This window comes from Diabrotica undecimpunctata, chromosome 6 (assembly GCF_040954645.1).
Source record: "Diabrotica undecimpunctata isolate CICGRU chromosome 6, icDiaUnde3, whole genome shotgun sequence".
Lineage (NCBI taxonomy): Eukaryota > Metazoa > Arthropoda > Insecta > Coleoptera > Chrysomelidae > Diabrotica > Diabrotica undecimpunctata.
Window position 1 is genome coordinate 103,073,389 of NC_092808.1, and position 116,239 is coordinate 103,189,627.

At 34.0% G+C, this 116,239-nt stretch overlaps 3 protein-coding genes across 3 annotated transcripts; 1 reads left to right on the forward strand and 2 right to left on the reverse strand.

Annotated features, from left to right (window-relative positions):
- Nucleotides 1–4,211: 4,211 nt before the first annotated feature.
- On the reverse strand, nucleotides 4,212–4,778 carry LOC140444551 (uncharacterized). Its single transcript, XM_072536312.1, has one exon. The coding sequence runs from the start codon at nucleotides 4,776–4,778 to the stop codon at nucleotides 4,212–4,214; it is 567 nt and encodes a 188-aa protein (XP_072392413.1).
- A 19,584-nt stretch (nucleotides 4,779–24,362) lies between these two features.
- mRpL11 (mitochondrial ribosomal protein L11) lies at nucleotides 24,363–29,559 on the reverse strand. The gene is made up of 3 exons (XM_072533735.1): nucleotides 29,337–29,559; nucleotides 29,083–29,272; nucleotides 24,363–24,693 (listed from the first exon to the last, which is right to left on the reverse strand). Exons 1-3 carry the CDS (start codon nucleotides 29,466–29,468, stop codon nucleotides 24,428–24,430), a joined length of 588 nt encoding a protein of 195 aa, XP_072389836.1. The 5' UTR covers nucleotides 29,469–29,559; the 3' UTR covers nucleotides 24,363–24,427.
- A 9,822-nt stretch (nucleotides 29,560–39,381) lies between these two features.
- LOC140443672 (uncharacterized) lies at nucleotides 39,382–110,211 on the forward strand. Its single transcript, XM_072535045.1, has 14 exons — nucleotides 39,382–39,678; nucleotides 44,170–44,560; nucleotides 48,312–48,675; nucleotides 53,641–53,809; nucleotides 60,062–60,343; nucleotides 68,799–69,065; nucleotides 73,426–73,638; nucleotides 85,499–85,831; nucleotides 88,313–88,393; nucleotides 92,361–93,338; nucleotides 93,395–93,600; nucleotides 99,169–99,384; nucleotides 104,197–104,512; nucleotides 109,796–110,211. The coding sequence occupies exons 1-14, from the start codon at nucleotides 39,507–39,509 to the stop codon at nucleotides 110,068–110,070; spliced, it is 4,263 nt and encodes a 1,420-aa protein (XP_072391146.1). The 5' UTR covers nucleotides 39,382–39,506; the 3' UTR covers nucleotides 110,071–110,211.
- The last annotated feature ends 6,028 nt before the right edge of the window (nucleotides 110,212–116,239 follow it).

Here is a 116,239-nt window from a genome sequence, read left to right on the forward strand (position 1 = left end):
CTATGAGTATCTCAACAGTAAAAGAAGTAATCCAGCCAAAGAAATCACAATACATTCAAAAAGTGAACACACACTCCTATCCATTAATTTCCGCAATACCTCAACATCAAGTTATCAGAATACTAAAGCGACGTTGACCAACAGACCAGTAACATGGACACATGAGCCTCTCACTAGAGGGGACCATATTACGCCAGAATCGAGGAACAGGACCTAAACTCATCACAATAACTTATAAAATACCTTGTTTTTATTCTGATTGTTAATTTATTAGTTATAATAAAAAAAATACTTTTAATACTTGGAGAATGTGACATAGTTATTATGCTGAAAGATATTCAGATCAACCACGAACGAAGCCTTTATAGATAATAATGACCATACAATTAATGTTCCTGGTTACTATGCTACTTATCCCGAAGAGCCATTAGGTTGTTCAGTGAAATAAAAAAAAAACAAAGATTTAATCCTTATTCTTACACCATAGTTCAAAGTTTAAAGGAAACAGACTATTATAAAATAATATACCTAATTTGTAACGATAAAATGTCAAGAAGATAAGGTTTAACCGGAAGTGGCATGTCTGTCAAAATAAGTTCGTCATAACTTGTAATTCCCATAAACTCATTTTCAAAAATATCGTGTAAGTAGTTTCCGATATATAGATAGTGTAAGCTTGCCGTGAAACACCCTGTATAGTGTCAGCGTAATAATGCTCAAAAAATTGTGCAACAAAATTAACAATTAAACAATTTTTTTGGGCCAAAAAAACATTTTAGAATAATTTTTTGTACTTAAAATGTGCTATAACATCAATAAAAGCAACTTATGCATACTAAAATATTTATTTCATCATTAAACAATGTAAGTATTAGGCAAAAGTAAAAAATGACACTTTCTCCAAATAAAAAAAAAAGGTTCCTAAAATTGGATATCCTATCCAAAATTAGAAACCTATTTTTAAATACAAAAATCACTCACGTAAGTGTTCTTTTTATCACTACCAGCACACTCTTCATCTGTGGCGCACCCAGGGGGGTTTTGGGGGTTAAACTCCCTCCCAGAACATATAAAGTAAAAAATATATAAAGGATAGTAGGAAAATGTAACTTGTCTTTCACACACAATACAAAAAATTCAAAACGCTAATTGAATAATAAAATTGCCACTTTAAATTTGTAGAACACTATATTATATTTAGATATAGATACCTAATATTAGGCTTATGAAAAAGTAGACAGAACGAGTATGTTGCGAGTAGCATGCACCTACAGGACTGTATCAGGCCTTGTGGATATCACGGGCTGTGTTCCTCTACATTTGTAAGCAGTAGAAAAGAGACATCTCTATGAGAGAAGAGAGCATTTGACAACAGCTATATAAAAAAAGAAGAAACAGAAAGATCAATGGAAAGATGGCAAGAAGAGTAGAACAAGGTAGATGTTGCCCAGTGGGCCAAGATGCTGATCCCGAGTCTAAGGGACTGGGTACATTGTCTGTTTTAGGGCGTATCTTCATAAGTTCAGAAAGACAGATACAGATAAATGCCTATAATGCGAATATTGGAGTGTAATAGATGTACAGTGGAGAGAAACAGAATGTATAAAGAAATAGGTATGAACCCTGTGACTGTAAGAGAGATGATCGTGAAGATGACGGGAAGTACGGAGGGATGGACGAGTGTTCACAATTACATCCGAGCAATCATTAAAAAGAAAGAAGAAAAAGAGAAGCCGCATTTGAAAGTTAAAATAAGTTTATTGACGTTTGAATTTTTGATCTTTGATCTTGCACTGATAACTTGTTTATACTCCAACAATTAATAGAAAAAAGAATAGCGGTTGGTACCGAAGTACATCTAGCCTTTATCGACCTAGAAAAGGCGTATGATACAGTTTCAAGACTTAAATTGTGGCAAACTTTACAACAACTCGACATTGGTCTATACCTTTTAGTAATAATCACAGAAGTATACAGGGATAACACTACTTACCTAAAAATCGGAAATAGACTATCAGAGCCAATATCAGTAACTAAAAGACTAAAACAAATTTGCAGTATGTCACCCTTACTGTTTCATTTATATATTGAGGCAGCCCTCCAAACTTGGAAAAACCACTGCCAGGGAATGGGAATCCCCATAGGAAATGACGTACTGTTCTCCCTGAACTTTGCGGATGACCAAGTCGTCCTAGCTCAAGATTCTTATGATCTAGAATTTATGATAAAGCGTCATAAAAAATGGGGGTTACAAGTCAGCATGAAGAAAACAGAATATTTAGTTATCAATTCAGATGCAAGGTTTGTTGATAGACGAGGACGTAGAAATCAAACATTTGAAAAAATTTAAATATTTAGGTGCACTCATTGTCAAGAACGGCTTGGGAGAAACCGAAATTAAATACCGAATTAATCAAGAACCATGATTAATGCAGACCTGAAGAGAAGATTGTTGGGAGTTGAAATAAATTATTTGAGAAGAAGTGCTAGAACATCAAGGCAGGAAAGGAGGACCAACGAATCTATAAGAAATAACATGAATGCTACAGAAACGTTCATTGACAGAATAGAAAGAAGAAGTTCAAAATGGTTTTGACACCTATTGAGAATGCCTGACGAACGTTGGCCCCAAAAACTTCACAAATGGAAGCCCCCTGGAAGAAGAAAAAGAGGTAGACCTCGACACTCATGGAATGAAGGAATTAGAAGAGCGATGGAATCGGGAGGTTTGGAGGAGGAGCATTCCTTGGACCGGCAGGATTGGCGGAGGAGAATGGGAATACGGCGATAGGCGTCTCCAAAATGTATTGTATTTACAAGTTGGATTAATGTCAAATTTCAATATAAACTTATTTTAACCTTCAATTGTGGCTTATTCCCATTAAAATAGTAATTACTTTAAAATGCCACGAGAAAATAGCTTCAGAACAATAGATAAGATCTATATAAGAGAAGGTAGTGTTCCAAAAATGCCGTCAGCCTTACAGAGGCCACTCCACTTTCGGAGTACGGTACGTGCGACAGTCAACTACGCACAAGTAAGAGAGGGTGGTTTTAGGTGGAAGGCAGGATAATAGATACCTGAATCTTTGGCACTGCTATCTTTAGTACTTTAAATTAAACTAAAACCCAAATTTTAAGTACTCAAAATAGAGGTAGCATAAAAAAATTTCAACCCCCCCCCCGAGACAAATTCTGGGTGCGCCACTGCTCTTCATGTGACTATCTGAAGCAACTTGAACACTGTACCTACTTTTCTCCATGTTGGTCTTTTGAATAATGTTCAGTGAAGAAAATACACTTTGCGTCACTTTCTTGATCGGTATCCATATCTGAATCATCATCATAAGGAACGTTTGAGGAATCTGAAGATTCACTTTCTTCTTTTACTTTCGTCATATTTTTATTTTTGACCATCGTCTTCTTTTTAGTTTTCTATAAAACCTTAAATTTTGGCAACTGTTCTTTATTTTTAAGTGATTCTTTTCTTTGTTTTTCTTTAATGCTAGCTTCGAAATCATTTTTGTAGGGCGTACTTGTAATTAAAGGTGCAGAACCGGTTTTACGTCCCCTATTTGAAGTAGGTATTGATGAACTGCAGGATGGTAAAGGTGAAAAGTCTTGAACTTTTACAATGTTCGATAACTGATTAATTTCTACACTGCTACCCATTTGATGTCTCGGGGGTTTTTTTCAATAGACAGTTGAATTGAGCTACTGGTGTGATTTGGTTTCAATGGCAACGTCTTATCAGAAGTATGTTGTCGAGGCGGAGTTCTTTCTCTTTTTTTTTTCTAAAATAAAATCTGCTTCTGAAAAGATATTCCGATTAAATGGAAAAATTCCTGCTTTACGAAACCCATTGGCCGATATCTCAGCAGTAGCATATTTCTGATAAGCAGGGCAGAATAATGAACAATTATCTGAAAGGATTCTACATTTCGAGAAGGATTATTCTTTAACCAATTTTGGATTTCTTTTGAATAGTATGTCTTTAATGGAGACATAAACACAAATCTAACGGTTGGATTTTATGTGACATATGGGGAGGGATGCACACAATAGAAATATAATTTTTTTCTCGCTAAGTCTATAACGTCCAGATTCCGTGTATGACTATAATGGGCGCCAAGAATGAGCAACACGTCTTTTGAAGGTTTTACATGATTATTAAAATATTGCACCCATCGCGTAAAGATGTGGCTCTGTATTCATCCTGAAGGGTGAAAATCAGTAATTGACCCAGCTGGAGCTCCGTCTAATAGCTCGGTCTTCATATTTTTGCGTGGGAATACAAATAACGGAGGAACGAATCCTCCGGCAGCATTCATGTACGTAACTACAGTTACTAGTGCCCCTCTTTCTGCAGAAGTTACGGCTCCTACTTGTTTTTTTCCTTTTAGGGTGATGACCCTAGCAATCTTGGATTGTACGATAGTGATACCTGTTTCATCAACATTATACACTCTCAGGGGGTTGAAATTTATCTTATTCATAGCTGGTTCCAGAATATCAAAAAAACGGTTGATATTTTCTGGGGTAAAACCTTTTATTCTGTTTTTTGAAATCTTCTGCGGTTTTTTTATAGATAGATTGGGATGCCGTCTAAGGAAATTTCGGAGCCACTTTTTACCGGCATTACCATCTATTTCTGAAAAGGGATGGGAAAGGTTATTTCTGATAGCAAGCTGGTATGCTAATTTCCGAACGTCTGCAAGTTCTAGACCATAATATTTTCTGTCCATTTCCAAACAATATTGTACCAAGTCTTCTTCCATTTCTGCTGATAAAACTGGTTTTCGACCCACATTGTTTTTTTGAGTCTTTGCCACGTTTGACATATAGCTCGATGGTTGATTTGGGAACGTTGAAACACTTTGAAGCCTTTAAGTATCCCATTTGTTTACTTTTAACAACATCAATAGCAATTTTCATATCTTCTGGATTCCATTTTTTATGTGATAGTCGTTTTGTAGGCATTTTACTGAAAAAAAGTGTAGATAAACATGTTTTGAATTACATATAATACGGGCTTTACACCAACAATAAATTCACGAAGAAATTCATGAATTTATTCATCAATTTATGTGTCAATAATTCGTGAATTTCTTGGATGTAAAAGTTTCCTTGACTTCAAATAAATTTTTACATCAAGTGTCATTATTTCAATAGTACCAATGGTTTTATTATTGGTTGTTATTTATTGTTGTTTGTTTGAATAAAGATATTTTGGATTTGGAAATATAATCAGAAAACAATATCGTTTTAAAAAGAAAATAGTGATTAAGATTGTACAAAAAATTATGCTGAATTTGGTAAAGAGTAATAGCTTGAACAAGAGGTAAAAATTAGTGGAAATTATATGTAATTAGTGAAAACTGTTGATTTTGGACACAGAAGATAATTTCAAATAACTTTAATAAGGACAACATAGCTAAAGAAACAGAAAAAGCGGTAATTTTATTTTTTTTGTATGACAGAACAAGAAAATCTAGCATTCATTACATACTAAAAATTAACTGCTGTTAGCAGAAATGTTAATCAATTCATTGTGACTTTTAGAATGATGAAAGCCTTTATTTAAATACAATACCTGCCTGCACCAAGTCGAAGTAAAGAAGAAAGAAAGGTACAATACTTTTTATAATCTTTTAACCACTATTCATAATATATTCTCAAGAGATACCTAATAAAAATAAATGGGTATGTTTATTGTTAGAATATTGAGATGTGTACAATTCTAATCAAAAAGATAAGTTGTAAAGAAATGAATACTTAAAAACAAATAAAAAATCGAAATAACCAGTAATACTTTACCACTAGTTTGTGAGCTGATTCTTTACAATTTTAATAATTTGTCTAACATATTACAATTTGCTTTATTGAATAGTAGGGTAGGATAGGACAAAACTAAATATATAAAAATACAATCATTTTTAAATATAATATAATTTAAATGTTAAATGAAGAATCATAATAACAGGATTAAAAGCTAGTTTTAATATTTGTTATACACAAACAACTATTTTTTTCTAAATAAAAAATCGTATTTACAGATTTTATTCGTAGGATATGTAATCCTGTATTTTTAAAAAAGATAGTCAACTTTGGAAGGAAACTATGAATAATAAAGTATAAGAGTAAGAAGAATTAATAGGAAAGAAAAAAAATAGTAGCAGGCCAAAGTCTTCATGTAGAAAAAGCGGAGAAGAGAACACAACAGAAACATGTCAGAGAAATGGAACTGTCAGAAGACATGAATTGAAAAGAAATAGATTTATTAGGTTTAAAAATTAGATTATGCAAAGAAAAATTTAATAAAAAATTTTAAAAAAAATTATATGTATATTAATGATCCTTCTGAGGTTTTCCCATAACAAAAATATTTTATAGGGCTCTCAAACATCTTCAACTTAAGTTCAGTAATGTCTTTATTATCAATTCATCTTCAAAATTGTCTCCACTTTGATTTTTCAATTGAATCATTTCAACTCTACAGCCACTTCCATTGACTAAAATGGAAAACTTTCTTCCATACACATTTTGTTACATATCTGGAATTCATTATACAAAATTTCAGGATGTCTTAGTGAATTGTTTCAGTGGACTTCTGAATGTGAATTTAAAATCTTATCAATAATATAGAATAATCCATATCTGGTTCTAAAAAATAGATCAATGGACTCGATGCAAAGTTAATTTAACAATCCTATCAATAATACAGAATTATCCATACCGGTTCCATCCAATACTGGTTCAAAAAGAAAATATATCCAGCGAGTATCAGAATTTAAAATCAATCTTTGATGTATTTAGAGCATTTATTGTAAATTTTTAGAATTCCATGATACATCCTTGATATTATTTGGATAATTAACGATTTATAACTCTTTTTTGCAAGTTACTGTTTTTGAGAATCATGAGCCGAATATGAAAACCTAGCTACTATCTCCATACTTTTCATTTTGCAATCTTATAATACTTGGCATTTCAAAGAAAACCATCCTTTCCTGTTTCAGAAATCAATAGCACCCATATCTCTTGGAAAACGTTGTTTAATCAATTTTTAAACTTTCAAGATGATAAAAACATTTACCTAATGACTAGACCAAGTAAAAGATAGGAGTGAAGAAAAAGATAGAATTATATAATCTTTTATTAACAAATATTTAGGTACTACAATAATATATTCTCAAAGCATTAAATAAATAATATTTGAAAAAAAGATGTAAGAAAGGGAAAAGTAAACAATTTTTTAATAAAACTAGAGTTTTCTGTCTCGAAATTGTATGTTTTTCCTAAAAAAAAAATACATAAAATTATAATATTATTATTTTCTGTCTTTTATTATAGAATATTAAACTTACCTCTTTTCCATAACTATTACTTGACACGACTTAAAAATGCAAAGTTCAATATTCAATTTGGTTCAATAATCAAAAGCAAAATAATTATTATCCCTACTTCGCGCCAAATCTACACAGGTTGGTGACACTGAATTCACGTCCAATAAATGTGAAAAATAGAACATGTTCTATTTCGTCAATTTCTTCACGAATTTATTCATGAAGTTATTCACGGCAAAATTGGATGTCAAATTGTGCTTTACACACGCCAAATTTGACCTTGAAGCGACTTCATGAATTTCTTCATGAATTTATTGTTGGTGTAAAGCCCGTATAAGTGATGTGATATTGCTTTGGCTGTAGACTTCGAATATTGTAGGCAACTTTAAGCTGTCAGTGTTTGACAGTCACTGTGACTGCCATATTATTTTCTATTGTTTTTGTTAACATTTTGTTAACTTAACTTCAGAGGAATCGCAACAAGTAGAACTACTGCTTATAATCCTCAAGGAGATGGTCAAGTGGAGAAGTTAAATTCTACTATCTGTTCACGCTATCAACGAAAATATGCCATTTGTTGTTGAAACTGATGCTTCAGAACACTCAATTGCTGCTACCTTGAGTCAGGATTCCAGACCCGTTGCTTTCTTTTCAAGATCACTTAACTCTAGTGAGCTGAACCATTCTGCTGTAGAGAAAGAAGTATACGCTATTGTTGAATCTCTAAAGAAGTGGCGCCATTTTCTTATAGGAAAGCCTTTCACAATCATTACTGATCAAAAGTCTGTAACATTTATGTTCAACACCAAGCATTCCAGCAAGATTAAAAATGAAAAAATACAAAGATGGCGACTTGAATTGGCACCTTATAAATATGACATTGTGTATCGACCAGGAAAAGACAACCAAGCAGCGGATGCTTTATCGCGCATCTGCTCTTGTGCTACTACCACGGCGGCAGGTGCATCAAAACTCAAGTCACTTCACACTGCACTTTGTCATCCAGGGGTAACACGTATGTTTCATTGGATAAAATCAAAGAATTTGCCTTTCTCTCTCGATGAAGTCAAGACTATGACTCGTGACTGTGGGGTATGTGCTAAAATTAAGCCGAGGTACTTTAAAAATGAGGGGCTTTTTCCAAAGCTTATAAAAGTCACATCTCCCTTCGAACGCCTTAGTATTGACTTTAAAGGACCAGTGCCTTCGAATACCAATAATCGTTATATTCTTACGGTAATAGGTGAGTATTCCAGATTCCCATTTGCTTTCCCATGCAGTGACATTAGTGCCAAAACAGTAATCAAGAATTTAAATAACTTATTCATGATGTGTGGAATGCCTGCATACATTCATTCGGATAGAGGGACTCAATTTCTATCAGCTGAAGTCAAAGAGTTTTTTAACTCCAGAGGAATCGCAACAAGTAGAACTCCTGTTTATAATCCTCAAGGAAATGGTCAAGTGGAGAAGTTAAATTCTACTGTCTGGAAAGCTATTCAACTGGCCTGTGAATCACATGAAGCACCTATTGAGACTTGGGTACAATACCTACCTGTCGTGCTGCATTCCATTCGTTCACTGTTGTGTACCGCAACTAACTGTACGCCGCATGAAAGGATGTTCGTGCACACACGTCGATCTCCAAATGGAAATACAATACCGTCATGGCTAGCAGAATCTGGGCATGTCTTGATGAAAAGGTTCGATCGGAAGAACAAGTACCAGCCTATCGTAGAGGAAGTGGAGATAATAGAAGCAAATCCTGAATACTCTTTTGTTAAACTGAAAACCGGACGGGAGACCACAGTGTCTAATCGTCATCTGGCTCCGTGTGGACGAGGTGAAGGGGAAATAATAGATGTACCAGGTCAAGAATCAGTGTTCGTAGAAGACCCACATGAGTTACATTCGAGTCTTAATGATTCCTCATTCAATACAACCACGCAAAACATGCAGCCCCTGACAGATACATCTACATCTCCCCCTCCACCGGATTCATTACTTCTTGAAGAACCCCCAATGAGTTCTAAACAGAGCTTATCGCCTCCTTCAGCACTACCTAGAAGATCTGAAAGAATTCGCCATTTACCACGGTATTTGGAAGATTATAGTGTGGGAGAATGATGTGATATTGCTTTGGCTGTAGACTTCGAATATTGTAGGCAACTTTAAGCTGTCAGTGTTTGACAGAAGTCACTGTCACTGCCATATTAATTTCTATTGTTTTTGTTAACATTATCTGTACAATTTATGTTGATTAAAACCTTATATCCTAGGTTTTGCTTTATCATTCCAATTAGGTTCCTAATTTTGGATATCCAATTTTAAGATACCTTTCCTATCCAAAATTAGGCAAACTTTTTTTATCTTAGGCAAACTTTTTTTATCTACCTCGGCCTTTCTTAGGTACTATATTGAAACGGTTACCAAAAGTAGGCATTCGAGTTCAAACTTTCAAACGTAATATACATAAATATAACCATTTTATTTTCTGTCAACCGCTGTTAATTTTAAACTTAAATTCAAAAATATTACGAGTGTTTATAGTGATTAGATAAATAACCTTTGTATTGGTTGTTTTAAATGTGACGTTTTATTTATTGCCTATATTTTTTAAATTGGTTTCTATTAATCCCTTTCTGTGAGCATTTCTGGATCATTTTTTGAGTTTTGTTGTTTCCTTTCTTCAATGTTGTGGAATTTATTTTTTATAAATGACAATGGATAACCATTTTTTGTTCAAATCTGTATTAGTAGGTTTTTTTTCTTCCTGAAATGCATTTTCGTCGGAGTATATGTTTTGGGCTCTACCATGTAGTGATTTAATGAGCTCTTTTTTAAGAAGAAGCGATGACTGCAGGACCTGGAGGAGGATTTGAAAGCGATGAAGGACAGTCGGTAAAAAGATAAAGCAAAGACGAAAAGAGACTGGAGGCGAATTGTGGAAGAGAATAAAACTACAACCACGGGTTGTAACCAAGGCTTATATTAGCGTAATTGTAGGATTGTTAACTTACTGAGTGTAAAAACCTACGTATCATGTACGTCAGTGCACGCCCAAGTACCACCGTCATTAGGATATAATAAGTGACCCTATTTAAAGACCATAAAGCCGACAAGGTCTTTAATAATGACTTATTTAGAACAAGGCATTTACTGAACATCTTCAGAACAAATACGACCTATTCAACCTACATAAAAAGGTTCAAGACATGGCATGGCTGCAAAAAAGAAACCACAACACAACTCTTTTAAATAAAAATGGAAATACTATGATAACGACTGACGAAAAGCTAAAACGATGGAAATAATATGTGAAAGAGCTCTTCGACGACGAAAGAGGAAACCATTTCTTTCGAGGACAGAGAAACAAGTATAAAAATTACAAAGGAAGAAATATTGTATGCACTAAAGAACACCAAGAACGGAAAAAGTCCGGGGCCAGATCAACTGCCTATTGATATCCTTAAAATAATAGAAAATGAGTACATGGATGTCCTCTTAAAACTCTTCAATGAAATTTATCAGTCGGGAGACATATCCAATGAATGGTTGACCTCAGCATTTATTTGTCCACCGTAAGCCTGATGTCTCACACATTTAAAATGTTTTTAAAGATCATCCATAAACGCATTTACCAAATACTTGATATGGATATTGAAGAAACCCAATTTGGATTCCGCAGAGGTGTAGGTACCCGTGAAGCTCTCTTTGCATTCAACGTACTAATCCAGAGATGCTTGGATGTAAACCAAGATATTTACGTCTGTTTCATAGATTACAACAAGACTTTCGATAAAGTCCGCCACAAAGAGCTAAAGGACGTCCTCAAAGAAAACAATTACAATACAATGACCTTCGAATTATAACAAATCTATATTATAAACAGCAGGCACACATACGCATTAATGAACACACATCAGAAGACTTCGAAATTAAAAGAGGAGTGCAACAGGGGTGCGTATTGTCACCACTACTATTCAATGCATACTCAGAACAAATTATGAAAAGAGCCCTTGAGGGAGAAACAGCAGGAATAAAGGTCAATGGAACACCAATTAACAACATTAATATGCGGATGATACTATCATAATATCAGACAACCTCCAAAAGCTAATGAACAAGATAGTTGAGTATGGAGAAGAATATGGATTATCAATAAACATCAAGAAAACTAAATTTATGAGGATATCAAAAACCCAAAATAATGATGAAAGTCTGAAAATTAACGGTAAAACTTTAGAACAAGTTAAAAACTACAATTATCTTGGCACAATAATTTATCACACAAACAATTACGCAAGAGAAATCAAAGTTCGAATAGAGAATGGGCGAACAAACTTCAATAAAATGAGAAAGGTACTTTGTGCAAGAGAAGTGAAATTATACTTGAGAGTTAGGCTGGCAAGGTGTTATATTTTCTCGACTCTGCTTTACGGGATAAAAGCATGGACACTTTAAGCGTCGACTACTAAAAAGTTGGAAGTATTTGAACTATGGGTGTATAGAAGAATCCTGAAGATATCATGGACCGAGCATGTAACAAACAACGAAGTCATGACAAGAGTAAACAAAATAATGGAAATTTTGGAAACCATCAAGACACGAAAGCTGCAATACCTGGTGCATGTTATGCGTAATAAAAGACACAACATACTTCAATTAATTATACAAGGAAAAATCCAGGGCAAGAAAAGTGAAGGAAGGAGAAGAATCTCATGGTTGCGTAACTTGAGGGAATGGTTCGGATGCACATCAATCGAACTATTCAGAGCGGCAGAATCTAAGATCAGAATAGCCATAATGATTGCCAACCTCCGTCGCGGAGATGGCACGTAAAGAAGAAGAATTACTGAACACAAACACTACACGAAAATGAATATCTTGCTAATCGCCGTGGTAGTTGATGCGGTTAAATAAACTAAAAACTGATAATACATGTTAAAAATAAAAATCGCTTTTATGATTAACAATCTTCAGAACAATAACGACACTTAAAGAAGCTATAATATGGATAGCACCACAAATTTGAAGTTGTCTTAATAATGACAGTCATAAAATATGACATTACGTCAGAGATGATTGATACGCGAATAATTTATATTGTAGTGATTCTCATACAAATATTACCTAGTTTATTAGATCAGATTAATCCAGAAATTGAAAAAGCAAAGAGTTTGGTCTGCTACCAATGCAACTCAACAACTGAAGAACTTGAGCCAAAATGTGATAAAGAATATTTCAAACTTACATCTTTTTATATAAAGGACGAAATGAGGTTTCTATGTCCACCATACAGAAATCAATTTTGTTTTATAAGTGTTTACAAATTACAATCGATTAAGGTAACAACTAGAGGTTGTTCTAGTGCAGTGGATATTAATAATAACTCTTTAAAAACTGGTTGCTTGAGATCAAAAAGTGGTGATGAAAAACTTTTGTGTTTTTGCAAGACTAATTTATGTAATAGTGCTACATCAATTAAACTATTATACCATACAAAGACGAACACATATAATTTGTGTTTAATCTTACAAATTTTGATATTTAACATAATATAGATATTATCGTTGGGCCATTTTTTAATTTAAAAAAATATTGCACCAACCAGGGATTACTATTGAATTAAATAACATTTATTACAATGAAATAACAAATAATGAATACGTTACGGGTAAACCCCGAAATTGGTTAAAACTATTTATCGGGATACTTTGCGTATTATAAAAATTGGTTGGATAAAGGGCAAATGAGATTGATAACTTCTTTATTTATCCGGGTCATTCTAGATATATCCAATGTCAAATGTATAAAGCAGTACATTTTAAACTTTGGTATAAATAACACTACTTTTTTTTATTCTATATGTTTATATTCAATCTACATCATTACAGAGTATTAAGTAAATGTGTTACAGTTTTTGCGCATGAAGGAGATACTTCCAATGATGTCTCACCTTATTCTATTTTGGTTTAGTTTTGAAGTAGGTCTTGGGGCCATGTTTTATCTAGTCTTCTTGTGGCTGGACCATTGTTGAATAGTTCCTTTACTAGCTCATTTTTATGGTGAATGGTAAGTTCATTTTGTGACTCCATGGCTCGATGGATTTCTTCTCTGATGAAAGGAATCTTTAAGTCTTAGTGAAGTGTTTGATTACCACCGATGTACCATGGTGCATCCACTATCGATCTTAGCACTTTAGACTGGAATCTCTGGATAATATTCAGCGACGTTGGCTTTGCACAACTCCATAGGTGTAGTCCGTAGAACCAGATAGGATTGAGTATGGCTTTGTATAAAAGAATTTTGTTTTGGATGTTAAGTTTTGATTTACGTCCAAGAAGCCAATACATTTACCGAAATTTTAAGTCGAACTGCCTTCTTTTGGTCTGGATATGTTTCTTCCAAGTGAGACGTTGGTCAAGATAGAGGCCAAGGTATCTAGCGTCTGTTACTGTTGGTATTCTCACATTTTCCATCCTTACAGGTAAGCATATGTTGTGACGGTTGGTAAATGTTATTTAAGCTGATTTTGTTTTATTTACTTTTGTTCTCCATTTCATATACCAATCACTGAGTATGTTCAGATGATGTTGCAGGTTTTGTGAGGCTAGTACGGGATCTTCATTTACAGCTAGTATTGCTACGTCGTCAGCAAAGGAAGCGATTGTAGTATTATTAGTCTCTGGTGTATCGGCTGTGTAGAGTGAGAAAAGCAGCGGCCCTAGAACACTACCCTGTGGGACTCCGGAGTTGATAGGGCAGAGGTTGGATTGTTGGTCTTTGAATTTTACAGAGAAATATCTATTCGATATGTAGAATTTAAGTAGGAGGAAATAGTTACTGGATAGTGCTATTTTTACTTTGTAAAGCAGACCTCTTTGCCAGAATTTGTCAAACGCTTGTGAAATGTTTAGAAATACAGCGTTGCAGTATTTCTTTTCTTCAAGACTTTTGATATTTCATTTATTATTCGATGAACTTGTTGAGTAGTAGTGATTTTTCCGAAAACCAAACTGATGTTTTGGAAGTAATGTTAGGAATTCATGATCTGCGTATATCCTTTGTAGCAGCAATCTTTCAAAAACTTTGCTTACGGTTGAGAGTAGGTTGATGGGTCGATAAGATGTTACTTCATTGGGCTCTTTTCCTGGCTTGAGGATCATAATGACTTCAGCAAATTTCCATATTTTTGGAAAGTATGATAAGCTTAGCATGCAGTTAAATATAACTGTTAGCAAAGTAATGGTCTTGCGAGGAAGTTGTTTTAGTACTTTTGCCGAGAGTAAATCGTAACCTGGGGCCTTTCGTGAGTTGAGTTTGTTTATTTCTTGCCTGACTTCTATAGAAGTAAAACTTTTAATTGGGAGGGACATTTGACAGGGTCTGCTGGCTCTGTTTGAAATACATTTGTAAGATGACAAAGACAAAGGAGGAACAGTTGTGTATGGTTTCTTAAGCTTCTTAGTCGCCTTCCATAACGTCTGGTCATTTGCTGTAAGATTTGTAATGTAATGTTCGAAGGTTTCGTTGTTTGCGGCTTTGATGGCTACTCCAAGTTTCCTACGTAGTCTGTTGAATATATCTAGGTCTATGTTGTTTCTAGATAGATCTTTGCCAAGTTCTCCTTGCACGACGTTTTTCAGCGATGAGTTGGCGAATGTGCAGAGGAACATTTGTGGTATCTGTTGGTATGCGTTCAGTTTGTGGTGTAGATTGCCATGCCGCTTTTTGCACAAGTGTGGTGAAGTATTGAGCTGCTGTATCTATGTCATGTGTAGATTTGATCCGCAGATTCAGATTGGTGTTTTCTTCTAGGTAGGATTGAAAATCTGCCCAGTTGGTGTTTTTTGACGTGAGTCGAGGAGGTGGTGGGCTATTTATAACTGTGGTACTCAGGCTCATAAAAACCGGTGTATGATCCGATGAGAGATCGTAGCTGGATTCTATTAGACAGTTGTTTCTGGACACTCCTTTGCTTATGTAGTAGTCCAGTAGATCTGGAAGTTTTCTGGGGTCACTCGGCCAGTACGTAGGGATTCTGTTGGTGTGGCAATCATAGTTGTTGTCGGTCATTGCTTTTAGAAGATTACGACCTTTTGTTGTTGTGAGTCTTGAGCCCCAGTGTATGTGTTTCGCATTCCAGTCTCCCCCGGCTACGAATTTGCTGCCAAGTAATTGAAAGTAGGCTTTGTATTCATCTGTGGAGATTGCGTGACGAGGTGGGCTATACATTGCAGATATGTTAAAGTGCCATGGCGTTGCATTTACTTGAACGATTGCTGTGTGTATTTTTTCTGTTGCATATTTCGACAATACACGATGTGATATGCAGCTGCGGATGATTACCACCGAGCCACCATGAGCTGTACCATCGGGATAAGGTGTGCTGTATGTGGTATAGAGCGGAATATTGAACGTAGTTAGGTCGGTAAAGTGAGTTTCTGAAATAAGCAGAACGTCAATTTTATTCAAGTTTAAAAAAGTAATTACTTCTTGCTTATGGTTTAGCAGGCCATTAGCGTTTCATGTGGCAACTCTAAGTATGTTTAAGAATTTCTTTGGTTAATGACTTGTGTTAGTAAGTTTAATATCATACTATTATGACTCATGAGTTGCGAGAACATGTTTTTGAACTCGTTTAGGAATGTTAATAGTTGTTGTTCTATATTAGTGTTAGGTTCTGAATCGTGGTTGGTTTGATGTGCTGTCACGTTTGCATATGTTTTTTCATGGTTTTGTAGAGTGGTGTTTAGTTGATTTGTTTCAGTACATACATGTGGGCTGTTGAATGTTGGTCTTTGATGCTGTTGGTTTCCTCTTTTCTGCATATGTCTGTTTTCTACTAGTTCCCTGTAGACTACACAGCCCTTATAGTTAGCAGGGTGATCTTGTTTGCATAGTGCACACTTAGCTGGAGTGCTTCTAGGTTTTTTACAATCTTTTGTATTAGGTTGTCGTCCACATTTGACGCAGTAATGCGGTTTACATTGAATACATTGAATTATACAATATATTGAGTTTCTCTTATTTGGTGCCTCGACTGCTATTTTGGTGTGACATAAGAATTCTATAAAAAAAGGTTGAATATGTCTTTGTTGTTACTGTTGGGTTCAAGGTCTATGAAAAACAAAGATAAGGGTTCCTTTGTTTGTCTGTGTCGAATGTTAGTTATATTGCGAACTTTATGGCCGGCTTTGTCATGGTCTAGTTCCTTTGTTATATCTGTTGTGGGTATTGAGTGATGGATATGTCTTATTACCACTTTATAGGCACGTTCTTCCTTTATTTGGTAAGTGTGGTGAATAATTTCTTCTTCTCGTAATTGTCTTATCAGTTTACGGTATGTATCTATTGTATATGTTGTAATCTTGACAGTGTCGTTTGGCAGAGTTCTGGTATAATACGTTTCTTCCTCCACAATTTGTGCAAAGTTATCGACCATATCTTTAAAGTTTTTGACGCCATATACGAATGTTGGAGGTGGTTTTGGTATTTTCTGTTGTTTTTCTGTTTCAGTCTGTTCAGAGCTTTCGGCGTTTGATACTGTATCGATTTTGTATTTTTGTTGGTGGTGAGCTTGAAGAATTAGGATCGTTATTTTGTTTTGAAAATTTACGTTTTTTGACTACTTGCCATGAGTTTTTATGTTGGGTTTCTTGATCGTCGTCTTCGCTAGACTCAATATCCGAGTTTTCTGAATATGCAATTGCAAGTTTTAGCTTTGTGTTTGAGGTCTGCATAACAGATGGGTTGCTTGGATTGTAGTAAATTGATTGGGGTTGTGGTGGAAATTGTTGTGGTTGTGGCGGAAGAGCAAATAACACTGCTTATATTTAAATTGTATTTGCTTCCTTTTCTTTATTAAGAGACTACTACAGAATTATTGTACCAAAAGTTATAACTAAGCATTTAGAACTTGATATAACCAACAGCCATAAAAATGATTAATATTCATTTTTACTCCAAATTAGAAACGGTTATTTATTTGAACAGGATAATAGAGTATTGGCCGAATAAATCCAGGATATAACGAAATATTCACAAATATGTAGCTTTACCCACTATGCTTGGATAATTCTAACTCTATCCGGATAATTCTAGTATTATCTGATAACCGTAACGGATATAATTTACAACTAACACAATATTTATACACTAAAGATTGTTCGTTTTTCTACAAGGCACATTTTGCCTGGAAGTTGAGAGAGGTTGCATAAAATAGATACCAATGTGTTAGCCTAGTGTGACGTAGATTGGTTGAGAATGTTTGTAATTTGACGACCGTTGGTTTTTAGAGTTCAGGTAAATATAGGTAAATATAGGTAAATATAGTGCAAGGTACTTTGAACTTAAGTACAAATATGATGACAGACCAGGTTCAGTAAGTTCAGAGTCAACAAGTATAAAAGGTAAGCGCAAATTTAAACTACCTCCAATCGAGTTCAAGAAATTTAATGGAGACTTGAAAGATTGGCTTCCTTTTTGGTCACAGTTCAAAGTAGTGCATGACGATCCATCAATTGATTTGACTGATAAGATAGCTTATTTGAGACAAGCCACTGTAGAGTCTAGTAAGGCCAGACGATTAGTGAAGAGTTTTCCTGCAGTAATCGACAATTACTCAAAAATTATTCAAAATTTGCAGTCTAGGTTTGGCAGAAAAGGTCTCCAGATTGAAGTTTATATTAGAGAGCTCTTAAAGTTAATTTTATGTCGAGTTTCTAGTAGTTCTTGTAATATGTCTGCTCTTTATGATATGATTGAAAGTCAACTTCGTTCACTTAAGACCTTAGGCATAACTGCTGGCAAGTATGCGGCGATATTGTATCCTCTTATTAAGCTATGTTTGCCAGAAGATATGATTCGACTATGGCATAGATCTTTACAGTTTTTAAGGCCTTATGTTTCCGTGTCCATGGAAAATATCGCAGAAACCGCAGAAGAAACAAGAAACAAGATTGAGTGGGCTAATGAGCTTTTTACAGAGTGAAGTTCACAATGAACAAAAAATTGATTTAGCAACGGAAGGTTTTGGTTTACCGACTGAAAATAAATATAAATTAAATAGCCTCTTTGCCAAGAAAAATGTAAAATTACCTAAGCAAGGAACTGATCAGCCCTTAGCGACCGCTGTTGGGTTAGTAAATTATGAGGTTTACAGGTGTGTATTTTGTGAGAGGCAGTATAACAGTACAAATTGTTTTAAAGCACAAAAATTTACTATGGAGCAGAAACGTCGAACATTGTCAGAAAAGAAAGCCTGTTTTCGATGTCTGAAAGTAGGACATTCATCTAAAAAGTGTAAAGGACCTTTGAACTGTATATTATTTTGTAAATCACATGCTGTTTTGTAGTACTACCCGTTCGGAAGAAAATATAACTGAGGATCAGACGCTTGTTAATTTGAATAATACACAGGTTTTTTACAAACTCCGCGAATAAACATAAGAAGTGCACATGATACTAAACAAGTAAGGGCACTTATTGACACTGGATGGCAGAGGACATATATGTTACAAAGTACCGCGCAAGAAATGGGTTTTTTCTGCTAAGGAAACGGAAAAGATTGTACATGCATTATTTGGCGGTAGAAGCACTTCCGAACAAGGACATAAATTGTACGAGGTAACTACGTGTAAAGGAACCTACGCTTGTTATTTATTTAGCGTATGGACTTTCACAGTACGATAAATATACAAATACAATAATATATACATATATATTAAATATATTATTTAAACACTAAAGATAGAATGAATGACACTAAATATTAATGTCCAATTTACATAGCCATTCAATTGCTTCTGGGGAACATTCCGCAAAGTCCTGGAGGTTTCCACGGTAGGCACGATTTAAGCAGTCTGAAACACAATGGCTTATGGTCTGTCTAGGTTGTCCGCAATCGCACTGTGGACTTTCTGCACGACCCCACCTGAACAGCGAATCAGCACATTTACCATATCCGGTACGTATACGATTAAGCCTTGCCCAAGTGGACCGGGACAGATTTGATCCGATGAAACCCTGAGTTGGGGTGGATATCTTAATATAGTCCGATTCTACTGTTGGCATCCATCTTGTTGTCCATTGCCTATGTATATCCATGTATATCATAGGAATTACCAGTTTTTCGGGCAGATCGTATTGGAGGATTTCTAGATCTCAGTCGCTGGTGCTCTTTTGAGATGTCTGGGATATCTTGATGTATTGGTAATTGTACGTTGGCTTACAATTTTCTGGTACTCTCTCACTAATGCTGCTGTACGGCGTAGATCTGGTGGAGCAATATTGCTGAGAGTAGGCAGCCATCTCACTGGCGTTGGTTTTATTGTTCCAGTGATTATTACGCTTGTTCATTTGATACCCTAGATCAACCTAAAATTTGTGCAGATGTCTCTTTTATTTATGACGACCCTTGGCCAGGAACTCAGTGACATGAATATTTCACTCAGCGATGTCGGAAAGACAGCACCAATTGAGATTTTGTTTGGAGATGATATTGTAGGCAAATTGTATACAGGGAGGAAATATCAGTTGCAGTGTGGTCTTGTAGCAGTTGAAACTTTGTTAAGTTGGACTCTTATGGGCAAGGTACCGGCAGTTGCTTCTAATTTTAGTACAAGTATGATTACATTTTCGTTGTTTGTTTGTGCCAAAGAGGTTAAGAATATTTTCTATGAGATGAGACTGTAGGACGTGACAGCGAAGGCAGGTATGAAGTTATATTACCTTGGTTGAACGAGCATTCTTTAATTTCAGATAATTTAGTTGTCGCTAGGAGAAGGTTAGATAATACTTTAAATAAGTTGAAAAGGTCTAATTTGTTTAAATCGTATAATTTTATATTCAATGAGTGGTTGAATAATCCCGAAGAGAATAATTGCGTGCATTATTTACCTTACAGACCCGTTATTAAAAATAATAGTGAAACCACAAAAATTAGGCGTCTTTGACGCATCATCTCACAAACAGGGTTGTCCTTCTTTAAATCAGTGTTTGTAGGTGGGGCCTAATCTTATTGAACTTATTCCTTCTGTTCTATTACGATTCAGACAACAAAAGGTAGGAGTTGTGTCGGATATTCGAAAGGCATTTCTTCAAATTTCTATACATTCAAAGGACAGAGATTGTTTGAGGTTCCTATGGGTGAACGATGAAGGAAAGGAATTTGTATTTCGACACAAGAGGGTTGTTTTTGGAGTCAATTGTAGTCCATTTCTTGTGGGTGCCACGATAGAGTTTCATTTAACAAAGGCGCTGAAGAAATGTTGTAATGATAATCCGTATTCTAAAAACACAATTGAAAAGCTTATGACTGGATTTTATGTGGATAATTGTGTGACCAGTGTTACTGAGGAAAATGGGTTGAGAGTGTTTGTATCAGAAGCAACCACCCTTATGGAGGAAGTTAAGATGGACTTAAGAGGATGGGAGGCCTCTGGTAATATAAAAACAGTTGTCCCTGTTCTTGGTCTTCTCTGGGAATCTTCAAGAGACACTCTGAAAATCAATAGTGAAACTTTTCAGAGAATGGAATTGAAACGTCCCATAACTAAGAGACTGATGCTTTCCACAGCTCAGAGTATATTTGACCCTGTTGATTTTACCTGTCCAGTATCCCTATTCCCCAAACTGTTGCTACAGAAACTTTGGGAGAAGCGCCAGGGATGAGATGCTCCAGTCGAGAATGATATGGCTGAAGAATTTTGTAATTGGGTTACTCATCTTCCTGAGCTGTCGAGTATTGAGATTCCACGCTGGACCCATGGAAGCCGATCATTGGAGCTTGAACATGTTTTCAGATGCAAGTAAGAAAGCTTATGCGGCTGTAGTATTTTTAAGAGTTGTTGGAATGATGTTGTCTCAATTTTTCTTGTAGCAGCTAAGAGTCGTGTGGCTCCTTTGAAGAAGATTTCTATACCCAGATTGGAACTGTTGGCAGCCACTATTGGTATTAGACTTTATCAGTCAGTAAAAAGACAATTTTCTCAATATGTTGAGTCTTATTTTTGGAGTGATTCCACTACTGTTCTTTCTTGGATTCAACGTAAGGATGACTGGTCTGTTTTTGTTTTTAATAGTTTTAAATGTTCAAGAGATTAGAAATTTAGTCAATCCTGACTGTTGGAAATATGTACCTGGTTCTCTAAATCCTGCCGATCTTCCTTCAAGAGGCTGTGGTGTTTGGCAATTGTTCGACTCTCGATGGTAGGAGGGCTCAGAATGGCTGTACAGAAAAGAAAATGACTGGCCCCAACAAAAATTAAAAGTTTATGAAGAAGTCTGTACCGAGAAAAAGAAAAATGCCAGTTAGTCACTTTTGAATATGACGTCTGATGATTGGCATCTGCATTCTTTTCTCAGTACATAAAACTTTTAAGAATGATAGCTTGGGCGCTACGATTTTGTTATAATGTAAGAGATTCACACGAAAAACGTACAGGTGAATTGGTCGCTGAGAAAATCGATAAAGCCGAAATATTTGTATTGAAGCTAGTGCAGAACGAAGCGTTCGGTACAGATACGAAACGAATTTCTTCGCTAAACACGTTTGTCGATTAATTTGGACTTATACGTTTAAAAACTCGCGTTACTGAGAGACTTGACACGGAAGATTTTCGTCTGCCTATCTTACTTCCGGGTGAACATTTTATAGTGCGTAAGTTAATTTTAAGCCTACACAAAAGCTCTTGTCATGTAGGCACACAAGGACTACTTAGTATGATTCGCGAAAAATATTGGACTTTAGGGGTAGACGGATTGTGCGGTCCATTTTAAAAAAATGTGGTGTGTGTAAGAGACAAGAAGGGAAATCGTTCGAAGTACAAACGCCTCCGTTGCCAGCTGATAGAGTTCGGGATACTACGGCTTTTGAAATTTCCGGATTAGACTTAGCAGGACCTCTTTACTTGAAATCGGGTAAGAAAGCATGGATTTACTTGTTCACTTCTGCCGTTTATCGTGCAGTTCATCTTTATTCCTTTATCTTCATCTCGTGCATTTATTCAAACATTTCGTCGCTTTGTTGCAAGGCGAGGACGACCGAGAATAGTTTATAGTGACAATGGAATAAATTTTACGGGATTCGAGAATGCGGTTAAGCAATTAGGGAATATAGTTTCAAGCAATTGCGGAATATAGTTCTACACAACGTATTAAGTGGCGTTTCAACCCCCCTACAGCTGCATGGTGGGGTGGATCAAATGATATTAGTATGCATTTTGGACTAGACCCGTATACTAAATATAGTCAGAGGAAAGGTTCACCCCGGAGGTTTCGATATGCAAGATGGCCAAAGATGGTAATGGGTGAAAATGATATTTACAAATATCTCGGAGTAAAACAAGCTCGGAAACTTGACCATAAACAAATGAAAACTGAACTAACTTCGGAGTTCGTGCGAAGAGTAAGACAACTAAATCGGTCATATCTTAATAGTAAAAATTTGTTTAAGGCATTAAATACGTACGCCTGTTCCGCGCTTAGCTACTCATTTGGTATTATAAAGTGGTCAAAAACGGATATAGAGGGTCTTCAGTGGAAAGTAAGAACACTACTCACAAAGGCGCAAAAACATTATCCACGCAGTGCAGTAGAGAGAACAACATTGCCGCGGTATCAAGGGGGAAGAGGACTTATGGATATAGGTGAGCAATTGGATAAACAAATTGCTAATTTAAGAATTTATTTTCAGGTACAGGCTGAGACATCTACTTTGCATCGAGCAATCTGCGCAATAGATGATACAACGCCGCTTAAACCGAGGAAACAAGAAATGCGTATAAACCACATGACTAAGGAAGAAAAAATGCGCACCTGGATGAGTAAACCTCTGCATGGGCGACATCTCAATGAGATCAGCCAAAAATACGTCGACAATACAGCATCGAACGAGGATGACATCAACATGTTTCCCGAGACTGAGGGTTTCCTACTTGCTATTCAGGATAGCAAGTAGGAAACCCTGAGAAGTAGAAAATTACCTGAAATATATTATTAAAGATCCTCAAGTTTAAAATGACAAATGCAGATATGGATGTCAAGTCCAAGAAACCATCCAACCTCTTACCGGTGGCTGCCAGGCATTTGTCGGTACTGATTATAAAGAACGCCATGACTCAGTAGGAAAGATTATCCACCAAGAACTAGCTGACAAACTGGGACTTCTCCAAACTGACCATCTTCCTAGAAAACATAAAAAAGCTAGGTCTGAATGAACATCTCTACAAGACCATGCAGAAAGCTGTACTACTCTCAACGTATAAAGATGTATACGAAAATTTTTGGGAGATACTCCAGCATACCAAGTCACCTAGTGCTCGATAACACGGAAAGATTCCCACGAGAGCTCAATCCTTTTGATACCGTAGGTCACGTTATTGTTGCCTCAGTTATTTTGTGGCGACAATGACGTAATTGCAATTGGGGATCAAATTTAGGGATGAAAAATTAAGAATTCATTTCGAATGTGTAGTAGAGTTACAGTATATCTCGGTGGCTAAGTATAACTGCAATACTAATCCAGTAACTTCATTGCATGAGGTATTAAGTAAAATAATTTTATATTTTTGGCTTTTGGCTCTCCTGAAAAGTTACACGTTTGTAGTTGCGTCATTGTTCCATCGGGGCAGCGATATATTTGACAAAATTCACATCGTTGTATATTCCAAGGCCTGCTCTTCCCTTATCTTAACACGATGTATTAACACCATAGCAGACAATTGTGACACTATTCAGATGATGTTTAAACTTTACCAGAAATCAATATAAATAAATTTGTCGTGAGCAGATATGGAACAATTTTTTAGACATATCTCTTGATTCTTTCATTATGAGGGTACTATTTATTCTGAAATGTAGACATCAAATTAAATACAATATTTCTTCTCTCAAACTTCCTTTAACATACAAATAAACTGCAGTACAATAATAAATAACTGCCATTTTTTTAGTTTAAGTACTTTCATTGGAAATAGACTTTTTCAAATTTATTCTAAATAAAGTAAAAAATTTTAAAATTAAAATTTTAATAAAACATTACTATACAGCTATATCTATTAATATTATTATATAGTTTAACCCGTTCTTAACATTTTGGCTTCTTTCTTTTCTTGTAATTCCTTCTTCTGTTGTTCTTCTATTAATTTTCTTTCTTTAAGAAATTCGCCATACTCAGTTGCATCTAAATTTCTTACAACTTCAATTCCACAGGATTTTGCTATTCCAACTATCATATTGCATATGTCAAGAAGAGGTCTTATTCCTAGATAAGGATCAGATTGTTTGATTTTAGCTATTTCATATACCTGTTTTAGGGTTACTCTGCCAGCAATTTCTTTACCTACAATATTAAAATTAATAATTAAATAAACATATTGCACCTCCAGGAGAATTATAGTGTTGTTACAAAAATTAAGTTAATAAGTTATTGATTATTGGCATCACTTTTCATTATTTATTGTCATCTTTGCAAGTAAAATATTGTAGTAACTCAATTTAAATTGCATTCGACGTTTTGTACATTACTGTTGCGTAACAACAATATTTAATATTTTTATCTTATTTTGTGTCATATTATTTTATACCACACTGTATATTAGTTTAAGATTTATAAAATTCTCTGTACCATCCAATAATCTGTACGGCGCCGATAACTTGCATTCAAATAACTTTCTAGTCATAAGCTTCTAAAATCGTCAAAGAATCATAACAATGAAAGGATTAGTAATTCCAAATTATCGGTTTGAGTCATTTGAAATTTCCCAACATTAACGAAAGTTACCATTCTCAGATGAAAGGAAAGTCAAAGGTATTTTAAATGTAAACATATCCGTTAGATAAGTAGAGTGGGCCAGGGGGAGATTTCTGAATGTTAAGAAACGATTACGAGCCGAGTGATTGAAATCAGTTTGCATCAGTTCGAATCCAGCATTGGATAAGAGCGCTAGCCGCTAATATCCCAGTCGGGATATTAATAAGTTTACTCAGTTCGTGTCAATATTGTATCACTGAAAAGTTATCTAGTTTTATAGTTTCATAAATCAGCTATCGTAAGCAAGTTATCGGCGTCCAAAATACGTTGTTGTAATTGTTTTAATAGACTTGATAAAATGTTCTTTTCGAAATTTTCATTTGTCCCAGTTTTCTGGGTGGTCCTTCAAAGAAGTTAAGTGAACCTATTTCCCTAAGGACAAAACTTGTTCCCCAAGGGAAAAAACCAGCGACCTATGACTGGTGCGTGAAACAAAGGCATCAGGACAAGGTGTAAGGACAAACACACCTGCATCTTCGCTCACATTACGACATTTATTAATTCTCCAAATTTGGAGAAATAATGTCGCATATTACAAGTGACAGTATTCCAGTACCATATTTTTAATAACCACTTTCATAACTTCTATAACTCTTAGTTATGACAGAATTCTTTCGATAGTTAATCTGAAATGTTGATTAGTTTACTAATAAGTGATATCATTGAGACTAAAATCAATTTTAGCTTCAGTATTTTATGCCTTTTTATTCACGTTTTTAAAGTTTAAACAGAAAAAAATAGAAAGGTATATATCATTCTTATCGATATTAGTTATAAGTACTTGATAATTATTAAAAAATAATTTTATTGGGAGTTCTTAAAACTACTACTACTACTACTAAGGATTTCCACAGTTTTCACTGTCTTCCTTCACTCAACCGTTTTCTCCAATTTTCCCTGTCATTCCAGTCTCCATCTCGCAGGGTTCTTTTCTCCATAGCCTCGTCGATTTCATCTCTGAATGATCTTCGGGGTCTTCCTCTCTTTCTTCTTCCAATCGGGCTCCATTCTGCGATCTTGTTTATCCAGCGTCCTCTGTCCGCTCTTCTGACGTGGCCGTACCAGGATAGTCTCTTCTCCTCTATATAGTCCATTATGTCTGATTGCACTCCCATTCTCCGCTTAATCTCTGCGTTTTCAATTCTGTCTCTTTTTGTAAGTCTACAGCTTCTCCTCAGGAACTCCATTTCTACTGCTCTTATTCTACCTCTATTTCTCTTGTTTATTGTCCAGTTTTCGGACCCATATGTCAGGATACTTCTTGTCAGGGTATTAAAACACTACCCATAATTATATTAATTATTTTATATGACAATTATTTTCAACATGATTAAAAAATATGAGAAAATATAACGTAAGCAAAATAAAGAAAAATGATTTACTAAAAATGACCATTAGATCCAATTCTGAATTGGATCACATAAATACTAAAAGCATGTTGTTTCAACAGGATGTCGCTACATGCCACATAACTCATGGCACATTCTACACAAACGATTTGAGGGCACAGTCATCTCATATAGATGTGATGTGAGCTCACCACCAAGATCGTGTCACCATTTGACCCCGTTGGACTCTTTCTTGTGAAAATTTCTAAAGTCATAGGTCTATGCAAATAAGCCACAAACCAATGTGCTGTCAAAGCCAACACAACCAATGCCATCAGTCATAATTTAGCCTGATTGATGTGCCAGAGTTATGGAAAATTGGACATTTCAGAGCCCCACCCAAAAAAACCACGGCAGACACTTGAACAATGTTACATTCCATACATAATGGTATCAAGAGATGTTTCAAATGAATAAAAAATTTCAATGATATCACACACACAATTAATTTGTTTTATTTCAATTTAAAGATAGGAAGTGCTCAATTAAAGACCCTAAAAATACATTGTCTGCTAAAACAAATTACAGGAAATTACAAATTAAAAAATCGGACCCAGAAAATTACAGAGGAATTAATTTATTAAACATAACACTAAAATTTACAAAGTAATATCAAATAAATTGAATGAAATTATAACACTATATTTATAATGAGGCAAGTGCAAGAGAAATCATTAGAATACAATAAACCGGCATATCTATGTTTTGTGAACCTTAAGAAGGCATTTGATTAGGTCAAATTAAAGGATGTTATCCAATTATTGTATGTAAGAGAGATACTTCTAGGAATAATCAAAACGAGTTGGTAGAACATATCTACCAAAACAACACAATAAAAGTAAAAGTAGAAGAACTAACTGGCCCTATTGAAGCTGGCAATGGGATAAGACAGGGAGATTCCCTGAGTCCTCTATTGTTCAACCTGATTATGGATGAAATAATAAAAAAATAAGAACTTAAAAAAGGATATCAAATGGGAGAAAAACAACTTAAAATATTCTGTTATGCAGACAACACAATACCACTCTCTCAAAGTGAAGATGATTTACAATGTATGCTGCACCAATTTAATATAACCGCCAGAAAATTTAACATGTTAATTTCCCCAAAAAAGACAAAATGCATGGTTATAACCACAATCTAATAAGATGTAGATTGGAGCATGAAGGTCAGATAATAGAACAAGTGATGAAGTTTAAATATCTAGGCATCACATTACCTAGCTACAAAGCTCGAAACTGAATGAAACAATATGGAGAAATAAAAATATCGGAAAAAAAATAAAAGGCAGAACCTACAAAACAGTCATCAGACCAATAATGACATATGTGACAGAAACATGACCTACACAGAGAGAACAAAAAAGATGTTAGAAATAGCATAGATGAAAACACGAAAAAATTAATAGTAAAGCACTATGAGATAGAGCTAGAAGTACAGATATACAATGTAGATGCAAGGTGGAGAACATCAAGGACTGGCCAAGAAATAGAAGAGTAGAATGGAATGATCATATAAGCTGAATAACATCAAATAGAGTAGTGAAGACGGCAAGAGATGTTTCCCCAATAGGAAGACCACATAAATGATGGAACAACAACTTGGCACATTGAAAAACAGACAGAGTCATGTCTACGTAAAAAGAAAAATATGAAAAAGAAGAAGACTAAAATAAATTAAGGAACAACTGAATTCAAAAGCAATGGAAAGTATGTAATAATATTTTAGAATTGATTATAAGACAATTTAAACACAAATCTGAAGACTCAAAGCATCTTACCTATAAGGAAAATGTGAAGGTTTTAATTTAAATGATCAGTTCATATTATCATACAGAATTTCAATAAGAACTAAACAATAGCTGCCAGTACCTATTTATCTAATTAAGAGATTAATGTTGTTTACAAATATAATTTTTTAAGAGAATAATCAAAATGTACTATTATTTAAGGTCAAGAATAAGTTAGTCTACCATCCTATATTTGGTACACACATTATCTCTCTTCTGTTTTAAATCAAACATTGTAAACTTAAAACTAATAAAGGCATTTGATATTAAAAGATAGTGCATATAAAAATGTAATGTTGGTCAGAATCAAACAAGTTTTGAGTGGACAGTTCGCAAAGTTCTACATCCAAAGATCTGCTTGAAAAAATTTCCACACAAATAGTGTTTAATTAAACCAAAATTAAACTAGGCATCAAGTTTTATAAAAATTTGTAAAGTTTTTAATTATAAAATGATATCTCTGAATGTGTTCAGAAGGATACTACTTTATGACACTATTAATTTAATTGTGTTGTAGAAAAAAGTTAGTTTGATTTAAAAATCACCGAAATAAAAAATTACTATAACAGGAATAAAAGTATGTCAAGGCATGAAAAGGGAATCAGGACATTACAGCAAATATCATAATATGATTAAATGTGTATTAGACTTCTTGTGTGGAGATAAAAAACTTTTAGAATGTGAACAATATTACAATGAACACAAGTTTGGAATTTAAATAATATAAGTACATGTTATTACCTGGTTCCATAGCAGCTCTTTGAATACCTGCTGCCTGTTTTAAAAAATATACAATAGGGGGTTTATTAATTTGAAGTTCATAACTCCTATCTGGGTTGACTGTTATTCTTGTAGGTAATGGAATACCTTCCTTTATATCTTTGGTTTTCTCATTAAAATCTTTACAGAAAGCAGCAATGTTTATTCCTCTCTAAAAATTGTGGATGGTTTAAATATCATGTGTACTATAATATAAATATACCTAATATAAATACCTGTCCCAGCATTGGTCCTAATGGAGGTCCTGCAGTTGCCATTCCTGCTGGTATATTAGTACTAATTTTTCCATGCTGTATTTTCTCAGTTACTTTTTTGAGTGATTTTAATCTTGCAGCAGCTTTGGACATTTCAACTTTCTATTTAATGTTTTTGGGATTTTGGGAATTTAAAAAAGTCAGGTTATATATTTTTCTTCTTTTAAGCATCTGCGGCCTCTGCAATTCCAGCTTAAACGAAGAAGAAATTACAATTGGTAGTTGGTAGTTGTATAATTATTAGGTTCATGGCGATTTTCAAATATCACAGGACTGGCTCTAGGAGATACTGTAGGGATTATGACTTTCACTTCGAAGTCAGAATTCTAATCAAGTCTACCTCTATATTCATCCATAGAAGCCGATGATAAAAATACTGATTTACTGATCTCCATCGGAATAGTTTAAGACGTTAGCAAACCGGTAATCGATATTTAAGAACAAATATTTTTCAAAAACTCTGTATCTGCCCTAATGACGTTCTCTATACAAGGAGAGAAATAAAATTCAACTCAGCTAAGAAAAAAATATCAAATATTATTTTCATACATATGTAAAAGTAAATATCAAGTGAAAGTATTACCTAATTTCCTAAATGAAAGAAGATTCTAATTAGAGTTTGACTAAAGAGTGTTTAAATTAGATATCTATAGACAAATTCTGTATAGTTTTCAAAGATCAGACAGCCCCAGTTTAAAAATTTTCAAGTAGACAGTAGTCCACATGTACAGCTGAGAATATTAGGTACTTACCATTTTTTTAAGATGCTAGGTTTTCCTATGGATTTAGGGATTAAGCAACACAAACATGGTTTAACTTACGTTATTTTAACTAACTTTAATAAAAAACTCACTAAATTACAAATATCATAAATTATAATTTCATTAATAATTATCGCTTACAAAACACTTAGCTAATACTACTCATCAAAGGCGGCATATATAGTAAAACAACTGTTCTCGAAATAGATAGAATAGCTAGCAGAAGCTTGGTGGCAGAATCCAGACAATAATACGAAATTCCAGAAGATTACTGATAAAGAGATGAATAAATATTCTCGAATTACTCTACGCCAGGGCCTCAATAAGGGGTGACACATCGCGCCCTTTTTCAGGCTTACCGCACCGTACATACTCTGTACCTTCAGTTGCACCCTACATACAAGGTCTTTTATCTTTTTAGTGACCAGATACGGTCCCTTTCAGGACAACTGAAATTACGGACTCAGATCTTTTCTTCTGGTTGGTTGGTAAAGCCTGACTCCATCACCTTCCTTAAAGCTTAAATGGATTTCTAATCGAAGCTAACCTTCATCTGGCCACTGGTGAATTGCATCTTAGTCTTGACAAAATTTTTGACCTTAACCAGTTGATCCTTTAGGTCGCTGACATACTTGGGGAGTGTCTCTTGGCTTGGTCCGCCTCTCCTACTGGTAGATTGCCATGTAGGAGGTCGACGGGAAGCTTCATCTCTTGATCAGTCAATAGCATTGCTGGAGTGTAACCAGGTGCTTCATGTTGTGAGCTTCAGTAGGCTAGCAGAAACAGAAGCACCAGTTTGTCCCAGTCTCTCTGGTTTTCATTTACAAACAGCGACAGGAAATATTTGATGTCTGGTTATGTCTATCTACAATGCCGTCGTATTAAGGATAAAGTGGTTTTGTCCTGGTCTTCTTAATTCTCAGCAAAGCCATAATGGTCTACCAACCTTTTGATTCAAAGTTGCGCCCCTGGTTAGAATGAAGTAGAAGTAGAACCACATGTCGGGAAACGACATTCTCAAGCAGGGTCTCATTAACTGTGATCGCTTGATAGAATGCCCACAGAAACTCATTTCCATAAAGTCCCAGTGATGTATTGTTGGAGTTTCCCTCTCGTTTGTCCCGTTTTGTAATACCTCTCACGAACTCTACCGAGTCCTATTAATCCTAAAATGCTCCCGGAGCAGCTATCATGGAATTTTGCAGGCACATCCTTTATACATCTCCTTGGGAGAACAACTTGGGGCACTGTTCTTGTACCAGTTGAGCTCTCCCATTTACGGGTGATGACGTCATCTCGAAGACACAAGGAGTCCCACTGAAGTCAATAGCCGTTCACTGCTTGCGCATATTTGGGAATCTCCTGCCACTGTGGCCTAGCTACGTTGTCGTCACTCACCGACTATTTTTAGATTTGGATCTTGCTTCTGCTCAGCCTGGAGGTTTTCGATCTCGAATATTTTTTAACTGTAGAAACTTATCCTCTAGTTCTTCTTGGCGCTAGCAGAAATAGCAGTTCCTTTTTTTGCATAGTCTTCTCGAGCATTTCCATGACTTCTTTCCGCTCGGTGGCGAATTTCAAAATCATAGGTCTGCAGTTTCTCCAGCTATCGAGCTATCTGGTCTTCAGGTGTCTTGAAATCGTGAATCCATTGCAACACGGAATGGTCGGTTCTTATCAAGCATCTTGGGAAAGCTCCGCCCTGAGGCCATTTTGAGAAGTATCCTTATTAAGCACGAAAATACAGCTTCCTCTCAGTCAGGTTATGAAGAGTTTTGGCAAGCTTGCCACACAATTTTATTTTATTAAGAAACAAGCATGGACCCGCGTTTACTACTTCACTTAGTGTGTAGTAGCGCGAAGTGTTGGGTCGCGCAATCTGGCGTTAGTCGTTTCATTGCGTTTCAGTCGTTTTTATTTTATCACACCTCTGCGCGATCCACCCCACCATCCGTAGCTCGTAATAAGAAAGCCATGCTGAAAAAATAGTTGATTGTTACTTCTTCCTCCGAGGATTGAGTTAAGTTAAAAACATCTGTTTCTTACGCCATCAAAAAATATCCAAAATTTATGATCAGGACTAAAAGGAGATCAGTTTAGCGTAATCCAGAGTTCTGACGAGTTCTAGAAAACAATTTTGATGTTTTATTGGAACTCTTTTTTGTTTTTTTTGCATATCAAACTCGTATGGTTTTAGTTTTTGGATTAGAGAAGAATTTGAGCCCACTATGTGTTGGTAGCGGTGATGATAATGATCATGTATTGTTATAAAATTTAGGGAAATCTTTTTGCCCTTACCTTTATACGATATCGGTTCTGTTACTTACATTTCTGCATATATTTTTCTTGTTTTATACTTATATTAATCTCCTTTACAGATAGGTCCCTTTGTCTGTTACTAAATGTTTTCTGGCGGCTCTTCTCTGTTTGTTTCACGAAATTGACGCCCAGCTATTCTTTGCGTAGGATGATAATCATTTTGACATTGAACGTGTCCTAACCATCTTAATCCAATTCTAAAATATGACGGACGATAAAAATGAAAAAAAAAAAAAACGTTAAGTAGGTAAAATAGTTTTTATTACCTTTAATAAAATAAAAATCAACTACTTTACATTGTACCTAAAAATTGTATAGTGTCGTTAATAAAAGAAATAAGGTTGCTCTCTGGGATCTTACAACTTGTGTACTCTTTATTACAATTTACTCCATTTAAACCATTATTAATTGCTGAATAGATGGACGTGCTGTAAATTTTATCTAAAATCCAATCATTACTGGTTATTCCATCGATTATTTTGTCAGTGCTGGTAGCATTTCCGTTTAGAATATCTATTTTAGATTTGTAGATCAAGGAACAAATGCTTCTTTGCACACATGCAGTCGTGTCTATATGATTATCTAGCAAAACGTTATCCAGTATTGACCCATATTTCCAAATAGGTGATACGTCCAAGTCTAGATCTGCAAATAAAAAAATTAAATTAATATTTAACCTGTCATAAAATATTGAAAAGTATGTTAAAAGAGTAATCATTTAATAAAGTTTTCAAACCGATTGCTTCACGGATCGAGATATCATCACTTTCAAAATCATCGCATTCAATAATAAAATCAAACACTTCCAAAAGCTGTTCACGAAAATTTGCTACAGTGAAAACTAACCGAGATTTAAAATTCCATTGCGTCTGACAAACTGTTGGCTTTTTTTTTTCGAAACAAACCGTTCTAAAACATTAGTCCGTTTAGGCGAGCTTGAGAAAAATGAAGCAAATCCGCTTAAACTGGCAAAAAAAGACGACATTCTTTAATTTTTTTACATGTAGGTATCCTACAAAACTAAATTCATTCTATGCGCATGACAGTGAGTAAATAAAGCTTGCGGACCTTGCGGTGCAAGAGTTTTAACTTTTGCCTGAAGACCATTCAATTCACCAGACATCATGTCAGCGCCGCTATAAGTTTGTCCTAACAATTTATTTTTGATATCAAAAAATTTTAATCTGTCCTTTAAAACACCAAAAATATATTTTGCCTTATGGCTTTTACTCACGTCTGTAAAACCTAAAAACCTCTCATAAATATTACAACGTAACGCCTATCGAACAACAATTGATAATTGTGAATGACATAATATGTCGGTAGTTTCATCTACTTCTAGTGAAAAGCAAATGGTTTCCTGAATCTCATATTCAATAACGTTACTCAAAATGTAACTAATTAATTCTATTAATTCATTCTGGATTATTTTGGATACACCGCTAAATATCTTTGAATCAGAAAGTAAATTAGAAAATTCCAAATCGTATTTCTTAAACATTTTTATTAGTTCTCTATAATTACCTTGATTTAACGAGTGCTCAGATTCATCACGTCCCCTAAATGATAATTCTTGACAACTTAAAAAAATTACAATATCAATTAAATGACGTAAAACTGCGTGATTATTTTTTTACAATTTCGTTATGTTTAATGGCATTTTCACGTTAGGCATTATCTAATGAAACATAGATATTTTGTTTTCCAAATAAATCTAATTTAATCTGGCTGTATGTATGATCTTTCGAAATATCATGTTTATGTAAAGCCCTAAATAATTCCTTTAAATTATCGTAACCAGATTCACACCAAGGATTTTGATGTTTGCCCCTATTTGTCGAAAATAAAATGCAAGGCCAACAGAAAAGTTTGTTTTTTATTTCACTTCCGGTAAGCCATGAGTACTTGCTGTACCAATTATCTGTTATTGATGTAAATGATCTATTACTTCCTTTACCCCGCGTACTAATATTTATAAGCCGGGACATTTTAGGCAAAAGACACCCCTTATTTTTAATAACAATTTGTTCTTCGTATGGAATAGATGAAAACCCAAAAATATAAAATATAATTTGCAAAATATTTACAATATCAGATTTATCAATACTTATACTCTATTTTCGCCTTTCTCAAAGACTGGAAGCTGTTATCAAAAATTTAATATTCTACTTTGTATAGATTTAGGTTTATTCCTATTTATGTACTGCTATGGATAATATTCTATTGTTAAGTTCTAACTCTGTATCACAATCCATACACGCTAATAACTCTGCGTGGTTGATGCGCCATGTAAGGGAAAAAAATACTTACAGTTTCTCCCATAGCTTGCATTTTTTAGGTTAATTTACCTGAATTTGTTTACAGTTTAATTAAAAAAAAAACTTTTAATTTATCAAAAAACCCTTCAACCTTTAACTATTTACGGCAGACGTAACGTATCACAGTATTACTTTAGAAAATAAAAATTAATCCTAGAAAGAAAAGCTAATTCGTGCACTCAATATCACTTCACTATTTAAGTTCTTAAGTACTTATCCGTCCCGAAATAACATTTCATCCCGCGCTCGCAAGGTACAGTTCGCAACCAATCACCAATCCAAATCAAGCATCGGCAAATTTAAACTTACTTGGCAAGCAAAGCCGTACTTGGCAATTATATTCATATGGAAAGAAATGTATGTTTGGTTGCTCATCAAATAATATTCCGTTGATTTTTTCATGTAAATCGTCAAGCTTGGGATCGGCATGTCGAAACCCGGAAACGTGCCTTTTTAAGAATTCACACAGGCGGATGAATGTCTCCGATTTGGGATCATTAATTTGAAAAGTGTCTTACGCAGGGATCACTTAACGCTCAGATTGGACGAATTTTTTTAAAAACCGTGAATAAAATTTAGTCTTTATTATCTCACAGATATTTTTTTTATTTTATAGAAACAAATCACATCAACTGATTACCTGCCACAATTAATTATCGAAATACTGATTCAATTACATATTAAAAAAAAATCTATAATATATATAAAGGTGTGGGTCGGCACTTCCAGTGACCGGCCCCCACTGGAATTAAGCTAGAACGGAGTGTAGGAAGGAATGACAAATAGTAAAATATGGGCACGAAGAGAGTAAACCTGTGGAGAAATGTACCAATGCGTTAAACACTTATATCCTGTAAGGTCTTAATTGCAATAAATTGAAAGTAAATCATCATCATTATCGTCACCCAGCTCTTTGCGTCTACTGCTGGACATAGGAATCCCTATTTTTGTAGATTGTGCTCTATCTTGAGCACTTTTCATCCAGTTTCTTGACATTTTCTTGAGATCGTCCGTCCAACGAGTAGGGGGCTTCCTCTACTTCTTTTGTCTAACCTCGGCCTCCACTTAACCACTCAAGCAATCTTTTCGTCCACCTTTCATAACTGATTCGGGCGATGTGTCCGGTTCACTTCCATTTCAGTGTGGCAATTCGGGAAATTACATCGGTAACTCCTGTTCTTCGTCTTAAGTCTTCATTTCTAATTAGGTCAAGAAGAGATATACTCAGCAGTGATCTTTCCATTTTCCTCTGAGGTATTTGCAGCATTTTGAGAAGGTGTAGCTGTCAATGTCAAACTTTCGACACCACAAGTTATCACAGGCAATACACATTGGTCAAATGTTTTACGTTTTAAAGAAATTGGTATATCGCTTTTAAAGATGTATTTGAGTGTCCCATAGGCTGCCCATGCTAGGTTTATTCTTCTTCATAGTTCACATGTTTGGTTGTCTCTTGTGATCTTTATTTCGCGTCTAAGGTATATGTATTTTTCACCAGCTTTACTTCGTGGCCTCCAATATTGATATTTCCGCTAGGTACTAGGTTTTTTATGAATTTTGTTTTGGAGATGTTTATTTTAAGACCCACACTGACGCACACTAACTGAAGTTCATGAAGCATTGTACATATCCCCTTGAGGTTGTCCGAGAACAAAACTATGTCGTCTGCGAATTTAAAATTTGTTAATATTCTTCTGTCAATGTTCAGTCCTTTCTCTTCCCAGTTAAGTCTTTTACAAACATATTCTAGTACTACGGTAAGCAGTTTATGCCGATTGGGATATGATCCCTGTTTTTAAGTAGTTTCACCGACGTAGTTGTGTTCTTGTATGTATTGTAAATTAACCTTGTATATCGGTAGTAAATGTGGCATGCTTGTAGTGCTTCCTGGATTTTGTCAAATTTTACCGTATCAAAGGCTTTACGAAAGTCTACAGAAGCCAGAACAAGTGATCGATTGTATTCGATAGTCACCATATGTTAGTGTAGTCACGGGAATATAATCAGGTATAATCCCCTTGCCTAAGTTTTCCTAAAAAAAGTTTTCTTCTAAAAACTTAGGGAAAATCAGGATCATAACCAAAATGAACTAAGAATTTTGAATAAGAAAATTAAAAAGGAAGTTAGAAAAGATCTGAGACGATACAATACGATGGAAATAACTAGAGTAATAGAAGAAAACAAAAGCTTGAAAGTACTCAGACAAAGCATGTCCATTGGAAGAAAAAACGTCCACAAATTAAGAAATGAACAGGGGCAAATCATTGAGGATAGAATTCAAATTATGAATACGATAGAGAGTTTTATAGACAACTATACAAAGAACAGCAATGTAACCGGAGTGGATCATTACCATAGATAATCAATCAGGGATCTGAAATTTTACCGGACGTAACACCCAATTAAGTTCGAAGGTCAGTGCAAGAAATGAAAAACAATAAGTCCCCCGGAGGCGATGAAATAGTGGCAGATGCCTTGAAGGTGGCTGGAAAAAGATTATGGCAGGTCCTTGCCAAACTATTCACTAGATGTTTGCAGGAAGCAATAACACCAACCCAGTGGTATAACGCAGAAATTATCATACTTCATAAAAAAGGGGATGCTACCGACCTCAGGAATTACAGGCCCATAAGTCTACTTTCACATATTTATAAACTATTTACAAAAATAATTACGAAACGACTAGAAAATAAATTGGAATTTTATCAGCCCATAGAACAGGCGGGTTTTAGAAAAGGCTATGGAACAAACGATCACCTACTGGTAATAAAAAATCTTATAGAAAAATGCACTGAATATAATAAACCACTAGCTTTAATATTTGTCGACTATGAAAAGGCATTCGACACCGTAAATCAACAAAAAATGTTGGAAGCCTTGACAGAATGCCGAATTGACTATCGGTATATAAATATAATTAAACATATATACCAAAACGCAACAGCCAGTGTTAGAGTGGGTGATCGTCAAACCCAGAAATTCCCGATACAACGTGGAGTACGCCAGGGGGACACCATATCACCGAAACTGTTCACTACGCTTTTGGAATATATATGTAAAAGGGCAAAACTGACCGACAAGGGCATAAACATAAACGGAGAAAAGCTTAGCCATCTAAGGTTTGCAGATGATATTGTACTAATAGCTGATAGGATAGATGAGGCCAAAGAACTTTTAAATCAGCTCTACCTTTCCTCGCTAGAAGGGGGATTGAAAATAAATATATCTAAAACCCAGATGATGACAAATCTTGTAGTCAGCGAAGATATATGCGTAGGAACAAGATGCATAGACCAGGTAATGGCCTATAAATACCTAGGTCATGAGATTCGCATAGGAAAAGATAACCAAACCGTTGAGCTTCTCCGTCGAAGACTGACTTGGGCAGCCTTCGGCAAGCTGAACCATATTTTCAAATCGTCTGATATACCAATATGCCTTAAAAGAAAAACGTTTAATCAGTGTGTTTTGTCAGTGTTAACTTACGGTGCCGAAACGTTGACAATGACAAGGAGAACAGTTCAAAAGATCCGTGTGTGTCAAAGGGCGATGGAGCGTGCTATGTTGGGCGTTTCACTACGAGACAAGATCCCAAATCGCCAGCTACGACAAAGAACAGGAGTGGCTGATGCAGTAGAGAGAGTAGCAACACTAAAATGGAACTGGGCAGGCCACGTGGCTCAAGAGACAGACAATAGATGGACAAAGCGGATACTGGAATGGAGACCAAGAGATGATACCTACCGAAGTAGAGGTCGTCCACCAACACGTTGGACTGACGATCTAAAACGTTGTCATAGGAATTGGATGCAAGAGGCACAAGATCGAAATAGATGGAAAATTATGAGGGAGATCTATGTCCAGCAGTGGATAAGCGAAGATTGAATGATGAATCCCCTTGCCTACCTGATCGCAGTATCATGGCCGGTTGAATCATTATGTGATATCCGCCAGTGAGTATCTGTCCTTAAGCCAACAGTAGAAATCATTCCGCTATAGCCTTAATGAAGTAATGTCATAGCTGCTGCCCTATGCACGTCCTCAGTTGGTCCACGGGTGCTTATTTGGCAAAACCTTATTCACATCTATCCTACATATTTGTAGGACATTTCTCTATCAGCCAGTGGGACGCGCCGTGTCGGGGTTGAGGACTCCCCCGCCCGTCCGTCTTCCCCGAAGTACAGAAGGGTCCCTACTTAATTCAGAACTCCTCCTCCACGCAAGCTGGGACGGTCACGTGGGTCACTATCTAGGATTAGTCAATTTTCTCCGTAGTAGTGTGAGCCGTATGGCTTATATCTGGATAAAGATAATACTTTCATTACATTACCTAAAAATCACAAGTCTAATGAAAAAGTTTTACATAATACAATATGCCTGAAAGTACATTTTTTTCTCAAAATAAGTTCGTCCTTTTTCGATAACTACATCCTTATAGCTTTTTACTCACTCTAGAATGTAAAAGTAGAAGTAAAATAGAAATATAAAGTGAAAATACACACAAATTAATATTATAAACTTTAGTATTTGATATATTGGTCAATCTATAACTACGTAAAATAAATAATTAGACAATTATTCTGCTTCAGTAAAATTATGACAGCTGTTTTAAAATTTAGTAATTGTCAAATTAATGTCACTATTTTATCATATCATTTTCTTATCTTAGCAAAAGAAGCGGATATATGAAATTTTCGTGTTAAAATTATGGTAAATTTCCATTTGAAGCGAAAATGCCCGATCATAGATTATTTCTGCTTGAATTTTTAATAAACAAAATTGAAATTGATACAGATGTACTAACTCCACCTAAACTTGAAGACCTTTTGGTTCATTTTCGTTGTCCAGATTTTTTATTTCTCGATATTACTGCTGAGGAATTTCCTGCAGATCCACTAGACACTGGTAAGAAATTATATTAATAATAGCCTCCCTTGACTAATGAAAAGCAGTATAACGAATGTAAGTAATCCAGTGCCTGGTTTTAATCGATGATTATTACCTATATTTGATTAAATATTCCTTATTCCCTTGTTACTATTTTTCTACATTTCTTGCTGATTAATTTATACAATTAATTTATTATTTTGCGATCTATCCTCGGTATCTAAGCTCATGGAAAAACAAAGCACTGAACAAAGGAAACTGGAAAAAGTAGTTTGAGTAGCAATGAAAAACTGTGAATATGTTAAATGTTTAGTGAATAACTGTAAATAATACGTAATTCAAAATAAGTTAAATATATAATTAACAACGATCTTAGCCCCAGGTCTATTTTTCCTACAAAGCTTTAGTCTTCTCATTGCGCCATCTCGCTTCGAAAGTTGGCGATCCAATTGGCAATTAGTTAAACGTAAAGAAATCTGATGATATTTTGAGTCATCGGCGTAGATCCTTGGAAATGAAGTCTTCTTCTTATTGACTTCTTCCCCTGAATAGTTAACCGAAGTATTTCATACCTATTCCCTCGCATTAGGTGTTCGATGTACTATTCGTTGTAAGCTAATTCGGATGGAATTCCCCAGATTAAGAGACTGAGCCGATATCAAGCACAAAATGACTGTACTCCCTTAATGCTGTAACGAATAGTCACCCTTAGTCTTTCGTTACATTAAGTTCAATTTTAAATTCTATCCAAAGTTTAAAGGTACTTTACTAAATGATACAAAGTAGGTGTAGCCAGGTACGTATTTTAATTTTGAGTTGTTAACGATTGGTAAATAAAATTTTAAGCATAAATTTGTGTACCTATTTAAATTTAGTTAATCAGTTAATTGCATTTGTACTTGGAATTCAGAATTACAAATTTCTAGGTACGTAAAACCAATGTATACAAGAGATTAGAAAATTTCTTGGAAAATTATTCAGGTAAAAGGATAATTTTAATCAAATAAAAGGCAAGTATCGAGCACAGTTTTTATAAATCTTGTCCAAGTACTTTCGCTCCTAAAGCATCTTCAGGGACATTTCGTCAAATTAGGCTATCCAACAATATATATAGAATGTCATAAACGGTAAAAGGTACATTGACACAACCTCTCCTGATAGTGCATTTCCACAGTAAACTGACACACATTGATAATCTGAGCACACGCTCATTCATAAACACACATTCATACCCACATTTTACATACAGAATCGATCCGCCATACTCATGGATAGGTCCACAATAACCAGTTGCCAAATCGTAAGCCGGAGTTACCATTAAAGATATTTCATCCTGCTTACACCAGTGTTCCGCAATACTGACGACGATAGGACTTTCTTCTCCAAGTAGAATTTCAAATCTTTCAAGGTTGTTTCTGTATTTTAACAATTTATTACGAAGGTTGCGTTACAAAATGTTTTCTTTTTGGGTCAATAATTATTTCGCTTATATTTATTTTCTTTGTTTGTTTTGATTTGAAGTATTAACTGGCTTTAATATTTTTGAATTTCTCTAGAATTTCTCTAGAATCCATATCTATAATCCGTTCACAAATTGTTGAGAGCACGAAATGTGCCTCAAAGTCATAACACGGTCGTAAAATTTGTATCATCATAGGCGTTCCTGAAGTGTTTATTCATTAAAATTAATGCGTTTTACATTTATTTTCCTTTCCAAAATGTTTATCAATATTAATAATGTTTTAATACTAATATATTTAGCAAAAAACAATTAAAACTTTCACGGCTAATGTTGGTTATTATATTATATTAATAAAAATAAGAATTTAACCATTAACAATTTTGTAAATAAGAATACCTTATCTCTTTGGATATTTCAATACTAATCTTCGCGTTTAATCACTTTACTAGAAAACCTGGAATTCATATGCGAAGGTACTATTCGTTGCAAGATAATTAGGATGAAAACTTAACTTGAAAGGGTGAAGTTATTACGAACGAAAACAATTTTTTTGTTTAGTACGTTTTTGATCGCATGTAATTTACGACTCGTCGGTGTTTCCGCGTCTACGGCAGTAATTACCGTCTCGAATATTTCTTTTGCGAATTATATGCAGTGCGTGAGTGATTTTTTATTCCATATACCTACGAACATTTTCGCTCGTACTCGTTTTGTTGGATTGTTTGTGATGGCTTCATCATCAACATCATCAAGTTTTACACCGGTACTGTTGCGTACAGTCAGTAAGTCTGTCTATTCACCATGAGAGAAGACTATTGTCCTGAATGTTCACGATGCTCTGGTTTCTCAGAATCCCACAAACACTGTTCGCAACATAGTCGAACGTTGTGCCAACATGACTGGCGAAGGGGAGTCAACTATATATAGGTTCCTATCAAAAAGAAAAAAAACACGGTATAGCTAACCCAAACACAAACGAACACTTAAAGAGAGGAAGAAACCCTATTAAAATTGATAAATTTGCCAAAAATGGTATTCGAAGGAAAATTCATGGATTTTTTTTTCAAAAAAGAAATACCAAACTTAAATAAAATTTTACAAGAAGTTAGAGACGACTCGGATTTGCCTCATATCGGACGAACTAAATTGTGGCAAGTTTTAAAAGAATTAAATTTCCGGTGGGAGAAATCAGACCGAAAATCACTTTTGATTGACCGGGAGGAGATAATATGTTGGAGAAGAAATTATCTAAGATCCATACGAAAATTCCGGGCTGAAGGAAGGCCAATCTTCTACCAGGATGAAACGTAGGTAAACTCAGGTCATATTCTAAAAAAAATTCGGTCAGATAAAAATATATTATGCTCCAGCCAAGCCTTTATGGAAGGTTGGTCTACTGGTATCTCCCCACCTTCTGGTAAAGGCAGTAGATTAATATTTTTTCTCACATTGGCAGTGAAAAAGGATTTTTTAAGCATGGTTTATTGGGATTTCAGTCCAGAAGCACAAAAGACTATCACGAGGAGATGACAGCTGATGTTTTCGAAGAGTATTTTGAGGAGATGATTGAACACATACCACCAAATTCAATTATAGTATTAGATAATGCACCTTATCATTCACGACTAGTAGAAAGACTTCCAACGACTGCGTGGAAGAAACAGGATATTCTTGACTGGCTGCGGAATAAGTATCTGCCTTACGAAAATGGAATGGTAAAAGCAGAACTTTTAAAAATTGTCCGGCAACACAAATCTAAGTTCAAGAAATAGGTACGTAGTTGACGAAATAGCAGAAAGGCGAAACATCACAGTCCTTAGACTTCCACCCTACCACTGCGAAATAAATCCAATTGAACTCGTTTGGGCACAAATGAAAAGTTATGTGGCTAGAAAAAATACGTCATATAAAATACAAGCTGTACGTGAATTGTTATACGAGTCTTTACAACATATTACAGAACAAAACTGGAAAGATGCAGTAAGACATGTAATAGAAGAAAAACAAAAAATGTGGGATCTTGATAACATAATTGATGCGACCGTAGAGACACAACCGCTAATTATTAACTCTCAAGACGACTCGGATTCCGAAGTTGATCCTATTTATTTTGAATTTGAATAGTTTTCTAATCGTAATTATATAAGGTAAGTAATAGTAGTTGTAATCATAAGGTATTAAAGGGGAAAGGCGCAAAATGTCGCCTGTCAAAATGTTCAATGTGTTTTAAATGTATCCATTTTTTTTCAAATCCTGAGAAAACTAAAAAGCATTTTTGAAAAATTTAAAGGCAGAATGAAATATTTATTAGAATAAATAAAAAGTTTCTTTTGGATGCAATATTTTCAATTAAAAATTATACTATATTTTCTCTTTTATTTTCAGCCCTGTTACATAACATATTAAAATAAACATAGTAGAAGTTTTCAGGGACTTTCTGCCCTCAGTAATAATGTAATCTTTCATTCTACGTTTAAATTTTTCAAAAATGTTTATTAGTTTTCTCCAGGTTCGAAAATAATGGATACATTTAAAACACATTGAAAATTTTGCCAGGCGATATTTGGCGCCTTTCCCCTTAATTAAATAAATGTATCTTTTACAAATGGTAAGAAACTTTTTATTTTTGAATAAAATAAAGAAGTTTTATTAAAACAAAAATACAATTTACATAAGTACAATTTAAAAAATATATTTATTTAGTTCAAATAAATGTTTCAATCATATACTCTACGACACTGGTCGTTCATCTGTAACCAAAATACCTTCGTAATCGGATTATAAGGTTGACTGCTGTATTGTATTCCTTCAGATAGATACAAGGTGGGTTAGTCGAAAATATCTTAAACCGTCAGTTTCAGGTTGGTTTTTACTCTTATATCGTATTACCTATCCTCTCTGTATTTCAGTTCTCTAATTAGGGTTAAACTTGTAGTGAGCTATCGACAAATTGTGAACTGATTACAGGTTTTCAAAAATATATTTCTACTGTTATTTCTAAATCACCTTTTAATTTACATAATTATGTAACGTGTATTATGTTCCAGATTATGTGGCGAAAGATGGAGTGTATAAATTTAATTTTGGAAAAACGTATTTGTTTCCATACACTTCCGAAAATCTTATGAACATTATAGAAACTACTCCATTGGAAATAGATCTTAGAATATCTAGGAAAACAGTTGGTTCGGCTATTTTTCCATGGATTAAAGATTTCAGCGAGATGATCAATATTTTTGAAACCATTGGCGTTGTGAAAAGTGTAAATTATAGTGGAATATTTGATATGATATCCCTTCATCATAAAAGAGTTGGAGAAATTGATATCATAATTAAAATGTCATGTTTAGGAACTCACATGGAGACATATTTTTGTTTATTAAAAAAAGGAGGCTTATTTATGGGGGCCAAAAGCGATGTACAATATAAATGTGAAAGGTAAGTAAGAATATTTTTAAATTTATCTAATAAAATAAAAGGTTTATGCATTTTTATTACTTTATTTTGGTATTTAAAATAGCTTAAAATTTACAGAATTGCAGGTTGATAAAATAAAATTTCATTAAATTAATATTATTAAAGCATCTGAATTTAACTAGACTTACCTATTATATAGGTATTTTTATAAAGAGGTTAAATACATTAAAACTGGGTATCAGGGAAGAATGTAAAATGTAAAAGATAAGCAAGGAAACCTGATAGTGGACGAACACCAAATATGTGAAAGGTGGAAAGAATATTTCGAAGAGATGCTAAATGACGGAGTGACTACTAAAGAAAATTATATTATTCCTAAACCCTAAATAGTAATAGAAGAAATACCAAAGCCCACAAGAGAAGAAAGAATTGAAGAAATAGTAAAAGAAAAAAAAAATCAAAAAAGCCCCGGGGGAGCAGCATTGTGGCACAGAACTTAAAATATGGAGGAGAGGCTTTAATAAACAAATTTAGTGAGCTAATACTAGAAGTGTGGGATGCCAAAAAATGCTGCCTACGATACAATAGACAGAAACAAATTAATAAAAACGCTAAAAGAATTACAAGTGCAGAAAAAATAGTAAGATTGGTAAAAATGAGAATTAGACAAACCATTGTGCTGCGAAATGCAACGGTACAGTCTCAGAAGAATTCTAAGTGAACAAAGGTATTCGTCAAGGAGACTCGTTGTCTACATTGCTATTTAATATACTGCTAGAAAAAATTGTAAGGGTTAGTGGGATAAATAGGTCCGGCACTATTTTATACAAAGAACACCAATGCTTAGCATACGCTGATGATGTGGTTCTCATTGCAATAAATGGAAAAGAACTGGCAAATATAGCAAAAAAACTGATTCGTGAAAGCTCTAGAATGGGACTGAAAGTTAATATTAACAAATCGAAGTACATGGAAATCTCGAGCAAAAAAGGAATAAACACCAGGGTATCCTTTAAATTGGAGGTGGATGATGGATCAGTTGTAGAATTCGAGAAGGTGGATGAATATATGTACTTAGGTACTCTTATTGATCAGGCATGTAAGGAAGGAAATGAAATCAACCTAAGACTGACCAAGAGCAACAGGTGTGCTGGGGCCAGGGGCAAAATAATTAAGGCCAAAGATATATCTCGTAATACAAAAATAAGAGTATACAAAACTATAACTAGACCCACAATGCTATACGCTGCCGAGACATGCACTACGAACAAAACCATACAGAACAGATTAAAAGCATGGAAAAGAAAGATGCTTCGCAAAATGTTTGGTGGAAATGTAGTAGAGGGAGAATGGAGAAGACGAACTAATGCAGAAGTGCACCAGTTGTATGCTAACCCTACAGTAACGAAAGTGGTGAGAAAACGTAGACTAGAATGGCTCGGACATCTAGAAAGAATGCAAGGTAATAGACTAGTCAAGAATATTGCTTGCAGAGTACCTGAGGGCAAAAAAAGAGAGGAAGGCCAAGAAAGAAATGTAGAGATCTAGTGATGGAAGATGTCCAGAGGGATGGGAATCAGAGATTGGAAGCTGATAGCTAAGAACAGAAAACGATGGAAATTATCCATCTAGCAATGGACCTAAGAGGCCTATTAACGCTGTACATACATACATAATTAATGGTTCAGTTGTTCACAGCTTATCAAAAATTATATTGTCATCTACAAAGCTGTACGAATGAATTTGCAATGGTTTATCGTTCTCCTACTTTTTTAGATGGCCATTCTGGCTTCTATAATTGTGTAATAATTTCGACTGCCCTTTATTCCACGGCATATGCAATTCTTTAAAATGCAATGGACAAATAGTGCGATTCTGGACGAGACGAGGAACTCTCGTTTAATGATCGTCTGACTTATCTTACAGTTCATCACTAACACTATTTTATAACACCAACCTTTCTTGGATTTTGTTATCATAACCGTCAATGCCTTTTAATCCGGTAGGGATTATGGCAGATGCTGTCAGGTGTCTTTTTTTCATTTTGTGAGATGCATTATATCTCTTTTATTATTATTTTTATAGTTTTGGATATGTTTTAACAACTACATTAACCTTAATTTACATTTTTATATCTGCATTTTGTTTCCAATTCTATATTTGCAATAATTTTATATTTTCGTCTATATATATATATATATATATATATATATATATATATATATATATATATATATATATATATTACGATTATGTTTTGTTGGGTATATTTCAGGTTCTATCGGTCTTGAATTAAAACAATTCTGTTTTTAGTCACTTAATATTTCGCCAATTGATTATTGGCTTCATCAGAAGTGCTCTACAAATTTATTAATAAATAAATTAATTTATAAATTTGTAGAGCACTTCTGATGAAGCCAATAATCAATTGGCGAACTATTAAGTGACTAAAAAACAGAATTGTTTTAATTCAAGACCGATAGAACCTGAAATATACCCAACAAAATATTTTATATATATATATATATATATATATATATATATATATATATATATTGATTTATAGTATCAGCATACTATATATATATATATATATATATATATATATATATATATATATATTTGTCTTTCCATCGTCTGGACTTCGATTGAGTATTGATTTCATGCTATTTCTTCCCAATATGTTTACGTTAATTTCTTCTTTCTTTATCATTATGGTTGTTGTTATTGTATGTTTTATTGTGAGTTTTTATACTCTTGCTAAGTATTGGATTTTTGGGTACTGTATTGTTTTTATATAGGTCTTTCTTTGACTTAACCGTTTCTCAAATCGTCATATTTAAGTAAGGTAGGCGACTCAAATAAGACCATGATCTTAATAAGACCCACAGCTTTTATTTTAAAAAGTACTAACACTAGGTAGATGAACGTAGCACCAGTCAATGGATTGCACGGATGCCATTTCCATGGAAAATCTGTCTTTTGGGACTGTGGTGGGTAGTGTAATGGAGAAATTGGGATTGCATGTGAGCAGGGTGTCAGTGAGTCAAAGAATTTGGATATTGTGCTGAGAAGTATATAATCAGTATATAATGTGATTGCTCTTAATATTAGGGCTAATCACGTTTCCAAACATTGCTTGGACAAGCTCATTTGAAATTTGGACACTTTCATGACGTTAAATCTCTAGTTAATTTGACTTTGTATTTAAATCATGGTTACTTATTATTTGTGTCGGCCTTAGTTACGTTTAACAAATTATATTCATAGGCGACTTCAGGACAAATGCATTTCGCTAGTGTAAAATAATGACACGTTTTCTTTTCATATTGAAGCAAAACTTCTATACTGGCCTTATTTTAACTTTTCTCTATAGTACAATGCTGTAGCGGTTCGTGGTTCGCAGTCACAATAAACAGTTAGAAGAGTCCATTTAAGCGACGAGGGCGATATGTTATACAACATGTTAACTTTTTTAATTTTATTAAAATCTCTAAAAAATCTAAAATATAAATTTATTCAATTTTAAAAATATTTACATTTTAAAAATTTTAAAATTTTAAAAAAGTTATGCTTTATTTACTAATATAGTTTTAAAAAAGTTTCCTTTTTATAGCGGCAGTAAAAAACTAACTTTATTGAACTTTCTTGTATTCTTCTAAAGTAGATAATAAAACGAATAAGGAAAACATAAATTATTTATTATACAGTATAGTATTAGTATAAAGTATTTAGTATACTTTTAATATTATAAGTAATTTTTTGGTTTTAGATATAATTTCGATGATGACGTTGTTCCGCCAGTCGCCAGTATTTTTAATCCATTAGCAAACGGTCGTATAAGTATACAGAGACTATCGTGGACTGAACTTTTTGGAAGCAAACAAACCGAAGCCAAACAAAGTTTTGCCCCAATGCTTATAGAATTCGACGAGGGAGTTTGTCGCGCCCCATTACCTTTCAGCCGCTCAGCTCCTGATACAATGAGCCATGGCAGCCAATATGATATTGTATCCATGGTTTTCAGACCACCAGAAAATAAGTTCTTCGATTTTTTAAATATGATGAGGGCAGAAGTATGCGCTACAGAGGAGGAAACTGTTGTTACCGTGGCTATTGATAAACCCAAGAAAACTGTAAATATATTTTTAATAAGTTACATTTTATCAGACAATCATACTAAAATACTCGACTTTATTTGTTCTAAATTAATATTACTATTATACCTAAAACACCTGCTAATATTCAAACTTCCTATTACCATAAAGTTTTTAAATACATGATCGTGATGTGTGTGTTTAACATTAAACACTAACATATCATTTAAGCATACACATGGTGTGTGTGTTTAAGAAAATACGCATAACTTACGTAAACTCATTAAAAAAAATATTGGGAAATAAATTAGAGTGCAACTTAAAATTGATATTTAAAATAAAAACAAATCAAGAATAAACAATAGTTTTGCATATTATGCAGTATTGCGCAATAGGTTAAAAGCATAAGAAAACTTTTTTATTACAAACAATAAGTAATGTAACCAACATCTTCTTCTTCTTCTTCTTCTTTTTATATAGACATGACTCTGTCTGTTTTCCAATGTGCCTCCAGTAAGTTGTCGTTCCATCGTTTTTGTGGTCTTCCTACTGATCGTCGTCTTATTGGGGAACCGTCTCTTGCCGTCTTTACTACTCTACTATTTGTTGTCATTCGGCTTATATGATCGTTACATTCTACTCTTCTATTTCTTACCCAGTTCTTGATGTTCTTCAACTTGCATCTACGTCGTATATCTGTACTTCTAGCCCTGTCCCATAGTGTCTTACCATCAATTTTTCAGTGTGATTTCATCTCTGCTGTGTTTAACATCCTTTTTGTCCTTTCTGTGTCAGGTATTGTTTCGCCGCGTATGACATTATTGGTCTGACGACTGTTTTGTAAATTCTGCCTTTCGTTTCTTTCCCGATATTTTTATTTCTCCATATTGTTTCATTTGGACATGAAACCCAAATGAAACAGCTGCCCAGAGCCTGTGGCTCTGTTTGCTATATTAACTTGATCTTCCACTTCATTTTCTATCTTTCCGTATCTGGATAATGTGATGCCTAGATATTTAAACTCCATCACTTGCTCTATTATCTGACCTTCCAGCTCCAATTTACATCTTAATAAATTTGCTGTTGTAACCATGCATTTTGTCCGTGTTGGGGAAATTAACATTAACATGTGTTTAGCATTTTCTGGCGTTATATTAAATTGGTGCAACATACGTTATAAGTCATCTTCACTTTGAGAGAGTAGTATTGTGTCGTCTGCATATCAAATTATTTTAAGTCGTTTTTCTCTCTTTTGGTATCCTTTTTTAGTTCTTACTTTTTTTATTATTTCATCCATAATCAGGTTGAACAGTAGAGGATTCAGGGAATCTCCCTGTCTTATCCTACTGCCAGCTTCAATATGGTTGGTTAGTTCTTCTCCTACTTTTGCTATTATTTTGTTGTTTTGGTAGATATTTTCGATCGTTGTGATTATTCCTAGAGGTATCTCTTTTGCGTACAGAAGAAACATAGATATGCCGGTTTGTTGTATTCTAATGATTTCTCTTGCACTTGCCTCATTATAAATAAAGCGTCGGTGCATGGTCTTCCCGACCTAAAACCTTGTTGTTTTTCTGCTAGTGTTATAATTTCATTTAGTTTATTTGTTATCACTTTAGTTGTTAATTTTAGTGTTGTGTTTAATAAATTAATTCCTTTGTAATTTTCCGGTTCCGATTTGTCTCCCTTCTTGAAAAGAAGTATTTAAGTAATTCTGTTTTGTTCTATTATTTTTTGAATTAGTTTTAATAGTTGTTTGGTCAAATCTGGTCCTCCGTACTTAAGAAGTTTGTTCGGTATTCTGCCCTCTCCTGGCGATTTTTTATTTTTTAATTTCCTTAATGCTTCTTTTACCTCTTCCTCCTCAATATTTATTTCTTCGTTTGTCGTCACCTCTGGTGTTGGTGGTTCATTATCGTCACCTTTAGCAAATAGGGATCGAACGTAGTCTATCGATGTTTCCTTCTGAATGTGTTGTTATTAGTTCGTTCATCTCTTTTGGCCTCTGATCATTCTCCATATTTTTGTTTGTATTTCGTAGAAGTCGTGTTCCATCTGTTTTGAGAAACTCTGCCAGTGTTCGTTTTTATTTGTCTAACTAAAGTATTCGTTTCATTTCTGATTTGTTTATAGTGGTTGTACGCCTGTTGTGTTTGTTGTGTTCTGTATTGTGGAAAGGCTTTCTTCTTTTCTTCACATTTTGTCTTTACTTCCTCTCTAAATTATGGTGTTTTCTTTTTTGATATGTTAGTATTCGTTACTTTCCTCTCTCCAAGTGATTCCGTTGCTGCAATAATTATGTTATTTTTTAGTTTTTCCTAGCTTTCCGCGATGTTATCGTTTGTTAATATTTCATTCCCAGCGATCTTCTCTAATATTCTTTTCCTGTATAAGTATTCCGTGGATTTCGTATTTAGTCCTTCGACTTTGATTTTTATTTGTGTTGGCGCCGCTCTCTTGATTGGGAAGTATTTCAGGATGATTCTTATTTCACCTAATACTAGGCTATGGTAGCTACCTTCATCTGTTGTTGGTTATACCATAATCTACCATAGATCTTTGTCTACGACTGTTATTAAATATATATTTTTGTTAGTCTTTGCGGTCAAAAAATGTGTTTATTTTTAGTTCGTTATTCGTGCAGAAGTTGATCATCAGTTCTATATTTTCGTTTTTATTATTCTCTTTATATTTTTGTTTAATGCCGGGTATTACTTGATTGCCTATTCGAGCGTTAAAATCTCCCAATATTATGATCTTCCCTCTGACTTGATTTAATACTTGTTGTAATCGGTCAAAAAACGCTTCCCTTGTTGTTTGAAGCTTATTATTTTCTGGGCCGTATACTCCAATGATGTGTCAATGATGTCTTCCTTCTCCATTCTTATCTTTGCTGTTACTATTCTTTCTGATATGTATTGACACTCTTTGATGTAATTTTGGTGTATTAGAAAGGCTACATCTTCTTTGGCCCTGTTTTCTTTTTGCTGCTCCACTGTAGATTAGTATGTATTCACCTAATTTTGATTGACCTTTTCCTTTATTTTTTGTTTCCTTTTTTCTTTCTCTTTCAGCACTTGGGTTATTTCTTGGTCCCTTGAGTTGGGCGATCTGATATTCTAAGTAGTAGTTCTCATCTGGGTTTGGGATGTTTTTAGCTTGTCCTTATTTCTTGCCGTATTAAGCTTCCATGAAATAGTCTCATTGTATGCAGGTGTCTCTTAACTTGCACGTATCTATTAAGGAAGTCTGTTATGTCTCTAAGGTAATTCCTGCTTATTTTCCGCATTACTTCAGCCCTATTCGCACATTTCCGTCCAATATACTCGTACATCTTGCTATGTGTTTGGCCGGGTATATTTTACCAATGTGAGTTTTGTTGGTTTTGGTGTCAGGCTTTTTTTTATAATCTGGACCCATACCAGTGTAATACTGTTATATTCCGATAGTCTGTTTAGTTAGCTTCAGCATTCCCACACTAGTCTAGAGTACACGTTAGGGTTTATAAAAGCCTCCATGACTACTTGGTTATCTATGCATATATTGATTCGCTTCAGTTGAAAACCCTCATGTTAGTTTTTCTTGCACACCGCAAGATTGCAAAAATCTCTGCCTTAAATACAGAGGTATATTTTTTTAGTAGAATAGAAATGTTTAAATTTCCAGCGCCACCGAATATTCCTTTACCCGATCTTTTTTCAGTTTTAGACCCGCCCGTACACTAGGTATGATTCTGCCTAAGTCTGGGTTGCGATTATAGTCGATAACAATCGATTACATTTAAGTCTACTTCCATCCCTAGACCTTGCATAGTCCTCACCACCTCAACAGATCATTTTTTGGTATATTCGGGTTACTAAATGATGTTTTATGGAACTGCAGAAGTTGATTTTGACTTCCAACAAAAGCTTTATCCACTGCCTGTTTCAGTTTTTTACTGTTTAATACTTTTGAGATATGACTCAGTTCTAGTCTACTCATTAGAATTCCTTGGGTTCTAGCAAGCCTTTGTCACGGGGGAGGGGGGGGGGGGAGGGTGCTCCCCCTTGGTCTCGCGAGGTCTTTTTACTCGGTTTCGCTTATGGCTTTTATTTTATGAAGATTTGCTGAGCTCCATATCTTAGCAGCTATTTTAGCTTCTCTCGATATCTTTCATTTCTAAGCTCCAAAGAGGCGTTTTTTGCGCAGAGTCTGTCCCTCTTGTATCACCTTCTGGCTGAGTATTTGGGAAAGAAACAGAATCCACGACTAAAGTCGCCTTTCTGACTGTTTCCGTTGGTTGGGTTGTGTTTTCGATCTAGTTGTCCATATTTGTTATAACGAGTTGAGACGAAAAACTATCTGGCATGGCAGTGCGCCCTTACAGTGCTAAGGCTATAATCTCCCAGAGTGGTCAGATTTCTGAGGCATAGTTTGAGGCAATACTTTCTCCCCAGTGCCATGCATCTCCTGACTACGATGGTGTTACACCTCTGGGCTTTGGTTATTGGTATATTCGGTTAGCACCCAATTGAACATAATTTCTTCCAGATCTGTCGGTCTTGAGCTTCTTAAAGCTAGTTTCCAGTAATTCTTATTACTTTACGTCGTCTGTCCATCGTATAGGTGGTATTCCTATGCTTCTCCTCTCTGTTCATGGTAGTCGCACTAGAAAATACTTGGGACAAATTAAATAACATTAACTTTAGTTAGTAACATATGGTAGTAATATAGCACAACTTTGTGTTCTAACGAGGAAGCGAAGCGGATTTTAAATTTAGAATAAAACATAATGTTTTACTTAAAAGAATATATTTTTGATGCGATACAGTGTTATTGAAGGCCCAGCATATCTGTAACTAATTTTAAAATGTCAGGCTTACAGCTACCTCCTATTTTTGTAAATACCTTCTTTTGTTATCTTCTATATAACAGATATAATGAACTTTGTGACAAAAGTTTATCACCCTGTATATATAATAAAACAATTAGAAGTCTTAAAAGAGCTTAAAACTCTTGTTCTAGAATTTTACAGAAGAAGTTCAAATGCACGATCCTTATCAGGATGATGCTGAATTAGAAGCAACCGAATTAACGGCAGAAAAAATGAACAAGCAGTTATGCAAACACAAAGACTGCCCAGCAGCTAAAAAATTTAAAAAATACGGCATTGGTCCTCTTGCCACAGGGTTAGGTATGTAGACGTTTTTTACTTTTTGTCATAGTAGTAAATATCAATGGAGTGTTTTTTGATTTCACTTTTTCTCTAAGGAATTGTTTGGTGGGTCGAAATTCTGAGAGTCTGTGTGCAGAATTTGTTCTGGGAGAAGAGTTGGTAATCACCAATACACTCTTCAAATTACCACACAGAAGGTTGAACACATGGCGCTCACCCGGTGACACGCCAGAAAACATCACAAGAAACCAGATTGACTATATTTTAATAAATAAAAGATTCAAAAACTTAATAACATCAGTGAAAACCTACCCTGGTGCAGATATTAAGTCAGACCATAACCCACTTGTCGCTAAGTTTCGTCTGAAATTAAAAAAAAATCCACAAACCCAATCCTATAAGATCTCAAACAACTAAGAGATGATGACATAAAGCAAGAAGTACGGAAATATCTGAAGAACAACATATCTAAGTCAGAAGTAGTTAATGATGTTGACACATAAATAAACCACTTAGAAAATATTGGGAAGGAAATAGACCAATACCTATGACCGAAAAAGACAGAAAAGAAAAAACCATGGATGACCGACGCGACGGTATATTACAGATGATGGACAGAAGAAGAGAATCCAAGCGGAAAGACTACGTTGCATATCAATTCATCAACAACTTTCTCTATGAAGTCTTCATTACAAGAGATCACAGTCTCAAGGTTTACCGGATCACAGTCTTCTGATCCTCCAAATCAATTCACCAGTACACCGTTCACTCTTAACTACACTATTGTTGTTTATAGTTAGTGATGGTTTATTTATACCGTTCAGAGTAACATCGTTCACTGACGTGGCGTTTAGGTGAAAATTCGCGCGCGAGTATTCTTGACGGCAGGAATTGAATTGGTAGATGGAACGAGCGATATTTTATTATGATTGAGGAGAGGTTTTAATATTGAAGGCAACTGTGAGCTATTGTTTCTTTTATTGATACTGGAATTTTCAAAACCAATTTTAAGACCTGTATAAAGATGATTTGGCTTAGGGCTGAAACTGAATCGGAATTTCGATCAATAATAGAATTTTCACAAATTCTGTTTTAGATTCTTCGACTGATTTATATTATTTAAGATCGTGGATAGTCTGCTCAAAATATAATAGAGTACATATTGATCATTTGGGATGTCGTCTTTGTTCAAGGCAATGTGCAACAAAACATTTAACGAAAATCGAGAAATTATTTTTACACAATTCTGGAATCTTGGGTCCTTTGATATTTAAAATACATACCTATTTGGATGCATTAAAATATGAAATAAAAAACGACATTATCTGAAAAAAAAAAAACTAAACGGACAGTGTCTGGAAGAAAATACAGTGTGGAATACTATGTCACTGTCAATACAGAAAACATCAAAATATGTAAATCCGAATTTATGTCACCATACGGCAACAATTGAAAGAGAGCACACAACATCCGAAGACATACAAATCCGACGAGGAGTGAGACAGGGTTGCGTCTTATCACCGCTACTGTTTAATTTGTATTCTGAGTCTATATTCAGAGAAGCATTAGACGAGGTCCAAGGCTGAATTAAGATTAACGGAATCAGCATAGACAACATCAGATATGCTGATGATACCGTCTTAATAGCAAGCAACGCACAAGAACTACAAAATATAATAAAAGCGGTAGTTCACCACAGCGAAATGTTCGGTTTACATCTAAACGTTTCCAAAACTAAAACTTAAGTATTTTCAAAGACACCAATAAACGTACAGGTGTATGCCAATGATCAAATAATTCTATAAAATATTTGGGAGCAAATATCAATAGTCAGTGTAATCCAAAAAAAGAAATCCTATCAAGAATCGAACAGGCAAGGAAAACATTCATGAGCATGAAAACATTTTTTACAAGATCAGACCTTAGTCTACAGCTTAGAATCCGAATGATCAGATGTTACGTTTTTTCTGTCTTACTGTATGGCTGTGAAAGTTGGACAATGGACTCTGAAATAGAAAAAAAAATAGATGCCTTTGAGATGTATATATATACAGGCGAATGTTGAGAATTCCAAGGGTACAAAGAGTTACTAAGGTTGAGGTACTTCGTCGAATGTGTAAACAAAAAGAATTACTAAGAATAATCAAAGAGAGGAAAATGCAATACTTGGGTCATGTGTTGAGAGGCGAAAGATATGAATTACTTCAAGTTATATTGGAAGGAAAAGTACAGGGCAAAAGATCAGTAGGAAGACGCCAGAACTCGTGACTGAAAGACCTGAGGAGATGGTTCGACCGCTCATCCGCAGAAATCTTTCGCGCAGCAGTTAGAAGAACTACAATTGCCATTTGGATCGCCAACCTTTGAAAGGAGACGGCGTCATGAGAAGAAGAAGAATTTATGTCCGTTCATGGTCTTCACCGATCTAGAGGTAGAATAAATAAGATTGTATCGCAATTAGCTTCAGGTGCTCCTATGCCGAAAATGGGTGGTCGTGGAAAACATAATAATAAACCAAACAGAGTAAGCGATGAAGTTATTCAGTATGTTAAAGACTATATTAACCTTATTCCTAAGTATCAGAGTCACTATAGTCGATCTGATAATCTGGGAAAGACTTATGCAAATAGTGATATGTCAGTAACTCGTTTATATGAAGAGTTTTATGTTCCATGGTGTGAACGTAAGGGTATACTATCTATTTCTGCATCGACATATAGGAAAATCTTTTGTACCATTTGGAATATAGATTTTAAGTTGCCCAAATCCGATACCTGCAAGACGTGATGAAACGCTGATTAAAATAGAAACAGCAAAAGTTGATAGTAATGACAAATTAACAGGTTTTTTGACGATACATTTAAATGTTAACAAAGCACGGGCAAAAGCAATGCAGGACTTGCTAAAAACGGAAACTGCTGATGCAAAAACCAATGATAAAAAACTAGTTGTAACATTTGATTTACAACAGGCCCTAACAGTACCGTCTGCAGCAAAAATGCCAGACCTGCATTTTTACTGCAGAAAAGTATGGCTTTATAATGTTGGTATACATGACTGTGATTTGGGAAAGAGGCACATGTTGGTATGTACGGAAGACACAGCTAAAAGTGGTAGTGATGAAATTGGAAGTGCTGTTTTAAAGTTTTTATCTAATAAGTCAGGCATTGATAAACTGGTGTTGTTCACTGACAACTGTCCGGGAGAAAATAAAAACTGGAAGTTAATGGCCTTGTCGCTGCAAATGGTTAAGGAAAGGAAATTTAAAAAAATTACACACCATTTCCTGGTTAGCGGCCACACGCACTTACTATAAGATCGGGACTGTGCTATCATAGAAAAACACCATCAAAAATATGCTCCATTCATAGATTTCTCATCATACTGATATGATATTACTAAATAATCGAATAAAAAAATTCTTTTGAGGTCACAATAACGGAGCAAAATGACTTTAAACACATCAGTATACTACAACAGAATAACAGAAAACTGACGACTGAATCCCTTTAGCCTGACCAAAATGAAGATGGTGAAGCAGAATTGCTAGAGTAACATATTTCTAGTTGGTTCATGTATATCAAAAAGTGTTTTTTTTTTTGTTTTTGTCACAGTATGACAAGCCATATAAATATGTTAATTATGTATGTGTTTTTGAGCAAACCAATGCGAATTTTATGTTTGTATGTAGTTTGTATTATAGATTATTACATACTTGTTTCAATTAAACCAGTCACATATATAATAAATATGTTTCTGAATTTATAATTTTTATTTAACACTTTGGCTACTGGCTATAAATTTGAAGTTTTTTGTCAGAAACTGAAACTATATTTTGTAAACCATATAAAAACATGTAAATATCAACATTTAGGTATTTTTTTGAAAAAAAATCATGTGTAAGGGCCGTGTCAAAAAATGGTACACACAGTTTGTGGCAGAAATAAATGCGTAATTATCTTCTTAGAAAGTATGTGTACCATTTTTGGACACAATGTTCATTTTTTTGCTTGACAGTAATGAGTGTCAAAAAAGCAGTTGGTACACAAAAACTTATCACTGCATGCTAGACAAGATGTTTTAACACGTTTTGTTTCTTTTATAGCAAAGTTACGTCCATTTCTAGCACTATTATTTTTATAACATCTTGTACAACGACCTCTCTGTTCCACTTCGGAAAGTTTGTGATTTCTTTCTTGGTTAACACGACGATCATCCAAATTTTTCATCTGAATATTTCGACTACGAAAAATTTCTGACGCGATTTCTTCTCTAAATTTAGTGATACTTATCTTTTTGTTTGTTATAGCCTCGTATGCAGTATGTGCATTTATAATAGATGTGTTAACCAAAAGTTCAATTGAAACTTTCCTATACCACTTAATACCCCTACGCACTGCTGATGAATATGATGCTTTTTGATCAGAGACGTCTATAAATGATTTCACATTATTATACTGCACGATTGTGGAAGGCTTTCTCACGACACCCCTTTTTGTTGGCACGTCCACTATTTCAGGCACAGACTCCGTAGTGAGAAACATGACATCTCTTTTGTCTTTCCATTTTCCAATTATGATTTTACTGTTACTCTGTCTCATGACTAATTCACCCCTTTTTAATTTAGCCTCACTTACTACTTTTGGATTATGCTTCCTGTGTTTTCTCAGTGTGCCTATTAAATGTGTATCTTTGTACAGAAGTTCGTGTGCTAAATTCACGCTAGTGTAATAATTATCTGTGCACAAAACGCGACCTGAATGTAAAAGTGGTTCCATAAGCTGTAGCACCACTTTTGTACCAATTGGCTTTTCATTAGGTGTTTGCTATTTTCCTGTATAAATTTTAAAATTGTATGTGTAACCTTTCACTCCACATAGTTTAAATAATTTCACACCGTATTTGTGACGCTTCCCCGGTATATATTGGCGAAAGCTCAGTCGTCATCGAAAAGGAATCATCGTCTCATCTATACACACATTCTTGTCAGGAGTATATGCTGATTGGAACTTCTTGATTAACAAATTTTGCAAGGGAAGGAATTTTTTGAGCCTATCATCTGAGGCAATTTCGTTGTTTGAGAAGTGCAAATTGGACAAAAGAAGCTCAAACCTTATCCTGGACATGTGAACAAATTTTCCAATTTCATTTTTGTACAGCATATTGGTGCTAAAATAATCTTTCAAAGTGGGTTTACGATCCAAACCCATCCATATTAGAAGACCTAAGAAAACAAAAATTTCGGATTGATTTGTGTTTCTCCATTGTCCCAATAATGCTGTTTTTGTTAATGTTTCATTTGTAATTCCTGATACTATTTTCTGTTCAGCATATCTGTTGGTTTCCTCGGCAATAAGTGATAAGATATCGTTGTCAATAAATAATTTATAAAAATGAATTGGATGATCTCCTTCCCTTTGTGCAAAAAAACTTTAGGAGAATCCTGAATCTTCCGTGAAAGTAAATGTGTTCAAATTACCTACAAAATTATAAACTCAAAACTATAAAAGTGAATACCAATTTATATATTACCTGCACAATTATTCCAAATGATATTAGGATTAGGATTATTTAAAAAAATATCAGGTTCAGAATCGTTGTTGAGAGATTCTAGATCAGATTCGAATTCTAACTCTTGCCCATCACTGTTAATTTCTAAATTAGAGGAAGAAGAACACGAATCTTGATCATTTGGATCATCTATATCCATAGCATCATCATCATCATCTTCACTAATAAACTCATACTCCATTTCACTCATATTCTCGGCTATTTCACGTAGTTCAGCATCACTTAATTTTTTATTTGACATTTTAAGTACTAATTTTAGAACCGTAAACACACAAGACTAATATTGCACAAACAACAAGTTTCTGCAAGTCAGAAAATGGCCATAATATGCCATCTGCTGAAGGAGTCTCAAACTGCTCCGCCATAATTTTAAAAAATCGGTCATAGTACAGCCATCTGTTGATTAAGTCCCAAACTGCTTCGCCAGAATTTAGCAGTAAACTGTAGGAACCTAGATACGCATTTAAAACCATCAGAACTGTGTTCACCAAATGTACACACAGCTTGAAACATTACCATTTCATGTGACCAAATTTGGTACACGCAGTTTCTGGTAAACATCAACTGTGTACCAGAAATGGTACACACAGTAGCCAAAGTGTTAAACTTTAACACTGATTTACTCCCGATCACCATTTTATCATTGTATAACAATAAGCTCTTTATTTAATAGCTTAAAACTTTATTTAACCTTGTTAGGTCTGGGAACTTTGTATGATATCGTTGAACCTCCAGTTACTTACGGTATAAGTAACACTTATGGAAGTTTCGAACATTACGGACCATATGGTGTGTTTAGAAGGCCTAAAGACCCAGGTCAACCGTATTATCCCCCAGCCCAAAAATTTAAGACAGAAAATGAAAGCAAAGTGTCACTAAATACATGCAGTTGCAAACAGGCAAAATGCAGTCATTCTAAATTATTAGATAGAGAGGGATGTTTGAGAACATGTAAACATAACTATCCATTTCCTAAAAAAGGTATTTATGAAACAGATAATTTGTGAATATTTTTAGTTTTATTTATATTTTTTTAAGATTGGTCACAACTATTTATGTGTGATATAACTATATATGACTTGTCATGTTATTTTAAAATAAAACCATTTGGTTTCAAAACAGAGGTTTTTAAAAATCAGAAAAAGAATGTAACGTATTGTATCGTTGATTTATTGCAACTGCAACAACAATATTGCGATCTTTATATATTACAACTATCTGACAAAATAGTCACTTCAAATTGCCAACGGTTTTTAATAGCTAGAAATTCTTATAATTAGTCATAGCTTGCTAAGTACGGTAACCATCACCTGGCACTCATCAGCCCTGCAAGTCGTTAACCCTTATATTTTTGAAAGTACAGAAAAAAGTAAAAAAAAACTTGTTCCTGTAAGAGTGAAATTTTTATATGATTTTGTTCATTCATTGTGAAGTTTAAAAAAAATTCACAGGCGTTCTTAATGCGCACAATTAACTGACAGCTGAACCGACAGAAGTATCATATATGAATGAAAATAAACTTTGTTCTGTAAAGTTGAAATTTATATGTAATATCTTTATTTAAACGATTTAAACTAAGTAAGCAAAATGACAGACGGTTCTTGTTAGCATAAATCCTTGATAGGCGAGAGGAAAGATGCTATGAGACTGCAAGTAAGAGGCGTAGCATGAAAACTAATATCGATGCCAATTACATTACCTATGTAAAAATAGAAATTATTGGTAAAATATATGATAAAATAAACATTTTTAAATTAATCTTTATTATTATCTCTCAATACTTTCTTCATCAGCACATGGTTAATTATTAATGATTTCATCATCTAAAAAGAAACAGAGTTTTAATAATTTAATAATAACACATTACATCTCGGATCTTGCGCTCAATTATATAGAATGCCAAATATTTTTATGAAATTAAAAAATTTTGTATTACCTGTATTGTGTTCTTTAGCTTGACTTGACTCAGTATCAGCAGTATTAGCAGGCTGTTGGAATAATATTTCGTAGACAGAAGAAGGAACTGTATCCCCAGCAAACCATTTAAAAACGTAGTTTTCATCGGGCGATTACGAACTCCCCCACGCTACCTAGATTTTAATGGGTTCAGTTTTATAGTAGGATTTTACTGCCCCACGCTACTTAGGTCCTTAGATAATATTTTTGTGAACATATATAGTTTTTATTTTACTTTATTGTATTCAAAAAGGAACCCAATTCCCAAAGCATAAACGAAAATTTTAAATGATTAAATAATGAAACAATAACAATATAATCGAATAAAGTTTATTTAAAAATCTACATTAACTTATATACAATAACAAAAACGACAATGCTTAATTCTAATGTCTGATTAAAATAAGTAAGAGTGAACACTATATTTTAGATTTTAAAAGTTAGCTGCATAATAATTGCAAACTGACTTAATGAAGTTTAATTTAGTAATGTTTTGATTAACGTAATATTCATTTAGCCTATTTTCAATAAAATCAACTTTTCTTTTTGCCGTTTTATCAAAACCACCTTAGTAATTTCAGAAAGTCAATAATTCTGTTAGATTAAAATTTAAGGGAAAAAGTTCTTTTTTTTTCAATTTCACTCTCCTTTACTCATAACTGAAATAAAAAACTGTTCTGTTAAGTTTACACTAAACTTTGATCACCATGATAATTTTTCACCAATAATTTGGAAACGTTCTTGCTAGCTTAATATTCGAGCCAGCGGAATTAATAAAAATTATTTTTGAAATACCAGAGTGTTCTGCTAGGTTTTTACGAATTTATTACCACCCTAGAAATTTTTCTCCAACAACTAACCCATGTGGAAAGTCAACAATTCTTAGGTTAAAATTTAAGGTGATGAACAATCTATTTTTTCAATTTTACTGTACTCTATCAATCAATATTTCTGTTCAACATAAAAGCAAAAGAATTTAATATGACTATCTCATCTAAGATAACTAAAACAATAGTAGTTAGCAAAGAACCAACCAGATGTGAAATAGAAATTGATGGCATCAGTATCAATACTGATGCCATCAATTTCTATTTTACATCTGGTTGGTTCTTTGCTGTCTACTATTGTAATGTACATTACAAGTAATGGAAATAAAATACCTGGGAATTACACTGTCTAGCTATGAAGATCTGGACAAAGAAGTGAGAGATCAAGTACAAAAAGCAAATAGACTGGCAGGATGCTTTAATAACATTATATGGCGAAAAAGACACATTGACACTGAGATAAAGTCAAGAATTTATAAAGTCAGTGTAAGACCAATAATGACATACGCCTCAGAAACAAGACCCGATACAGCCACAACGCAAAGGCTACTGGAAACGGCAGAGATGAGAGTACTGAGAAGTACTACAGGAAATACGCTGAGAGATCGAAAGAGAAGTGAAGACATTAGAAGAAAATTTAACGTACAGTGTATAAATAAATGGACACAAAATAGAAAAAAAGAATGGAATAACCACAAAAGCAGAATGGAGGAGACCCGTGTCGTCAAAATAGCAAGAGATAAGTCACCAATCGGCAGAAGAAGTCTCGAATGACCGCGCAAAAGATGGAGTGACAACCTTCCATAGAGGTATTAATCCGCCAATGAACAAGCAGAATTGGTTATAAAGAGGAAGAAGAAGAGGAAGACAATTGTTTACCCCTCTATAAGAATCCAATACTGCTAGGTTGAATTTTGAACTGACAAAACAAAATTATAAAAAGTATTTTTAATAATTTTTTTGTATTGTACTTTTACTTCAACATACTACTATTTTTTTCTATCTTCATATTTTTCACCTAACACACTGGGCATAAATTCCGAACTTTACGTTCTAATTTTGGGGGCGTAAAGTCGTTCTTTTTCGTCCGGTATAAAAAAATGCACGTTTTCACATTTCAAAAGTTAAAAATCAACTATAGACGTGACCGTGCGTAGATGAATGTGCACTGGTGTTTACTATTAAAAATTACTCAAAACCTATTGTACTCAGTATAAAACACACTCAGGGACAGACAATAGGCGCTATATTTGCAATTTATTGCCAAAGTTAAATAATAGTGAAGAGGGCGGTATCAATTTAAAATCCGATAAAGATTGCAGACCCCACTCCTTGATTCCTTGATTGGCGGTACACTTCGCTCAGGTCTATGGATGTACCCAATAAATACTAATCTTTTAACAATCGGTGCGCAAGGTGTACTGACCCTCCTTTACAATTAGGTAATTAATGTAATAGACATAATAAAATTATTTCAATTTGAATATTTCTTACCTGGTAATTATTCTGTGAAATATAACAATTCCATTGTATTTACTAAAACTCAACTTGATTTCAGTTATTTTATATTCATAAAAGGGGCTCACGATTCGATTTCTCTTAGACATGTACTCACTACTATAATTAGAGTCAATTTTTTAAAACAGTCAAAATTTATAATTTTTGTAATAAAGTATTTTCATATTTTCAATATTTAAAAAAAATACATATTAGTTAGCACAGAGTAACATTTCAGAATGTGTTTAATTAAGGTAGTTAAGAAAACAATGACTAGGCTGGTAAAAATATAGTAAAAATCTAGCAGAGCACTTTTGTATTTCCAAAAATATTTTGCATTTAGCTAGCGTGAATGCGTAGCTTGTTGAATGTTTCCCATTAACTGTGGCTTAAGGGTCAAAAATTATGAGGGTGGATAAAATTTAGTAAAAACCTGGCAAGCAATTTATACTTTCAGTTACAAGAGGAGTACAGTAAAATTGTAAAAATATATTTTTTATCACCTTAAATATTACCCCAATAGAATTATTGACTTCTCCTAAGGAGTAGTTGAGGGGTGAATAATTACTAATGTGGTAATAAATTCATAAAAATATAGCACAGCACTGTAGTATATCATAAATATTATTTTTGGAATTGTACTAATTTTAACCGCAAGCCAGCAAAATCGCTCCCCTTAAGGGTGGTTTGGTGGTGAAAAATTATTAAGGTGGTAATAAATTAGTGAAAAATGGGTAAAAAAATATGCGATCGGCAAAAAGTTTTTTCTGAATTCTGCTAGCTTGAACCTTAAGCCAGTAGAATCGCTCCCATTAAGGATGGCTTGGTGGTGAAAAATTATTAGGGTGGTAATAAATTGGTGAAAAATGGGTGAAAGAATATGCCATAAGCAAAAAGTTATTTTCCGAATTCTGCTAGTTTGAACATTAAGCTAGCAGAATCGCTCCCCTGAAGGTTGGTTTGGTGGTGAAAAATTATTAGGTTGGTAATAAATTAGTGAAAAATGGGTGAAATAATATTACGTAGGTTAAATTGTATTCCGCTCATTTGTCCCCGCTGGCTTGAAGTACCAGGAAAAAGCTCATTTCCAGGTACTGTAGGAAATGTCTTCTGAAATAGAATATTTTTTTGTAATAATAGAAAAAGATTTTTCCCTTTTCTTAAAAGCTTGGATTGAAATTCATCCTGTTAATGCGTGAAAGCCAGGAAAACTTTGACATAAAATGGGCCCTTATTTAATGTGTAATTGTTAAATATTAATAGATTTTTTTAAATTTATCTTCCCATATTTGATACAGTTTTTTAAATTATTGTTGCAGAGGTTCAGAGATTCCAAGCATTATTATGAAGATGTCTGTGTCGGACGCTTTTATTAAAACATTGGATACATCGCTATCCATTTGGCATGTATTATATATTATATATATATATATATATATATATATATATACATATATATATATATATATATATATATATATATACATATACATATATATATATATATTTATATATATATACATATATATATATATATACATATACATATATATATATATATATATATATATATATATATATATATATATATATATATATATATATATATATATATATATATTATTTTTCGTTTAAAATCTTCCTGCAGATAAGAAGCACTACAGGTATACAGTACAGGTACCTATACGAAATAAGACCCATCAATTTTGCCGTTAGATAACCTGTCCTATTTCCACCAATTGAATTCACGTTACGCCCTTTACTTGCACATTCGTAGCATCTTTCCCCTCACCTAGCAACGACTTAGATCGTGGCATATTATCATGCACGTTGCGTTTCAAGCCCGTAGCATTTAGTTGCTGAAAAATATAATTTAAATGATTTTAAATATGAACAATTCACACTGTCTGGAACGTATCGTATCAGACACCTTACGTTTCCGTTTAGTATATCCGAAAACAATATTTTACCGATGCCGATTGCTACGGAATGAGTCGAAACCTGTTGGTATGGATAATGTGAATTAGAGGTCCGTAGTTTTCTCCTAGTTGTATTTAGGTATTTGTTTGATTTTGATATTTTTTAGTATTTACAAGAGTAAAAGAGTATTAAAAAAAATAATTTTCAAGGTTATTTTGTCATTTATGCATAGGTTTTCATTGCTTTGTGACAACTAAGCACGAAAGTGATAAACAATTAGGACTTTTGCACGGAAGTGATACCTCTTTTTTTTTTAAGATACTCTTTGGTTTGAAATTTACAGTTTGATAGTACAAGTTAAAATGGATTTCGAAAAATTAATGGAACTCGTACGCGGTGAAGAAATTTTATATAACTATTTTATATAAATGCTATCATGATGGAAAAGCGAGAACCCATCCTCCCCGCACCAAACTGAAACATTCTATGTATGAAAATGAGAACGCGCATTCCGATTGCTGGACTGGAAACGCTACCTGCCGGAAACTATACGTGCTTATACTAGCCCAAACCGCTCATTTTTCATACTTACTTTAAATCGTTTAAATAAACACATATAAATTTCAACTTTACAGAATAAAGTTTATTTTCATTCATATATTATGACAAACCTTTCGGTTCGCTTTTCAGGTACCTGTGCTCATTAAAAACGCCTGTCAATTTTTTTTAAAGTTTACAATGAATAAACAAAATCATATAAAAATTTCAAGCTTACAGGAACAAGTTTTTTTTTTAATTTTTTTTCTACACTTTTAAAAATATAGGGCTTGATGACGTGCAGGGCTCATGCGTTCCAGGTGATGGTTATCGTACTTAGCATGCTATGACTCATCATTATAGGAATTTCTTGCCTTACAGAGACAACGTTACTTGGAGTGTTCAGTAGCTCTCCTACTATTATATTTTGTGTGTCTTGTGGTAGTGTTAGGACTGCACTTAGAGACTACACTTAGAGAGGAAATATTTATCCTATCTTTTGACTTGTTCCTGTCGTGGTGTTCATCACTTGTATTGCTTTTTACAATTGGTTGGCGAGTGGCATATTTTTTGTTTGATAGTTCTTTAATGAGATTATATAATTGTCTCATGTTTTCATGTCTATCGGTGACCTGCACTTCTTCAGCAAAATTTTCTGCCCACTTTCTTTTGTATTTATTTATTATTTACAACTTAATTCGCTTCCCTTTACCTTTCTATGGTCGTTCCGTTTCTGGTTCTATTCTGGAATGTCGAAGAAAACCATGAGTCGTGTTTTTTTAGGTCTGCCAACTTTCGGCATTTGTCGATAGCGATGCTCTCAAACTTACGGATATATCGGTAGGGTGCAGGTATTATATATACGAGGTATTTTGGGTTCGAACTGTGCTTTAGAATGATTCCATCGCATTCTATGTTTAGTCTGTAATTTTCCTTGTGGTTGTTAATATGGAAAGCTGGTTCTTCAGTCTTCGATGGGTTTGGTTGTAGGCCCCATTTCTTAAAGTATCTGTTAACAGTGTTTAGATCTGCTTCTATGGTGTTTTCGGCGATTTTTATGTCTTCTTCTTGAGCAGCCAGAGCCATGTTATCAGCATAAATAAATTGGCGCGAGGTGGTAGTTGGTACATCTGACGTATAAATATTAAAAAGAAGAGGTACTCTTGTGGTAAGCCGTTTTGCAGTTTTCTGAACTTACTGTTTTTCCCATTTAGGTGTACTTGGAACAGTCTGTCACTTAGCATTTGGTTTATCAAACTGTTGAACGAACGGCATGGTACCATCTGGTATATTTTAAATAAAAGATCCTCCTTCCACACTGTGTCGTAGGCGCACGTCAAGTCTATTAAAGCTGCTACTGTTTTAAGTTTCTTTTGGAATCCGTTCTCAATAAATGTTGTTAAGGAGAGGCTTAAGACTTGATCGCCACAGCGTCTTCCCGGCATGAATCCTGCTTGTACTTGAGGAATATTTGGCTTTGCATGGTAAAATAATCTCGTTTGGATTATCCTCTCCAATATATTATAGCAGACGCTTAAAAGAGCGATTAGTCTGTAGCTCTTAGGTAGTGTAGGGTCTTTCCCAGGTTTAGACATTGCGATGATCTTTATTTTTTTGAAGGATTTTGGAAACTTCTGCTTAGTCAATATTTGATTGTAAAATTCAAGAAACCACTTACTGGTATTTGGACTAATGTGTTTTATAAATTCAGGATAAATGTTTTCAACTCCTGCGGCTTTGCGGCATTTAATTAATTTTAGAGCTTCTGCAAGTTCTTCTGGCTCGATAGGCTTCATTATTGGTAGGCTTTGTTGTGTTGAGCAATTTTGGCTTCTTTCAACTGAAATCTAACTTCTCTTTTATGATTTTTTTCTATTACTGGTTTTGAAAGGTTGGCTATGCGTTTGCCTATGTCTTCCGGTTTTGGGGCTGTAGAGTTTGCTGTAGCGTTGTTTGTGCCAGAGTCTAGTCTCCTTAGAAGGTTCCATGCGGTGCGGCTACTGTGTGTGAAATTGAGATTTTCTAAAGTTTCCCTCCACTTTAAACTTAAACTTTCCGTTCAATTAACATTTGTTCACAATTTTAGATTATAAAGAAACTAAGAGCGGCAAAAATATCTAGTTTTTATTTAGGTGAATGTGAGTCAATGAGTCATACCGTTTATAAATTATGACAGGACGTTGTAGTTATACATAGAAGATACTCGTTTCTTTAAGATTTTTTTAAAACCGTTATAAAAAATGGAAGGCAGAAGTATAATAAATCATATTAGGAGTTCAAACGATTTCGTAAAAGGACATTTTAATCAAAGTATATATTTAAATACATACAGTATGAAATTATAAAGGCAGATATTTTCGAAGAGTGAAAAACTTAATATTTTTTATAAATATTTTGTTAAAAATAACATTCATACAACTTATAAACAAATAGATGAATATCAGTATAGACTTAGTATAAAGTCATGTTTGCAGTTTATTAATGTTTATATTTAATTGTATGCTAGAGATTTAATTTAGATAATCCGTTGTAAAAATATATTCAGATATAAATAAGATTTGTTTCATCATTTTTGTTCTCTGGGATGAATTTAGGATAGAAATAATAATAAAATAATATTAACTTTACTACTTTAGTATTATTATCTTAATATAATAATAATAGTAAGTAGTATTAACAATTTTTACCTAATGTTGCAGATCAATCTAGAACTCTTCGCCTGAGGGGGGGTGGTATGCCCACGATTGAACAGAATCATTCTATTCTCCTAAGAACCAATGAAAATCTCATAAAAGAATCCAATGCATTATTGAATTCTTTCAGAAATAATAGAATACGAGGTGGAGGAATGTTTAATCAAGAGCCGGTAACATCTAGATGTATAACTCCAAAATCTGCAATAACCGAATGCAAGTCTATTATGGATCAATTTGACCAAGTCGTAAATGCGTATAAAAAGGCTTTGGGTAATTTTTGCTTTATTCACTTTTACTCCCATTTATTTTAAAATATTACGTTTATTTAGTAACTAAAGGTATTTGAGCTAGAATCTTTAAGAAGATTTCATTATAATACCAAGCAATGCCTTATTTTAGTAATAAACAATATCAACTTTATAAATTATAACTAAATGTCTATTTGAAGTCTACAAATAGCATTTCCAATTCAAAGTATTCATGTGATTTTTCCAATATTTGTTTCATTGTGTGTATATCTATTGTTTATCTTTCTTTCTGCAAATCAACACTGCTATTTTTTCTTGTGTAAAAGTGTAAATTTTCAGTTAAATTAGCTGAAACTTTGCAGATATGTAGATTTAGTTATGCTAATCAAAGGTTATCAGTGTGCTAAGACTCATAAATCAATTGTTTCTGAGTAACAGAGGTTCAAAATGTCGGTTTTTATTTCTTATGAATAATAAATATTTGTAAAATATACAGAATGTGATAATGCATGAAAAATAATGACAGTTTGCTATATAAACATATGCTGCAAATAATTCTTTTTTCAAGATACAGGGTGGTAAATATTTTCTTACAAATTAACCATTTATTTATTGCTTTAAAACTGGTAGAGATATGCAAATGAAATTTGAAGCGCATGTGGGTAATGGTGTCATTGGCGTGCATACCGGTAATGGTTTCAACATAAAAAAAAAAAAATGTTACGCCACTGTAATTTTTTAAATTAAAAGCGATTTTTAAATTTTTTGTTTAATTTGTGACGTAAAATCATTCTTTTTTATATAAGGCTCCGTTTTTATGTAATAAAAATAGGACATCTTAAGGCGTATTTTTCATGGCTTTAATACATTCTCAAGAACTGTCTAATAAAATTAATTAACATTAAACTAGAACAACAAAAGAAAGTATTACTAATAAAATTTCAAATAAGCGTAAAGCTACAGCAAATGTTAAAAATGACCTCCCTGGAAAGTGACACCAGATGCAAATCTTAGTCTCATTGGTTATCATAGTCGACAAATATTCCTGGTATATTTCTTGTTTACTTAAAATAAATACTACAATTTACAAGTCACCTCAATACTACAACTAGGTATCTCAAATATAACACTTCTAAGGAAAACGCATTTAAACATTTTTCCAAAGTTTGAATTCCTCTCTAGCCTAAAACTGATACAATATTAAAGCCGAATTTCGTTTTTAACATTTTAACCTTTTTTTGTTCACTATGCATAAAGTTTAATAATGGATATATTTTACAAGATTTGGATTATCAGGAGAAAAGTTAAAAAATTCCCAGTTAACTAGTTGTTGAATATGAATCTTCTGTTCTAAACAAATCAATTGATCTGCATTGATACCAATCACATAATTCTTCAACCATGAGTTCTGCCTTCGGCCAACAGATCTTCTTCCTTGAATCTTTCCCTGTATTATGAGTCTCAAAATTTCATATTTTGGTCCCCTCATCACGTGGCCTAGGTATTCCAGTTTTCTGGTTTGTCTAGTGGTGATTAGTTCTGTTTCTTTACCAACCATCTCCAGTACTTCTTTATTTGTAATTCTATCAGTCCATGATATTTTTAATACTCTGCGGTATAACCAGAGTTCGAAACCCTCGATTCTTTTTAAATTGCATTTTTTTAATGTCCAAGTCTAAGCTCCATATAATAATATTGAAAATATATAACAGCGAATATTACGTAGTCTGATCTACAAATTTAGATTTTTGCACGTTAGGAGTGGCTTCATTCGTATAAATGCTGATCTGGCAATCTCTATTCGCCTGTTTATTTCTGAAGTTTGATCATTGGTTTCATGGATCAAAGTTCCCAATTACTGATATTTTTCTACTTGTTCTATCACGTAACCATATAGAAGAGCGTGTCCGTTTGGTTAAATTGAAATGTCTAAAACCTTCTTCAGAAAATGATTCTTTAACTCCATAGTGAACGGGTGTGACTTCCTAAATCTTAGACGTATTTGAATGTGAATTGGTGCGTGATACTTCTTTAATAATGATTCAGCATTTTTTTTAAAATTAAATGGTGCTGAGGTCAGGTATGTATTCTGCATGCGTAAAAGAGTGAGATGTCTTGTGCCGCTATAGCAGCACTTGTCAGTGTGGTTGTTTTTCAGTTTTCTGAAAGCGATTCAGTAGTTTTCTGAAGATAAGGCGGAAATGCAGCTATGCTGGTATTGGATAACTGTGCAGCATTTGTTAAAATATGATAATTCTTATATCTCTCTAGCAGCATATTTTCTATTGCTGTTCTTCAGTTTTTCGAAGACTAAAATACAATATATCTATGTTTGATCGCTGATTCATATTCAATGTGCAAATATGCATCAAGAAAATATGTCTCTGTTCTTTTAAAAATTCTTTTAAAATTTTCGTTCACTTGACTGTGAATAAGTGCGCTTGACGTACAATGAACACCTAAATCCAATATCTTCAGAAAACTGTAGCTTCAGAATAATAGTTTTTCAGACCTAGGTCCTATTGACTTTCTTAATCTACGCACTGAGAACTATCATTGATCAAACTTTCGTTTAATTTGACCGGGGCCTCCATCAGGATAGTTGCGGGGTCCTTTGTCAGCATATTTAGTATTTGGTCTATTTTACTTTCATCTTTGTGACTTTTGACTAAAGTTCTTGGTACTTTTTGACTTATTTCAACATTTGCTTGATTTCTAATTATTTCCTTTCTGATATTTTTCGGGTGTATATTCATAAGAATGCATATTATTATTGCTATTACTCGCGATAAAACTACCCTCATCACTCAACCCGTTGATGGATGGTGGTTTTCTCAAACAATAGGTAGTTTTCTCTTTTTTACGTTTAGTTGCGAATAGCCTATTTTTTCCTTGATAAGTTTATTCTTCACATGAATTAACTTTCAGTTATTTTGAAACTGTTGAATGTATCCCCATCTTGACTTTTATAAATATTCTCGTCTATTCAGCCTTTTTATATTCTTAGTTTCCTTGCGCTGTCATAATTTTATAACTATTATCTACTACTGATGTATTTGCGTCTCTTTCCATATATTTTTTAAATTACTATGGATTAACACTATTTTATTATAAACTACAAACAAAATCACTTTCAAAACTATCTCCTATTAGCTTAAAATTTGAAATTATTCAGGAGCCGATTTTTCATACGTTTGTTCATTTTACTAGAGGTGGGAATCCATTATTACGTACGTGGTATGGGCGTTGTTGTGGATTAAGTGTGATTTTAATCGTTGTTTCTTGAAATTAAAGTAATTTTATACTTTTTTGGTTTTTTTTTCTAAATAAATTGACGATAACTAACATTTTGCTTTAAGTGTCATCAATTTAGTAGTTATAAAATATAAGGCCACGTTCCTCCAAAAAACGTGTTTTTATTAAATAAATTTTTTTTAGTACAAAAATATTTTAAAATCAAAATTTTTCAAAGTGAAATTTTATACATACTACTTGGTAGTTCTTAAAAATGGTAGTTCTTAAAATGGCTGCTTAAACTCTTCCAATTTATTGGTGAGTGTTATCATTTCTTGGAAACTAATCATCCCAAAGGAAAAAACAAAATGATCTCATATTCTGTATAAGTTGGCTATGCTTGGCACTACAAGAATAAATATTTTTTTTCTAGTACCGACCATAGAGAGACATCTAAAGAGTAAAATGCCGTTTATGTCAGATGCCAGATGGAAGAGATATGCCAGATCCACCGCTTGATGCGCATATCTCTTCCATCTTTTCTACCTACTTTAAAGGTCGCGTGTAATTTTATACTATTTCTAAGAGTATTTTCTAGCAATTTTGTTTTTTGTTTTTTGAAAATTGTTTGGAGCAGTCTGGTCCTAAATCTATCTATTTCGTAGAATTTTTGAGTAGTTAATGGGCACTACCCATCCAAAGCGTCAACCTAAATATTGGTTTTTAGATGGTCAGTCGAATCGTTGCTTCTTAACTCATCAATTCGATAGACATTTTTCGGTAGCTTTATGTATATTTTTTAACCAACTCATGGATGTCAGTGGTACCTTTTATCTGTTAATTATACTTCTGTATTGTTTTCTTCACTTTTTGTTGTCTATAGTTTGGTTAATATCCTCCGTGTACAAGAGTGACTTTATTGTGGGTGTTCGGAATTCGTGTGTGATCTCCATTTTATTTCTTTTAGGGCTCTTCAGTTTGTTTTCGCTTTCGTGTTCTATATTGTTAGCGAGCTTCTTTTAATTTAAGAATTTAAGCGCATTGAAGTGTGTTTTTATAAACAATCCATTTATACATAAAATATTCAAACAGTACAAAAATTTAAACAATTATTTAATTAAAATTTTATTAATATAAATTTAATTTAGGACCTTGTGGTGAAGTGACATGCCCCTTTGCTACTAATGTGATAGAAGATCAGTGTAGAGATTACTGTAAACAACTAAAACAACCGGAAGAACCACCGAAAGGAAAGAGCTGTGAAAGTATTCCATGTAAGCAAGATTTTTGCCCTTATCGCGAAAAACCATATCCGTTTGGATGTGGCACCTCTAACTGTGCATATGCTAAGTACAAAACAGGTTGGTAATGGCAAGTTTAAAATAGCAGGCTTGAAAATGATATAAATAAATATTTTATAGGCTCAATAGAATTTTGCAAAAAATATAATCATTATATAAATAGAATTCTTATTGGTATACCATTTCAGGTTTTTAATTATGTATAAGATATTGTGGATAATTTTATAAAATCGCAAAACGTTTATGCATAGTATAAGCCAAATGAAATAAATACATACTTAACCTTCCACTACACGCACGCGGATTTACTGTCCGCGCTTGATTGAAATATAGAATTTCTCGCATACCTCCCACTATTTTCTGTAGCCGTTTTATATATCTTCGTCCTCTCAAAAAATAAATCCCTAGAACTGTCTATAGAAAATGTCACACTGAAAGTGCAGTACGGGTAAGATACGGCAATGCTTTTCTTATGGAGAATAAACGCGCAGGGTTGTCGGTTTTCTCCAGCTGTCGATTGCTCATTGTCTCACAGGACCGGCTTGGATAAAATGCATCTGCCGGCAGTACGAGTAAAATATTTTATATCATGTATACGTATACAGTAGAATAAAAAGGCATTGATGAGTTATTGACAACGAAAACTATGAATTTTGCATATAAAACGTCAACATGAGATATACAATTGACTCATATTCATAAGAGTAACATTTGAACACCTCTTTACAACATACAATAACTGTAGTTTTAATGTTTTACATAAAATAGAAAAAACCTACATAATTTCTAGGAAAGAATTTGGAAACTTGGAAATGATATTATTTATAGATATTATATATAATATTCAAATTTCCAATTCTTTCATAGAAATTAGATTTTTTCTATTGTATGTAAAATATTGAAAATACAGTTATGTTGTTTCTATAAATAGGTCTTCATTTCTTTTGTAAAACTTCTGCTACAAATTACCATCATTAACATAATCACCTAAATATGGCCCTAAACTTGTTTGTCATAATTAGTATTTGATAAACTCCAAGCTTTCCCTATTTCACCCCCTACCCATCCTTAGGGTGAAAGTGCTTTTGGAAAACGAAACTACATTTCAACATTTAGTCCGAGTTTCAACAGAGAGCATGGCGTCCCATAAGTTTAAATCCGGTGAATTATTTAACGGTTGCGCTAAACTCGTAGTGTTAAATGTGTTGTGTTTTTTACAAAATACGGAACAACTTAATGTAAGTGCTGCTGTAAGACGTACTTCGTTGATGACTGGTGTTAGCGAAAGAAGCATTTACAATTTCAAAAAAGAAAAAGAACAGAGTGGAACGTTGAAATCGCCAAAAAAACGTAAAAAACGAGTGTGTCAATCAAATTCTAGAATATTCACATATGAAGAGGGTGTAAGAAGTATTTTACGGAGAATTGTTCATTGTGAATTTTTCATGAAAAATTTGCCGCCATTCTTAAAGCATATACATAACTTCATACAAGGTAATGAGAATATACAGCCGTTGTCTCTTTCTACTTTATACAGACTTTTAAAAGATATTGGATTTGTTTATAAGAAACGTGGCCGAAGAAGCATCATGGTGGAGCGAGAGGATATTATTCATTGGCGCCATAATTATTTGAGAACTATACGACGTTTGCGAAAAGACCATTGCAATATCATATATTTGGACGAATCGTGGGTTAATGTTGGACAATCTATAAATTACGAATGGTGCGATACTACGATACAAAACAGTGGTGATGCTTTTCTCAAAGGTATGCTACTGACTTAAAAGCACCTACTAAACGAGGTCCACGATATGTTTTATTGCATGCAGGTTTTTCAGGAGGTTTCCTTCCTGGCACACAGCGTGTTTTTCTGGCAAAGAAAAATGATGGCGACTATCACGATGAAATGGATGCCGCATATTTTGAGTCGTGGTTTAAGGAGACATTAATATCAAATTTACCAAATAATGGTCGCAGGAATGTCATTGTAATGGACAATGCATCGTACCACTCCCGTAAAGAGAGATTCCCTAACAATTCCTGGAATAAAGCTGCAATCAAGGAATGGCTAGTGAAAAGACATTTTTTTCGAGGAGTGTTATTTGAAATCCGAGCTATTAGAAGCAGCGCGTGCTTTTAAAGATCAATACGATAAGTATCATCTTGATGAGTATGCTTCACAACATAATGTTTATATTTTAAGGCTTCCTCCATATCACTGCGAATTGAATCCTATAGAAATGGTGTGCAACCAAGTTAAGCGATATGTAGGTACCCATAATACCACTTTTAAAAACGACGAGGTACGCCAGTTGATCGACGACGGTTTCGCACGCGTCACAGAGCAAAATTGGCGCAATTATGTCACTCATATTGTTGAGAAAACGGAAACTGAGATGTGGACTGTGGACAACCTGCAAGATGACGTAGACCAATTGATAATACACGCGAACACAGGGGAGAGTAGCGAAAGCGAATCCGACATCTCGGATGTAGAGGACGACTTTAGTATAATTAATTGAATATCTGTGAGTAACCTCGATTATTTTACAGTGTATAACCAATAAAATGCATTTACCAGTCCAATCAGAGTATGGGCTTTTCGGATATTGGGCTGGGTGCACGGAAATCGAGTTCCCGGAGGTTCCACCCTGTATATTTATAGCTATCAAGAAATGTAATTTAAAATATATTTGTTAGTTTAATAAAGTATAAATATAATATAATGTTAAATAACTTACACTATAAACCTTATACCTGCTCATCTGGTCAAGTGTGGGCAAGGAAAACCATTATCCCATATGGAATAAAACAAGGTTTCGCTGAAAACTACCAGGTTGCTATGCCAAGGAACTAGGTAAACTTATGTTGTGTGTAAAAAATGCGAGACTGCATTATGTTTTAACAAGGACAAAAACTGCACTTCAGATTTCCACAAAAAAAAATTTCATAGTAGGTGTTAAAATTTCGCAGTGATTCAAGTGCGCAACTTGTTTTTTTAATAACATCGCAGGGATTAAAAAATGTGCAAAGCTTTTTCGATATTCCCGTTCCTGATAATTTTTCACATATTTACAAAAGAAAAGGTTTTTCTTGGATATTGGGCTGGGTGCACGGAAATCGAGTTACCGGAGGTTCCACCCGGTCTATTTATAGCTATTAAGAAATGTAATTTAAAATACATTTGTTAGTTTAATAAAGTATACAGTTTTATAATAAAATTCTCGCTAAAAACTTAAGGTCTTTTTATTCAAATTCATACCTCTTATTTGGCTACTTGAAGGCAATTATTTTATCAATATATTATTTTGTAATAAGTAACAGAGCCCGGCGTAGAGATCTGGGTACGGTTCTGTGACTACCACTTGGACCTGTTTGTATCGCCAAGCACAAGGCGTGAAATCCGGCAATTGTGCATTCCTATATTAGCCGTACTGCACTCTCGGTGTGACATTTTCTATAATTAGTAACTGCATGGTATATATATATATATATATATATATATATATATATATATATATATTTTATGTATATATATATATATATACACATATATAGATATATGTATATTTATATATATTATGTATATATATATATATTATGTATATATATATATATATATATATATATATACATATATAGATATATATGTATATTGCTTTATGGAGTTTCTTGAACCACACTCTTTCTAATTAAAATTAAAATATTTTTTTTTAGTTTGGGTTCAATAAGTAATATTAAATTTGGAAATAGATTTTATTGTGCCATCCATTGAAATTAACGTTTCGGCAGGTAACCCTTTCCATTGTCAAGATTCTAAAATGAACAGCTGTTTTTAAAAAAAACTGATACGACTCTTAAAGCGTATTTTGTAGAAAATTGAGCAGTGTATTTTGAAGTATAAATACTTATTATTTACATACTGTCACTGTCACTGCCAAATCTTAAAAAAATCTTAAAAATCTTAAAATTTGTCAGATAACCTATTCTGTTCAACCTCAAAAAATGGCTCCACATGCTAGCAAAGAATTAAAAGCAAGAATTGTAACGAAATTAGAAGATGGTTGGTTATTATCTGTCGTAGCAAACCATTTTAACGTAAGCAAAACAACAGTTTTTAATATTATTAAAAGATGGAGACAACAAGAAACTTTCGAAAGAAAGCAAGGTTCTAGAAGATCAAAAATATGTACCGCTCATGAAGATCGTACGCTTTTGGAGAGATTAGAAGAGAATCCTTTTGAAGATGCGAAAACTGCAATAATTATGTCACAGTTTCTAGAAAGAAAGACAACAACTTGGGGCAGCATTAAAGCATCACGTCTTAGGTACCGAACTGCATCAAAAAAACAAGCTCTCACACCACAACAGAAGCAGTCATGACTTATATTTGCTTTAAACTATCAGCTACAAAATCAAGATTTTTGGGACAGGGTAATATTTACAGATGAGACAATTATTTAATCTTCTAAAAAGGGCAAAATTGGGGTGTATAGACCAGATAATATAAGATTTATTCCTCTATATGTTATGATATAGCAGCTGGTCATTTTAGCGCTAATGTATATGGATTGATTTCATCCAGAAGAATGGGAATGGTATGGCGTATTGATGGCAGGTTTGTTGGAAAGACTTATCTGAATATTCTAAAAAACATGATGTTTGCCAGTGTAGAACAGTTGTATCCCGAAAATAATTTTAACCTCCATCAAGATAGTGGTCTTGTTCACACTGCAAATATAATAAACCAGTGGCTTCAGAATAAAAACATCGAAACATTACCATGGCCCAGCTACAGTCCAGATTGAAACCCAATCGACAATGTGTGAGGGGTTATTATAAAACGGTTGTATCGGCGTTATTTTATACTACAAAATGCTAAAGAGCCGTGGCACGGTGTACAACAGGTTTGGGAGGAGCTCTCTGAAGAAGACAATTTCATAGTTTCTTTTACGTAGATAGACCGAAGACTACAACCTGTTATTAATGCTGATGGAGATATTACAAAATAACAATTTTATTTTTACATACCTAAATTTAGTATAGTTTTGGTCTTCTAGACCCTCGCTTTCTTTCGAGAGTTTCTTGTTTTATCCATTTTTTATTAATACAAAAACTGAGTTTCTGCTTATGTTAAAATGTTTTGCTGCCTCTGATATTGCCCAGTTATTTTTTAATTTGGTTACAATTCATGCTTTAATATATTGTTGAGTTAAGTCGTTTGTTTTATTCCTTAATAATAATAAAAATAACAAGAACAACCCTATTTTATGTAAGAACTATCATTTATATACTCTTTATAAAATGCAGAAATTCAAAATAATATCAAAATTTAGACTTATTAATCTTCTTCTTCTTCCTATGCCGTCCCCATTAACGGAGGTTGGCGACCACATTTTTAAAAGCTTCTCTGTCTTTTGCAACGTGGAATAATTCGTCTACAGTCATGTTTGTCCAGTCTCGAATATTTCGCAGCCATGACTTCCTCTTTCTACCTATTCCCTTTTTGCCATCGACTCTACCCTGCATGATGACCTGCAGAAGACTATATTTATTATTTCTTAGTATGTGTCCAAGGTATGCAGTCTTGCGTACTTTTATCGTTCTCAACAATTTTTTGTCTCGACCCATCCTTCTCAGCACTTCCTCATTGGTGACCCTGGCAGTCCATGGGATTCTCAACATTCTCCGGTATATCCAAAGTTCAAAGGCTTCAATCTTTTTAACTATTTGCGCTTTTAGTGTCCATGTTTCTACCCCGTACAATAGTTGCGACCAGACGTAACATTCACCAACTCACCACGACCAAACCTCAGTCTCAGCGCAGTATTCAGATTTTTGTCACAGAACAATTATTTGAATTTTAAGAACGCTGCCCTTGCCATTTCTATTCGTACCCGGATCTCTTGGTCTGGATCTAATTCTGTGTTGATGTAAGCTCCCAGATATTTATATTTTGTCACTCTCTCTATTTGCTGTCCACCAAGAGTTAGTTGTTCATTATTGATTGGACTCCTTGATACTATCATAAATTTGGTCTTATCTGTGTTGATGTCAAGTCCCATTTGAATGCATTCACTATTTATTGCATCTAGTAAAGTTTGTAGTTCTTCTATACTCTCAGCCATAATTACCGTGTCATCTGCAAATCTCATGGTGTTTATGATTTCTCCACCAATTCTTATTCCCTCTTTTCTTTCCCATAAGGCTTTTCTGAATATGACCTGTAAGTACACGTTGAAAAGCGTCGGAGACAAGACGCATCCTTGCCTAACCCCTCTCGCAATCGGTATATTATTTGTTTCTATATCGTTCACCTTAACTACTGCTTTCTGGTTCCAGTATATAGCCTTAATAAACTCAATGTCTTTAATAATTATGACAATTATGAATTAACATATGTAATCAATTAATTGTTGTTTTTTTGTTTATTTTATTATTTGTCTGTCATAATAAATATAATATAATATCAGACCAATCAAATACACTGCTCAAAATGATCAAATCTTACTAAGAGTGGTATCTGTTTTTTTAGGAACCAGCTGTACAAGACTAGGAATAAAAAGTTATTGTAAAATATATAAAAAAAACTTACCAAAACGTAAAACGGGTCACTGACATTAATGAATTACCAGAAGTAAAAATTGATATCTGATACCTCATGGTTTACTGTTATTAATAATATAAAATTATTTTTATATGGGCTTATCGTTAGTGTTTTTGAAAAAGGTAAAGTGGAGATATGTTATATCCTTTGACTCTTTTATGGTGTTATATTTGTTATTATTTAAATCAGATTAAAATATATTTTATTTAGGTTCTGTGTATCTTTTTTGTCATTGATTTCGTAAGTATTTCTTTTTATTTCTATTGTTTCGTATCTCTCCCTCTTATTTTTGTTTTGCTCGGTTTTTCTTCTTCTTCTCATTGCGCCGTCTCCTTTCGAAGGTTGGCGATTCAAATGGCAATTGTAGTTTTGGAAACTGCTGCGCGAAAGATCTCTGCGGATGAGCAGTCGAACCATCTCCCCAGGTCTTTCAGCCACGAGTTCTGGCGTCTTCCTACTGATTTTTTGTCCTGTATTTTTCCTTCCAGTATAACTTGAAGTAATTCATATCTTTCGCTTCTCAGCACATGACCCAAGTATTGCATTTTCCTCTCTTTGATTATTCTTAGTAATTCTTTTTGTTTACACATGCGACGAAGTACCTCAAGATTAGTAACTCTTTGTACCCATGGAATCCTCAACATTCGTCTGTATATATACATCTCAAAGGCCTCTATTCTTTTTTCTGTTTCAGAGTCCATTGTCCAACTTTCACAGCCATACAGTAAGACAGAAAAAACGTAACATCTGATCATTCGGATTCTAAGCTGTAGACTAAGGTCTGATCTTGTAAAAAATGTTTTAATGCTCATGAATGTTTTCCTTGCTTGTTCGGTTCTTGATAGGATTTCTTTTTTTAGATTACACTGACTATTGATATTTGTTCCCAAATATTTTATGGAATTTACCTGTTCTATTATTTGACCCTTGGCATACACCTGTACGTTTATTGGTGTCTTTGAAAATACTAAAGTTTTAGTTTTGGAAACGTTTAGATGTAAACCGAACATTTCGCTGTGGTGAACTACCGCATTTATTATATTTTGTAGTTCTTGTGCGTTGCTTGCTATTAAGACGGTATCATCAGCATATCTGAAATGTTGTCTATGCTGATTCCGTTAATCTTTATTCCGCCTTGGACCTCGTCTAATGCTTCCCTGAATATAGACTCCGAATACAAATTAAAGAGTAGCGGTGATAAGACGCAACCCTGTCTCACTCCTCGTCGGATTTGTATGTCTTCGGATGTTGTGTGCTCTATTTCAATTGTTGCCGTTTGGTGCCAGTATAGTTCTGAGATAATTCGCAAGTCTTGTTCGTCAACTCCAGTTGTTCTCAGAATTTCGGTTCTCAGAATGCTCGGTTTTTAAAGTTTTGATATTTTCAAAGTCAAATTTATACTTCTTCTAATTCTCATGTTTTGTGAGCGCAGTGATGTTGTTCTTGTCATATTTTTAAGAACAAATTCTGGATTAAAGCAGTTGACTGGTTTTCCAAATATAGACACCTTCACAGTTATTACATAGTATTTTAAAACTTACAATGGGCTATATCTCACGAACAAAAGCTGATATCGAAAAATGCTTGAAATTGTTTTTAGAATAGTAGGGAGCAACTAAAATGACATGAAAGAGAATTCACACCCCATCAACCCCTTGGCCCAACTAACAACAACCAAAAAAGTTTAAATTGCAAACCCCTACTTGTGATGCATCATTGAAAAAACAATAAAAATGCTATCCAGTGGTATAAATATTAATTATTCAGGATGAAGCAATAATTGTGAAACTTTGGCTTAAATATAAAATTTAATGAGGTTTTTGTTGAACTACAAATTTGTTAAAAATATCTATTAAGTAAATGTTCAAAGTAGGTTTCGTTGTTTTGTAAACAATAATACAGCCTTTTTTTAAATTCTGCACTAACTTTGGCAAATGTTGTTCTATTCATAGCGCGACATGCTTTCGTAATTGTTTCTCGCAGTTCCCCAAGTGACGCAGGTTGAGTTTTATAAACAACTGACTTGAGGTAACCCCATAGAAAAAGTCAGGTGGCGGTAAATCTGGTAACCTCGGTGGCTACTTAATAGGACTTTTCTTTCCAATCCATTTATTCGGATAATTAGTATCCAACCAGTGCCTAACTGGAGCTGCATAGTAAGGAGGTGTTCCATCTTGTTGGAAGTGTAGCAAATCTTCGTCTAGAGCTAGGTTGCCTTGATCGTTCCTTTGGTTCTCTAATTCATGTACAATTGATGAAATGATCTTCACGCGTTCAGGTATACTGTAATCCATCGTGACAACTACAGTTGAATGACAGTACCGATCGTACAAATGATGAAAACTAATGACATTTAAAATTCTCAAATAAACCAAAATTTTTTTAATCTGACGGAACCCAAAAAACAGATGTTTATCTCGTGGTTATCGAAACTTTTATTTATATTGACATGACATTTCAGCAGTTTTTATGTAGTTACTTCATTTGGATGAGACTTATAGATGAATACAATAAGTCAAGTAGTTTTTAAACAATTATATTTGCTTATACCATTTGAGAGAACAAAGGTCATTTTATATTATCTTATTTAAGGGATTTTTAGAATTAAAAATGTACACTTGTCATTAATTTCGATGTATCTTTTTAGAAGATGCCATTGACGATGATTTTGAATACTTTCTTCTTCTTCTAGTGCCGACTCCACTAATAAAGGTTCTTTATATAAATAACATTGCAATATAACATTGCAAATTTGTTTCTATCTGCTGATCTTCTTTAAAGCATCTTTGTGTTCAACCCGGTCTAGTCGCGAATGTTTTTCAGCCAGGATATTTCTCGCCTACCAGGACCCCCTTTTCCTTCGACTTTACCCTTTATAATCAGCTGCAACAACTCGTACTTCTCATTTCTAAGTATGTCTTTTTCCATTTAATGGTCGTCAAAAGTTCTCTGTCTCCTCCCATTCTGTGCAAAACCATTTGTTTCGTCATATGATCGGTCCATGGTAATTTCAAAATTCTTCTAAAAATCCACATCTCAAAAGCTTCTTATTTTCTCATTAAGTCAACATTGATTCCTCAGAAATTTACTCATATTCAAAAAGGCTGTTCTTGATTGATCTATTCTTCATCGAATTTCTTATTATGGATTTAAATCTTCAGTAATCCAGACTCCTAAGTACTTCAATCTTAAACACTTTAACAGTGACAATTTTTTTATTCTACCCTGTATGTTATTTTTTTAAATATATTTTCCCTATCTTTTTTAGTTAAATAAAGTTTACCTTAGTTAGGGCCAGGGGTTTCCGAAAAAACGCATCTATTACTGATGATGTACTTCCATTCAGTATTATTCGGTATCCTATACCTATTTCCTATACCTTCCACTTCACCAAACGAATCGTTTAATACAAATTTGAAACGTGTTTCAAATTGTAAAACGCTTCCACTTTTCATTTTTTATTTTCGTGAAAACTCACACACACACACACACACATATATATATATATATATAATATATATATATATATATATATATATATATATATATATATATATATATATATATATATATATATAGATAATGCCCAGTTACTTCTAGATATTTTCTATTCAATATGTTTGACAAATTTAATCTTAATTGAATAAAATGTTTACCGCCAAATGGAAAAATATACTTCTTCCTAATAGATCGTTGTCCCGCCCTTTATTTTGGAATTCAATGTGGTTGAGCGACAAATAAACATCGTAGAAAAATAGTGTGTAAAGTGATTACACTCAATGCTGGCAAATGACAGGCCATTGTGTTGAGAGCCCCTAGCTATAAAATGAGCATCATCCTTCATCTGACCCTCCAAGGCGATTCTAATTCCAATCAACGGTATGCTACTTGAAAGTCCAGTTAACAAACTATGAATTGTAATACCGAAATAAGAACTACCCTTATTATGGTAAGTTGTTGAGCCTGCCCCTGGGAACGCTAAACGGTAAATTTGGTACAACGGGCAAATCGACGCTACTGCACGCGTACAAAACATTCATTCGTCCTATTATTGGATAACGCGCACAACTATATGCGCTCTTCAAGCACAGAAAAATGAATCAGATCTTAAACGATTCGAGTTCATTGAACGATTCGAGCTCATAACACTTGGGCTCAAAATGTTCTCAGAACGCCTTGTCATCCTCAATGACATCTAGTATTCAGATGCCCTAAAAACAAACTATCATTCCTCCCAGCATTATTAATGACTTCTGTCAGTCACGAACTTCCTGATAAATAGTACGACGTCTTCGAAAACCCTTTTTTTGTGGTTTCCAATCTCATCTGAAAAATCCACAAAACCACGAAAACCATCCAATTCAACATCCTCACCGAAAAATCATCGACATCATCATCGAAGAGAAAATCCAGAAAGATTCTGTCCTCGTTTCCAAGCAAAAAAACCCGAAAACATGCTACCAATGTTACTAAAAGATTCGATTGCTAGCTATATTTTTATAGTGAATGAATGGAGCTTCAAACAGTTTTTTATGTTTGAAATAGCGAACGGATTTACATAAAATAAACAAACAATAAAACAAACAACACATAAATACGTAAATTTAACCCTATATAAATGTAAATTATTAATAAAGTCATTGAAAGTATAAAAAAATCATCTAATTGCGTTACATTATATTTATGTGGCAATCAGCTGGTAAAGTCATTGTTTTTTTCTGTCGAATTATTTATTTATATTTTAGCATACTCATAATTTTTTTTGTAGACGGGCGGATTGGTTTGTGTGATATAGATATCCACAATTCGTCGCGTAATATTTACTTTTCAAAACAGCTGTGTTTTGAAGCTCATTGGAACTATAAATAAGATATTGGCTTTCGTATCACATTATATTTAAAGTACATGTTTATGTTTTATTAGATTTGAATGTATGTATGTATATGTATATTTGTCTGGTTTTATTTTTTTTAAATAGAGTTTGATGTAGTCCACTAGCTTATTATTTTCTATGGTAATATACATACCCAATGCGAAAGGGAGAAACTAGCGAGTTCTAGATTGAACATATATATTCTCCTCACTTTTTGATGGCTTTATATATTATATAAAAATTATCGTATGTGCAGAACGCAACACAAAGGGTAATTTTGACTTTTTCCCTTCGAATAATTTTTATTTTTTGGACTTGTTTTCGAAAATTTTTAAATGTAAAATAATTTGATAAATAAATTCTTTAATCTTTTTATACTACCGTTTATATCTAAATACAAAATTTTTAGTACCGATAAATAACTTTATTCTTTTTAGGATTACGGGATGAAGACGCAGCTTTAGAACTCATGTTTCTTCCAGCACCTCTAGGAACTACTTGTGGACATCCTAAATGCGATTATCCTGGGGATGTCTTACCACCCATTCACTGGGATTGCCCAGATCCGTTACCGAGAGATACATGCAAAAATCCAAATTGTCCTTTACAACCTCCTGAATTACAGAAGTTAAAATGTCCCGTTCCTAATCCAGAGACACGTGGTCCCTGTGGAAGCATATCTTGTCCGTATGCTCTACCAGACCCATGTGACAACCCCAACTGCCCTTTTAATGAAACTCCTTGTCCATATTTAGGAGGAAAGCAAACAGGTAGACACATTTTATATGTATCAAAGCATGTATGCTTGCCGACCGGTATTTACAAGATCGGTTATCGGAATTTATAGGTAGTAGTCTGAAATTTTTTGTTACTGACATTTTATCTACGACTGTGGCAAATATGATTATAGGCATTGATTTGAAAGCGGACGTTGACATGACCTTCTATGGTTCCCGTTATTTATGAAGGTCTTTTTCCGATTATTTAAAATTGAAAAATTAAATACATAAAAAGCGTTTTAGGGAACATCAAACGACCTATTTATTCATAAAGAGGTAACGAACCAAAGAGGTATATTAAAAACATATTACAGAAATTATTAGTAAAATCTTAGTGAAACATCTACTTTTTCGACAAGCCACCTTCAAATCAACAAGAAAGATATAAGAACGTTTAAGATTGACCAAGAATCCAAAAGAATGTTAGTTGAGGATAGAAGATAGTTGGCACACTGCCAACTATCCACGGATCCAAATGGACTATCGAAACTGAAACAAGCAATTGGATTTCATAAGTCCTAGATTTTCACCCAACGTGACCGAAAGTACAGCCTGAAGTCGATATCTCATTTGTCACTTTATCTGTTCCAATAACGAAGTAGTTGTGTTAACGGGACAGACAGATGGACGAACAGACAGGCATGAAACGGAAACTATATAGTTGTTCTCGTCTTGCTGAGGCCCGTCGAATAATATATCGCTCGTACTATTTTCACGTCTTTCAAACAGTACTTCCAGTTACAACTCTGAAACCGGAAGTTCGTGGTTAAATTTCTCACCTAATAATATCATCTTTGGGTTAAAAGCTTTCATTTGATACCTCATTTGTCATTATATCTTTTCTAATAACGGAGGATTTGTGGTGACGAACGGACAGACAATCATGAATAATTCAAAGTTTTCACATTTAAATGTTGTAAAATAGGTGAATACCTGATTAACTTAGTGAAGAAAGGCTATACATCTAAACAGGATATAGCTACTACCAACATCAACATCAACACTACCAAATACATAACAAGGGACTTTAAAGCCACAACTTGGGCTGTAGAAGATCACACAAGAGTCCTGAAAACAAATAGAGAGGATATAACACACACGTGGGGATTACACTGCCCGGATATAGATGAAGACGACCAACAACTGAGACATATCCTCCTTCACTTATAGTGAAGACTAGGAATTAATGAACTTAAACTAAATAAGGCACCAGGCATATGATAACAGCACAAATGTTTAAGGAAACAAAAGAATCGGAATAGAACTGCTTCATTTCCTCTTTAATCAAATATGCATTCCAGGTAATAGTTCACTGATTTGACGATCCCTACAATGTCAGTCACACACAAGAATGTAGCTTTCGTAAGTACGACAATTACTTTTATCTTACATGCAAGCAAGATAATGCTAAAAAACATCAATGAGAGGCTGAAAACTTTCCTCCAAAGAGAAATACCATAAGATCAAGCTGGATTTACAAGATGGTACACTAGAACATCTTTTGAATATAAGATACATAATCGAGTCCAGAGAATTTAGTATCCCGTTACCTATCTGCTTCATAGATTATAGCAACGCGTTCGACAAGTTAAATGGCATCATTTATGACTGATGGTCAAAGAATTAGGTAGCACCTGAGTTCCCTTACATTTCCCAACTGAGTTATATGAGCATGTCACTGGATCAGTAAAAGTACTTAACACACTGTCAAATAAAACTTATCCAGAACAAAGTGTCAATCAAGGATGTATCTTCACAACTCTTTAATACTTACGATAAATAAATAATCTACGCTTTATGGACGATGTAGCCCTTCTTGCCAATAACCAAAAAGACCTGATTAATCTCATAGAGCTGGCTGAAAATAAAAGTAAAAGGCTTGGTCTGGAGTTAACTATATCAAAGAAAAAATTATGATAGTACATAGACATAGTGGATAGTGGATCATAAAGTTAACCAAAATTAACCGGTTTGGTATTTCAATCCCTGACTAACATCTGCTACCATTGACCACAAATACAGGGGTACTTGAGGAGGAGATAAAACTCAGATATGATCTAGCAATTATCACTATAGAGAAGATGACCAAAATATGGAAAGACCCCAATATTTCAAAAACCCTAAAAACGAGATTAGTCAACTCCTTAATATTTTCAGTACTGGCATATAGATACTAATTTTGCACACTAAGGCAATTAGAAAGGAGAAAGATAAACGTTACTGAAATGTTCTACTGGATAAGAGAGAAATTCCATAGACAGACTATAGAACAAATAATTCCATTTTAAAAGAACTAAAGATCGGTAAGAGATTCTCCTGAAAATTTCAACTTGCCCAATTAAAATATTTTGGACTTGCTATTAGGTCAGACATTGACAATAATATGGACACACTCATCATTCAAGGGAATATTTACGCATATACTTAGTTTCTGTCCAGTTTTTATTTGATCCAGTTTTTTTGTGTTTCCAGGTGGTCCAAATATAAAAGGTGATCAAGTCAATGAAGGAATATGTAATAACCCAGAATGTCCATCTAAGAAACAACAATTTGGTAATATTAACCATTCTATAATTCTAGAATAATATTATTTTTGATTTTAATTTCATTGTTTTCTTAGATTCCTTATTAGAATTAATGATATCTGGTTTACAAACTATCTCATGCCATTCAAACTCTACTTTTATGATCAATGGACTAATATAAAATGCAATTACTTATTATTGGATGCAAAATGCGAAATGGAGGTTCATGGCTCAGGATGTTTTACGTAGTCAAGTCATATTTAGGATTTTCCATCACGTGGTCAAAGTATTCCAATTTAAACAACACTAGGCAAGGGAATCTATAATTTGTCCCACATGCCGTTCAACACGGAAAAAATTCTTAGTGAATTTAGTTTCTCATACTTTGAGACAAGATAGAAGCAACATAACCAGACAAGCACTTGAATACCAACCAAAGGGAAAAAAGAGAGAAAGACCAGACAATAGCTGAAAAAGAATTAGGAGAAGGGTGTACAAAATGACATAGTGGGGTATAATGACATAGTGCTTGTATATACCGAATTCGTTGTTCAGCAGTGCTCAGAAACGAATATCTAATTGTGGCGGGACGATTATTTTATTTTTGGCGTCGAAAAGTTTTCGGTGCGAAATATTAAAATCTGGTGTATGTTTTTAGTGCGATAAACCGGTAAGTTTAAATATTTATGATAAATTATGAAGATTATTGTTTTATTGATTTCTTATTTCAAATTTAGTAAATAAGTTATTGTTTTGCCAAAAATTGTATTTACTTGTACTTTAAATGTATGTACTTTAAATTAAGTTAATGTGGAGTAAAATGACATAGGCGTGTAGAGGGCAAAATGGCATAGTATGTCATTTTACCCGATCGTACCTAGATAAAAATAATGTGCCTTACAAATGGATAAAATGTCTGTTTTTTACAGGTTATGTCGCGAAATTCAGACCACAGAACTATAGCATTGATGAGCCACACACTAAAAGTATTTTTAAAAATAATTCACAAAAGTATATTTAATAAATTAGAAGAGGACATAAGCGCCACACAGTTTGGATTCAGAGGTGGACTGGGAACACGGGAAGCTTTGTTTGGTCTGAGTGTGTTAATGCAAAGATGTTTGGATGTAAACCAAGACCTCGACGTAGGTTTCATAGATTTTGAGAAGGCCTTCGATAAAGTCAGACACCAAAAGCTGTATGAAATCCTAAGAAACAAAAACATCGACAGTCGCGACATTAACATCATATCCAGGTTGTACTGGGGACAAACAGCAAAAATCAAAGTTGATAATGAGTTAACCGAAGAAATTGAGATTCGTCGAGGTGTGCGTCAGGATTGTGTGCTTTCTCCACTATTATTCAATATATATAGCGAAACAATATGTCAGAAAGCGCTCCTAGAGCAAAACATTGGTATGAACATTAACGGAGAGTTAATTAACAATATACGATACGCTGATGACACGCTAATAGTAACAGATAACCTAGCAAATTTACAGTTTTTGATGGAAAACATAAACACAATACTAAAAAATATGGTCTAAAACTGAACATAAAAAAGACTAAATTCATGATTGTAACAAAGAAGCTATACACCAATGTGAATTTAACCATAAATAATCAGCCAGTTGAAAGAGTTACGTCCTACAAATATTTAGGGGTTTGCTTCACTGATACTAATGACCAGACAAGAGAAATCAAGAGGCGAATAGAGATAGCGAGACAATCGTTTGTCAAAATGAAAAAGTTCCTATGCAGCCGAGACATAAATATAAACTTAAGAACGAGAATGTTAAGGTGCTAAGTTTTCTCCGTTCTGCTGTACGGCATGAAAGCCTGGACACTGAAAAAGATAAACATCAAAAACGTTGAGGCATTCGAGATGTGGTGTTACAGGAGAATGTGGAAAATACCTTGAAAAAATTTAAAAACAGGCGTAAAATGACTAGGTAGGTTTAAACCTACTTTTTCCATAGAAATAGAAAGACAGTTGGTTGAACATTTAAAAATGCTAGAGTCAAGGTTCTTTGGACTAACGAGACGGGACGTACTAGAGTTAGCTTATAATTTAGCAGTCAAAAATGGGTTTGAACATCATTTTAATAACCAGAAAAAGGCCGCTGAAAAAGATTGGTTATGAGAATTTCGCAGAAGAAATCCAAATATAATACTGTGTACATCCGAAGCCACATCTGCAGCAAGAGCTCAGGGTTTTAATAAACCTAAAGTTGCTAAGTTTTTTAAACTGTTAAAGGACACTTTGATAAAGGAAAATATTGATCTCATGAAGATATATAATGCAGATGAATCTGCATTATCTACCGTACAACGCTCGCAGAAAGTGTTTGCTACAGCCAGTCGCAAACAAGTAGGTGCAATTACCAGCGCCGAACGAGGTTCCCACGTGACAGTTGTTTATTGTATGTGCACTAGCGGAAGCTATATTCCACCTACTCTAATATTTCCACGAAAAAATATGAAAAAGGAATTAGCTGACCATACACCAGCAGGAACTTTATGTATTCCCCAGGAGACTGGCTGGATGACGGGTCTAGTGTTTTTACAATGGTTGCAGCATTTTCACAATTATACCAAGGCACCTTCCACCGAAAGGTTTTGATAATTATGGATGGACATTCAAGTCATAAATATCTTGACGCTCTTCTGTACGCCAAAGAAAATGACATTGTACTTTTATGTTTGCCGGCTCACTGTACACATCGGATGCAACCTCTCGATGTAGCATTCTTTGGTATACTCAAAACCTATTATGACCAAGATATAACCAAATGGCTCAAAGTTCATCCTGGTCGAGTTTGGACTGGAGTTTGGTTCCAAATTGGTGGTCAGTTAAATGAAGTCTATGAAAAAGTAGCTAATCTTCAGAATGCTGCTCATGGATTTTCCAAAACTTGTATCTACCCAATAAACCCCGATGTATTCCCCGACTACATGTTTCAAGCATCTGAAACTACAAATATTGTAGTAGATAGTGTCAAACCTATTGTAAAAGTTTATGATAATAATGAAGAACCTGGACCTTCTTCTTCTACCATAGAAGTCCCTAATGTGATAACAGCTCAGTTAAGTAGTACTTTACTAGTGGTAAATTTAAGTCCAGTTAGAATCGGACCATTTTTTTCCGGTCAGGAAAAAGAGAGGCAAGGAAACGTCAAGGCACCTCCACTCAACTCCAAATTTAGAGGAGGCAAAAGAAAAAATCAAACCAAAACCAGAGATCCCTCCAAAAATAAAAACAGCGGTAAAAAGGAATGTTTTTATAGAATGGAAGTCGGAAAACGAAAGAGACCCTTTTTCTGCCGATGAAGAAAATGATGATGCTGTTTGTATTTACTGTACAAGTTGTCTAAAAAAACGTGAGCTATGACTATGCTGATGTTTGTGTCAAAAGTGGACACATGCTGAGTGTGCCGGACTAGAAAAGAAAACAAAAATGTTTGTTTGCAAGCTTTGTACCGACTGAAAAATATCAATCGCTATTAATGTGTCATTTTGTCCGTAAGGTGGAGTAAAATGAACAAGAAGTTCTTTTTTATATGTTTGGCTAAAAGTTTATATTCTCTCTTACTTTGTTAAAAACTTGTCTGAAGTATTTCAAATACTATAGTTTGTGCTCTACTTTTCTTTTAGTAAAATTTTTGGTTTTTTAAAAATGTGTGTCATTTTGTACACTCTCTCCCTACAACGCGAGAATACTAAAAAATTGGAATACGATGGGGTGAAATTAAAAGCAGCAAAAAATAGAAGAGAATAGAAAGAACTAGTACACAGTTTATCCAGAGACAAATAAGAAAGAAGATGCGCTAACCCCCGGCCAATCAGCAATCTTACACTTTTGGTCATGAAACGCATTAAGCGCCCAATACTCGACTAGGAGGAGGTACACTTGTATTATAGTTTGATTATTTGTTGCTTTTTGACTACTTTCTACATTATTTTACAATATTTTTAATTTTTGTTTCTTTATTTAGATAATTTCTGCGAGAATCCCAACTGCCCCTTTAAGTCAGAAACTACTGACAGTCTTAAAAACAGTGTGTGCAGTAATCCACAATGTCCTTTTGTGTTTAAAAGCAAGAAAAACATTTGTGATAATCCCGAATGTCCATTAGTAATAAAAGACATAGAAAAAGATAGCATATGTGATAATCCTGATTGTCCCCAGGCAAAAAAGAAAAACGTATGTGAAAACCCTTTTTGTCCTTTTAATAAACAAATAAATAAGAAAAATAATGTATGTAATAATGACGAGGAGAGCATATGCGACAATCCCGATTGTCCTTTTGCAAAAAAGAAAGATGGCGTGTGCGAAAATCCACTCTGTCCTTTTAATAGACCAGTATGTAAGAAGAATAGCATTAGCAATATTTCCGAATGCCCATTTGCATTAAAAACTACAGAAGAAGGGAGCATATGTGGCAATTCTGATTGTCCTTATGTAAAAAAGAAAGATAATATATGTGGAAATCCTCGCTGCCCCTTTAACGAAAAAGTCAGTAAGAAAAACAGTGTTTGTGATAATCCCCAATGTCCATTTGCATTAAAAGGTACGAAAAAGAAGAGTATATGCGATAATCCTATGTGCCCTAATGCTAAACAGGAATGTAATATTTGTAAAAATTCTGATTGTCCTTTTAACACTCAAATAGTAAAGAATGGCAGTGTATGTGATAATCCCGAATGCCCATTTGCATTAAAAGATACAGAAAACGAGAGCATATGCGATAATCCTGATTGTCCTTATGCAAAAAAAGAAGATAATATATGTAAAAGATCTCCCTGTCCATTTAATAGACCAATAAGCAAGGACAGTTCATGTGATAATCCATTTTGTCCATTTGCTGATGATTCAGAAAGTGATTCTACCTGCGACAACATTGACTGCCCATTTACTAAAAAGAAAAGTATGGTTTCTATTTGCAGTAATCCCAGTTGCCCGGCAAATAAAAGTATGTGGTTTGAATTTTTATGTATAAAAATAGTGTTATTATTATTTTTCAATTAGGTACAGGTGATAATGTTTGTGAGAATCCTGAATGTCCGTTTGCTAAAAAAGAAAGAGGTGGTGGAGATAATATTTGTGGAGACCCCAATTGTCCTTATACCAAGAAACAATTGGACTTGTATTGTTCGGATCCTAAATGCCCCAGAGATGGTTTTCAAGGTAAAGAAGCAAATGAATTTGTAGCCCCAGTTCAAACTATTACGAAGGTAACGACTACATATTTTTAAGTAATTCGTAGAGTAGAGTAGAGTATTTATTTAACTACATAACAGATACAAATATTGTTTGTAGTAAGTAAAAAAAACATAGTATTAAAAAAGGAATATAAAACGTAAAAGCCAAATGGAATAAATTCATTATTTTATTTAGGTTACTGTACATGTTTATAAAAAATCCCGAAACACGTCAAATTTAAATTATAACTTGACATTCTTTAACGTGAAAATGCAACCCCTACCTTCAACCCCCTTAGAATGACAGGTACAACCCCCCAATTTTTAAAATAGGAAGTATAGGCTTGTGATATATCGTTTGAAAGGTCTTTTCATTCTCCATTCAAAAATGTTGTCGCTTTCAAGTTTATTAAGATTAATTAAGATAAAATAAATTAAAATCATGTCGTTACCGAAATTCGCTAAAATATACTCAAAACTTATTTCCCGTTTAGGTCTTGATAATGAGAACGTGAACAAAAACCATAGCAATGTGGTTTTTAGATGGTAACCATTAAAAAACTTTAAAGAATTTCCGTGGCAACGTTATTTTAACACGCATTAGTAAATTGTTTTATTTAAGTTGTCAGTATTTTAATTTAAGTAAAAACTTCGTTCAATTCAATTCTGAAAAATGGTTAGATTAACGAAAATGCATAAAATAACAGTTTTACAAATGATTGGTTACGGAGATAACACCCGAACACAACAGGAAGTAACTCGCCTATTTCATCAGAAATTTCCTAATTTACCGCCTATATCCCAAGGAATAATAAGTAAAATAGAGAAGCAGTTTCGCGAGTTTGGTCATGTAAGGCAGATAAAAAAAGCAGCTGCCAATGTACTGAGTGATGAACTCAAATTAGATGTGTTGCTTGAGTTTCAGGAAAATCCACATACATCGAGTAGACAGGCATCCACTACATTCAATGCTAGCCATACATCGATAGTAAACATATTAAAAGAAAATAAATTGCATCCCTATAAGATAATACCTACTCAGGAGCTCATGGAAGACGATTTTGATAGGAGAAATTTTTTTTGTGAGCAAATGATGGACATGTTGGATAACAATATTATCCAATTAGAAGACGTTATGTTTTCTGATGAGTGTACTTTTTCATTTAAAGGTCATGCTAATCGGCAAAATTGCCGCTACTAGGCCACGGAAAATCCTCACTGGATGAGAGAAGAACACACTTAATACCCTCAAAAGGTTAATGTTTGGGCAGGGATTGTAGGAAACTATCATTGGTCCCTTTTTCATTGAGGGCAACTTGAATGGCAACAATTATTTGGCACTACTTCAAAATGATGTCATTCCAACGTTGGCAAATTTATATCCTGATCCAGGAAACCCTCAAGTTCCAGCGAATACGGTATGGTTTCAGCAGGATGGAGCACCACTACATTATCAACTTAATGTCCGGCAGTACCTCGATACAATATTTCCCAATCGGTGGATAGGGATTCGAGGATCGATTGAATGGCCAGCGCAATCACCTGATCTTACATTATTAGATTTCTTTTTATGGGGATATGTGAAGAGCCATGTGTACAAAACTAAACCTTCTGATTTAAATGACTTAAAAGAACGAATAACGCTTGCGATTACGTCGATCACGCCTGTTATGTTAAATAATGTTAGAAGACAGTTTTATTTGAGATTAGGATGTTGCCAAGACGTTCGCGGTGAACATTTTGAACATCTACTTAGTTAACATTCATAGTTCTTTTTCGTGTTCTACATTTTATTACGTTTTGCATTACATTTTAGTTTTTGATTGTATTGTAGCGAATTTCGGTAACCACATGATTTTAATTTATTTTATCTTAATTAATCTTAATAAACTTAAAAGCGACAACATTTTTGAATGGAGAATGAAAATACCTTTCAAACGATATATCACAAGCCTATACTTCCTATTTTAAAAATTGGGGGTTGTACCTGTCATTCTAAGGGGGTTGAAGGTAGGGGTTGCATTTTCACGTTAAAGAATGTCAAGTTATACTTTAAATTTGACGTATTTCGGGATTTTTTATAAATATGTACAGTAACCTAAATAATGAATTTATTCCATTTGGCTTTTACACACTGTATACAAATAAGAACACATATTAAACAGAAAAAGATTCATGACAAAGTTACGGTAAGCAGTTCAATGGATGTTCTGCAATGAGTCATATATTCTTCTGAGCAGTAAAAACAATGTTTTAGAAGATATTTTTTTATAACTTTATCGAAACTATTACAGCTTAGCTGTTTAATAGTTTTTGGTAAAATGTAATAGTTATAAATAAGACAATTTTTTTCTGAAAGACTTAATCTACAGCGATTTGATCGTAGGTCATAGTTGCCAAAATATATGCTATCCCAATATAATTTTTCATCTTATGTAAAACAAGTTATAATACAGCAATATTATTGACCATCTACATGATCTAACATTTTTTATTATCACCTTAGAGTGCTTATCTAAATAATAAACTTGTAGTAGTTTAAAGTGATCGATGTTTATACATTAATTAATATAAATTTAAGTTCAATTTATAGGTTATACAAAAAATTTTTTTTAACATATGTGAATTGTAAAGTAAAGTAAACCAACTTGCCTCACAACTAAAGAGAGAGATTAGGCAACTTAAGAATGAATCCATTAGCGAATTCCTGATACATTTGACAAATTCTTGTACTGAATACTCGTTATGGAAGACTACCAAAAATTTAAAGAGACCAATTATGCAAACGACTCCTATAAGAAATAAACAATTAGGTTGGGCGAAAAACAACAAACAAAAATCATTAGTATTTGCAAACTATATCGAAAGTGTTTTCCAATCATATATATTGTAAGCATGGATAAATCTCTCTCAGAAGTTGTTCGACAAGATGATGTGGTTATTACTTTAATCACACCAAAAGAGGTTAAAAATGAAATTGACACGAACGTTAATCCTAAAAAGGCCCCCGGCTCCGATCTGGTAACCAAGCAGGTCCTTAAAGAGCTACCTAGAAAGGCCCTGGTTATATTAACCAATCTACATAATCCATCATTTCGTTTAAATTATGTTTCACAACCATGGAAGGTAGCTGAGATAATTATGGTCCCAAAACCAAGCAAACCGCCACATGAGATAACGTCGTATCGGCCAATATCCTTGCTACCGATTATGTCAAAACTCTTCGAAAAGTTCTTTTTCAAGAGGAGGAAACCTATTATCGAAGAAATATGACTCATCCCCGATCACCAATTCGAATTCCGAAATCAGCACTCTACAATTAATCAAGTCTACCGGATCATGGACGTGATCTCAAAGAACACTTGCAGAAAAAAGTTTTGCTTATCATTATTTTTGGATGTAGCATAGGCCTTAGACAAAGTCTGGCACAAAAAATTGGAACACAAGATAAAAATAGCCCGTCCGATCCAATACCTAAAGATCTTAATTTCATATTTGTCGTAGAGATACTTCAAGATTAAATAAAGGGGATAAAAAAAATAGTGCTGGGGTACCATAGTGAACTGTACTGAGACACGTCCTATATCACTTGTACACTAAAGACCTGCCAGTTTCAGAGTCAAATGTTGCAGCTACGTTTGCTGATGATACGGCAATTATTGCTGTTGGCGTAATAAATTAAATGAACTGAAATCAGCACATATATATTTTATCAACAAAAACATGAGCATCATCATCATCATCAGTGGCATTACAACTCGTTATGAGCCAAAGCCTTCTTGTTAACAATCTTCCATTTGCTCCTGTCTCTGGCAACTTTTCTCCATGCTTTAACTCCGATGGATTTTAGATCCTTTTCTATGTTATCTTGATACCTAAGTTTTGGTCTTCCTCTGGCTCGTTTTCCCACTGGCCCTGTTCGGTCGAAAAATTTTTTGATCGTTGCATCTTCATCTCGCCTAATTACATGTCCTATTCATCGAAAGCGTGCTAATTTGATACATTTTACAACGTCAGGTTCCCCAAAACTTCTGTATAACTCAAAAGATGAGCACAAACGCATATATACCAATCATCATAGAGTTTTTTATGTCAACACGGCTAAAAATCTGGGTATGACACTAGACGCTAAATTGAGATGAAAAACACATGATAAGAAAAATCAAGAAGAACTAAACTTGAAATACGGTCATTGGGTCGATTTTCGACCCTATCCGTATATAATAAGCTCCTGATCTATTAACAAGTACTAACACTAATATAGATTTATGGTATCCAATTATGAGGATGTACCTAGTTCTTCGAGGCATAGTCAATGCCCCATGGTATGTTCGTAACGATAGCCTTCATAAGGACTAAAGCTAAGTGCCGTGAAAAAGTCTTCGTCAGCACGTAAATCCAGAGGTTCATCAACTTTTAGACAATACTAACGTAATTAGACGACTTAAACAAACAAAACCACTTGATCTGTCATATGATAAAAAAATTTAAAGTAATATTTTTATGTTTTTTTTTTTAATTTGAATCTTTTAGTTTACTTATCATATATAAGTATGTGTTATATTTCTAAAATGATTAAATATTTTGTTTCAACAATAAACAAAAGTCAATCGATCAAGTAATTAATATTTTTATTCAACCAGTTTATCAACTTTACACCAAATGCATTTTCATGTAGTCATGCATTTAAGAACTCCTTGTAAAAATAAAAGACGTAAGTTCTGTAATATATGTGGCTCTTTTAAGGCAGAAGCTATTCGAAGACCTATGAGTGACTCAATGAAACAGAAATATTTAGAATGTTACAAAACCCATATAAAAAATTTGAACAGACAATGGGTACTTACATACATCTATTTGTAACTCATGTCGAATTGCTTTGACTAAATGGGATAATTTAGACAAAGGCGTAGTCATTGAACCATTGACTTGGCGAGAAACTAAAGATCACATTCGGGAATGCTAATTTTGTGCATGTGACATTATAGGTTTGTTGGATGGATAAAATTGTTTATCCATCTGAACAAAGTGTAACTCAAGCAAAAAAAGGGAAAATATAAAAGCTTGAAAAAACATTTGCTGGACCATCCAACATTGAAGATATACATGCTTCTGAAGATGAATATGTTAGTGAGTACAAAGATAGTTCAAAAAATCCTATACTTTACAATCAAGCTGATTTAGATGACCTTATTAGGTATTACATGTCTATGCCAAATCCGCCATTTTTTCACTTTTAGGTTAGGATATCTCAGAAACCAGACCCAATTCGGTAATTCGAAGCTCAGATTCGTATTTATTTAGAGCATCAAAAATCTTCGAAAAAGTGTACTCTGTTTCATATGTCTCAGGCTTGTCGGTCTGCGTACTAAAGGTAGAGCTTAAGGAAGAAGTTAAGGCTTATAAAAAAACGACTTTTAAATAAGATGAATACAGTCATTATTACTTCCAAAATAAGATGAGACAATGGAACTTAAAGAAAAAATTATTCAGGTGTTAAAAATTCAGTTTAATTTATTATACTAGATAATAATTCATCTTTAACATAACATATTAATAGTGGTTTCCATGCAATTCTAATTTGTTGAATAATTAAAATAGGTTTCAAAACAGGCTGGCCAATCAGCTACTCCCAAAGTGAAACCAGAAAGTGGGACCAAGAAAAAGGCCAAGAAAAGGGGAAGATTTGTTTATTCAGTTGGAGATAAATATCCGGGTGTCAATATTGGCCACAAAGAGTGTGTCATACCGAGACGTAATGTACCGTCATATATGGGATGGCTTTGGAATAAACATACACCAATACTCCAAATGAAGGTTTGTTGGATTACTTTTTGATTTTATCTATTCCATTTACAAAATTTTGTTTAATGTCTGTATGAAATTTGTTTTATTAAAGTATACCATTATTGTTTTTATAGTAGTTTACTAAGAAGTAATATATATATATATATATATATATATATATATATATATATATATATATATATATATATATATATATATATATATATGTATTTAAAAAACCCTTATACCACATAGTGGTGTAGGGCGACAATACATTATAATACAAATCATCATCATCATCCAGCCTTCATTTATGACGTCCACTGCTGGACATTCTTTGCGATTTTGTGCTCTTTGCTGTCAATTTTTCGTGATACGCCTGATGTCGTCAGCCCAACGTGTAGGTTTGTTCTTCTACTACGTTTGTCTGCTCTTGGCATCCAATGTGTAATTTTACTCGTCCATCGTGAGTCATGCATTCTCGCTACATGGCCTGCCCAATTCCATTTAAGTTCCGCTATGCGTTCCACAACATCAGCAATACTTGTCCTTCTTCGCAGATCTTCGTTTCTTATTCGGTTCCGCAACGTCACTCCCAGTATAGATCGTTCCATTCGTCTCTGTGCCACTCTCAATTTCGAAGCCATAGTCTTGGTTAAAGTCATAGTTTCCGCCCCATCGGTAATACGCATTGGTCAAATACTTTTCTTTTGAGGCTAATTGGTATGTTGGCCCTAAGCGTGTCTCGCAGTTTTCCAAAGGCTGCCCACGCTAAAGTAATTCGTCTTTTGATTTCGCATGTTTGGTTATCACTGCTAATTCTTATTTCGTGGCCCAAATACGTATATTTCTTTACCAGTTTTACCACTTTGTTTTGAATAGTTAAATAGTTATTGGGGACCATATTTGTCATAAACGTCGTTTTGGACAAATTCATTCTGAGGCCCACTTTCGAACATGCAAAGTCCAATTCATTTAACATATCTGTGGCGTCTCCTAAATCATCTGTGATAAGGACAATGTCATCTGCGAAACGGTCAGATGGTTAAGTTTTTCGCCGTCTATTGTTACTCTTCTGTGGTCTCAATTCAATATTAATATAAAACTTCATCTTATTTGTAAACGTAACTATATTCTACTGTATATTTAGAATATGTACGAATTTGACCCATTTTTTCTTATTTCTGGTCAGCGTCCTTACTTCTATCTATATTGTTCCAATTTTTTCGATAATGTATGAAGTAATATAACAATGTTATAATATAAAAAATTACCATTAATAGATTAATAGTGCAGAAAAATAAAAGTATGATCCTTTTTAAGGCCTTTTTTAAGTCAATGTCATCAGCGTATGCTAAGATTTGTGTCGATCTATTGTAAATAGTACCGCCATCTCTGATTCGTGTGTTTCGGACTGTCTTTTCCAAGACAATGTTAAATAGGAGTCAAGCCAGGGTATCCTCTGTTCTAAGTTCATCCTTTATCTCAAAGGATCCAGAATTGTCCCCCTGTATGCTAACGTTGGCTTTTAAGTTGACATTGTCATTCTCGTTAATCGGATAAGTTTTTCTGGTATACCAAACTCACGCATTTATTGGTATAGTACTGTTCTCTTGACACTGTCGTATGCGGCCTTGAAGTCGACTAATAGGTGATGGGTTTCAATGTGAAATTCTAATTGAGGATCTATGTTATTGAATGAATCTGGTCAATTGCTGATTTTTCTGGAGTAAATCTGGCCTGGTATTTTCCAACTATGCCTACTGTGTAAACTTTTGGTAGAGAATATTTGCTAGTATTTTGTAAGCAGTTGTTAACAGGGTTATACTTCTGCAGTTGTCATACTGGAGCTGATCGCCTTTTTTATGCAACGGGCATATCACGCCTTGAGACCATTTACAGGGCATGGTCTCATTTTGCCAAACAAGAAGTAAAAGTTTATGCAGTGCTTGTAGCAGGGCGTCACCAACATTCTTGTAGAGCTCACTACAAATTTGATCAGTTCCTGGTGTTTTATTATTTTTAAGCTTTTCAATGGTTTGGGCAACCTCTGCAGAGGTAGGTGGTCTTTCGTTTGGGTTGAATAGATTTCAATCATTCCAATCTGCTACAGTGTTATCTGCTTTTTTGATATAATGGCCGTTCAATTTTACATCGAAAAATTCAACTCATCGATTCAAGATTGAGGCCGTATTACCAAGGATATTTCCTTCTTCATCCTTACAGGTCTCTATTCTTGGTTTAAACTCTACACATTTTTTTTTTAATTTCTGTAGAACTTTCGAGTTTCGTTTTGATTTCTTAGAAATTCTATCTTTTCTAACTGTTTTTCTTAAAATTGCCTTTTTTTCTTCTATGTAATCTTTTTTCTTCCCTTCTTAGAGTCCGGTATACCTCCTTTGCTATTTTTGTGCATGTAGCTTGATTTTTCTTTTGCTATGCTCTATTTTTGTTTTGTGTTGCTTCTTGGCACTTCTCGTCAAATCATTCGTTTTATCTAGCTGGTTTGGTTTTCCCCAATATTTCCGATGCCTTCTCAGTTATTATATTTCTATATCTTGTCCACAATTCCACCTCATTTTCTCCTGCTTTCAGGCTTTCTATTTACTCATCCATTTGTTTCCTATACTCCCTAGTAACGGGTTCAATGCGTAGATTATCAACATTAATTCTGTCTTGTTTCATATATTTATGCTTTAGGTTTGAAATTCTTCCTCTGATTTTTGCCATTACAAGAAAGTGGTCACTATCTATGTTTGGAGCTCGGTAGCGTCTGACATCCATGAGTTCGGAAAAATACCTTGCATATATTAGGATGTGATCTATCCGGTTAACGGTTTCGTTCATTTCGGCAGGTGATTTCCACGTTCTTTTGTGTATTAGATTATAGAGAAATTTTGTTCCTCTTACTATCATGTTTTTGGTGCTTGCAAAGTTTAGTAGTCTCAACCCGTTATCGTTTGACTTTTCATCCAATTGTTGGCTGGAAAAATTGCTCTTTGCCAATTTTTGCATTAAGGTCCCCAGAAATTATTTTCACGTCATGACGTGGACATCGATAATATTCTTTATCTAAGGTGTCGTAGAATTCCTCTTTTTTTGTCGTCTTCCTTTTCTTCCGTGGGTGCGTGTACACTAAGTGGGCCATAGTCAAAGAATTTTCCTTTAAGACGTTAATAACATATTCTGTTGTTTATGGGTTTAAAATTAAGGACTAATTGCTTTTCTTGTGCTATGTCCGCTGTAGTCTATATTGTAGTCTTTTCTCTCGATAATTCCTGAACCAGTCCATCTCATCTCTTAAATCGCTATTACATCATGTTTCATTTTATCCAGGAATTTTCAGAATTATTACATTAAATTCTAAACAAATCTGACAGTTGTCCGGATTACGCAAAAAACGCCGAGACATATATCAGTTTTTAAAATTAGTTTGGCTTTTAGTTTTAATAACCGCAACATGAGGACGTCACTATGATGTCATGATGACTGCATCCATTGTTTTTTAAATATAAGATTAAATAGAAACCTATATTTTTTTTGGCAAAATTAAATAGACCATGGAATTTTAAGAACGGCAAATGTGCGCAAATGTTTTCAAGAGTTTCAGGTTGAGTGGCACGATTTTTTAGTTAATATAGCTCTACAAAAAGAACTTCGGCGGAGTAAGGTATGGCCGGCGACTGAGCTGGCCAATCTATAAAGCCCGTTCTTCCAATCCATTTGTATAAAAATATTTAGCTTAAATAATTACAAACGGTCGCATCATGAAGAATAGCTCTGTCTTAATGGTACCACGGAGCTTTATTTGGTATATTTGGGTTGTTCTTATTTGGGAATAGCGCGATTAATTCTGTAACTATTTGGTGTCTCAACATGTCTAAATATTTTGTATCAGTGAGATTTTCATCTGGGAAAATTATTAATGGCCGATAATTTTATTGCCAATAATCATCATTATCATTCTGGCTTTATAACATTGCGTGGGTCCTAGCCTCTTCCAGAATTTCTCTCTAATCGTCCCTATCGATCACCTTCCTCTGCCAAGCAAGTATTCCCATATTTCTCATGTCTTCATCGAGGTTATCAAGGAACCTTGTTCTGAGTCTTCTTTTTTTTTTCTTTGACCAATAGGTCTATCAATGAGCGTTTTTTTAGCTGGGTCATTTTGTTCCATCCGCATTTCATGCCCTATTCAATTATTGCCAATAATTCCTGTCCGTAGATTAACTTTTTGAGAGAATTAAGTATCGGCCTAGTGCGAATTTGTGGAGTGGGAGGCCCAGTATCGACAGCTTTGCTTATGTACGGTGGTGTCGATAACTTTTGAACTAAATTAATTTTCTGACGGTGCAATTTATGCCTCCTCATGTATTTCATTATTGAAGTTTGGCTGATGCTATGATTAGGGGCTAAAGTTTTAGATCTGACATGTGTTATGTTTTGCGCATATATAAGCATGTTTAGTTGTACATTTTCTGACACTCTTCGTCCCTGAAAAAGAGGTTTATAATATTTTCAAATTAATACCATTTTTAAAATATCTTGAAATATTTGATTTGGTAACTGTCCCTTCTACCTGAAACCCTTGAAAACATGCTGCGTAAATTCAAGCAAATGTTGACTTATTGTCAAGAAGTGAGGAGAAGCTAATTTAAGAATATCGTTAAATTGTTTTTATTTGAATAACCAATACTTTTATTTCCGCTGATTAAAATTAATCATAGATTTTTGCAACTGTTCAACTAATTTTCTTTAATTTTAACACTGTATATATCAAAAACTAGTATCTTTAGGTCAATAGTTATACATATCGCCGTTCTTAGAATTTCTTTTTTTTAGCCTAGAAGAGGCTGGCGCCCAGGCGCTATAGAAAGAACAATCGCAAAACGTATTGAAGCTCATAGAATTGCCAAAGGGTTGGGAAAATTAAATATACCTAATTTTCCGTCAAGAGGTCCTGGACGCCAATATGACGGAGGATCTTCATCTTCATCTCTTCATGTTAAACCTAAACCCACACTGAAAATTCAAAAGAAAGATGGTGTTTACAACATTACAATGAATCCTTTGAAAGATCCTAAAACTCTTGCAGAAAACGAAGATCCTTATATGGAGTGTACTCCGATGCAGTTTAAAATAACAAAAGCTAAAAAAGGTAAGGAAGATTGTTTAATATAAGTTTATGTGAATATTTTATCGTTTCTAAATTTAAAATTATAGACTACTAGCGGACCCGACAGACTTCGTTCTGTCAAATAGATTAGGGACGTGGCAGTTTATTTCTTTAATTCTCCTGAACAGAACCGTCACCATGATGATAGGGAGGTGTGTGAGAGTCAGCTTGGGTGAATTATAATTATTAACAAAAATCTGTTTAATTTTTATTGTAGTGCTTTATGATATACAATGTTTTTGTTTGATTACCTGGTGAATATACAAACAAATCTGATGGTTTTCCAACACGGGAACAGGCAACATACAATGACCATGTGAGAAACATGGATTTTCTATATTAATACCACAAACACCTAATGATTGCCCCTGGGACTTTTTATGGTTATACCAAAAGCAAGCTGCACTAGAAACTGTGTAAACTCTTCTCCTTTATACTTTCCTTCAGGTATAGTTGCTTCTATCACGTCTTTCAATAATTTTTTTTATCGCTAACTGTGTGCCGATTGATATTTCTCAACATTATAACTACCGATCCAACCTTTAATATGAAGATTGTAAGGTGGCAATCCTGGTAAATCCAGTGAGTTTAAAAATTCAGGCGGATAGTTGACGATATTATCTTGGTTAGTAGTCGAATCAACTGATTTATATATCCTCAATTCGCCTGTAATTTGTTCTTGAATTTTGAAATTTATTTCATTTACATCTGTTTTTTGCAGACAATATAGCCCGTTTGCTAAACCAATCATGATTTCTGTAATTTTGAGCAACATCTGGAAACACATTTTGGCTAAGTTTATCTTTTGATCGAGTTAACTGACAAAAACTTTGAGGAAAGTTAATGCAACCAGTCAAGGTGGAAATTTGCCATTACCAATATCAATGAGCTGTTTAGAGAATATGTCTTCAGATTGGTCATTTTGCAACTCGACACGCATATTCTTGCTTAAGTGTAATACCTTGATATGTTTCCACAAACTGGAGGACTTTAAACATGCACTGAGTTCATCAGCTGGCGTTGATCGTAGAATCACTGGCAATGTTTAACGAAATATCTCCTCCTAATAAAATCATTGCACCACCAAATGGGTTATGATTGCTCTGTAGATCTTGTAAGGTTCTATCTAAAGCATATAAAGATTTTTTATGTGCCATCGTGCATTCATCCCAAAACAATCAATTCACATTGCTGCAATACCTTTGCCATTGTTTTTCGAAATGTTGCAGGTTGGAGTTTTGTTGCTTTGCATGTTTAATGGCAATTTTAGTGCTGAATGGGCTGTTCGATCACCTTCAAGCAAAGTTGCTGCGATTCCCAACGAAGCGAGTGCAAGTGCAATTTTATTTTGTGAACGAATTGTTGCTAATATCAATAAAATCAAAAAAGTTTTTCCTGTACCACCAGGTGCATATAAGAAGTAAATCGCTCCTGTTTTATCATTTGTTACTTTCCTAAGTGTATCAAATACATACTTCTGTTTGTTATATTGTTGGATATTTGACAAAAAGTATATGGAATCTGGTCCTATTCCTGAAATGAATGAGTACAATAGCTCTGGTGGTGGATCCAATGGTATCAATTTCACTTTGCCATTTGCGCAACACAATCCATTGGCTTTATATTTGTATTTCAATGCCTTAAAATGAAAGCAAACTAAGTTCATAGATCCAATAGTAACACATTGGTAATTACTGTAGTCAATTGACAAATCGTAATTGAAAGCAGCTCGGTTCAAACTTGCGCGATTATTAGATGAATCTCTCTCTCGCTTCCCGCGTTCGTGATATACGAATTCTTTCACGTTCATTTCGGTCGTCACGTTCTTGTGCAGTATGATTAGATCGGTAATTCGTTTGGTTTGTAGCATTTCGGGTTCTTCTACCTAAATTACTTCGTCTTATAGGAGAATATACTTAATAATTATTAATCACAGGTGTTAAAACACTTTGCACAAAACACGATATAAAACAATCAATCAAAAATAAATCGAAGAAAACTGGAGAATTTGTTTCGTTTATCAAGTTGACAAAAGAAAACTGAGTAGATAAGGTAACAGAAAATCCAAGAAAAACAACACGTGTGTATACACCAATGTACACCGGCAATGTGACACGTTGTTGGTATCTGTGCAATCTCTACTTTGCCTGTGAAAGAGAATATAATCAAAGAGGATATAACACTACGTTTTAGTTTTTTTTATTTTTTTTTTAATTTGATATGACTTGGAGTCAAGTTCTTTAAGCCAAAACAATGTTGTATGTGTATAGAATATTTAACGCGGTTTGTTTGACAGATGCAACGACTTGAAAACTGATGCAATTTATGTCGCGTTCCGAAACTAAAACAAAAGAAAGAGTGTTGCAAGGCCAATCAAATCTATAGCTCTTACATTTTTTGACTTTTCAATTTGGTCGGGTTCACGATATTATCACTTTTGTGTGAACGCATTAGATCGTCCAACAGGAACACGCACACACACGAACGCGCACACACATACATTTGATTGAATTTGAACTTTGTGCAGCGACAATAAAGCGCAAATTGACTCTTCAACGTTAGGAACACACCTACATTGTTTAGACAACAGTGACTGCTTGTAATTTAATATAAACTTTATTGTATAGCTCTTAATGTTGCTGTGTGGTTAGGTGCATGAGAGATATAAAGATTGGAGATCTTCTTGAGGTTTCGGTATAATGAATTTTTGTTTGCAATATTGATTCTCACTTTTTTCGGTGTTCTTCGTCAATTCGTATTTTCTCATTAGTCGTTTTCTTATGCCATCTGTTATCTAGTTCCCTTTTGAAAGATAAGCTTGCGAGTACTTCTGATTTTTGTTATCTGATCCGGCATTTAATTTCAGTAGATCTTTTAGCTCTAGGAAAAGATAAAATTTCCTTAGACACTGTAAAAATGTCCCCGCTGCAAGATGCCTTTGGCAATTTTTTTCCATGATAAGAGATATTGCTAGCACATTTCTACTGCAGGAGGGCTACGGTAAACTTACTTCTAAGGATGTAACTGAGTTTCCAGTAGGATGCAACTGTACTTCAGTTTGGCTACTTGTGTCTGTATTTTAAGAGGTTTCTGGGGGCTTTCTTCTTCGATAAAGTGGACTTCAGATGAAGAAAAGTCCAGAATAGAGAATAATTCCAAGTTGAATGGGCAAATTCCACAATTTTGAAACCTAGAGGTGAAACTCTTTTTAAATTGTTGTACCATGAAAAATTATAGTTATGACAACACTTAATTAGCTTAATAAAAGTTTTTTTTAAAGGCAGTTTCCACCAAATCGGGTATGCCATGTTGTATTATTCTCCGACCTAGAAAATTCTTGTGTTTAAAATTAAGCAAGAAGTATTTGGAAATTAGAGAAACTAAAGTTGTTTCTCGGAGCAGTGTACAGAGACTAGTTTTTTACTTATTGGATACACATGTTATACCTCAACAGCTAATTATTAATATAGCTACCTATGCTGATGACATAGCTATACTGGCACTCAGCAAAAATGATAAAGAGAAAAACCTTAAGAGTCACGCAATAAGATAAACCAATGGATGGAAGGGATAATGAAAAATAAAAGTGACATATTAAAAAAAATTAAACTTGACTCAAATTTAAAAAAATGTTTTGGTTTGTTGGACGGAAATCAAAACTGACAAAAATATACAAAAGTAACTATTATGTAAAAAAATCCCAGCTCGTCTAGATATATAGCATGTAAGTAGTCTGTGGATATGCAACCAATAGCAATGTAGATGCTGTCCAAACAATTTAAAAAAGTCCCAAGATGCATAATAAATGCACAATAGTTTTATAGAAATGATGACCTTGACAAGGAAGCATGAAGAGAGACTCTACCTCCAGGCCAACGATGGACTTCTGCTTCTTAACAACTACTTAATCAATAAAATGCTTTAGATAAGAAAGAAGAAAGATCTACTGCAGTGAAAAGTGTAAGTAAAAAGGTACTTGTAGAAAGTATGAAAATGTTACGCCAATCTGGAAGCTCTTGTTTTAGAAGTAACTATGCCTTATTAATTGGGATTTCTTAGTTAAATACCTTGTTTGTAGGATATTTACAAACGAAATATCAGATGAAAACTTTAGGTTGGTAAATTATGACTAGTAATAATATTAAAGAAAACTCGGTAACTACCAGTACCGGTCCGAAGCCCGGATAAAGAAGGCGAGTTTGCATCAGGAAGGGCATCCGGCAAGGAATGGAAGGCATGGATAGCAAGTGGGACTACAGAAAGTAAAGAGGTGGAAATTAACGGATAAGGATTTACTAATAGTCTTTAAGAGTAGAGTGCTGGAAGAGCTCGAGGAAAGAGGTACACGGTAAATGATTGATAATAAGCCAACAGTAAAGTTGTGGTGCGAGTGGGACAGGAAGTGCTAGGAAAAACTGGTATGACAAATTGGTATAAGAAATTGGTATGACAGGTCTAAAAGAGAGGAAGATAAGGGTATATACAAGGTGGAAAAGAGGAAAGCAAAGCGTGCTGTAGCTACTGCTAAGGAAAGATTCTGCACAGCTTTATGAAGAGTTAAAAACACTCGAGGGGATGAAAGGGTTATACAGCATTGCTAAAGAAAGGAACAAGTCATCAAAGGATTAAGAGGCAGATTATGAGTGCGGATAGATGAGTTTTAAGAACCGATGTTAAAATAAAGCAAAGATCGTATGAGTACTTTAGTATGTTACTACATGAAGAACGCCAAAGAGAGACAGAGGATGCGGAATCCCAAATGGGAATGTAATACCGGGGATAGCGGGAGATGAAGTTGTCGAGACGTTAAATAGAATGATAGAACGGTAAGGCAGTAGGACTTAATAAAATACCTGTGAATGATTTGGTCATGTCAGACGTAGAGATGAAGACTATGTGGGACGAAAGATAGATCTGTTAGAAGTTGATGGAAGAATAGATAGAGAAAAACCGAGGAGAGAATGAAATGACTATATGGTAGAGAACTTAAGAGAGGAAGGTTTAGGTAAAGATGATCCTATGGACAGAAATGAGTGGTGACAAAGAGTGAGGAACAGCGACCCCCAAAACGGAAAAAGCTAAGGAAGAAGAATATTGATATTAAAGAAAAAGAGTTTGCGTAGTATGTTTCTTTACTTTTGATCAATATGTGAAAACCAAGACTATCACCGTTCTATATAGTATAATTCTTGGAAATATTTAAAAAGGCTATATATGAAATGATGGCTCTTATTAAAATTACAAATAAACTTGTCATTTTTTCAGATGAGGATTCCAATCTATGCCACTGTGATGATGAACCTGAGTCTACTAGCGATAGCGAACTAGATATAGAATTTACCCCTCCAGCTGGAATTATACATCCTGAACGATTTAAAAAGAAGAAAAACATAATTAATTGTGAGTCACAATATGATGCGACAGATTTTGAAACAAAAGGGAACAAAGGAAAAGGCAAAAAAGATGGAAAGAAAGGTAAAGGTAAAGGCAAAGGTAAAGGCAAAACTAAAGGTGGCAAGAAAGGTAAAGGTAAAAAATAAATTAGCACAATAAAGAATGAAGTGTTGGAAAATTTGAAATATTTTAAAAATTTTGGTTTAAAAATTAAGGACTTTTGAGTTTTGATTAGTATCCTGGTATTTTTTTATTACAGTAATAAAATTTTTATACAAACAGATAAATATTTGTTTTAATATAATCTTTTTTGTGTAAGAGTAGAAATCTAAAGACCACACCAGGTGAATGGTTCTGGCGTGTGTTGGATTCAGGGTAGATGAAGTACATCCAAACGAATTTCCTTTTTTGGTGGGTTCTTGAGCCCGGATGCATCCATGGTACCCTGTCTACCAACTAAAACCACTATCGGATTACACGCATGGCACGTCTTCCAGGCCATTAAACCGCTCGGCAGCCTCCCATATTTCTTTTTTATTTGTCTGTATGTTTAGATATATTTTATATTTAATTCATATTTATCTTTGCTGTCTTTTTCTTTCTAGCATTTTTTTCCTTTTTATAATTTTTGTTATTGCATTCAAAACATTCATAAAATCATTGTTTCCCCTTCCTATAACCGTTATCATGTCTTGTGCTCTAAATATGCCTACTTTGGCGTACATTTCGTTTCTATCTTCATTGAACCTATTACATTCAAACATACCATGCTCGGTTGTATCAATAAATCCACAGTCTGATTATTTATTACCATTCTATTTATTATTTGTTATTTTGCCTATTCTTTTGAGATAGGCTTTGAACGATCTATAGCCCATTAGAAATTGTGCAAAGAAGTAGTCCGTACTTCTTCCAGAATGATTCTTCCGTCCAGATCTTCTTCCAGAATATCGTTATATAAAATATTCCACAGCACCGGTCAGAGAACCGAGTCCTATCGCCCACCCGCCAATGTCTTCATTATGTTTGGTATGCTTATTTGTATTTTTATGAACTATTCCTTTACTAAATTTTAAAAATATGGAGATACTTCTAAGTTTCTTAATATATTTAGTACTGTTTTGCAGCTGGCACAAATAAAGGCATTCTTAAATGTCTAGAAAGAAGGCCGCCAACCACCGAATTCTACATGTGGTAAAACATAGTAAGTGTAATGGTTTCTCAGATAATCGTGTTTAAAACAGTATTGTGCCCATATTGACCCAAAGCAAACAATAGTATCTCCTTATGCGGTAGTGTGTATAGTTTTGCCGTCTAATTTCAGTAATGGTAAACAATCGCATCTGCAACGTGTCTCGTTTTGTGCTCTCCAATACAGTAAACCAAATGCAAAGATGAGTAGAGGAGAAAAAATTATGAAAATGGCAATCCAAGTGATGGGGGACGATAATAGATGTGGTAAGTACATTATTTAAAGTTACTAAGAAGTGTCTTAAATAATAAATTTTTGAGGTTAGGTACAAACAAAACAAAAATTAGAAAGTACTAGTTAGGAAATAATATACAGAGAAAAACCTAAAAAAGAAAGGTGTTATAAAATACTTTTAATTAAAAAATACCTAATTAAAACGATTTTAATCATGTAATTTGAATCATACTTTGGAGATATGATTGTTTACCCCAACTCAATTATTAATTTTAGGAAATACCTCAGATAACTGTGCCCTAGGCCCTATCCCGGCCTCTACAAATACACCAAAAATAATTATCCTCAACGACGTCAAGATACCCTGAAAATTAATAATCTGAAAATTGGTGAGTTTCTAATAGTAAATCATATGATATTATTGTTCAGCAAAGACTTTGAGATTAAATGCTCACAATATCTCTAAGGTACAAAGTGTCTTTGTGAATATCTGAATATGTACGTTTATTCCCTAACTTGCATAAAACTATTACACTGGTATTGTAACTTAACTAACACATAACAATAATTGTTTCAGCAGCGGCTAACGATCAAAATGATTTGGAATATTAGCAGTTTGATGACAACGACGCAGATCCTGATTACGTTTGTAGTGAAGGAAGAATAAGATTCCGAAGAATAAACTTTATCGAAAACAGCACAAATTAAATAAGACGTTAATCAGAAGGAAATGATACAACCAGCTGCCGAGAAAGGAACAAGAAAAGAGCAAAAGAAACAATTAAGAAATGTTGATGAATGGCAAGCAACCAAGAGAGCATGAAAAACTTTATATGGCAAGGAACATGTTTCTAAAACAGAAAATCTGATAAAAGAAAAATTTATGAAATCACCTTGCAAACCCTGCAGAAAAAGATGTTGAATGCGAAAAGAATGCGTCAAAAACTGGGACGTGAAAAGACAATTTATAATAGCTCATGTCAGAAGTCAACCGATAAGGCGAGAAAGACCCAAAGACTACAGTAAGCAGTCTCAAAGACAGCAAACAAATTCGTATAACTTTTATGTGACTGGAAACAGAATTGAAGTTTGCAAAGTGTTTTTCATAAACAGATTAGGGATTTCAGAAACTGTAGTTAAGTCAGCTATAACAAAATAAAAAATAGATGGTTTTGCTTCTCAAGATATGAGGGGTAGGCATATACCTTCAAATAAACTCCAAGAAGGTGTTCTCATCAGAGTCGAAGCTCACATAGCTTTATTTCCGATTTATCAGTGTCACTACAACTGAGAGAAAATACCAAAAATACTTGAGAAGTGACCTAAACACCAATAAACTTTACGAATCATACATAAAACAATGTGATCAAGACGGTATTTCAAAAAACGAAATAATGAACCATTGGGCTTACAAACGAGTTTTTGATAACGAATTCAATTTAGCTTTTAAAACACCTTCTAATGATACTTGTGATCATTTTGTTCATTTTGAAACAAAAAGATAATTCTATTGGCTAAAACAAGAAAAACGAGTTTCAAGAAGCTTACCGTGCTCATCTTGAGTAAGCCGAAAAGCGTTATCAAGAAAATTGGAATAACAAGATTAACAGTAGAAGTAGTAAGAAAACTTAAGTTATAATTCTGGAGCTTAGTATGCATAGTAGGAACAAATCAAGGAATACATTTCCCGGTAAGTCTATCTAAGGATGTGACAGTTTTTCAGGCGGAAATAACATTTGTCAAAATTTACGGCAGACCTAATAAGCAATGACAGGAAAACAGTCAAAGCCATAGTAGGTCTTCTACTAAGGCACTGTAAGCTGAATAGGCACTTGAAGCTGATGGGATTATCAGATGATGACCTGTGCAGATTCTGTCACCTTGAATAATAAACAGCAGAGTACATTTTATCTTAGTGTGACAGTCTGGCGAATGTGCGGTTCTTTGCATTAGGAGAAGAAAATCCACCGGAAAATAGCTACATGGAAGGTACAGTCTCGAAGTTACTAGACTTTATAAAAAGGGTCAGGCTAGAAAATGTTATCTAGAACTAGAGGACCACAATAGACCTGAAAAGGTCGCAGTGGAATAGGCCAAAAGGCCACCTCTCTTAATCTAATGTAATTTAATGCTGGACCTTTAAAAATGCTTGCCTACACCGTATTTGTCAAATTGTCAAAGCTTCTATTTGTTAAAATTATGAACACTTTATTTGAGAATATATGATGCTACAGATAAAAAAATCATACTGTATAACTTGGGATGAGTCAAAATCTGGTAGAGGCGTAATGAAATAGCTTCGGTGCTAATAAAATGGGTAGATAATGTAATTCCTGGAAGTAAAATAGAAGATTTAATCATATGGTCAGATAGCTGTCCGAGCCACAACCGGAACGTAATGATGCTAACCAGTATTTTTGGCTTCTAAAAGAAATTCCTTTCTTAAACACTGTTACGCTCAAATTCTTATTACGAGGATATAACTTCATAGAAGCCAACCATATTTATGCCTTAATTGAGAGAACCATTAAAAACAACCCAAAACGCAAATTGTGACACCTTGGGATTGGAAGCAACTTATAAGAGCTTCTAGTGCGACGGTCATTCGTATGGAAATAGCTGATTTTAAAAAATTTGCAGCATTATACAGCTTTCCAGGAGAACCGTTTAATAATAAAAAACAAAACACATATAAGGAAAAATTTTAACTTTTTCTTTTTGGATTAAAACTGCTTTGTATTTTTCTATGCTGTAAGATTATTTTGAATTCAAAATAAAATATTTTGTAATATATAATGTATAGTACGTTTTTTCTTATGAGATGATTGAGGTAAATAACCGTAAGTCCATTAAATCATCTTTTGTGTTTGAGATATATAGTGATTATGAACTCTTTTGGTGAAAAAAATTACTTTTCTACTACGATCACGCACCGGCCACACATCCGCCTTCTCCACGGCCAAATTGGTTACATTGTGCTAGGAGCTGCTACCCAGTCACGGTATTCCCCAGGTATTTTTTTGAATGCGTATTTAAAGCATATATAATGTGAATATTTCACAACAAAAATCTTTTCAACCTTTTCATCTTCAAAAAACTTTTCAACAAAAATCAGAATGTTTAATAGGAACAATTCGCCTTATTGCAGCGACGTAAAGCAATATTCAACAAAAGTACGTGATTTTCAGAAGCGATGGAAGTTTAATGCCTTTTGTGCGATCACAGACAACTTGTGGCTCTTCACTTTTAAAGGTTAGCTTCTAGGTTAGAAGTTGCGGTTAAATTATTTTATTTTATAAGTGTTTACTTTCTAATTACTTTTTTTAGGTAAAAGATATCTCAATGTATTAAAAGTAAAACGCAATCTCTATTATTTAATTCTAAACGAGTCATTTTTATCACTTTGTAAAAGTTCCAATACCTACAAATAATGACAATTATGACATCTTCATACACGGCCTGCTAAATAAATAATAATAACTTTAACAATACCATACCTTAAGTATTACACCCCAATTATCCCTAAAAGTATTAACTTTAGGTAACTTTTAGGTAACCGTAATAATATTTAAAAGATTTATTTTTATTAAAGTTATAAAATACAGGGTGTTTGATTTAAAATTATTGAGATACTCTGGTTGGAAGTTTTCAGGACATTCTGTTTGTAAATGGATGAGATATTTACTTTGTGAAGATTGTCTCGATCTGATAAAATAATAAAAAAATATGAATAACTCAAAAAAGTTTTGATCGATGATACTCTATACAAATTGGATCTGGAATTGCACGCAAAATTTAAAAATACAATAATAAATAGGGTGTTCCATTTAAAATAACAAAGATATTTTTCTCGGTATAACCGGAAGAATTTTTACAAAACAAACGCTATTTGATACACCAGAATGAGAGACAAGCACTTCATGCTACCTGCTGTTATCATCCAGAATGACCATCCTTTTTCTTACAGGATAAACATAAATGAGTATGTTGTAAGGAATTGAAGAGCCCAATGAGACCCTATAAATTACAAATTGTGTAATAAACCCTGGAATGTCGATATACCAGACCCACAAGATCTGGTATTTTTCAGATTGTTAATTAGCAATTCATATAATTCGTCCTGGATAAACGGATATAAAACCATTTTTGTTGTTGAGTTATCGTTAACAACATTATTAAATACACATGTAGGACTTTACAAAATAAAATTTGAAAAATTATAATCGATACACGAAATTGAGGTATTTGCCAATCTAGTTGGCCAAAAGACATTATCAGTAAACTGATACAGTAAAAATATCTTTACAAATGTATTAATTATAGTTAGGATTCGTTTTATATGAATCGCTTTATAATATATATTGGGTATATATACATGTTGGATAATTTAAAATGATGATATCTTGATGAGATAAATATATATGTTAGGTCTGACTCTCTTCTCTAAAACAGCTTCTAAGAGTTTAAAGAAACTATTATCAACACAACAAGGAGATATATAGCAGTTTACCATACATACTGATTTTTTATTGAAGTACGCCTTAGTTGAAATACCATTTATTTCAAAATGCGTATCAGTAAAATATTTGACAAGACTTATTGTTATGGCCTATTACAAGAAAAAGTATTTTAAGGAATCTTTTGTCGACGAAATGGCTTCTGAAAGGCACATCATTTTTCTGCGCTTTCTGAACCCTAGGTATTGCTATAGAAAACGCTACGCCGGACTCATGAAAATATTGAATTGCATATATTAGAAAACAAGAAAGCAGAATGTGGAATCTAGATACTATAGTGGATGTTTTCGTTCAAAGTGATTGCAATAGTTCTTTATCATCCGACAAGTTTTCTTCAGATGATAGTTCATTCTTTCTTTCTTACTAATCTAA

Excerpts from the sequence above, each read along its gene's own strand:
- LOC140444551 (XM_072536312.1), bottom strand. The coding sequence starts at position 4,778 with ATGGAAGAAGACTTGGTACAATATTGTTTGGAAATGGACAGAAAATAT.
- mRpL11 (XM_072533735.1), bottom strand. The coding sequence starts at position 29,468 with ATGTCCAAAGCTGCTGCAAGATTAAAATCACTCAAAAAAGTAACTGAG. Across the intron at positions 29,273-29,336 it reads TAGGACCAATGCTGGGACAG|AGAGGAATAAACATTGCTGC; the intron begins GTATTTATATTA and ends CACAATTTTTAG. Across the intron at positions 24,694-29,082 it reads AAGAGCTGCTATGGAACCAG|GTAAAGAAATTGCTGGCAGA; the intron begins GTAATAACATGT and ends TTAATATTGTAG.
- LOC140443672 (XM_072535045.1), top strand. The coding sequence starts at position 39,507 with ATGCCCGATCATAGATTATTTCTGCTTGAATTTTTAATAAACAAAATT. Across the intron at positions 48,676-53,640 it reads TTGATAAACCCAAGAAAACT|AATTTTACAGAAGAAGTTCA; the intron begins GTAAATATATTT and ends CTCTTGTTCTAG. Across the intron at positions 53,810-60,061 it reads TCCTCTTGCCACAGGGTTAG|GTCTGGGAACTTTGTATGAT; the intron begins GTATGTAGACGT and ends TAACCTTGTTAG.